At 46.2% G+C, this 126,280-nt stretch overlaps 3 protein-coding genes across 4 annotated transcripts; 1 reads left to right on the top strand and 2 right to left on the bottom strand.

Moving 5' to 3' along the window:
• Positions 1–6,114: 6,114 nt before the first annotated feature.
• Positions 6,115–25,646, bottom strand: MKRN2 (makorin ring finger protein 2). Its single transcript, XM_069736785.1, has 8 exons — positions 25,512–25,646; positions 18,477–18,605; positions 18,205–18,377; positions 17,509–17,819; positions 7,915–8,129; positions 7,568–7,678; positions 6,648–6,792; positions 6,115–6,364 (listed from the first exon to the last, which is right to left on the bottom strand). The coding sequence occupies exons 1-8, from the start codon at positions 25,535–25,537 to the stop codon at positions 6,218–6,220; spliced, it is 1,257 nt and encodes a 418-aa protein (XP_069592886.1). The 5' UTR covers positions 25,538–25,646; the 3' UTR covers positions 6,115–6,217.
• Positions 25,647–31,084: 5,438 nt separating this feature from the next.
• Positions 31,085–36,177, top strand: MKRN2OS (MKRN2 opposite strand). The gene is made up of 4 exons (XM_069736784.1): positions 31,085–31,393; positions 34,800–34,849; positions 35,243–35,405; positions 35,484–36,177. Exons 1-4 carry the CDS (start codon positions 31,143–31,145, stop codon positions 35,701–35,703), a joined length of 684 nt encoding a protein of 227 aa, XP_069592885.1. The 5' UTR covers positions 31,085–31,142; the 3' UTR covers positions 35,704–36,177.
• A 54-nt stretch (positions 36,178–36,231) lies between these two features.
• TSEN2 (tRNA splicing endonuclease subunit 2) lies at positions 36,232–71,407 on the bottom strand. Of its 2 annotated transcripts, none has more exons than XM_069736783.1 (12): positions 71,353–71,407; positions 68,441–68,639; positions 63,794–63,875; positions 63,336–63,372; positions 61,551–62,007; positions 60,307–60,384; positions 60,170–60,220; positions 58,200–58,338; positions 51,801–51,837; positions 51,145–51,256; positions 49,740–49,829; positions 36,232–36,336 (listed from the first exon to the last, which is right to left on the bottom strand). In XM_069736783.1, exons 2-12 carry the CDS (start codon positions 68,624–68,626, stop codon positions 36,277–36,279), a joined length of 1,329 nt encoding a protein of 442 aa, XP_069592884.1. In that variant the 5' UTR covers positions 68,627–68,639; positions 71,353–71,407; the 3' UTR covers positions 36,232–36,276. The 2 variants fall into 2 exon arrangements, with proteins under 2 accessions (XP_069592884.1, XP_069592883.1); XM_069736782.1 differs by having other exon boundaries at positions 68,441–68,636; positions 71,353–71,399.
• Between the last annotated feature and the right edge of the window lie 54,873 nt (positions 71,408–126,280).

The following is a 126,280-nucleotide window of genomic DNA, read 5'->3' as shown; positions in this document are numbered from 1 at the left end:
ATATGGCTGATAGACACTCAGGGATTCTGGACAGCAGAGAGGTGACATCTGGGCCAGAGAGGTAGATCTGAGTGTCATCAGCATAGAGGTGGTACTGGAATCCATGGGACTTTGAGTCGTACCAGGCCGAGTGTATAGATTAAGAGTAGGGGTCCTAGAACAGAGCCTTGGGGGACTCCAAGAGAGAGGATGGGATGAAGTGGTAGTGTGGGAGTATGAGACGCTGAATGTGCGGTTGGAAAGGTACGAGGCGATCCAGGATAGGGCGAGGTCTTTGATGCCAAAGGATGAGAGGATCTGTAGTAGGAGGCAGTGGTCAACTGTATCAAAAGCAGAGGACAGGTCTAGAAGGAGTACAGAGTATTGTCCGTTAGCTTTGGCGGTAAGTAGGTCGTTAGTGATTTTGGTCAGGACTGTCTCAGTTGAGTGATGGGGGCGGAAACCAGATGGTAGATTGTCAAAGAGCAAGTTAGATGAGAGGTGGGAGGAGAGTTCAGCATGGACGTGCTGCTCCAGGAGTTTGGAAGCGAATGGGAGCAGTGATATTGGGCGATAGCTGGACATAGCAGTTGGATCGAGGGTTGGCTTTTTAAGGATAGGCGTGATTGTGGCATGTTTGAAAGCAGAAGGGAAGGTGCCAGAAGATAGTGATAGGTTGAAGAGGTGGGTTAGAGATGGGATAAGTGTGGTGGTGAGGTTGGGGAGGAGGTGGGATGGGATGGGGTCGAGCGCACAGGTGGTGAGGTGGGATTTGGAGAGGAGACAATTAAGCCCCCCTTCAGTGATGTTGGATAGGGAGGTTATGGGGTTTGGCATTGGTCTGGTATACAAAGGGGTTGTGGTGGTTGAACAATGAAGACTTGCCTTGTTTGGTCGATCTTATTTTTAAAGTGTGTGGCAAAGTCCTCAGCAGAGATGAGGGAGGTTGGAGGGGGCAGTGGGGGGCGGAGGAGGGAGTTAACGGTTTTAAATAACTTTGGGGTTGTAGGATAGCGAAGTTACAAGGGTTGTGAAGTAGGCCTGGTTAGCAGAGGTGAGAGCAGATTTAAAAGGGAGTGTTGCCTGTTTGAATGCTGTGAAGTCGTCTTGCGAATGTTTTTTTTCCAATGCCGCTCAGCAACCCTGGGCAGTTACTAGAGCTTTTTAGTGATGTTATTGTGCCAGGGTTGTCTATTGATACATTGCACTCTGCCATGAACGAGAGGGGTGACCGTGTCAATAGCTGATGCAAGAGTGGCATTGTAGAAAGCAGTGGCACGGTCTGTGTCGTGGTATGAGGATATGGATGCCAGTGGTAGGATAGAGTCTAGGTGTGCAAGGTTTCTGCGTGGGTGCGCATGTTGCTGGACATGGGTGACCGGTGAGGAGGACAGGGATGAGAAAGTGAGCAGATGGTGGTTGGATAGAGGAAGAGGGGAGGTGGTGAAGTTAGAGAGCAGAGACGGGTGAAGACCAGGTCTAGAGTATGTCAGTCTGTGTGGGTGGCTGCGGAGGACCACTGAGTAAATCCAAAGGATGAGGTAAGGGACAGAAGTTTGGAGGCTGTTGACTGAAGGGTATCAGTGGGGATGTTGAAGTCACCCATGATGATGGTGGGAATGTCAATAGAAGGTGAAGAAGCCAGGTGGAGAATTGGTCAATAAAGGCAGTGGCCGGGCCCGGAGGTCTGTATATGATGGCCACTTGGAGGTTGGAGGGAGTGTAGATGTGGACAGAGTGGACTTCAAAAGAGGGGAGGATAAGGAAGGGTAGAGGTGGGATTGGGTTAAAGGTGCAGTTTGAAGAAAGGAGAAGACCCACTCCTCCACCATGTCTGTTGCCGGGGCGAGGGGTGTGGGTGAAGTGGAGGCTGCCGTAACACAGCGCAGCAGGGGAGGCGGTGTTAGCCATGTTTCTGTGAGGCCAAGGAAGGCAAGCTTGTGAGAAAGGTCATGAATCATATGAAGCTTATTGCAGATTGAGCGGGCATTCCAGAGTGCTCCGGAGAGAGGGAGCAGGGGGGTGGGTGTGAGGGGCACAGGTTTTATGTTGGAAGGATAGCGGTAGTTCATATTAGATAGGGAGCTGTAGGAGGGGGTAGTAATGGGAGGTATGAGCTGTGGGGTTCCAGGGTTGGGAGATATGTCGCCAGCAGTGAGGAGAAGCAAAGAAAGAGAACAGATGGGAGGAGAGTGGCCGGCTTGTTTTATTAGGACAGATTTGAGGTTGAGGAGCAGGTCAGCTGCGGAGGACAGGTGGGGAGGTAGGAGTGCAGTGGAGACGATTATTTGGTTAGAGGGTGCTGGGGTTTGTGGATAGTGAAGGAGAGTGAGGATTAGTGGCGCAAACACTGTAAGGGCATAGGTAAATATGGTGAAGGAGTAAGATGGGGTAATAGAGAAGCTAGGTCTAAGTAATTAGAATTGCTTATTCAGCAGACATACCCAAAAGAGACAGATACATAGAGTGGGGTCCTGACTAGGGTTGAGCGAAACGGGTCGGTAATATTCAGAAGTCGCCGACTTTTGGCAAGGTCGGGTTTCATGAAACCCGACCCGACCCCAGTGTGGGGTCGGCCATGAAGTCGGCGATCTTCTGAATCTGGAATTGGAATTCCGATACCGATTCCCGATATGTTTAAGATATCGGGAATTGGTATCGGAATTCAGATTTAAGTGTAAAATAAAGAATTAAAATAAAAAATATCGCAATACTTACCCTCTGACGCGCCCTGGTACTAACCGGGAACCTTCCTCCTTCGAATCAGCGCTTCCAAGACCTTGCGGTGACGTCGCGGCTTGTGATTGGTCGCGCGACCAATCAGAAGTCGTGACGTCACCGAAGGTCCTTCAAGCGCTGATTCTTAGGAAGGAAGGCTGTCGGAAAGAAGCAGGGCGCGTCCGAGGGTGAGTATATACCTAATAGGAATATACTCACCCTTGGACGCGCCCTGCTTCTTTCTGACAGCCTTCCTTCCTAAGAATCAGCGCTTGAAGGACCTTCGGTGACATCACGGCTTCTGATTGGTCGCGCGACCAATCACAAGCCGCGACGTCACTGCAAGGTCCTGGAAGCGCTGATTCGAAGGAGGAAGGTTCCCGGTTAGTACCAGGGCGCGTCAGAGGGTAAGTATAGCGATATTTTTTTTTATTTTAATTCTTTATTTTACACTAAAATATGGATCGCAGGGCCTGAAGGAGTTTCCTCTCCTTCAGACCCTGGGAACCATGTAAACCCAATGCACTGCATTGGGTTTCGGCCGACCCCGACTTTTTTATAGGATCGGCCGATTTCACTCGACCCAACTTTTGAAAAAGTCGGGTTTTGTGAAACCCGACCCGATCCTATAAAAGTAAAGGCCGCTCAACCCTAGTCCTGACTCCTGCCGTAACTAACTGCAGTTGAAATAACTGCGGCGTCTCTATGCTTAGCTGCGTGATGCTTTGCTGCAGGGATGCGCATGCCTGACCCCACATGCGTGCCCCCCTTAAGATGCTACTAAATTTATAGGACTGAGTAAAGGATCAGGTGAGAGGGATTGTGGGACTTGATTGGGCATAAATTAGCAATTGGCCAACACCCCAGGAGAGGTTACATGATCAAAGGCACTGAGCCTCTGGCTACATACATATGCTCTAACACCTCTTTACTCAAGATATATCTCCTGTGACCCCAGCATGGATGTGCAGCAGTATTTAATACAACAAATGAATTTAGCAGGCACGTTAAAGGAAATGTTGCAGGATGATAGGCAGCAGTTGACAGGAAGCAGAGATTGTACCATTAAAGGAAATGTGATGAGACTCGTCTAATGGAATTGTCCAGTGTATTTTGGAAGTTGAAAATGTACCCAGGCCGATGTGATGTGCCCTATGCAGATGTTATCTGGTCTTTGTCAGATTAGCGCTGAGGCCACCAGTGGGCTCCCGATGTGCTCCGCTATGGCTCCAGTACCCGCTATACCCCGGACATCACACAGGAGCTGTGGTCTCATGTATTGTTCAATACTCTGATAAATAACATATCAATATAAAGCGTGCATTGTTGTGGGTATATTACCTCCTCATGTGTAACCATGCCTCCTGCTGCAGTATCCTCAGTGGTATAGAAGATAAATACCTTACAAAATGTTTGTTTTTTTTCAAGAAAATATTGTTTCTTTATGTCCTGATTGTTTCTAGTCTGATCCATAGCGCACACAACAGCTGTTCTCTGCCCCATTACCCACAGTGGTGGGCACACAGTGATATGACGGTGAAGGGGCCGATAATACGTGGTGGTAAGAGGAGAAATGTAAGTAGTGGGGAGGAGCAGGATACAGACCATGGCTCAGCGAGGCTGTGCGCGGGTCTGTTCTTCACTGGGAGACTCTGCTGCTTCCTGGGTGCACAGGACGAGCTGCTGCTGCAGGACGAGGCCAAAATCGCAGAGGAAGAAGTAGAGGCTGAAAATGTTATGATTATGTTGATGGGCATTCCTCTGAGATTTTTTTTTTTCTCCAATGTATCGATAATCCCACCAAGTTAATTACCTGTATTATATGCTCTTTACCTAGTGACTAGTGAGCATGCGCGAATAAGGTGTTATCTGCATGCTCGGGTGCTGACCGAGTGTCTTCAATGTGCTTGAATACCATGTTCTAGTCCCCGCGGTTGCATGTCTCATGGCTGTTAGACAGCCGCTACACATGCAGCTGTGGGGACTCAAACATAATATTTGAGCACACCAGTGAGCTCCCTCATCACTTCTACTAACCAAACAACATTAAACCCTGAGGAATCTGTAGTACCAGCGATATGCATGCTTCTGGGTGATCCTACCATTATTTCCATGGTGCGCTCAGTTATAACCACAGATGACGCATTCCACGTCTTATGTTTTCCCTTATTTTAGGCATTACGTAGGTTACTTGTGAATCTCTTGTTTTATACTATTTTATCTGTCTTATTTGGGGGACTTCTATATACCACTCCTTGACCTGTGGGGGTGACCCGGTCATTAGCATCTACAGGGTTTTATGATGACCACTGGATAGACCGCTATACATCTATACAGGGTGTGTGTGTTATGTATTGGGGATCTCCTTCCCTGAGTGCACAGACCTATTAGACATGTTCCTGGTAGATTTGTATGGATCAGTATATGTATGGCTCTACTGTACAGGCCACCACTAGCCTCGGTAACATCTGTTACATATTCTGCTCTACACCAGTTTATGATGTTCCAGTGCATTTTTCATTACGATTTGTGTTTCTCGGATACTGTGCAATTTACCAATTGATCACCTGTAATGTACAGACTTGGCTTAGCCCATGATACGCGGTACTCCGTGTGGTTTTATGTCACTTAGTCCTTTTCTAATAAAATTCTTTATTCAGGTGTGCACATTACCAGTATGTTTCTATTCTCGTTTGGCATCTAATTGTGATACATTACCAGAGCTACCTACTGTCTCCATGCCCACCATCCTGTAGAATGTAAGCCCGCAAAGGCAGGGTCCTCGTCCATCAGTCTCATTAGTTTACTGTAAGTGATATCTGTAATTTGTATGTAACCCCTTCTCATGTACAGCACCATGGAATCAATGGTGCTATATAAATAATGGTGCACCCATCGTTATATAATGAATGTGCCTCTTTACTTATAGTATGCAAACATGTTATTGTGATTAATGGTGGTCTCCTATTCTGATTAATGAGCGCTGGCATCTCCATGTTGTCACAGCAATTGGTTCATAAGTCAAATTCTAAAACAGATTTAATATAACTACAATAATCCCAACCAAGCGTCTGGCAGCAGAATTGGACACATACAGTCTGACATCAGATAAGTCAGAATACATCTTTTCCCCTGGACCAATAGCCCGGAAGCTTTTAAAGCTTTTGCACATGGACGCCTTTCGGTCCATACATCAGTATTTGTAAGCACAAACTAGAGGAGTAAGTTGAACACAGAGGACAACTTTTTAAAACTTTTTTCAATTTCAGATGAGAGCAACACAGGCAGATTTGTGTGCAATAAAACCTGTATCCAAGCTAAACAATTGCCATAATATTCATTCTATTTACTAGGTAAAAAAAAAAAAAAAAGGACCTGAGCGGAGGAGAGGGCCCTCCCAGAATTAGGACAAGATCATGGAGCGGTTCACTTTTATTTTCTTGTGAAAAGGACACTTGGTTCTGCCATCATCACTACTCCCACACAGTCTCTGTGCTCTACTTTCTAATAAATATAGGTTTTAGCTAGAAGAAGCTGCGTCTGGCTGGTCGGCCCCCGACAGATGCATGAACAAGTCTCCCAGTTCAGCCACTTCATCATCCGTACTGGGGACGCTTCGATTTTCTCGATCTTCAATAAAGTCCCAGAGCCTGACCGCATTAAAGAACTGTAACGAAATAGAACAATCAATTATATGGTCGTATACGACGTTTATCAGCCATGTAGTCATGCGCCATCTATTGTGAAGCAGTGACCGGTAAGGTCCCCCATACACAGACCAAAGTTGGCCGACCATCAGACTAACATGTACGGAGACTGAATCACGACTCATTGCTGAATAATCATTCTGCTGCCAGCCATCTCATGTGGGGGTGACGGGACTTTAGTGTCATCAGTGTCGGAGTTTTAGTGATACAGTAAATTAAGAGATTTTGCATAAATATACACACCCTCACTGTGCCCTCTGATCCAAGCTGTTTTCTTGGCTTCTCGGGGTCGGCTCTGGTTCCATCTGGGTATGCATGCAGGTACAGGCACTTACCCCCAAAGGGGCAGGTGCTGCGTCCCTGATCAAAATACCTGCAGGCCTTTTTACTAAAACAGAAAAATAGGAATATTTTACAATAATACACACATTTTCCCCACATACTCTTCTGATCAGTACAGCCCAGCAGTGGCCATACAGCCAATATGATGGCTCTTTATAAAGCACGCTGACATTGCACGAGTTGTCAGATGGGTGAAGGGTTTATTTTCCCCTTCACACATTGTTCCTCACATTGAAATGCCAGTTAGGTCATTATATTTCATTTTTATTATTTTAATTGGATCTTCCCTGTAACTGGAGCTGGCAAATTAGCCCAAATTACAAGGGAACTTCAGCCTCCTGGCTGCACAGCACGGGTGACTGGGCATCTCCTGCTTTCTCCCTACATCACCGCTGAATCCAGAGGAGGAAGCAATGGCACCGCTTCCTACACTGTATACACAGCACTTGTTCAACGCTATGTATACAGAAATCAGGAAGGCAGAGATGATAATAAACCCTCTCTGCCTTCTCTATGTAGAGTCGGCTGTGCCTGACAGCCGGCTCCCACCATCCCTCCCGCAGCTGCATCATCTCAAGCAGTTTCGTTTTAATACATGACTATAGAGTAGAACGTGGCATCCTGGACCTGCACGAGTCCTCTTCTATTTAACACTTCCCAGGTGGCGCGGCACGCAACCCAGGCTGCGGCAGCATCTCTCCAGGCAGCAGCACCTGCACCCACCCAAGATGCAGTATCTCTCCAGACCGTGGCACCCAACCCAGGCAGTGGCATCATCTCTCCAGGCCCTCTCTCAGATTAGGTGGCAGACAGACACTTACCCCATGCCTTGCTTAAAAGCCTCAATAAGTTCATCCTTCTTGCTCTGATCTTCTACCCAGTACACGCTAGGAATCACAAACTCGGATATAACACGACATTCTGGGCACGACCTGATGAGGAAACAAGAACATTACAGAGGAATAGACACAGGGTTTATGTTAAAAGTGATGAAATCAGACGGGTATTATACTACTTTGATTGCATAAAGGTAATTAAGATTTCGAGATTCTCAGCCTTCACATTATAAAACGTTCTAACATCCAGTGATAGAGCGGCGGTGCAGCTGATCTAATATCTGTGTGCTGTCGGATCACCTTTTTTGGGAGCGCGTCGTGGTCACACTTACTTTATAACCGGATTCTCAAACTGTTTGGCACATCGCCACTGTCTGATGCAGGAGAGGCAATATGTATGGCAGCAGTTCGACAGGATTCCAAACCTCCGCTCCGAGGGGGAAGGCTTCTCATACACCACCTCCATGCAGATACTGCACACTTTGTCTTGGCTGGCCTGGAAAGCAAAAGCCTTTTCCATCTCGTGTTCAAATGCCGCCATGCACAACTGGGGAAGGAAGCAAATACGGGCGATTATCCGCAGTGCTGTGCTAGAAATAATGCATTAACGGGATCTCAGGAAAGTGCTCAACACTAATGTAATAGAGATAGAAAATGTAAAAAAAGAATATGTGAGCGGGCACCACTGAAATAACATCTATGATAGATGCCAGGTGCTACATATGTGCTAATAAATACTTGTACAAAAGAAAAAGAGAAAAGAAGCGCAATAAATGTGCACACTCAGCTGTAATTTAGAAAATGTGAACAATGCTTTATTGAGGCCGAAAAACACAGTGCCTATACATATAAAAACATTTAAAACAGCATGTAAAAACATACCCAAACATATCACTACCGTACCCTCTGAATAAAGGAATACGGTCAAAAAGCAGACCCCATAGGGAGAAATAATCCCTCAAGAGTAGATGGTGAGTATATAGAAAAGATGTTTTAATAAATGGTGCACTGTTGTGAATTCTGTGGCTGAGTTCACTCCTGTGGTCACAAGTGGTATTGCAGTCTCTGGGCTTCCTCCCTCAGGTGTTTTGGTGAGCTCGTTGGCTGCCTTGCTATTTAGCTCCACCTGAGTCTGTCTTCCTTGCTCCTTGTCAATGTTCCAGTGTTGGATCTGAGCTACTGCATCTTTCCTTGGGCCTGCTGCTCTGCTAGATAAGTGCTTCTAGTTTGTTTTCTGTTTTTTCTGTCCAGCTTGCTATTGTCTTTTGCTGGAAGCTCTGAGAAGCAAAGGGGTGCACCGCCGTGCTGTTAGTTCGGCACGGTGGGTCTTTTTGCCCCTTTGCGTGGTTTTCGTTTTAGGGTTTTTTGTAGACTGCATAGTTCTCTTTGCTATCCTCGCTCTGTCTAGAATATCGGGCCTCACTTTGCTGAATCTATTTCATTCCTACGTTTGTCTTTTCATCTTGCTAACAGTCATTATATGTGGGGGGCTGCCTATTCCTTTGGGGTATTTCTCTGAGGTAAGTCAGGCTTGTATTTCTATCTTCAGGCTAGTCAGCTCCTCAGGCAGTGCCGAGTTGCATAGGTAGTTGTTAGGCGCAATCCACTGCTGCTTATAGTTGTGTGAGGATAGATCAGGTACTGCAGTCTACAGAGATTCCACGTCTCAGAGCTCGTCCTATTGTTTTTGGTTATTGCCAGATCTCTGTATGTGCGCTGATTACTGCACGCTGTGTTGCCTGATTGCCAGCCATAACAGTACAAGGAGCCACACCAATGATTCCCAATAGAGGGAAAAAAGAAATCCTGACATCATTTTTTTTTCTTAGCTCTGTCTTCAGTCTTTTTTTTCCCCTAGACATTAGAGTGCTTCAGGACACAGCTGTGGACATGGATATTCAGGCTCTGTGCTCCTCAATGGATAATCTCGTTGTAAATGTACAAAAGATTCAAGATACTATTGATCAGAAATCGATGCTAGAACCAAGAATTCCGATTCCTGATTTGTTTTTTGGTGACAGAACTAAGTTCCTGAGCTTCAGAAATAATTGTAAGCTATTTTTGGCCTTGAAACCTCATTCTTCTGGTAATCCTATTCAACAGGTTTTGATTATTATTTCTTTTTTGCGCGGCGACCCACAGGACTGGGCGTTTTCTCTTGCACCAGGAGATTCTGCATTGAGTAATGTTGATGCATTTTTCCTGGCGCTCGGATTGCTTTACGATGAGCCTAATTCAGTGGATCAGGCTGAGAAAAATCTGCTGGCTTTATGCCAGGGTCAGAATGATGTAGAAGTATATTGTCAGAAATTTAGGAAATGGTCAGTACTCACTCTGTGGAATGAATCTGCACTAGCGGCTTTGTTCAGAAAGGGTCTCTCTGAAGCTCTTAAGGATGTAATGGTGGGATTTCCTATGCCTGCTGGTTTGAATGAGTCTATGTCCTTGGCCATTCAGATCGGTCGTCGCTTGCGCGAGCGTAAATCTGTGCACCATCTGGCGGTACTGCCTGAGAGTAAACCTGAGCCTATGCAGTGCGACAGGACTATGACTAAAGTAGAACGGCAAGAACACAGACGTCTGAACAGACTGTGTTTCTATTGTGGTGATTCTACTCATGCTATTTCTAATTGTCCTAAACGCACTAGGCGGTTCGATAGCTCTGCCGTTATTGGTACTGTACAGTCCAAATTCCTTTTGTCCATTACCTTAATGTGCTCTTTGTCATTGTATTCTGTCATGGCGTTTGTGGATTCAGGCGCTGCCCTGAATCTGATGGATTTGGATTATGCTAAACGTTGTGGATTTTTCTTGGAGCCTTTGCGGTGTCCTATTCCGTTGAGAGGAATTGATGCTACACCTTTGGCCAAGAATAAGCCTCAGTACTGGGCCCAGCTGACCATGTGCATGGCTCCTGCACATCAGGAAGTTATTCGCTTTCTGGTACTGCATAATTTGCATGATGTGGTCGTGTTGGGGTTGCCATGGCTACAAACCCATAATCCAGTATTGGATTGGAACTCTATGTCGGTAACCAGCTGGGGTTGTCAGGGAGTACATGGTGATGTTCCATTTTTGTCTATTTCGTCATCCATTCCTTCTGACATCCCAGAGTTCTTGTCGGACTTTCAGGATGTATTTGAAGAGTCCAAGTCTGATGCCCTACCTCCGCATAGGAATTGTGATTGTGCTATCGATTTGATTCCTGGTAGTAAATTCCCTAAGGGTCGTTTATTTAATTTGTCCGTACCTGAACACACCGCTATGCGCAGTTATGTGAAGGAGTCCCTGGAGAAGGGACATATTCGCCCATCGTCGTCACCATTGGGAGCAGGGTTCTTTTTTGTAGCCAAGAAGGATGGTTCGCTAAGACCGTGTATTGATTACCGCCTTCTTAATAAGATCACTGTTAAGTTTCAGTATCCCTTGCCATTGATTTCTGACTTGTTTGCTCGGATTAAGGGGGCTAGTTGGTTTACTAAGATTGATCTTCGTGGTGCGTATAATCTGGTGAGAATCAGGCAGGGAGATGAATGGAAAACGGCATTTAATACGCCCGAGGGTCATTTTGAGTATCTGGTGATGCCGTTCGGACTTGCCAATGCTCCATCTGTTTTTCAGTCTTTTATGCATGACATTTTCCGTGAGTATCTGGATAAATTCTTGATTGTTTACTTGGATGACATTTTGATCTTCTCAGATGATTGGGAGTCTCATGTGAAGCAAGTCAGAATGGTTTTCCAGGTACTGCGTGCTAATTCCTTGTTCGTGAAGGGATCAAAGTGTCTCTTCGGTGTGCAGAAAGTTTCATTTTTGGGGTTCATCTTTTCCCCTTCTACTATCGAGATGGATCCGGTTAAGGTTCAGGCCATCCAGGATTGGACTCAGCCGACATCTCTAAAAAGTCTGCAGAAATTCCTGGGCTTTGCTAATTTTTATCGTCGCTTCATCTGTAATTTTTCTAGCATTGCCAGACCATTGACCGATTTGACCAAGAAGGGTGCTGATTTGGTTAATTGGTCTTCTGCTGCCGTGGAAGCTTTTCAGGAGTTGAAGCGTCGTTTTTGCTGTGCCCCTGTGTTGTGTCAACCTGATGTTTCTCTTCCGTTCCAGGTCGAGGTTGATGCTTCTGAGATTGGTGCAGGGGCGGTTTTGTCACAGAGAGGTTCTGGTTGCTCAGTGTTCAAACCATGTGCTTTCTTTTCCAGGAAATTTTCTGCTGCTGAGCGTAATTATGATGTGGGCAACCGAGAGTTGCTGGCCATGAAGTGGGCATTCGAGGAGTGGCGTCATTGGCTTGAGGGTGCTAAGCATCGCGTGGTGGTATTGACTGATCATAAGAACTTGACTTATCTCGAGTCTGCCAAGCGCTTGAATCCTAGACAGGCCCGTTGGTCGTTATTTTTTGCTCGTTTTGATTTTGTGATTTCATACCTTCCGGGCTCTAAAAATGTGAAGGCGGATGCTCTGTCTAGGAGTTTTGTGCCCGACTCTCCGGGGTTATCTGAGCCGGCGAGTATCCTCAAGGAAGGAGTCATTGTGTCTGCCATCTCCCCTGATTTGCGGAGAGTGTTGCAGAAATTTCAGGCTAATAAACCTGATCGTTGTCCGGCCGAGAAACTGTTCGTCCCTGATAGGTGGACTAGTAAAGTTATCTCTGAACTTCATTGTTCGGTGCTGGCCGGTCATCCAGGAATCTTTGGTACCAGGGAGTTGGTTGCTAGATCCTTCTGGTGGCCATCTCTGTCACGGGATGTGCGTGCTTTTGTGCAGTCCTGTGGAATTTGTGCTAGGGCTAAGCCCTGCTGTTCACGTGCCAGTGGGTTGCTTTTGCCCTTGCCGGTCCCGAAGAGGCCTTGGACACATATTTCGATGGATTTCATTTCTGACCTTCCCGTTTCTCAAAAAATGTCGGTCATTTGGGTGGTCTGTGATCGCTTTTCTAAAATGGTCCATCTGGTGCCCTTGGTTAAATTGCCTTCCTCCTCTGATTTGGTGCCTTTGTTCTTCCAGCATGTGGTTCGTTTACATGGCATTCCTGAGAATATTGTTTCTGACAGAGGTTCCCAGTTTGTCTCGAGGTTCTGGCGAGCCTTTTGTGGTAGGATGGGCATTGACCTATCTTTCTCCTCGGCCTTCCATCCTCAGACTAATGGCCAGACCGAACGAACCAATCAGACCTTGGAAACATATCTGAGATGTTTTGTTTCCGCTGACCAGGATGATTGGGTGTCATTTTTGCCGTTGGCTGAGTTCGCCCTTAATAATCGGGCCAGCTCGGCTACCTTGGTCTCTCCATTTTTCTGCAATTCTGGGTTCCATCCTCGTTTCTCTTCAGGACAGGTTGAGTCTTCGGACTGTCCTGGTGTGGATTCTGTGGTGGACAGGTTGCAGCAGATCTGGACTCAGGTAGTGGACAATTTGACCTTGTCCCAGGAGAAGGCTCAGCTTTTCGCTAATCGCAGACGCCGTGTGGGACCCCGACTTCGTGTTGGGGATTTGGTTTGGTTATCTTCTCGTCATATTCCTATGAAGGTTTCCTCTCCTAAATTTAAACCTCGTTTTATTGGTCCGTATAGGATTTCTGAGATTCTCAATCCGGTGTCTTTTCGTCTGACCCTCCCAGACTCCTTTTCCATACATAATGTATTCCATAGGTCGTTGTTGAGGAGATACGTGGCACCTATGGTTCCATCTGTGGAGCCTCCTGCCCCTGTTTTGATGGAGGGGGAATTGGAGTATATTGTGGAGAAGATTTTGGATTCTCGTGTCTCTAGACGGAAACTCCAGTATCTGGTCAAATGGAAGGGTTATGCTCAGGAAGATAATTCCTGGGTTTTTGCCTCTGATGTCCATGCCCCAGATCTTGTTCGTGCCTTTCATGTGGCTCATCCTGGTCGGCCTGGGGGTTCTGGTGAGGGTTCGGTGACCCCTCCTCAAGGGGGGGGGTACTGTTGTGAATTCTGTGGCTGAGTTCACTTCTGTGGTCACAAGTGGTATTGCAGTCTCTGGGCTTCTTCCCTCAGGTGTTTTGGTGAGCTCGTTGGCTGCCTTGCTATTTAGCTCCACCTGAGTCTGTCTTCCTTGCTCCTTGTCAATGTTCCAGTGTTGGATCTGAGCTACTGCATCTTTCCTTGGGCCTGCTGCTCTGCTAGATAAGTGCTTCTAGTTTGTTTTCTGTTTTTTTTTCTGTCCAGCTTGCTATTGTCTTTTGCTGGAAGCTCTGAGAAGCAGAGGGGTGCACCGCCGTGCTGTTAGTTCGGCACGGTGGGTCTTTTTGCCCCTTTGCGTGGTTTTCGTTTTAGGGTTTTTTGTAGACTGCATAGTTCTCTTTGCTATCCTCGCTCTGTCTAGAATATCGGGCCTCACTTTGCTGAATCTATTTCATTCCTACGTTTGTCTTTTCATCTTGCTAACAGTCATTATATGTGGGGGGCTGCCTATTCCTTTGGGGTATTTCTCTGAGGTAAGTCAGGCTTGTATTTCTATCTTCAGGCTAGTCAGCTCCTCAGGCAGTGCCGAGTTGCATAGGTAGTTGTTAGGCGCAATCCACTGCTGCTTATAGTTGTGTGAGGATAGATCAGGTACTGCAGTCTACAGAGATTCCACGTCTCAGAGCTCGTCCTATTGTTTTTGGTTATTGCCAGATCTCTGTATGTGCGCTGATTACTGCACGCTGTGTTGCCTGACTGCCAGCCATAACAGTGCACACAAAATGCTGCAGGCCTTGATTTTCATGCCCTGAGTGTGCACATCTATTGCGCTTCTTTTCTCTTTTGTACAAGAGATAGAAAATGTAACTTTTTTGTATAGCTTAACATACTATTTTTTTTTATATATACCGTATATACTCGAGTATAAGCCGAGATTTTCAGCCCAAATTTTTGGGCTGAAAGTGCCCCTCTCGGCTTATACTCGAGTCACGGTCGGCGGGTGAGGGGGTGAGGGCGCTGAGGCATACTTACCTAGTCCCAGCGATCCTGGCGCTGTCCCTGCCGTCCCACGGTCTTCGGTGCTGCAGTTCTTCCTCTATCAGCGGTCACGTGTGACCGCTCATTAGAGAAATGAATAAGCGGCTCCACCTCCCATAGGGGTGGAGCCGCGTATTCATTTCTCTAATCAGCGGTGCGGGGACCGCTGATAGAGGAAGAAGCTGCGGCACCGAAGACCAGCTGTCCGGGAGAAGGAGCCGGACGCTGGGAGCAGGTAAGTATTACATATTCACCTGTCCCCGTTCCAGCCGCCGCTCCATCTTCCCGGCGTCTCTGCGCTCTGACTGTTCAGGTCAGAGGGCGCAATGACGCATATAGTGTGCGCGCCGCCCTCTGCCTGATCAGTCAGGGCGGAGACGCCGGGACGAGACGCCGGAACGAGACGCCGGGAGCTGCAATCAAGAGAGGTGAGTATGTTTTTTTTTTTTTTTACTGCAGCAGCTGCGACAATGGCAGAGCTATCTATGGGGCAATATGAACGGGGCAGAGCTATCTATGGGGCAATATGAACGGTGCAGAGCACTGTATGGGGCAGAGCTATAGGGCAATAATGAACGTTGCAGAGCACTATATGGGGCAGAGCTATAGGGCAATAATGAACGGTGCAGAGCACTATATGGGGCACAGCTATAGGGCAATAATGAACGTTGCAGAGCACTATATGGGGCACAGCTATAGGGCAATAATGAACGTTGCAGAGCACTATATGGGGCACAGCTATAGGGCAATAATGAACGGCGCAGAGCACTATATGGGGCACAGCTATTGGGCAATAATGAACGGCGCAGAGCACTATATGGGGCACAGCTATAGGGCAATAATGAACGGTGCAGAGCATTATATGGCACAGCTATAGGGCAATAATGAACGGCGCAGAGCACTATATGGGGCACAGCTATAGGGCAATAATGAACGGCACAGAGCACTATATGGGGCACAGCTATAGGGCAATAATGAACGGTGCAGAGCTATGGGCAATAATGAACGGTGCAGAGCACTATATGGGGCAGAGCTATAGGGCAATAATGAACGGTGCAGAGCACTATATGGGGCAGAGCTATAGGGCAATAATGAACGGTGCAGAGCACTATATGGGGCATAGCTATAGGGCAATAATGAACGGTGCAGAGCACTATATGGGGCAGAGCTATATGGCAATAATGAACGGTGCAGAGCACTATATGGGGCACAGCTATAGGGCAATAATGAATGGCGCAGAGCACTATATGGGGCACAGCTATAGGGCAATAATGAACGGTGCAGAGCACTATATGGGGCAGAGCTATAGGGCAATAATGAACGTTGCAGAGCACTATATGGGGCACAGCTATAGGGCAATAATGAACGGTGCAGAGCACTATATGGGGCACAGCTATAGGGCAATAATGAACGGTGCAGAGCACTATATGGGGCACAGCTATAGGGCAATAATGAACGTTGCAGAGCACTATATGGGGCACAGCTATAGGGCAATAATGAACGGTGCAGAGCACTATATGGGGCAGAGCTATAGGGCAATAATGAACGTTGCAGAGCACTATATGGGGCACAGCTATAGGGCAATAATGAACGGTGCAGAGCACTATATGGGGCACAGCTATAGGGCAATAATGAACGGTGCAGAGCACTATATGGGGCACAGCTATAGGGCAATAATGAACGGCGCAGAGCACTATATGGGGCACAGCTATAGGGCAATAATGAACGGTGCAGAGCACTGTATGGCACAGCTATGGGGAAATAATGATCTATTTTTATTATTGAAATTCACCGGTAGCTGCTGCATTTCCACCCTAGGCTTATACTCGAGTCAATAAGTTTTCCCAGTTTTTTGTGGCAAAATTAGGGGGGGGTCGGCTTATACTCGAGTATATACGGTTAAAAAGAGCACAGTGCCGTCAGGGGTAATACGTTAGTAATACATCCGAAACGCGCGTCGGGCGCACGCAGGTCCTGGACCCAGCCTCACCACTCAGGTAGTGCCACATGACTTTCTGCTACAATTATTTGCCCGCATGGTCATTTACTCATGAGAGTCGGCTATATTTGGGCACCTTCTTATGCAGTAAGCAGACACATAATATCTACCCTGCTGTGTGAGCACTTATTATTTGCACCTGGACACTTTTCTCAACACGCTGCTATAATTCCCATATGTGGTGCACATTTCTCGCAGTGAGCTGATGTAGTAATCCTCATGTAAGGTTCTCTCGCTGTTGGTGCATTATTTGATTTAATTTTTTTTTTTTTTTTTTATTATTTATATTTTTGTACCAGGGTATGTTTTAATATAGAGCATTATTGTACGGTTATTTTCATAAAGGCACAGAGTGCTATTACAACTCTCCCATTTAGATAATATACCTCGCTGTGTCTACATCACTGTCGTCACTTTACTCTATATCCCCCGATAGGGATATGCACTGCTTTCACTGTTTATAAAAAAAAGTTTTTTTATGCACACATTTTTTGCTGGAATTAATTTGAATTTCTTTATAACTTTCACTTTTTTAGTGTTTTTCACATACATTTTTACAGGTCATATGTGACCTTTTATTAATCATTTTTTATACATATATATATATATATATTTTTTATATTTGACACAGTGAGTAGTAGTATTATATATCTTTCTTGGAGGAGTTATTTATATGCTCATATATACATATTTTTGAGGAGGTTTTGGGTACCATATAATATTGTTCCTGCGTTTTGTGTGTTTTTTATATAAACAAAATATATTCATTTTATTATATGTATAAATTGCCACTTCATTTAATAAAGGCATATTATTGATCCTAACGCTGTATGACTTTCTGGTGTTTTCCTATCTGGTGGTGGTTAGGTGTTCTGATTCGAGTATATACGGTATATATAAAATGTGTAATCAGCACATCTAGGTTATTGACACTGAGGACAAGGACTTTCCCGCACCTTTTCGTGGGATTTTCTCTGTTCTTGGTCATAGGGATGAAGAACTTGTAGGTTGCAAATCTCACACATGTCTCCATGAATGTAGACACAGGTTTCTCCAAAGTGACATGTCCCAGCGGCTGCATAGGGACAAAGCTGGTGGGGGGTGTCAAGATAGGGGGCTGCCATTTCTACTTCTTCTAATCCAGTACAGATGGCTTCCAGGTAAGAATGTGGCTTTAAGACCTGATCGGCGCCTTGTGCATCGCTGCAAGACTGCGGATTGGAAATTGGATCGACTCTGCTCTTCTCTTCCGTCTGTCCGCATAGATCTGATTACGAAAGATATAACATTAGACACTTTATTTCTCCCATCAGCTGAAGGAAAAGAGATACTGTTAGGCCGGCTTCACAAATCCGAGCACAGGCTGCAATGTAACAGCAGTAACTGGAGCTGAGCTCCAGTCGCTGCTGCTTAACCATCTAGATGCTGCTGTCAATCACTGACAGCACAATTCACATGATTCTAAATGTTTTGGGCATCTGTTCCCTGTGATGCAATTGTCTACTTAAGGCCAACGAGGACACCATCATAGTGCTCCTGAAAAGCCCCACCTAAGGAGCGCAGGTTCACATCCCCTAGGGGGGATAAAAAGTTATGTATAAAGAAAAATGGCTGGGAAGGGAAGCATGGAAAGAATAAACTACTGTACATACCACGATCTCGGAGAACGATAGACTTCTTCTCTCGCTTGTGCGGGGTGGTCTTGGTGACAACTGGAGGGGCTTCCACTGTCAATGACGATGCAGGAGGGGCCTCGACCGAAGCTGCTGGGACATCTTGAGGGTAATAAACCATAGGAGAGCTGGTAGGCTTAACGTGATCATATCTGGAAAACAAACATATATAGGATGCTGAGCTGTGACCCGAGAGTTTGCGCCTAAATTTGTGACGGGTCATGGTAATCAGCAACGTGTAAGCTCCGTACCGGCAGCGGGACCCATAGGCGCACTGGCCTTTTTGGTAGAATCGGCAGATAGAAGAAGGTTTACTGTTCGCCAAGTCATGAGAGAACAAACAGCGGTTTCCTTCTCGACACACCCCGTGTATGAAGTATCTGAGGACACAGAATGAAGATGTTACAGGAGCAATGGAAGAAACAAAAGGGTCAAATCTGAAGTCCTACATTATGTGTCGAAAAGAAACTCGGCTAAAGATGATCAAACATTACCGCCCATCACGGCACAACTATTTTTTACCTGGATCGTATTTTCTAGGCAGCACCCAAGAAATTTACTAGCAGCGTGCTCTGCGCCCAAGATGTGGCTACAATACTCTCCAGCACAATATCAAAGGGAACTCAGGCAGCATGCATCTGCAGTCAGATTCCCTCTAAGAAGCATCAACAATGGTCGTGCATGTCCAACAAGGGCAGATGATTGGGTTCAGGGATGGTTCTACAGATGCAAGCATGGCCCTGGTGTAAATCTTGAGACTCGTCTATGGTTCGGACATGAGACACAGCTTTGGGTTGGGCACAGATCTTGAGGTTCAGGTAAGGACACAGGAGCCGAGTATGATGGTCTTAGGACCTTATTAATAAAGGTGCAATCAACCCCTTAACCCCCAATTTTTACAATTCTGACCACTGTCCCTTTATGAGGTTATAACTCTGGAACGCTTCAACGGATCCCAGTGATTCTGACACTGTTTTCTTGTGACATATTGTACTTCACGACAGTGGTAAAATTTCTTTGATATTATCTGCATTTATTTGTGAAAAAAGGGAAATTTGGCGAAAATTTTGAAAACTTTGCAATTTTCCAAATTTGAATTTTTATGCCCTTAAATCACAGCGATATGTCACACAAAATACGTAATAAGTAACATTTCCCACATGTCTACTTTACATCAGCACAATTTTGGAATCAATTTTTTTTTTTTTTATTAGGGAGTTATAAGGGTTAAAAGTTGACCAGCAATTTCTCATATTTACACCATTTTTTTTTTAGGGACCACATCTCATTTGAAGTCATTTTGAGGGGTCTATATGATACAAAATACCCAAGGGTGACACCATTCTAAAAACTGCAACCCTCATGGTGCTCAAAACCACATTCAAGAAGTTTATTAACCCTTCAGGTGCTTCACAGGAATTTTTGGAATGTTAAAAAAAAAAAAATGAACATTTAACTTTTTTTTCACTAAAAATCTATTTTAGCTTCAATTTCTTTTATTTTCCCAAGGGTAACAGGAGAAATTGGACGCCAAAAGTTGTTGTACAATTTGTCCTGAGTACGCTGATATCCCATATGTGGGGGTAAACCACTGTTTGGGAGTATGGCAGAGCTCGGAAGGGAAGGAGCGCCATTTGACTTTTCAATGCAAAATTAACTGAATTGAGATGGGACGCCATGTTTCGTTTGGAGAGCCCCTGATGTGCCTAAACATTGAAACCCCCCACAAATGACACCATTTTGGAAAGTAGAACCCCTAAGGAACTTATCTAGATGTGTGGTGCGCACTTTGACCCACCAAGTGCGTCACAGAAGTTGATAATGTACAGCTGTAAAAATAAAAAAAATCATATTTTTTCACAAAAATGATCTTTTCGCCCCCAATTTTTTATTTTTTTCCCAAGGGTAACAGAAGAAATTGGACCCCAAAAGTTGTTGTGCAATTTGTCCTGAGTACGCTGATACCCCATATGTGGGGATGGGGGGGGGGGGGGTAAACCACTGTTTGGGCGGATGGGAGGGCTCGGAAGGGAAGGAGCGCCATTTGGAATGCAGACTTAGATGGAATGGTCTGCAGGCGTCACATTGCGTTTGCAGAGCCCCTAATGTACCTAAACAGTAGAAATTCCCCACAAGTGACACCATTTTGGAAACTAGACCCCCCAAGGAACTTATCTAGATGTGTTGTGAGAACTTTGAACCCCCAAGTGTTTCGCTAAACTTTATAATGCAGAGCCGTGAAAATAAAAATCATTTTTTCCCACAAAAATGATTTTTTAGGCCCCCAAATTTTTATTTTCCCAAGGGTAACCAGAGAAATTGGACCCCAAAAGTTGTTGTCCAATTTGTCCCGAGTACGCTAATACTCCATATGTTGGGGTAAACACCTGTTTGGGCGCACCGGAGAGCTCGGAAGGGAAGGAGTGCCGTTTTACTTTTTCAACGCAGAATTGGCTGGAATTGAGATCGCCATGTCGGCTTTGGAGAGCCCCTGATGTGCCTAAACAGTGGAAACCCCCCCGATTATAACTGAAACCCTAATCCAAACACACCCCTAATCCCAACCACACCCCTAACTCCAACACACCCCTAACCCTAATCCCAACCACATCCCTAGCCCCAACACACCCATAACCCTAATTCCAACCGTAAATGTAATCCAAACCCTAACTGTAGCACTAACTTTAGCCCCAACCCTAAGGCTGCCATGTTCACACTAGCAGTATTTGGTCAGTATTTTACCTCAGTATTTGTAAGCCAAAACCAGGAGTGGTTGATAAATGCAGAAGTGGTGCATATGTTTCTATTATACTTTTCCTCTATTTGTTCCACTCCTGGTTTTGGCTTATAAATACTGATGTAAAATACTGACCGAATACTGCTAGTGTGACGGCAGCCTGACTGTTACCCCAACCCTAATTGTAGCCCCAACCCTAACCGGAAAATGGAAATAAATACATTTTTTAAATTTTAGTATTTTTCCCTAAGGGGGTGATGATGGGGGGGGGGGGGGGGGAGGGTTTGATTTACTTTTATAGCAGATTTTTATGATTGGCAGCCGTCACACACTAAAAGACGCTTTTTATTGCAAAAAATGTTTTTTGCGTTACCACATTTTGAGAGCTATAATTTTTCCATATTTGAGTCCACAGAGTCATGTGAGGTCTTGTTTTTTGCGGGACGAGTTGACGTTTTTATTGGTAACATTTTCGGGCACGTGACATTTTTTGATCGCTTTTTTTCCCTATTTTTGTGATGCAGAATGAACAAAAACCAGCTATCCATGAATTTCTTTTGGGGGAGGCGTTTATACCGTTCCGCGTTTGGTAAAATTGATAAAGCAGTTTTATTCTTCAGGTCAGTACGATTACAGCGACACCTCATTTATATCATTTTTTATGTTTTGGTGCTTTTATACGATGAAATCTATTTTATATAAAAAATAATTATTTTTGCATCGCTTTATTCTGAGGACTATAACTTTTTTATTTTTTTGCTGATGATGCTGTGTGGCGGCTCGTTTTTTTATGGGACAAGATGACGTTTTCAGCGGTACCATGTTTTTTTATATCCCTCTATTGGATTGCGTGCTATTACACTTTTTGTTCGGCGGTATATTAAAGCTTTGTTTTTTGCCTCTTTTTTTTTTTTACCGTGATCACTGAAAGGGTTAACTAGTGGGACAGTTTTATAGGGCGGGTCGTTACGGACGGCGGCAATACTAAATGTGTGTACTTTAAGGGTATGTGCACACGTCAGGATTTCTTGCAGAAATTTTCCTGACAAAAACCGGACATTTCTGCCAGAAATCCGCATGCGTTTTTACCGCGATTTTGACGCGTTTTTGGTGCGTTTTTCCCAAATGCATAGAATTGCGGGAAAAACGCAGAAAATCCGCAAAAATATTGAACATGCTCATTTGTTTTTACCGCGATGCGTTTTTTTTCGCGGAAAAAAACGCATCCATATGCACAAAACATGCAGAATGCATTCTAAATGATAGAATGCATAATGTATGCGTTTTAAATGAGTTTTTATAGCGTTTTTAGCGCGAAAAAACCTGTAGTGTGCACATACCCTTATTGTTTATTTTTTTATTTGGACAAAGAAATGTATTTATTGGAACAATATTTTTTTTTGTTTAGGATTTTTAAAAAAATTTTTTTACAAGTGTAAATATTTTTTTTTTACTTGTTTACATTGCCCCGGGGGGCGTGGGGGACATGACTATATAGTGACAGATCGCTGATCTGACACTGCAGTGAACTGTGTTAGATCAGCGATCTGACAGGCACTGCAGGGAGGCTTCCCGGCGCCTGCTCTGAGCAGGCGCTTGCAAGCCACTTCCCTGCAGGACCCAGAAGGCCCCCGTGGCCATTTTGGATCCAGGGACTGCAGGGAGGAGGAGGTAGGAGACCCTTGGAGCGATGCAATCGCATCGCGTTGCTCCAAGGGTCTCAGGGAAGCACGCAGAGAGCTCCCTCCCTGCGCGATGCTTCCCTATGCAGCCGGAACACTGCGATCATGCTTGATCGCAGTGTTCCGGGCCTGGCACATAGTGCCGGATGTCAGCTGACACCCGGACCTGATCCCCAGGTGAGCTCGGCTGATCGGTGATGACGTACTATCCCGTCGGTGGTCATACGGGCCCATACCACCTCGACGGGATAGTACGTCATATGTCAGAAAGGGGTTAAACCATACTTACCAAACGCCTAATCCACTTTCTCCTGCAACAAAAATAAACCGCAATATTCCTCACCTTTCTGCTGAGAAGATAATCCATAATGTCCCACGATGATCCTGATCACTTTGAGAGCAGTCACTGATACACTGGAGGTAATCGCTCCCGCAGTGTATCGCTGGCGGACGGCTACAGCGGTCACATCTCCCGATACACGCGAGATAGCCGTGGGACTACGGCGGAAAGGTGAGTATATAGTGGTTTATTATTTTACATTTTTCTAGGAGACGAGGGCATCTTGGATATGGTATTAGGTGAGTATAATTGGTTTTTATTTGAATATGTAATTATTTTATTTTTTTTAACTGTGAGCACAGGTGTCGGCTGTTCAGACTACGTCTCCCATCAGCGGCACTGTCATCAGTGACAGCGAACGTAGCCCAATGGGAGCAGTAGTCTCATCAGCCCACTCATGCTGACCTGCGGTAAGCTTTTCACCTCAGGTCATCACAGCTGCGGGGTCACGCTGACATCTGACAGCTTGAACCTGCGGGATCCTGACCAACGGCGTTACCAGCGGAAGTGTTACCGTGGGTCACAGTCACACTGACATCATCAACCCGCAGTGCTCTGACAGACGTCTTACCGGCACCAGCGTTACCGCCGCTAAGAACCACAGCGCCGGTGTTTCTTTCTCACGCTGTCACACAGAAGACAGCCATAACACAGGCCGTCTAAATAAACCTGAACTAAGAATGTGGATAAATGAGGGGTAGAGGGGCGGTAGGGCCGGGCACGGTTCTTGCCCAGTTTATTTGAGGCCGAGGCACCGAGAGGCGAATCTGTGAAGTCAGGGTTCTTTCCAAGATGCTGGTGGGTGGGCTTATGCAATTCTATTCCCTTCTCACACAGTGGCCCCTGGTCGTGTGAAAACGGGGCCTCAGTGGATGGGAAACCATTGATGAGGACACAGCTCTACACCAGCACTCAGGCTCCTTAAAGGGAGAACAAGATGAAAACAAGTTATTATCACCTTTCCGCAGGATCGGTGATAACTTACTGATCGATAAGGGTCCAACTGCTGGGACCTGCACCGATCGGCAGGAGGGGCACGTTACCCTCGTGTGAATGGAGCAGCAGAGCACATGCTCATCCGCCACTCCATCCATCCATCCATTCGCCAACAGACCCACACAATCAACAATCACTGGAGAATCCCTTTAATTATCAGGATCAGATGGGGTCCCAGTGCTCCACGCCCCCCACGATCAACAAGTGATAATTGGAGAACCCCTTATTCTCAGGATGGCAGGGTCCCAGTGGTCGCCCCGCTCATCCTATGGGAGGCCCCAGTGGTCGCCCCGCTCATCCTATGGGGGGGTCCCAGTAGTCGCCCCACTGATCCTATGGGTGGTCCCAGTGGTCGCCCCACTGATCCTATGGGAGGGTCCCAGTGGTTGACTCGCTGATCCTATGGGTGGTCCCAGTAGTCGCCCCGCTGATCCTATGGGAGGGGCCCAGTAGTCGCCCCACTGATCCTATGGGAGGGTCCCAGTAGTCGCCCCGCTCATCCTATGGGAGGGGCCCAGTAGTCGCCCCGCTCATCCTATGGGTGGTCCCAGTGGTCGCCCCGCTGATCCTATGGGTGGTCCCAGTAGTCGCCCCGCTGATCCTATGGGAGGGGCCCAGTGGTTGCCCCGCTGATCCTATGGGAGGGTCCCAGTGGTCGCCCCGCTGATCCTATGGGAGGGTCCCAGTGGTCGCCTCACTGATCCTATGGGAGGGGCCCAGTGGTCGCCCCGCTGATCCTATGGGAGGGTCCCAGTGGTTGCCTTGCTGATCCTATGGGAGGGTCCCAGTGGTCGCCCCGCTGATCCTATGGGTGGTCCCAGTGGTCGCCCCGCTGATCCTATGGGTGGTCCCAGTGGTCGCCCCGCTGATCCTATGGGTGGTCCCAGTGGTCGCCCCGCTGATCCTATGGGTGGTCCCAGTGGTCGCCCCGCTGATCCTATGGGTGGTCCCAGTGGTCGCCCCGCTGATCCTATGGGTGGTCCCAGTGGTCGCCCCGCTGATCCTATGGGTGGTCCCAGTGGTCGCCCCGCTGATCCTATGGGTGGTCCCAGTGGTCGCCCCGCTGATCCTATGGGTGGTCCCAGTGGTCGCCCCGCTGATCCTATGGGTGGTCCCAGTGGTCGCCCCGCTCATCCTATGGGTGGTCCCAGTGGTCGCCCCGCTCATCCTATGGGTGGTCCCAGTGGTCGCCCCGCTCATCCTATGGGTGGTCCCAGTGGTCGCCCCGCTCATCCTATGGGTGGTCCCAGTGGTCGCCCCGCTCATCCTATGGGTGGTCCCAGTGGTCGCCCCGCAGTAACACCGGACAGTATATAGTCAGGCCCCTGACCTCCTGGTGATGGAGGAATATCTCCCCGCACCCCACACTGTCCTCCCCCGTAGAGAATCCTCCCCTCCATGCAGAGCCCCTCCACATGTACTACCCACCCCCTGACACTCCGCACGGTCCCGCCCACTAGCAGCACGGTCCCGGGCCCCTCTCACCCCGATCTGTACACAGGGCAGACCCCACAGGACCGGGCGCCCTCACCTGCACGTCACGTGTTTTGTGCTCATGGCTCCGTCCAGACAACGGCCACACGCGTGTTATTGTCGCGCAGAGGTCTCCTGCAGACTCCTCCCCTTCTTCTCCTTGTCCCCGCCCCCCAGCTGCCGCCGGTATGACGTCAATAAGCGGTGCAGCTCAATAACTCTTCCGGCGATCAACATGTCCGCAGCGCTTTAGTTCCGGAGCATTCCGTCACTTATTTTTTCCCTAAATATGAATGCGTCCCTCCCCCCCTCCTAGGATTAACCCGTCACATCCTGACGCTGTGTAGAGTCACGCGTGGCGTATTTTTCCACTTATTTCGCTGCAACACATTCAGTTTGTGATTTTTTTTATACATATTAATGCAAATCTTACTCTTTGCCCTACAACCGCAGCGTAAAATTCCCCGTATGTGAATTCTCGCCTTAGCGCGTGTTCACACTCAGCTTTTTGTAATGGTTTTTAGAGTTTGTGCCAAAATCCACATGAAAAAACACTTAAATCATCGGTTTTCTAGTCTTTCATTCAATCCGCAGGAAATTTAAAATCAGAAGAAAAAAACTCCAGCGCTGAAATAATTAAAAAAAAACCTTGTGGAATGCTGCAAGGAACGTGCCGTGAAAAATAACTTTATAACAAAAAAATTTAAAAATTTTCATAAAAAAACAACAAAATATCATTTGTTTTTAATGGATTAAAATATGAAAAATAATGTAAAAAGTTTTGATATGTTCCACTTTTAAACACTAGGGGGAGCAGCTGCTGAAATGTGCACTGAAAACCCAGTGCACATAGTGACCTAATGGACCAACAAATAAGGGCCACAGCATTAACCAAAAACCTACAGAAACACAGGAGTATACAGGCAAAGGTAAACGCCAAATCTTTATCAATCAAAAGGTCAAGACATATTAAAAGAATCTAAAAGTAAAGTGTCCGACATCGGCAAAGCCACACAAAACGGCTCCAGATACAGAAAATAATAGACATTAAATGACCAAGTAAATGGACAGTCATGTGAAAGGTCATGTATATTATCTCCCGATTATAGTCATAATATTTAGAGACCAGTATAATATAAAGTGGACATAACCCTGTGCTGGACTAAACAAGAGCCGTGCAGAAAAGATTAAACCAATGGAATAAGGAGGCAAATAAACCAGTGCGGCAGCCACTGAGGCACCCCGACGCGCGTTTCGCATTCAACTTCCTCCGAGGGGTGACGGTTCATTTATTTGGCTCTCAGTATTGCTCCTTCTTTAGAACTAGTGACTATACTCCTGTGACTAATGCACAACCTTTGTTGACACTCTTTTTTCAGAAAAGATCTCTGTTATATTTCAACTGTTTTTTTTTTTTGCATCTGGTAATTTCCTTGTAGGAGTTCATCATTTCACTTTCTATCCATTCTATCTTGATGTATACCTTTTGAGATCAATTATTTGATTGCTGTATATTTTTTGCATGTGAAATTCTTTTTGGGTGTATACTTACAATGTCTATTATTGGCTGTATCTGGAGGGGTTATGGCTGGCTTTGCCGATGTCTGACACTCTGCTTTTAGACTCTTTAACTATGTCTTAAAATTTTGTTCAATAAAGATTTGCCTTTTTATCTTTAGCTGTATCCTCCTGTGTTTCTATAGCTTTTGGGGGTTTAAAGTTCTTTTTGCTAGTGTACAACTAGCTCAGATTACGACTGCAGTAAATGTGGGCGGGGTCTGATCACATGTGTGATGTCACCGCTCCCCGCCCATACTGGGTGAAGTTTAGGAAAGTGTCACCGAGGACGGCCGGCAGAGCGGATTCTGTTAGTTGGTGCAGCTCGCTTTATCATGCGCTGGTGTTAGATACATGACGAATATCACGTGCTGCAATTAGATACACGGAGTGTAACACACGCTGGCATTAGATACAGGGCTCAGTGTCGTATATCACACAGGATGGGATTAGATATGCAGTGTCTAATGTATGTAATGCATCACACCGCTCCGTCCACTTCTATGGGAGCAGTTGCTATTGTGAGTGAGGTGTATATCCTCCAGGACACTAATGCGAGTGAGGTGTATATCCTCCAGGACACTATTGTGAGTGAGGTGTATATCCTCCAGGACACTATTGTGAGTGAGGTGTATATCCTCCAGGACACTATAGCGAGTGAGGTGTATATCCTCCAGGACACTATTGTGAGTGAGGTGTATGTCCTCCAGGACACTATTGTGAGTGAGGTGTATATCCTCCAGGAAACTATTGTGAGTGAGGTGTATGTCCTCCAGGACACTATTGTGAGTGAGGTGTATGTCCTCCAGGACACTATTGTGAGTGAGGTGTATATCCTCCAGGACACTATTGTGAGTGAGGTGTATGTCCTCCAGGACACTATTGTGAGTGAGGTGTATGTCCTCCAGGACACTATTGTGAGTGAGGTGTATGTCCTCCAGGACACTATTGTATACTATACAATAGTGTCCCCCCACTATAAGGGGACAATACAAATATCTCGCTGAGGATCTGTTTATACCAAGGAAGGTGACGGGCACAAGGGGGCATTCTTTGCGTCTGGAGGAGAGAAGGTTTTTCCACCAACATAGAAGAGGATTCTTTACTGTTAGGGCAGTGAGAATCTGGAATTGCTTGCCTGAGGAGGTGGTGATGGCGAACTCAGTCGAGGGGTTCAAGAGAGGCCTGGATGTCTTCCTGGAGCAGAACAATATTGTATCATACAATTATTAGGTTCTGTAGAAGGACGTAGATCTGGGTATTTATTATGATGGAATATAGGCTGAACTGGATGGACAAATGTCTTTTTTCGGCCTTACTAACTATGTTACTATGTTATTGTGAGTGAGGTGTATATCCTCCAGGACACTATTGTGAGTGAGGTGTATGTCCTCCAGGACACTAGTGTGAGTGAGGTGTATGTCCTCCAGGACACTATTGTGAGTGAGGTGTATATCCTCCAGGACACTATTGTGAGTGAGGTGTATGTCCTCCAGGACACTATTGTGAGTGAGGTGTATGTCCTCCAGGACACTATTGTGAGTGAGGTGTATATCCTCCAGGACACTATTGTGAGTGAGGTGTATGTCCTCCAGGACACTATTGTGAGTGAGGTGTATATCCTCCAGGACACTATTGTGAGTGAGGTGTATATCCTCCAGGACACTATTGTGAGTGAGGTGTATATCCTCCAGGACACTATTGTGAGTGAGGTGTATATCCTCCAGGACACTATAGCGAGTGAGGTGTATATCCTCCAGGACACTATTGTGAGGTGTATATCCTCCAGGACACTATTGTGAGGTGTATATCCTCCAGGACACTATTGTGAGTGAGGTGTATATCCTCCAGGATACTATCGTGAGTGAGGTGTATATCCTCCAGGACACTATCGTGAGTGAGGTGTATGTCCTCCAGGACACTATTGTGAGTGAGGTGTATATCCTCCAGGACACTATTGTGAGTGAGGTGTATGTCCTCCAGGACACTATTGTGAGTGAGGTGTATGTCCTCCAGGACACTATTGTGAGTGAGGTGTATGTCCTCCAGGACACTATTGTGAGTGAGGTGTATATCCTCCAGGAAACTATTGTGAGTGAGGTGTATGTCCTCCAGGACACTATTGTGAGTGAGGTGTATGTCCTCCAGGACACTATTGTGAGTGAGGTGTATATCCTCCAGGACACTATTGTGAGTGAGGTGTATGTCCTCCAGGACACTATTGTGAGTGAGGTGTATGTCCTCCAGGACACTATTGTGAGTGAGGTGTATGTCCTCCAGGACACTATTGTATACTATACAATAGTGTCCCCCCACTATAAGGGGACAATACAAATATCTCGCTGAGGATCTGTTTATACCAAGGAAGGTGACGGGCACAAGGGGGCATTCTTTGCGTCTGGAGGAGAGAAGGTTTTTCCACCAACATAGAAGAGGATTCTTTACTGTTAGGGCAGTGAGAATCTGGAATTGCTTGCCTGAGGAGGTGGTGATGGCGAACTCAGTCGAGGGGTTCAAGAGAGGCCTGGATGTCTTCCTGGAGCAGAACAATATTGTATCATACAATTATTAGGTTCTGTAGAAGGACGTAGATCTGGGTATTTATTATGATGGAATATAGGCTGAACTGGATGGACAAATGTCTTTTTTCGGCCTTACTAACTATGTTACTATGTTATTGTGAGTGAGGTGTATATCCTCCAGGACACTATTGTGAGTGAGGTGTATGTCCTCCAGGACACTAGTGTGAGTGAGGTGTATGTCCTCCAGGACACTATTGTGAGTGAGGTGTATATCCTCCAGGACACTATTGTGAGTGAGGTGTATGTCCTCCAGGACACTATTGTGAGTGAGGTGTATGTCCTCCAGGACACTATTGTGAGTGAGGTGTATATCCTCCAGGACACTATTGTGAGTGAGGTGTATGTCCTCCAGGACACTATTGTGAGTGAGGTGTATGTCCTCCAGGACACTATTGTGAGCGAGGTGTATGTCCTCCAGGACACTATTGTGAGCGAGGTGTATATCCTCCATGACACTATTGTGAGCGAGGTGTATATCCTCCAGGACACTATTGTGAGTCAGGTGTTTGTCCTCCAGGACACTATTGTGAGTCAGGTGTTTGTCCTCCAGGACACTATTGTGAGTGAGGTGTATATCCTCCAGGACACTATTGTGAGTGAGGTGTATATCCTCCAGGACACTATTGTGAGTGAGGTGTATGTCTTCCAGGACACTATTGTGAGTGAGGTGTATGTCCTCCAGGACACTATTGTGAGTGAGGTGTATATCCTCCAGGACACTATTGTGAGTGAGGTGTATGTCCTCCAGGACACTATTGTGAGTGAGGTGTATGTCCTCCAGGACACTATTGTGAGTGAGGTGTATGTCCTCCAGGACACTATTGTGAGTGAGGTGTATATCCTCCAGGACACTATTGTGAGTGAGGTGTATGTCCTCCAGGACACTATTGTGAGTGAGGTGTATGTCCTCCAGGACACTATTGTGAGCGAGGTGTATGTCCTCCAGGACACTATTGTGAGCGAGGTGTATATCCTCCATGACACTATTGTGAGCGAGGTGTATATCCTCCAGGACACTATTGTGAGTCAGGTGTTTGTCCTCCAGGACACTATTGTGAGTCAGGTGTTTGTCCTCCAGGACACTATTGTGAGTGAGGTGTATATCCTCCAGGACACTATTGTGAGTGAGGTGTATATCCTCCAGGACACTATTGTGAGTGAGGTATATGTCCTCCAGGACACTATTGTGAGTGAGGTGTATGTCCTCCAGGACACTATTGTGAGTGAGGTGTATGTCCTCCAGGACACTATTGTGAGTCAGGTGTTTGTCCTCCAGGACACTATTGTGAGTCAGGTGTTTGTCCTCCAGGACACTATTGTGAGTGAGGTGTATATCCTCCAGGACACTATTGTGAGTGAGGTGTATGTCCTCCAGGACACTATTGTGAGTGAGGTGTATCTCCTCCAGGACACTATTGTGAGTGAGGTGTATGTCCTCCAGGACACTATTGTGAGTGAGGTGTATCTCCTCCAGGACACAGAGAGCAGCAGCTGGGGACAGCTCAGGTGTTGTGCCGCTTCCTGTGTCATGTGACAGTCGGACAGCTCCTATGGCGACGTTCAGGGATCAGGAAGAAGCTGGAGCCCCGCAGCCCCTGGCACCATGCCTGGTGAAGTTCACACACTGTGACCGAGACATCTACAGCCGCTCCGTCCCTGAGCAGTGCCCTATCTGCGGGCGCCGGCCGGTGCGCTCCTGGGCCCTGGAGCAGGCTCCCGTCAGCATTCCTAACCCTTTTGTTAATGCACACAGCGAGAAATGCTCTTTTGTACTGAAACCAACAAAAGGCCACTTTCTAGGGTAAGTTAATGATCAATGAGACCTAAGCTCTAGATTTTCTGGAAAATCGAAAGCTCCACTGATTCCTGGCAATGCAACAACCTTAAAAAATGGCAGCTTTGGCATGACACATACAGAAGATATCAGTGCGATGATGGTCTAATATTAGCGCAACTTTCCATAGATTTGTATGGGAAGAAAGAACGCCATGAGGAACAACTAATTACTAGTGATGAGCGAACGTGCTGGGATAAGGTGTTATCTGAGCATGCTCGGGTGCTAGCCGGGTGTCTTCGGCGTGCTCGAAAAATATACGCGAGTCTTCACAGCTGCATGTCTTGTTCGACAGCCACAACACATGCAGGGATTGTCTAAGTCACATTCGTTCATCATTACTAGTTACCTAAACTGAATCTGCCAGCACCAAATGACTGTTCAAACCAAGCATCTTTAGCCAAACCATCCAGAGTACCATCCAATCTGGCTTTCTAAGAGAAGGGTGGAGATAGAAAGCAAATAAGTGGGAAGGTGCGCTGAACTTCTACAGCATTATTCCAAGGTTGCACCAAGCTCCTGTGCTTGGTTTGAACAGTCATTTTGCAAACATTCCCTCCCCCCAAGCCTGTTTTCACCTTCATGACTAAGCCAAATTTTACAATTCTGACCAGTGTCACTTTATGCGGTAATAACGCTTCAACGGATCCCACCGATTCTGAGATTATTTTTCGAGACTTATTGTACTTCAGAATAGTGGTAACATTTGTTCGATATGACTTGCGTTTATTTGTGAAAATATAAAAAATTGGGCAAAAATGTCGCAATTTTCAAACTTCAATTTTTTATGCCCTTAAACCAGAGTTATATCTCACAAAATAACATTTCCCACATGTCTACTTTACATCAACACAATTTTTGAAGCTTCATTTTTTGTTTGTTAGGACATTATAAGGGTTAAAAGTTGACCAGCGCTTTCTAATTTTTCCATTTTATTTGGACCACATCACATTTGAAGTGACTTTGAGGGGCCTACATGACAGAAAATACTCAAAAGTGTCCTCATTCTAAAAACTGCACCTCTCAAGTTGCTCAAAACCACATTCGAGAAGTTTATTAACCCTTCAGCTGCTTCACAGGAATTAAGACACTATGTAAGAAAAAAATTTACATTTTACTTTTTTTTTCACAAATATGTTACTTTAGCCCCATTGTTTTTTTCGCAAGGGTAACAGGAGAAAATGGACCCCAAAATTTGTTGTGCATTTTCTCCTAAATATGCAGATACCCAATATGTGGGGAAAAACTACTGTTTGGGAGCACGGCAGGGCTCAGAAGGGTAGGAGCGCCATTTGACTTTTTGAAAGCAAAATTGACTGGAATGAATCGATAGCAGACGCTATGTTGCATTTGGAGAGCCCCTGATTTGCCTAAACAGTGGAAACTCCCAGGAAATGATCCCATTTTCTAAACTAGACCCCTGAAGGGATGTATCTAGATGTGTGGTGAGTACCTTGGGCCTCCAAGTGCTTCACAGAATTTTATAACGTTGAGCCATGAAAATTAAAAACACATTTTTTTCCATAAAAATGTTGTATTAGCACCAGTTTTTTTTATTTTCACAAGGGTAACAGGAGAAAATGGACCCCAAAATTTGTTATGCAATTTCTCCTAAGTAGGCCGATATGCCATAAGTGGTGGGAAACTACTGTTTGAACACACTGCCGAGCTCCAAAAGGAAGGAGTGACGTTTTGGAGCGCAGACTTTGATGGAATCTTTTGCGCGCGCCATAACGAATTTGCAGAGCCCTAGAGGTGCCAAAACAGTCGAAACCCTATATTGAAATCGATCTACCGTCTCCTGGTATGTGAATTTTACAATATGGTGGCATATATGAACTGTGTAGAGTGCATCAGGTTGGCATATGTACGTTGTGTAGAGTACGACAACAGAAATAACTTTAGTAGATCATGGATGAGATGGAGACTTTGAAACAGTCAAGATTTGTCCGGGCAGGTGTCACCTTGATAAGTGGTGTCCTTTCGTATCCCCCTTTTGTAGCACTTTGCACCTTTTTTGCGACCTTCCTCTCTTTGCAGTTTGAAGGATCTCACCTGGGAAAGTATTGAGATGGGAGAAGGTATTACTCCCCACGTGTTACGCCACACACGATGGCTTCATCAGGGGCCCTGATACACTGTTCACTTAAAAATCCATGGTGGGAGTTTAAGATTCACGAGACCTGAAGTCTCACAAAAAAGAAGCTCATCATACATAGAAGCCACCCCTGCGATCAGATGATCACACAGTGTCTCTGTTGTGCGTTATTTGCATCCCCACTGATTTGTATCACCGTTTCTGATCCGCAAAAACGGATATGAATATGATCTGCTCTAATTGTCATGGATCCCACACTTGGATCTGTGATTCTCACTGTGCCGTCCGAGAAAACAAAATCAGATATGTGAATGCAGCCTTAGGTGTTGCAATGATTTACCGAGGATCAGGAAAATCATCACTTTTATGCAATGCAGAATATCTTAAAGGGGCTGTCCATTACAGGAAGACCCCAGCTTAATTGAGGGCCCCAATTAACATAATAGTGGATATGTACCTCTCGAAGGGGACAACAGATGCCCCCAAATGCCACTTTCCGGGAACAGCGGTGCAGGAGGTGAGTACACACTGTTTTTATGTTAATTGATTACTGTGAGTTGTCCGCTACCAGGACAATCCATTGAAGTAGTTTCCCCTCTTGTAAAATAAAAAAAATAGCAGATACTCATCTCCTGCACTGGCACCTTTCCACTGATGTTGACGCCACGGCTCCCGTAAGCGCTGCAGTCAATCAGTGGTGGCTTTTGGACTTCGCTCTCACTTTTGCTTGATCGCCATTCGTCCAAGAGAAGAGCGCTGCAGCCTCTGATTAGCTGCAGGGCTCACGTGGCATAAAATTGCCAAGCGAGCCCCGGGAGACCGGTCACCAACATCACTGGAACACCACCACTGCGGGAGATGAGAATGTTACTTTATCTTAAGAGGTGGACGGGAAATGTCCAGATAGTGAGTCCGTCAGCACAACATGACTGATCAAACCCAGCAGTTGCTCGTACCACCCTTGGCATGACCAAACAGTACAGTGCACCTTCCCACCTACTTATTCCACTCTCCTCCGGCTCCTGTAAATCCAGAGCTGTCAATCATGAAAGCGAGATGGAAATCCAGCAGATGGCAGGGTGAATGTAACTGTTTGGCCTGTGCTTGGTTTGAACAGTCATTTAGTGCTGACAGCTCCTTTTAAAATCCCATTTCTCTGATAAGTTTTTTGCTGTCCCTGCAATCATTTACTTACTAGCGTTGCCCAAATCTTCTGTACTATCATTTCACTTACTTACTTAAATGATGGCTGCTGCTTCTCCTTGTTTCTTCTAGGGAGTATGACGGTTGCTCAGATCTCCATGTTGGCATCACCAGTTCTAAAGGTAAAGGTTATGTTGCATATTGCATGGGTAGCATTCAATCCCTATTCACATATACCGCAGTATCGAGGAATCATTCTGAAGGAAGGTTGTGACTTATCCCATTGTATAGGCCTACATCCATACATGCTGCCTGTGGACTGTTAAAAAAAAAAAAATATATATATATATGTCATTTTTTTACCATCTCATCTCAGTGTAGGAATGAGCAGCAGACTATTCTATACCGAATAAAAAAAAAAAAAAAAGGTTATGCTGATGCAAACACACCTACCCAGCATGCACCCGATGCACGGAGCCCATGCATACCTTCTGGGCATGTTTCACATTTCTGATGCTTTCCTCTTTTATATGAATTGCTTTAGTACAAGCACAAAATTTCTTTCTTTTCCCAAGGAATTGTGCACCATTACAATGAATCTGGCACCCACAAAGACGCGAGCGGCTGGGAACAGTGCGTGAGCGTACCACTAGTGCCGCCCGACCAACATGCCCTCATTTACCAGTGGGATTCGTACCTAGAAGACTTTTCCTATCATGAGACATGGCTTCCTTATAGGTCAGTCTTCAGTCTTCCACCATAAATGTTTTATTCTTTCCATGTTTCCATTTTATAAGTTCCCACTACCTCTTCCAGATATGATGAAACAGAGCACAACTGCTACACGTACGCCTTAAAGTTCATCAACGGCCTGCTCCATCTACAGGAGAAGAAAACCTTTACCAAAGAGGAATTTACAGAGAAGTTTGTATTACCGAGGAGCCGCCGAGCATCCAAGTACATCACTCTGTGTCACGAGGTGTCCCGGAATTATTACTACATGGTAGACCACCCTAGATACGACGGAGGGGCATGAAGACTAGCAGGGGCTGTGGTCTACTTTTGGATAAAAAAAAAAAAAAAGGAAATACACTAATAAGCTTTATTCCAATTCTGGGCAGTAAGAAGCCGCTGGAGAGACGGGACATGGACTGTGTGCAGAGTACACTGACTAATTAATAGAGATGAGCAAACGTGCGCGTATAAGGTGTTATCTGAGCATGCTCGGGTACTAACTGGGTGTCTTCAGCGTGTTCGGATAATATGTTTGAGTCCCCGTGGCTGTTCGACAGCCGCAACACATGCAGGGATTATCTGTTTGTTAGGCAATCCCTGCATGTGTTGAGGGTGTCAAACAGCTGCGGGGAATCGGACATAGTATTCGAGCACACCGAAGATGCTCTATTAGCACACAAGCATGCTCAGATAACACCCTATCCCAGAACGTTCGCTCATCACTACTGATTAGCTATAATTTATTATAGAATGAGCTAAATGAATTCTCATTTTATCATTTGGAATAAATATGGCTAAACCAGTCATTATCCATTAAAGCACCAGGCAGCTCTGATAACATTTTATTGTAAAAAGAAAAACCCCACAAATCACGTTATAGTTCATCATGTTCCATTCTCTCTCGGGAGGAGATCCAGCGATTTACGATGACCTCCTGTAAACAGAAATAAAATGGTTATATAGACTCAATATAGGCCAGCTGCTGTATTACACCCATCTGACACCGGCCTTAGGCTAGCGTCACATCTGTGCTCGCACTTTCACGTTTTTTTGTTCTGTGATAGTGACACAAAAATTAACGAGCGGATCCATCATAGAAATGGACAGCGGCATTAAGTGGTTAAACAGCGGCGATGCTGTTAGAGGTGTATGTTGGCTGTATAATACAGCTAGCGTCTATTCTTTGTGGAGCGGGCACAGCTCCTGACGAAGCCACTTAGGGTGGCGAAACGCGTCGGGCATCTTTCCAGCCCTCCACATGTGACTCTATCTTTGGCGAGATCACCCTGCCCTTGATCATTGTGGTGAGGTATCCTTGACTCTGGGCATTTTTATTTTTTTCGGGTGAAATTTTTTGTCCGTGTATTTTATATTTGGACATTACTTGCCTCTCTTTAACTCCTGCTTGGTACTACCTGTCTGATTATTCTAGCCTTTGTATTAGTATCCATGTGATCTGGTGTGACATTTTTTCAGTGCGCATATATTTTCGTTTTAGGATTGATTTTGATCCCCTTTACACTGCATTGCTTCACACAAAGGGATGTTTACCACATTTTCAATGTGTCTGCTGTGTATATTATGTATATTACGGTTGGTTTGATCCACAGCATTGTGTGTTTATTTGAGGCACTTCATTTAGTTCAGTGATAATCTTCTATGTGCTGGCCATATCCATTCATTTTTTATATAAGTTCACTATTTTGTATATTGAGAATGAGGGTTTAGTCACACATTTGGGGGACTGTAGCCCCATTACGGGCCATTCAGTTTTGCACTTATGTCATTTCATGACTTTTAATTGTTTTTATCTTGGTGTTACTTCTTTTTGTACCTAATAAAATATTTGAGTATATCTCTGTGGTGATCCCTGTTTCATGGTCTGTAGCTTTTTTTTCTCTCCATTTGGACAATACAAAGGTGACATCAACCCAACGAATATCAACCCCACTTGCCACCGCTACAGGGCAAGCGGGAAGAGCCGGGCAAAGCCCCAGAATTGGCGCATCTGATAGATGCGCCTTTTCTGGCGGTTCCGGGCTGCTACTTTTAGGCTCGGATGGGAGGGATAGAGAGGATAGGCAATATCCATGGCCCCTTACAAGCCTGAGAATACCATTCCTCAGCTGTCTGCTCTAGCAAGGCTGGTTGTTAAAAATGGGGGGGGGGGGGGGGGGGGGACCCCACACCATTTTTTAACATTATTTAAATCATTTAAAAAATACGGTGTGGGGACCCCTCTATTCTTGATAACTTTGCTGAAGCTGACAGCTGAAGGTTGCAGCTTCCATCTGTGAGCTTTGCCTGGCTGGTTATAAAAAATAAGGGGGAACCCAACCAGTGTAAATAAAAAAAAATTATTTATTTACAGTGCAGGAGCTGGCTGATGAATACTCTCATCAGCCGCTCCTGCTCTTGCAGGTGTCGGCTGATTGGAGCGGTAGTCGCATCAGCCGACACCAATCACTGGAGGTAATCTTTATACCTCCGGTCACAGCTGAGCGCTCACCCTGTCTTTTGAACCGCGGCTCTCTGACCGGTGGTGATGATTTCACCGCTGATCAGAAGTGGTATTTGCCGCATAGCAAACACTTGGTGTTCGGGCCCCCTATTCAAGTGAATGGGGTCCGGGTTCAGGTACTGTTCCTGAACCAGAACTTTTTTTTAACTGTTCAGCCGGACCCGAACATCCAGGTCTCCGCCCAGCTCTATCCATGACCAAACTTGCAGTGAATCTCATCTCATGGAATGAGGGTGATGGTACAAAACTTCTGCTCAGGAAAAAACAGCGACAAATGGCAAGCAATCAAGTTCCACCATCTACGGAAGATGAAAGTAGGGTTCTGATAACTTTCAGTATTTTGACAAGTCTCTCCGTGTTCTTCTAATATGTCACCACCTTGGTCAGATCTACCATTCACTTCCGGTAGTCACATATATCCTTGTAAGGACAAAAATGTACGCTTGATTTTGAGTGGTGCTTGAACTGCACACACTGACACTGCAAGACTTGAAAGCGCACAGTGTCAGTGCGGCTTGATGCACACAGACTCACATAGTGAGGGTGATGAGCGAGCACCAACACTGGCACACCGTGTTCTCGGCTCCTGCAGTGTCAGTGTGTGCAGGGCTGGGGATTGTAATTGAGGCAGGGAATAAGTAAAATCTGCACTGCAGGTATCATTTTTATAGGTGTTAATTTCCCTATATGTATATGAAATTATGTCTTATATTCTAGGTTCTTCAAAGTAGCCACCTTTTGCTTTGATGACTGCTTTGCACACTCTTGGCATTCTCTTGAAGAGCTTCAAGAGGTAGTCACCGGGAATGGTTTTCACTTCACAGGTGTGCCCTGTCAGGTTTTATAAATAGGATTTCTTGTCTTATAAATGGGGTTGGGACTATCAGTTGTGTTGTGCAGCAGTCTGGTGGATACACAGCTGATAGACCTACTGAATAGACTGTTAGAACTTGTATTATGGCAAGAAAAAATAGGGATTTTTGTGTTACTCACCGTAAAATCCTTTTCTCCGAGACGCTCATTGGGGGACACAGGACAGTGGGTGTATGCTTCTGCCGCCAGGAGGCTGACACTAAGTAGACATAAAAAAAGTTAGCTCCTCCTCCGTCGTATACACCCTGACACTGGCTACCAGAGAATCCAGTTTGGTGCAAAAGCAGTAGGAGAAGTAAAAATAATATTATCAGCATAAATACAGAAAACTTAAGTCTAGAAAAAACCTCACTCTGATAATATCAGATACAAAAACACAGTAGCCACCAGGGAGGGAGCTGTGTCCCCCAATGAGCGTCTCGGAGAAAAGGATTTTACGGTGAGTAACACAAAAATCCCTATTTCTCCTTCGCCTCGTTGGGGGACACAGGACTGTGGGATGTCCTAAAGCAGTCCCTGGGTGGGGAATTAACTCACCAATAATAATTATCCAGACCACTGTTGTCTATAAGAGCGTTACCGCCACTTGAAGAATCCTTCTACTCAGACTTGCATCTGCAGAGATCTGGGAGAGGACGTTATAATGTTTGACAAAGGTATGCAAACTAGACCAGGTTGCAGCTTTGCAAACCTGTTCTGTTGAGGCCTGATGCCGAATCGCCCAGGAAGCCCCCACTGCTCTAGTGGAGTGAGCTTTGATTCCAGCCGGAACCATCATGCCCTTGGTGCGATAGGCCTCCAGAATGGCCGCACGTATCCACCTGGCCAGGGTACATTTTGAGGCTGCGCATCCCTTCCTGCGACCTTCTGGTAGGACAAACAGAGCATCCATCTGACGGAAAGGAGCCGTACGGGAAATGTATCTCCTCAGCGCTCTCACCAGGTCCAACGTATGAAGAGCTTTTTTTTTTTTTTTTTTTTTTTTACACGGTACGTAGGCGCCAGGCAAAAAGAAGGAAGAACTATATCCTCATAAAAATGGAACGAGGAAACAACCTTCGGCAAAAAGGAAGGTACTGGTCCGAGTACTACCTTGTCCTGAAGAAAACGTAGAAAGGGAGTACGACAGGACAGGGCTGACAGTTCTGATACCCGCCTTATGGAAGTTAAGGCCACTAAAAATACGACTTTCCAAGAAAGGAAAGTCAAGGAAATATCCTCAAGAGGCTCTAAGGGAGCCTCCTGCAAGGCCCTTAAGACTAAATTAAGGTCCCAAGCTTCCAAAGGAGACTTATAAGTAGGGACCTTATGAACGACTCCCTGAAAAAAAGGTCCTGACCTGACAGGTAGTAGCAATCCTACGCTAAAATAAAAAAAAAAAAAAAAAAAACAAAGAAAGACCGATAAGGCTGAAATTTGCCTTTTAAGAGTACTTGGAGCCAGCCCTGAATCCAGTCCTGCTTGGAGAAAGGCTAGAATATTAGGGATGGAAAAACGCACAGGAGGCCCTCTACACCAAGAAAGACTTTCCAAGTGTAAAGAAATTCTGGCCGAAACGGTTTTACATGCATTAATCATGGTATCTGATACCTCTTGGGAGAACCCTGCCTGAGTTAAAAACCCAAGATTCAACGGCCAGGCCATCAAACGTAGGACCCCTGAGTTCTGGTGGTAAAAACGGCCCTTGAGATAGAAGATCTGGACAATTGGGGAGCCGCCACGGAACTCCGGCGAAAAGCTGTACTAGGTCCGCATACCAGGTTCGCCATGGCCAACCCGGAGCGATCAGAATAGCCGGCGCTCCTTCTGACTTGATCTTCTTGATTACCCTCGAGAGCAGCACCAGAGGAGGGACAGATAAGAGAGATGAAACTGGTTCCAAGTCAGTACTGGCGCATCCACGGCGATCGCCTGTGTATCTCGGTACCGGGAGACAAGTCTGGGTACCTTGGCATTCCACATGGACGCCATTAGATCCACATCCAGAGTCCCCCATAGATGGCATATTTGCTGAAATACTTCGGGATGGAGAGACCATTCCCTTGACGCCAGACCCGGACGGCTGAGGAAATCTGCCGCCCAGTTCTCTTCGCTAGGGATGTGGACTGCGGGAATCACCGAGTGATTCCTCTCAGCCCAGAACAGAATTTCTTTTACCTCCTGCATGGCTGCCTTGCTGCGGGTGCCCCCCTGAAGATTTATGTAGGCCACGGCTGTGGCGTAGTCCGATTGAATTCGGACCGGGCGACCCGCCAAAAGATAGCAAAAAAAAAATGCCAAGCTAGTCGAACCGCCCGAATCTCTAAGAGATAGATAGGGAGATCTGATTCCTGAGGAGACCAACGCCCCTGAGCTGTGTGGTGAAAAAAACACTGCTCCCCAACGGAGGAGACTGGCGTCAGTTGGGACTTACCAGCCAATAGGTTGGGGGAAAGAGCTCCCCCCCCCCCCCCCCCCAGAAGGGACGAGCTGTTTAATCACCATGAGAGAGACTGCCTAATCTGGGGAGACAACAGAAAACTGTGGTTGAGAGAGAGTTGATTCTTGTTCCATACTGCTAAGATTGCATGCTGGAGAGGTCGAAGGTGAAGCTGTGCAAATGGTACTGCTTCTACAGCTGCAACCATCCTTCCTAACACCCTCATACAGGATCGGATCGTATGAGGGTACGGTTGCTGGAGATTCCTCACCTCCCACTGAAGGGCTAGGAATTTGTCCTGGAAAAGGATCGACAGGACTTGAGAGGAGTCGAAAATCACGCCTAGAAATGAAATCCTCCGAGATGGATCTAGGGATGACTTCCTTAAATTTACTAGCCAACCCAGACAAGAAAGGGAGTCTAGAACAAGCTGGCCCTTTTACTTGCAAGCCTGAAAGGACGGTCCTTTGATCAGAGGATCGTTTATATAAGGCAAGACTACTATCCTTCGAGAGTGCAGAATGGACACCACAGATAACATGACCTTCGTGAACACCCTGGGAGCGAAGGCCAGCCCGAAGGGAAAAGCCGTGAACTAGAAGTGTAGGTTGTTTAGGGCGAACCGGAGAAATCTTTGATGAGAAGAAAAAAATGGGAATATGTAGGCAGACATCCTGAATGTCTATTGAGGCCAAGAACTCTCCCTTTTCCATTGAGGCAATAACTGACCAGAGAGATTTCATCCGAAAGTGACGAACGCGGACAAACCTGTTTAAGCGTTTCAGATCCAGAATGGGTCTTACTATTCCGTCCTTTTTGGGTACTACGAAAAGATTGGAATAAAATCCTTGAAACCTTTCTTCTCTTGGAACAGGAGAAATAACCCCGCAGAGACGAAGGGACCCTATGGAATTGTACTGGTCTTGTCAGTGGGACCCGGACCTGGAAAGAACCGGGGAGAAGGCTGACAGACTAGCTCTATCTTGTAACCTGAAGATACGAGCTCTCCCACCCACTGGTCGTGGATAACTTAAAGCCAGACCTGGAGAAACAAAAGTAGACTTCCACCTAATCTGTTGGAGGCACTCCGAGGAGGTCTCCAAACACTTTTGAGTCCTAGATTCTCTGGATATAGTTGACTGGGAAAGCATCTTTCCCCCTTGATGGGCCGTATAGGAGACTCGATTGTCTCGATCCTGATTGGGTCGACCCTGCTCCGCAGAGCCCGATGCTGGAGCCCATCTAGTATTACGAAAGGATCTGAAGCGGGCCTGGAATTGGCAACGCAAAGGCTATCTAATCCTCTGCTGAGGAGAAAGCTAGCTCTTCCCTCCTGTGGAGTTGGAGATAAGCTGATCCAGCTTTTTTTCTTTTTTTTTTTTTCGAATAAGCCACCCCCCTGGTAGGGTAGGGTTGAAAGAGACTTTTTTAGAAGTAGAATCGGCCCATGTACTTAACCAGAGCGCCCTTCTAATGGCAATTGCATTAGCCGCAGCAGAAGAAGGTACAGTCTGCAGCATCAAAGGATGCATTGATCAGATAGCTACCCGCAAGAGCATCTGAGAAAAATATTTCTGACAGCTCTGCTGGCAAATCCCTTTCTTGAAGAGCCTTTGTTAAAGACTCTGACCAAGACAATATAGCCTTAGTAACCCAAGTTGCTGCAAAAGAGGGAAAAAATGCTGAACTTGAAGCCTCAAAAAATGGAACTAGTTAAGCTCTCTATAAGACGATCCGTAGGATCCTTAATGGACAAGCCTTTAGGGAGAGATAGCAAAGTGCTAGCGGCTAAACGAGACACCGGGGGATCTACTGAGGGATGTTCTGCGCATTTACTACATAACTCAGTAGCAAAGGAATACCTAGCCTGCAAGGTTTTTTTGTTTTTTTTTGCTCCGATAAAAAGCTTGTCCGGGAGCTCCCGATTCCGAATCAGGTCCTCAAACTCGGGGAGAGAGGAGAAAACCCTATGGGACCTTTTGGCCCGCTTAAATGAGACCTTGTGATCAGAGGGTAAGGCGAGTTCGTCTTCTAACCCCAGGGACTGAATTGACAGTCTCAATCAGGCTATCGACAGACTCCTGAAACCCCGGAGCCTCAAAGTCAAGGGAAACTTCTGACTCATAGACTGTCTCAACTTCTCCACCTCTACGGAGGAAGGCAAGCGAGATACGGACCTCCAGGGTGCCGAAGCCCCAGATGGCCTGAGCGACGCTGTACGAACTCGCTTTCCACGCGTCTCTAGTTTGAGCGCGGCCCAGCAGGCCGAAGGCTTTTGAGACAGATGGGCTGCAGGCACTGACCGCCGGGGTCTGAACGGACTTGATTGCTTCAGTTAGGGTGACGGGCCGGAGCTGGAGAGATTGCTGGGGAACTCGCGGGGGGGGGGGGGGGGGGTCGTGGGATGGGGGGTTGGCTCCTGAGCGCGTTCGGAGTCGCAGACCTCACAGAGACGATTGCTCTGGGCATACGGGAGGGCAGCACGGCAAGCTACACAAACGGTATATAGGACCGTGTGAGACTTGACCTATCTAGACAGTGATTCTGTAAAAGCTATACCCAGGGCTTTAGACAGGGAAAAACAACAGTGCTTCAGCTGTCAGGCTGGAGGGGGAAGCACTTACCCCAGTCCTGTGTTGCAGTGTGGAACCGAACACAAAATGTGCCGCCTTGATCCCCAGCTGTCTTCAGGGGGCGGAAACGCCATGATTGCAGCGTTGGTGCGGCCTGTAGTAGGCCGAAGCCGGGACCTCGATTTTCCCCAGCATGGAGAGGAGAGGGCGGACCGGAAGTAAACGCGCCGGAGGGGGTGGAGCCTCACAGCGCAGTTTGTTCTGGGTGGAAGCCGGGCCAGAATGACCCGGAAGAGCACCCGGGACGCCAGGCCGGAGCCTGGAGCCCCTGAAAGGCCGCGGCGCCGGCCGCATTGTACTGCTGCGGCGCCGACTAGCGCCGGACAAGCCGCAGCGCTGAAGGGAGACTGCAGAGCCGCTCTTTACCTGGCGCCGATCGGCGCAGGGACGCCCGGAGCTGCCTAAGAGGTAAAAATCACTTGCATCAGGAGCCCCTTTCCTATCCGTCCCCTATTTTTGCAAGCTGAACCCTCTGAGAAAAGAGGGCTAGCGGGGGAGGGCAGAGAATATGACTCTGTGTTAACCCTAGCTCCATTTTCCACCTTTGGGAAAAGGAGAGGGACCGTCCACCACCCCTCTAACACCACAGCAGAACCTAGGTGTAGAAATCAGGGGGATCACACGGACATCAGAGAGCACCTGTACAGCCTATGGTCTTAAATACGTTAGGGTGGTCAGGGCCAAGTCCGGAGTGCAATCCCACGTCGCGGGAAAGGATACGTGGAGATACTCGCACGTGCTTGCCCGTTGCTGGTTTGGGGAGATCAGACCCTCAAAAGGATCCGTCGCCCCTCTCAATCCATATGAAGTTGAAAGAAATAAGAGTCCGAGGATCCGGGACCCAGAGGTGTGCCTCCTTCAGACACTAAGCAAGAACTGGATTCTCTGGTAGCCAGTGTCAGGGTGTATACGACGGAGGAGGAGCTAACTTTTTTTATGTCTACTTAGTGTCAGCCTCCTGGCGGCAGAAGCATACACCCACAGTCCTGTGTCCCCCAATGAGGCGAAGGAGAAAGCAGCTAAGTAAAGAAAAATGAGTGGCCATCATTACTTTAAGAAATGAAAGTCAGTCAGTCTGAAAAATTGGGAAAACTTTGAAAGTATCCCTAAGTGCAGTGGCAAAAACCATCAAGCGCTACAAAGAAACTGGCTCACATGAGGACCGCCCCAGGAAAGGAAGACCAAGAGTCATCTCTGCTTCTGAGGATAAGTTTATCCGAGTCACCAGCCTCAGAAATCGCAGGTTAACAGCAGCTCAGATTAGAGACCAGGTCAATGCCACACAGAGTTCTAGCAGCAGACACATCTCTACAACAACTGTTAGGAGGAGACTTTGTGCAGCAGGCCTTCATGGTAAAATAGCTGCTAGGAAACCACTGCCAAGGACAGGCAACAAGCAGAAGAGACTTGTTTGGGCTAAAGAACACAAAGAATGGACATTAGACCAGCGGAAATCTGTGCTTTGGTCTGATAAGTCCAAATTTGAGATCTTTGGTTCCAACCACCATGTCTTTGTGCGACGCAGACAAGGTGAACGGATGGACTCTACATGCCTGGTTCCCACCGTGAAGCATGGAGGAGGAGGTGTAATGGTGTGGGGGTGCTTTGCTGGTGACACTGTTGGGGATTTATTCATATTTGAAGGCATACTGAACCAGCATGGCTACAACATATTGCAGCGGCATGCTATTCTATCCGGTTTGCGTTTAGTTGGACTATCATTTATTTTTCAACAGGACGATGACCCCAAACACACCTCCAGGCTGTGTAAGGGCTATTTGACCAAGAAGGAGAGTGATGTGGTGCTACGCCAGATGACCTGGCCTCCACAGTCACCAGACCTGAACCCAATCGAGATGGTTTGGGGTGAGCTGGACCGCAGAGTGAAGGCAAAAGGGCCAACAAGTGGTAAGCATCTCTGGGAACTCCTTCCCAGAGACTACCTCTTGAAGCTCATCAAGAGAATGCCAAGAGTGTGCAAAGCAGTCATCAAAGCAAAAGGTGGCCACTTTGAAGAACCTAGAATATAAGACATAATTTCAGTTGTTTCACATTTTTTTGTTAAGTATATAATTATACATGTGTTAATTCATAGTTTTGATGCCTTCGGTGTGAATGTACAATTTTCATATTCATGAAAATACAGAAAAATCTTTAAATGAGAAGATGTGTCCAAACTTTTTGTCTGTACTGTAAGTGGTTACATTTGAGTTTTGAGGGTGACAGACTCCCTTTAAAATATTTGGAGGTCTGACAGTAGCTGAAGTAACGTAGTAACTTGTGATGAGTGAACGTGCTGGGATAAGGTGTTATCTGAGCATGCTGAGTGTCTTCGGCATGCTCGAATAATAAGTCCGAGTCCCCGCAGCTGTTTGACAGCCAGGGGCGGATTATCAGAGGGTCAATATGGGCGGTAGCCCAGGGCCCAGTGGGGGCCCTGGGCTACCGCACAGATTGACCCTCTGATAATCATCTGTGAATGCCGGCGGCCGCCGCCGGCATTTATGTGCCCCCGCAGTACCCGGTGGGCAGAGAGAGGGGGCCCGCATCGGGCCCCTTCTCATCTGCTCACCGGGCCCCTTCCGGCGCTGCGGCGGTTTCCTATTGACGTGCGGGCGCGCGCCCGCACGTCAATAGTTAACAACAGCCACCAGCCAATTGGAGGCTGGCGGCTGATGTCGGCCGCAGGCGCACACGTCGCCGGCGTCTGACGTCATTGTCAGTCGCCGGCGAGTGTGCTCTGTTGGAGGGAGCTCACCGCCTGGAGTGCGGACAGGTGAGTAGACTTTGTTTTTATTTTTATTTTTTTTGTTTTTTTTTTTATAACGGTGGACACACTAAGGGCAATGCTGGAGGACACTGGGGCAGATGGCTGGAGGACACTGGGGCAGATGGCTGGAGGACACTGGGGCAGATGGCTGGAGGACACTGGGGCAGATGGCTGGAGGACACCGGGGCAGATGGCTGGAGGACACCGGGGCAGATGGCTGGAGGACACCGGGGCAGATGGGGGCCCTGGGCTACCGCACAGATTGACCCTCTGATAATCATCTGTGAATGCCGGCGGCCGCCGCCGGCATTTATGTGCCCCCGCCGTACCCGGTGGGCAGAGAGAGGGGGCCCGCATCGGGCCCCTTCTCATCTGCTCACCGGGCCCCTTCCGGCGCTGCGGCGGTTTCCTATTGACGTGCGGGCGCGCGCCCGCACGTCAATAGTTAACAACAGCCACCAGCCAATTGGAGGCTGGCGGCTGATGTCGGCCGCAGGCGCACACGTCGCCGGCGTCTGACGTCATTGTCAGTCGCCGGCGAGTGTGCTCTGTTGGAGGGAGCTCACCGCCTGGAGCGCGGACAGGTGAGTAGACTTTGTTTTTATTTTTATTTTTTTTGTTTTTTTTTATAACGGTGGACACACTAAGGGCAATGCTGGAGGACACTGGGGCAGATGGCTGGAGGACACTGGGGCAGATGGCTGGAGGACACTGGGGCAGATTGCTGGAGGACACTGGGGCAGATTGCTGGAGGACACTGGGGCAGATGGCTGGAGGACACTGGGGCAGATGGCTGGAGGACACTGGGGCAGATGGCTGGAGGACACTGGGGCAGATTGCTGGAGGACACTGGGGCAATGCTGGAGGACACTGGGGCAGATGGCTAGAGGACACTGGGGCAGATGGCTGGAGGACACTGGGGCAGATGGCTGGAGGACACTGGGGCAGATGGCTGGAGGACACTGGGGCAGATGGCTGGAGGACACTGGGGCAGATGGCTGGAGGACACTGGGGCAGATGGCTGGAGGACACTGGGGCAGATGGCTGGAGGACACTGGGGCAGATGGCTGGAGGACACTGGGGCAGATGGCTGGAGGACACAGGGGCAGATGGCTGGAGGACACCGGGGCAGATGGCTGGAAGACACCGGGGCAGATGGCTGGAGGACACCGGGGCAGATGGCTGGAGGACACCGGGGCAGATGGCTGGAGGACACCGGGGCAGATGGCTGGAGGACACTGAGGCAGATTGCTGGAGACATTGGGGCAATGCTGGAGGACACTGGGGCAGATTGCTGGAGGACACTGGGGCAGATTGCTGGAGGACACTGAGGCAGATTGCTGGAGGACACTGGGGCAGTTTGCTGGAGGACACTGGGGCAGTTTGCTGGAGGACACTGGGGCAGATTGCTGGAGACACTGGGGCAATGCTGGACATACTGGGGCAGATTGCTGGACACACTGGTGGTAATATTCTGGACACACTGTCTGGGGGCAATGCTGGACGCACTGGGGCAGATTGCTGGACACACTGTCTGGGGGCAATATGCTGGACACACTGGGGCAATATGCTGGACATACTGGGGCAGATTGCTGGACACACTGGGGCAGATTGCTGGACACACTGTCTGGGGGCAATGCTGGACACACTGGGGGCAATATGCTGGAGACACTGGGGCAGATTGCTGGACACTGGGGCAATATGCTGGACATACTGGGGCAGATTGCTGGACACACTGGGGGCAGGACTGGAGGCATGGGCAGAATGTAGACACGGGGCATGATTGGAGACACGGGGCAGAATGAAAGACATGGGGCAGGATTGGATCATGGGGCAGGATGGATACGATGGAGACAGATGGGGCAGGATGTGGAGATCATATGGGGTAGAATGGATACTCATGACTGCAGGATGCGAGAACATATGGCTGGAGCCAGGAATGAGACACACGGTGGCCAGGATGTGGAATATTATTACCATAGGGGCTAATTAAGGGATATTATTACTGCAGTGATGTATTTATTTTATTTTTTGAGTATACTGTTTTAAATGGGGGTCGGTCCTGTTACTGTGCAGAGTGACACTATGTCGCCTTTTTTTCTTCATGTGGTGTAATGTAGAAGTTGTGAAAAATTAAGTAATGTGTTCTGCAAGCGGAGCTCGAGATAACTGTGTTATTTCCTGCAGAAACGAGTCCTGGCTGGAAGAAATGATGGCGGTCTGTGCTGGATGAAAGATGAAGGACTTCACCTTGAGACGTCACTGGTGAGTCAGTGTTACCTATAAACTGACACTATACACTGTATACTATATACAGAGGTCCTGTGTACAATGTCACCAGTGATCACTGTATTACCTATACATTATATACAGAGCTCCTGTGTATAATACCACCAGTGATCTCTGTATTACCTCTACACAGACACCGCATACTAAGTACAGATCTCCTGCGAATACTGGCACTTATGGTGATAGTATTGTGTTGTTTTTTACTGATCAGTATTGTAGTATTCAGTCACTATGTGGTGGTAATATGTGGTCTGGAAATGGTGTTGTGGTATTTGTCCCTTGTATGTGCTATTTGGTCACCAAGTGGTAATATGTCACCTTGTATGTGATATTATTCGATCACTGTGGTTGTAATTTGTGGTCTGGTCATGGTGTGGTGGTATTTGTTCCTTGTATGTGATATGATTGGTCAAAATATACCTAAATTGTATTGCAGATTCTAACAAATATTTAATAGGTTACAGTAGAGTAGGGCCCGGCCATTTTTCTGGAATTATCTGGTTCGGGTATAACATGACCCCCGTCACATGACCCCCGTCACATGACCGGGGGGGGGGGGGGGGGGAGGGTGGAGGGCACAGTGTCTGAACAGCCTGGGGCCCTGGCTACCCGTAATCCACCTCTGTTGACAGCTGTGAAACATGGAAGGATTGCCTTACAAACAGACAATCCCTGCATGTGTTGAGGCAGCCGTGGGGACTCGGACATATATTATTCGAGCACGCCGAAGACACTCGGTTAGCACCCGAGCATGCTCAGATAACACCTTATCCCAGCACGTTCACTCATCACTATTAGTAACCCATGATTGTAAACCGGCTCATTAACTTGCCTGAACTTTGAACTTTTGTATACACTCGGGGGAGCTCAGATCCTCTTCTGTGACGCCAGGAGGTTTCATTAAATAACAGATCAGCAGCTCCTGTAAAGACAGAACGAGGTCGATATTGCACTCACAATGTAAATGACACAACCACTGTTACAACGGCAAACAAGCAAAATGTTCAGGCCCGGGGCTTCAGGGTCACATCATGGATCGGTGGATATATTTGTTATGTTTTTTTTCTGTGCCGAGTGATTTTATTAAAACAGCTTTACTGAAAGTAGAGATTGTTTTTCATTCCTATACGTAGGAATATAAGGCAGCCAGGAGCTTACAGCATACAGGTCATTGTATAAACCACGGGCACTGACATAGCGGACTGCACCAACCTGCCATCATAGATGCTTTAGAGGAGCGCATCCTCGACTGCGGGGCCTGACACATCAGGTGCTGACACAGCCCAGTTAGACGAGCCCAGGAGCAGCAAAGTATGTTGGGTCTGGACTAATTTTAGGGGTTAATGTCTGAATTAAAAGTAATCTGTCAGCAGGTTTTTGCTCTGTAATCCGAGAGCAGCATGATGTAGGGGCAGAGACCATGATTCCAGCGTTGTGTCACTTACTGAATTGTGTTTTGCTGTTTCAATACAATCAGTGTTTTATCAGCAGGAGATTATCACAACAAGACTAGGTGTTTCGAGTCTACTAGTCGAACCCTTCCCCATCACTACTGATTGGCTGCTTTTTATGTATGCTTTGCATAGGCAGAAAGCTGCCAATCAATGATGTGGGCTGGTTATACAGAGCTCAGCAGCAATAACCACTTATCACAACTGTGGCGCCCAGTAAACTAAGTGATACATTGCTGGAATCAGGGTCTATGCATTGACATGATGTTGCTCTCAGATGGTGAAGCAAAAACCTGCTGACAGGTTCCATTTAATCTTTTGGGGTAGGTCTGGGATCTTAATTCATTTTAGCATCTTAAATGAAATATATTTTAGATTCTGATATGTAATTAATTTTAGGGGTTTATTTTCAGTGACGTGGGGTCCGAATTAACTTCTGTGGTCTGAATAATTTTGCGGGTTTGCTTTGGGGCCCAAGTCTAAGGTTATAATTTTCAGCGACTGGTAAGGGTCTGTTCTGGGGTCTGAATTAATTTAGGGGTCTGCTATATTTTTCCTAATAACAAGTAATATCTCATGGGGTAAATAATTCTACAAAATGTGCAAACTGTTAACCAGGCGACCACTTGGTGTTCGGCTCGTGCCTTCACCTGACCGTGGTCAGCCACCTCTGGCCTTTACCAGAGGTGGCTGCACGCAACCAGAACTGTAGGTTTTCACTCTACGGCTAATCAGAGGGATTGTATTATGTTATTACATATGTCATCGCAGCAGGTTAGTCCTTACCTTAGACACATTCATGGTCGTCCTGTTCAGGCCAGATAAGGACCTCCAAGTCAGGGGCCGCAGAGGACGACCCTCATAGTTCTCATCCACAAGCTCTACAATCACTGAGTAACTGTAAGGAGGCGAGAACAAGGATTATTCTCAACATCAATCAAAGCTTTTGGCTTTTGCAATTTTTTGGAGGAGGTGGAGTGACCGAGAATACAGCAATATTGGTACTTCAATTTTTTTTTTTCCTTTACCAAGTTGAATAATTTTATGGTCCGAGAGTTACCAAATATTTATCTATTTTTTAAATATGGAAAATGGGATAATTCATATATATATATATATATTTTTTTTTTTTTTAATTTAATACTTTGTACTTTTAAACTCTCACTGTATTTGCTAGGGCACTTGAACCCTCGATCATTTGATCGCATGTATTATATACTGTAATTTTAGTATTTCAGTAGATGGGCTTCACACACTGTGCCCCACACGGTAAACCACTGGCACCCTGCGATCGCTTTGCAGACAGCCAATGGGCGCTCAAAAGGAAAAAATGAAATGGATGAAATTTAGATGCACAAAACCAAAACATCTAAGCCAATTAATGTCACTTAATTAAAGGTGCATATGTTAATTAGATTACACATTCCATAATATGTACCAACCTGGCATGGTAGAACGGAGGCCCCTTACGATACAGCACTGAAAAACAAAACAAAATATGGACATTTAACAGCAGAAAAAAATAAATATATTAATTAAAAAAAAAAGGAAAAATAGGGATTTTTGTGTGTACTCACCGTAAAATCCTTTTCTCCGAGCCACTCATTGGGGGACACAGGACCATGGGTTATGCTGCTGTCACTAGGAGGCTGACACTAAGCTGAGACAAAAAAAGGTTAGCTCCTCCCCTGCAGTATACACCCTCGTACTGGCTTCCAGACACCCAGTTTAGTGCAAAAGCAGTAGGATATTAACAATATAACAAGTAACATTAGAATATAACATGTCAAACAAACAGTCAAGATCAAAAAACAAGGTCACGAGCCGAAAGGCTACCAGGGTGGGTGCTGTGTCCCCCAATGAGTGGCTCGGAGAAAAGGATTTTACGGTGAGTACACACAAAAATCCCTATTTCTCCTTCGCCTCATTGGGGGACACAGGACCATGGGACGTCCCAAAGCAGTCCCTGGGAGGGAAACAATACAACCAAATAACTCCGTGTACCATCTGACTACAAATGCGCAACGGCCGCCTGCAGGATACGCCTGCCAAGGGCCGCGTCCGCAGAGGAGTGAATGTGAACATTGTAATGCTTTGTGAAAGTATGCAGGCTGGACCACGTTGCGGCCTTGCAAACCTGCTCCGCTGTAGCCTGGTGCCGGATGGCCCAGGAAGCACCCATCGACCGAGTGGAGTGAGCTCTAATCCCCGCCGGGATAGGACTGCCCCTGACCCGATAGGATTCCTGGATAGCAGATCGGATCCATCTGGCTATCGTGGATTTAGACGCAGCCAAACCCTTTCTGTGACCCTCCGGGAGCACGAAAAGGGCGTCCGATTTTCTGAAGTGAGCCGTTCTGGAAATGTACCTCCTGAGGGCCCTTACCACGTCAAGAGTATGGAGAGCCTTCTCGACCCTATGTTTGGGCTGCGGGCAAAAGGAGGGAAGAATGATGTCCTCATTAAGGTGGAAAGATGAGACCACCTTCGGAAGAAACGCCGGAGAAGGACGTAGGACTACCTTGTCCTGATGAAAAGCAAGGAAAGGAGCCCGGCAGGATAAAGCGGCGAGCTCTGAAACCCTTCTGATGGACGTCACCGCTACCAGGAAGGCAACCTTCCAAGAGAGGACAGAGAGCGGAACGTCTTGAAGGGGTTCGAACGGCGGTTCCTGGAGAACCCCCAGGACCAAATTGAGATCCCAGGTCTCTAAAGGCATCCTGTAGGGAGGAACAACATGGGAGACTCCCTGAATGAAAGTCTTGACCTGAAGGTTGGTGGCGATCCTACGCTGGAAAAGCACGGATAACGCTGAGATCTGACCTTTGAGGGAACTCAGAGCCAAACCGGAGTCCAGACCCGACTGAAGGAAATTCAAGATGCAAGGGATAGAGAAAACGAGCGGAGGGTGACCCCGGAGCCTGCACCATGAGAAGAAGGTTTTCCAGACGCGGTGGTAGATGGAGGCGGAAGACGCCTTTCGAGCACTTAACATGGTGGGGATGACCTGCTGAGAGAAACCGGCGCGAGTTAGAATCCAGGTTTCAACAGCCACGCCGTTAAACGTAGGGCCCCTGAGCTCTGATGGTAGATCGGTCCTTGGCGAAGCAGGTCTGGGCGGTCTGGCAACCGCAAGGGAACGTCGGCTACGAGCTGAACGAGCTCCGCGTACCAAGCGCGACGAGGCCAGTCTGGGGCGACCAGGATGACTGGAACTCCCTCCGTCTTGATCTTTCGGATCACCCTCGGCAGCAAGGGAAGGGGAGGAAACACGTATGGGAGCTGAAATTGATGCCACGGAGAGATCAGCGCGTCCACTCCTATGGCCTGGGGATCCCGAGATCGAGCAATGAAGTTGTGGACTTTGGCGTTCAATCTGGACGCCATCAGATCCACGTCCGGGGTCCCCCAGCGAAGACAGATCTGGAGAAAAACCTCTGGGTGGAGTTCCCACTCCCCCGAGGCAAGGCCCTGGCGGCTCAGGAAGTCCGCCGCCCAGTTCTCGACTCCCGGAATGTGCACCGCAGAGATGATGGAATGGTTGGTTTCGGCCCAACGAAGGATGAGGGAGACTTCCTGCATCGCTGCCCTGCTGCGGGTACCCCCCTGGTGGTTGATGTAGGCCACCGCCGTGACATTGTCCGATTGGACTCGTACTGGGTGACCCGCGAGCAGGGCGTGAAAGCGACTCAGAGCAAGTCTGATAGCGCGGATCTCCAGGATGTTGATGGGAAGTTTGGATTCCCGAACTGTCCATCGGCCCTGGGCAGAGTGGTGGAGGAACACCGCCCCCCAGCCAAGAAGACTGGCGTCGGTAGTTACCACTAACCAGCGGATCGGGAGGAAGGACTTCCCCTGGAGAAGAGATGGGCCCAGGGTCCACCATACGAGAGATTGTCTGACCCGCGGGGACAGGGGGCAAGGGTGGTCGAGAGATGAGATACTCCTGTCCCAGTTGTCCAGCAAAGCCTGTTGCAAGGGACGGAGATGGAGTTGAGCAAAAGCAACTGCTTCGATTGTGGCAACCATCTTTCCCAGGATCTTCATGGCGAACCGAATGGTTCGCGGGCGGGGATGACAGAGCGTTCGGGCTCCCTTCTGAAGCGCTTGGGCCTTGGACCGAGGAAGCAAGACCAGTCCCCTCGAAGTGTCCAGGATCATTCCCAGAAAGGAGATCCGACGGGCCGGAACGGGAGCGGATTTGTCCCAGTTGATCAACCAACCTAGGCGCGAAAGAGAATCCAGGGTAATTTGGACGCTTGACTCGCAGGCTTGAAAAGACGGGCCCTTTATGAGGAGATCGTCTAAGTAAGGAAACACGACGACTCCTCGAGAATGAAGGATGGCCATGACAGCCGCCATGACCTTGGTAAATACCCTGGGCGCCGTGGCGAGACCGAAGGGTAAAGCCGTGAACTGGAAGTGGTCCTCCCGAATGGCAAAGCGGAGGAACCTCTGATGAGACGGGAAAATCGGAATGTGAAGATAGGCATCCTTGATGTCTATCGAGGCTAGAAATTCCCCTCTCTCCATCGAAGAGATGACCGATCTGAGCGATTCCATCCTGAAGTGCCGGACTCTTACGCACTTGTTCAGGAGCTTCAGATCCAAAATGGGCCGCACTTTTCCGTCCTTCTTTGGCACGACGAAGAGGTTTGAGTAGAAACCTTTGAACCTCTCGTGTTCCGGGACCGGGACAATGACCCCGCTCTGGCGGAGGCTGTGAATGGCGCAAAGAAGGGCGCGAGACTGAGCTGCCGAGCTGGGAAGACGAGAGGGGAAGAACCGAGTTGGAGGAGGAGAGGAGAACTCTATCTTGTAACCTGACGATACCAGATCCCTGACCCATTCGTCGTGCACGACGGAGAGCCAGGCTTGCTGAAAAAGGAGCAGACGGCCGCCTACTCTGATGGTATCGACTGGCGCCGTTCCCGAGTCATTGAGACGAGAATCTGGGAGGTCTGGACCCTCGGGATCTGGGTTGTCTAGGTTTCCCGCGCCAGGAAGGAATAGGCCTGAAGGAGGGACGAGCATCTCTGTCGGTGCGAGCGGATCGGTCCGATCTGGGAAGACCGGTAGGATTGGACCAGGCTGAGCTGGTACGAAAGGGCCGAAAGCGAAAGTAAGGCTGGCGCTGGAAGGCTGCCTTGGGCCTCTGTTGGGGAAGGAACTTGCTCTTTCCCCCTGTGGCGTCGGAAATAAGCTGGTCAAGCTTTTCGCCGAAAAGCCGCCCGCTTTGAAAAGGGAGGGAGATCAGAGATTTCTTAGAGGAGGAATCTGCACGCCAATCTCTGAGCCAAAGAGCCCTTCTAATAGCGATGGCGTTGGAAGCCGCGGATGCTGCGCAGTTCGCCGCGTCGAGGGATGCGAACATCACATAATCACTAGCCATGGCTAACTGCTTAGCCAGGTCCGCCATCTCGGACGGGAGGTCCTGTTCGTTAATGGATTTCGCTAGAGCATCCGCCCAGGAAACCATAGCCTTGGACACCCAAGCCGCTGCGAAGGAGGGGGACAGGGAAGAGCCAGAGGCTTCATACACCGAACGAGCTAGCGAGTCTATCTGGCGTTCGGTGGGGCTCTTAATTGACGCGCCTTCCGGGACTGAAAGAAGCGTTTTGGAAGCTAGGCGTGAGACCGGCGGATCTACTAAAGGAGGATCCGTCCAGTCTTTCACGAGATCCGCTGAGAAGGGATACTTTGATAGCAGATCCTTTTTACCCGTGAACCGCTTATCTGGATGCTCCCTGTGACGCCTGACTATATCCAGAAAGGTTGGATGTGAGGCAAAGGATTTGTGGGAACGTTTGGATCTGGTAAACGAGACCGCGTGTTCCGGAGCGGAATTAGCGTCATCCTCCACCTTAAGAGCGTGATTGACTGCTACAATGAGGGAGTCGACCGTAGCTCTGAACTCCGGAGCCTCCGGGTCCAATGATACCTCAGACTCATGTTCAGAGTCGGGAGCGCTGTGAGCCCCCAAAGAGGGTGAGCGAGAGGGGGAGCTGTCAGATTCTGAGCGGCGGGGAGAGCGTTCAGGAGAGGTAGTGCGGATCCGTTTTCTGGAAGACCGAGCCTCTTTATGGAGAGAGCGGCCCCTGCTGACCGACGATTCCCCTGCTATGGAGGGATCTCTTAACGCCTGTAACGGGTTACCTCGTTCCCCAGGAGGATTTTGAATGGATTTGATGGCGTTGGCTAAAAAATCCACGGATTGAGAGAGAGAAGCGACCCACGGGGGGGGACTAGGTACGCCAGAGTCGGTGGCGGTGGAGGGCTCCTGGGCACATGGGGCATCGCAGGCAGAACAGAGGGGGGAACTTTGAGGCCTAGGAAGAGGGACCTGACAGGTGGTACACGCAGAAAAAAAGGTTGTATGCACCTTAGAGGATTTTTTAGATCTAGTCTGCGACATGACTCTAATGCACAAAAAGCCACAGGGGCTATAAATTGGCCTGGGAAGCAGAGGGCGGCGCTGCAGAGGAGAAGCTGACGATGTCTCCTTACCCCGGTCCTGTGTCCCGCTGTCCTGGGAAGCCGGCTGGGAAATCAGAGACAGGGAACTAGCTGCACGTGGGCGCTGTGCTTCCGAGATGCGGCAGAGCTGAGCTGCGGCGTGTCTGTGAGGACCAAGATGGCCGCCGAGATCAGGGGGGAGATCTCGGCGGCTGCGAGAAGCGCCAGGGACCGGGGGCGGCGCCGCCGATGACGCGCAGCAGTGGGCGGAGCCTATCGGCGGCGACCAGCGGCCAGGCCGAAGCCGGGGACTAAATTTGCGGCCCCGGCCCGGCGCGCGGCCGCAAAGGGCCGACGACTCGGCCCACCATACTGCGCTGCAGCCCGCCAATGTGCCAGGTTGAGGAGGAGCCCTCCGGACCGCTGAGACCCCCCCATCCCCCACGGAACACTTACCCCTGTGGAGGTGAGAGGAATCTAGCGCTTGGGAGAATAGCTGGGACGGTGCAGGGGTTGGGAAGCCTCAATCCACCAGCCCCTAGAGAGAGGGGTGGAGAGGAACCGTCCACCACCTGAGTCACACAGAAACATTGGTGATGCAGTGTGGTCTGCACGGACGCCACGGGGAATAGGGCCACTGTACAGCCGAGGGTAGAACCTGGTGGACAGGGCATATGTCCGGCAATAAAAAAGGGCCTGGCTGCAGAGGAGGGTACTGGAGGAAAACACCAGTGCTCGTCTGTATAAAAAAGGGGAGATCGGGGCCCATTTAGGGGAGAAACCGTCGCCCAAAAAATGTCAGCTCAGGCAGTGGCTCCCACGTCGCAGGAGAGGATACGGAGAGGAGAACTCCCGTGCTCGCCTGTTGTTGGTTCGGGGGAGATCGGACCCTGAAAGGACCCGTCGCCCCCTTCGTCCGGAAAAGATAAAAAAGAAAAAATTCGTGAAATTAAAAATCAGTGTGCCTCCTACGGACACTAAGCTTAAACTGGGTGTCTGGAAGCCAGTACGAGGGTGTATACTGCAGGGGAGGAGCTAACCTTTTTTTGTCTCAGCTTAGTGTCAGCCTCCTAGTGACAGCAGCATAACCCATGGTCCTGTGTCCCCCAATGAGGCGAAGGAGAAAGAAGTATGAAATCAATTTTCTGGAATGCTGAGCAAACTGTGGGATAGAAGACTTCGTGATCTCAGCTGTCAAAATTAACAACTAACCTGAGCACCATGTTAGAAACTGCCGCGATTCAGTCATACGTTTTTCTATAGCGCCATGTATATGTAGCCGAGATATAATGTTTACAATGCTGGACCTTATTGCACTGCTGGACTATGAGCCATCACATGGGAAAAATACAGGTCACCTATGGAAAGGTGTGCGATTGACTTACACAGGTCAGTCCCATACTTCAGGCCCACTTTGGGCACCCAGCCCTTACATCGGAAGTGGTGATACGCCATATAACGCGTCTGGAAGTTTTCCTGTGCTGAACTAAACACTTCCCACAGTTTTACTATAGTTAAAGGTTCCTAGAAAAAAAATACAAAAAAACAAACGATATTAATTCTAAATGGTGTAATAGGGTTAAATATTGGCATTCTACATTATACAGGTATATGCTGGACAGTAAATCAAGGTAAACCAAAGAGACTTTCTTTCAGACAACACATGCATTTAACGGGTTATTTCCATCCTCACATATGGGTATTGTCAGATAGTACTTATAAAGACAAGCAATTTTGCAATTTACTGCTTGTTAAAATTTTCAGCCATTCTTGAGATATGAACACTTTTGCTTGCAGCTCATCGTCTTGGAGACCGACCACCGCTGCTAGACAGCAGAACCTAAGCAGTGCTTACAAGATTGCTAGCCATCGGCCTCATCCATCTTCGGTGCTGTGCTTACAAGCTAGACAGCAGCGGTGGTCTGTAACCTAGGCAACGAGCTGTAAACAAAACAAAAGTGTTAATATCTCAAGAATGGCAACAGATTTTAATAAGCAGTAAATTGCAAAAGTGCTTGGTTTTACACGATTTATCAGACAACACCCATCTAGAAAGATGGAAATAACCCTCTAATAGAGTAAAAGACACTACAAACTATAGCAAATTACATTATTCTGAATTTAGCTACCTTTAAATGTATTCCTATATGAGAAGCACGTTCCTCCTTCATCTTGATGACTTCCTCACTATCTCCACTATTCCTGTACTTTCTCCCGTGATAACAGGTAATGGAGTGGACGAGGCACAGCAGAACCTCAAATATCCTTACTTAAAAGGACTCCAAATGAGCAATTCTGTGGTGGGGGTTACTGGGTAATCTAGCTAGAATTAATGAGAGTGAATGGAGAAAGCATCGTTTCAGCAAAACTTTTCGGCTGAATATAGGACATTTCTCACAAAGGTCTGTAAGTCTTTTATGAATTCGAGAGCTTTGTAGAAATGTTAAAAGATCCTCTCCCTTTTCTCAGTGTTACAGATAGCAAGAATGGAGAGTATGTACGCAGTAGATAAGTGGGGAAAGCATGTATAGTCTCATGGAGGGCAGAGAGAGTGAGAGGCCATTGACTAGAAAATATTTGCACCATAAATAATGCCAGCCTCTAGTCAAATAATCACAAATATGGTGCATGTAAAAATGTGCAACTTTTTGTTTGTGTTACATCAGAAAGTGGGGAAAGCATGTATAGTCTCATGGAGGGCAGAGAAAAAAAAGCTACAAAAAGAGAGAATAGCACATGGTGAAGAAATAAATTAGGTACTGGAGCTCTGCTGATAAATAAAAACAAGTGAAGATGAAGAAAGCAGCACACAGAGCTCACACTGAGCAGGTACTACAGGGAGGGACACGCACGAGAAAAATCAGAAACTTGGATCAGGCTGCAAACGGCATATTAGGGGAGGCTGAAAATGAATAAAGGAATGACAATTGCTGGCTGCAATTTTATTACCTAAAAGGTAAACATTAACATATGTTAAAAAAGAAACATTTTTTTAGGTAAAAGGTCCATAGCTTTTAAAGAAATCTTCTGGATAAATTGACAGACTGGGAGGAATTGATGACAAAGATGAGTGTTTCTTCACTGGGGTAAAAAGTGCATAATTTAGTGAGAGGCCATTGACTAGAAAATATTTTCACCATAAAAAATACCAGTTTCCAGGAAAATAATCACAAATATGGTGCATGTAAAAATGTGCAACTTTTTGTTTGTGTTACACCAGAAAACTGTTTTAAAGGGAATGATAAAGACCCAACAGTAGGTGAAACACATTGGAGGGGAACATGATGATAAATCCCCCCTTGGATTTGTATCTGGAGTGTTGTGTTACGTCTAAGACCACCTCAATACATCTTACCTTTTTAGACGTGATGGACAGGCACCCCAAGGCATATACTAGGAAGAAGGCCTAAAAGACAATGTGTTATGAAACGACTAAGTAATATAAATGTTCTATGATTCTACACGAAGCATTGGAGGGAATATCACTCTTACTTCTTCATGGCTTAACTGTAAATACTCCAAAATTCTGAATGGATTCCGGTGGCAAACCAACTGCAACTTCTTCACTTCCTAAATAATGGGAGCAAATCAATGTATATAGTTAGAGATCAAATTATAAATTTGTATGCTATACTTTATTACCTTATTATTCCTCCTTCTTTCCCAAAGACGATGCTGCCATCTTGTTTCAAAGATCCCTACATTGCCTCCATGCAAACTGCGTATAGGACTTTCCCATTCAATCTCCTGCATTAGGGAAGATAGCATACAAAGTCCCATAGCAGATTGTTTGCATACAGTGTACGGATCTTGCTAAGCAGCAATTAAAAGCAGCTTCTAAAGGAGCATGAACTGGGCATTGAAACTGCACTTTCAACATGGTGTTTGGGAGAGAAGGAATCTAAAGGAGGTATTGATCAATTATAAAATAAAAGTGTAGTTACTCTTTAAGGGTTGTGTACACAAGTGAATTTTCAGTCCAAGTTCGATTCGGCAAAACATCAGATCGCATCTGGTCCAATGTTATGCTACAGGGAACAAGTCTGATTTTATTCCTCGGATATTCGGAGCACACTTTGCCAAGCAAGTCAATGAGTGCGTGGAGAACATCGGACTGCACTTGGATGACATTGGAGTGCAGTCCGATTTCCACTCCTCGGCTGGCCTCGTTTTAAGTCATCTGCTCTTTATAGTTGAAACAACTAGAAAAAGTTATCAGCAGAGCAAAAAAATAAAACCAGCAAAGGCACTGCAAGAAAAAGACCGCAGGCTTTTTCATATAGTCTTCACCTAGGAAAACCTCGGTGGCTTCGCCATTGGAATAAAGGCGTCGTGTGCAAATACCCCTTATTTCCCAAACACAGGACGGAGAGACAGGAAGGGTCCTGCTGCCTCACATTTACACCGAGAAGCTGGAGCTGCATCCCCTTATTCTAACAAATACACAAGACAGGTTTTCATTGAGGACTGACTTTTGCATATAGAAAGGTGATGAGTAGTGATGAGCGAGCATGCTCAGAGGTGTTATCTGAGCATGCTCATGTCTTTATTGAGTATTTTCAGTGTGCTCAAAAAAAAAATGCTCAAGTCGCCGCGACTGTTCGACAAGGATTGTTGAAGATTCAACACAATTTTTACAACCTGGTTGGTGGTAATGTGGTCATGTGTATTTTCATGGGTAACACAGGAAAAGCTCAGCAGTGTAAAGTGCCAGGTCCACTGTGCACAAAACTTACACCTCTGTCCTCCTCCATGTCTTCAGCCTCCGCTACAGTTTCCTCTTCTACCATGACGTACTCGTGCCCACGATCTTCCATTACACTTTCAGGCTCAGTGTGAACAGTCTGTTTTTCAGGCTTACATCCACAGTGGATGATAAGGTCATCGTGCCTATGGCAGTGCGTCTTCTCGAGAGCTTCTTTGCCCTGCTGAGTGGCTTTGTGATTGGCGCCGGGGTCGGAGCCATACTGAGACAAGGGATCATAATGAGGATCTCCTTCTCGAACTACACAGTCCTTATTAGGAGACTTGGGTTGTAGCTCCTCTATGTCACCCTCCAAATTTACAGTCTCATCTTTTTCGCCTGGCAGATTAATCGGAGTGGTGTAATCGCCAATTATTTTGTCAATTGACTTTGAGTCCATGTTCCGTCCTCTTAACAGTTCTTTGGCCCATTCTACGTGATGCTGATACCTAAAAACAGAGAATCATTTTCCAAATTAATTATTAATAAAATGATGTAAAAAAAAGAATAAAATCAATGGATAAAAAAAGTCACATAAACAAGTAATCTAAACCCCTGGCCGATGTGTATGATTTCTGATTATCGGCTATTATTACCGGTAAGTTTGTAATGCTTTGATCTAAACACACAGTAGTACTATTACCACCCGTTTATCTGACATTTTAGAAATATATGGCAGATCTAAATGGTATCTGTCAGCACAAAATGACTGATCAAACCTAGCACAGGTGTTCTGGGCAGTTCAGTACAACTTCCAATCTACTTGTTATCCCTCAATCTCCATCCTACTTTTCTTTAATTAAAAGCTCAGACTTTATATAGTCAAAGAAAAGCAGACATGGATGTAAAACAAACAAAACCGAAGATAAAACCATAAAAACTGCAGTAAATAAACAGTAATAGTGCATGAAAATTATATAGGGTGCTTAGTAAACGTGATTTTGATTAAAACTAAAATGTAAACCATCTCGCCGCGTCAAGGTGACCCTAATCAGGATGGTCCTAACCTCTAGCATTAAAAGCTTACCATGCCGAGAAGGACAGAGACACCAACTAATGGACACCCAGCCATGGGGAGCTATATAAACGTAATGTCCAACTCAAAGAAAAGGGAGCCCACCCCCTTATAGCACAGAGAGCAAAAACGTGAAACAAAAACCTAAATAAATTAAATGGAATGTAAGTTGGTATGAATGCAGCATGTACTCGCATGTTCACAGCGGCCACTAAATAGACAAAAAAGCCTTGATGTGATGGGATGGCTTTTACGTTTTTTGATTAAAAAAAAAAATCACATTTAACATTTGGTAACGATTTAATAACAGAGGTTAGGACCATCCAGAATAGGGTCGTCTTGACGTGGTGGGATGGCTTTTCTCAAAATCACGTTAACTAAGTACCCTGTTATTTTCCTGCACGATTACTATGTATTTATTTATTGCAGGGTATTTGCTTTGTTTTTAACTTCGGTTTTGTCTGCTTAGTGGCCAGTGTGAACACGCTCCTACATGTTGCATTTATACCAACTTACATTCCAGTTCATAGATGGAAAACAAGTAGGTGGCAAGATGGATTAAACAGATTGGCCACGCCAAGAGTGCACGGAGCGCCTTTGCTGGGCGTGAACAGTCATTTTGTGGGGACAGACTCCTAAGCTAGAGGACTGAATGGATTTGTGGTCCTATTAGATCTATGGCCTACGGTAATTAAGGGGGTTATGTAAAAGTCTTGTATCTTATTGATAAAAGCGATAAACTTATGGCCAGAATTTACTTACTTGATGGATGAAATAACTGGAAATTTAATTCTGGAATCTGAAAAAGAGGAACACGGGTTAGTGTTGGAATATTTTCCCGTATTTATCAGTGCTGATTGTGGATTTATTGGACAAAAAATCCTTAAGGCCTCCATGCACTACACGTGCAATCTTGACCATAACGAATGATTGTCGGCTGCCTTGGTGAAATGAACGAGTATTAATCTTTGACCAATAGCCGACCGATGAACGTTCGCCATTGTTAAAAAGACCAAATCGGGCATGTTGGATTTTTTTTCGGCCAAACACACTCTGGATGTATTATTGTGTAAAATAATCCGACAAGATCAATGGAGTATAAGCCCAACCGTTCGTCAGCCCATATTTGTCCCATGTGTATGGGACCTATCGGCACCGAATCTCTGCACCCATGGTCTTTGCTGATGGATATATCAAGCTGCTGGTGATATTCGCTTTACCTTTCCAGCGCCTTCTCAGCTCCTCCTGTGCAATGTTGTAATCTGGTCTACTCCGTGACAAAATCCCTTTCCCAAAATATCCCTGGAGACAAAAAGACAAAAATAACAATTCCTAATCCATTCTTAGGTCTGGTTCCTATTTTCTGATCATCTCGTTTTTTGGGAGTCTAAAATGCAAGTTTATTATATTTTACCTACAATGGTCGTGCCAAATTCTTCATTTCAGCCCAAAGGGAAAGGCTTAGTTAATAGTGATGAGCGAACGTGCTAGGATAAAGTGTTATCTGAGCATGCTCGGGTGCTAACCGAGTGTCTGCGGTGTGCTCGAAGAATATGTTCCAAGTCCCCGAGGCTGTATGTCTCGCGGTTGCTCGACAGTCACAACACATGGAGGGATTATCGAACAAACCCCTTCAATGGTCTTCTGGTCATATAAGGGTGTGTGCAAATGGGAGATAATGTGTCCCTCAGAGACCAAAAGGTGTATGGTTTTGTTACAGGACCTTTCGGCATAAAAGTACTTTCACACATCAGTTTGAAAAAAAGGACAGGTTTGCAGGATCAAGTTTTCATTCGTTTTTGGTCATTGCGTCATTTTTACCACCAGTGTGTTATCAGTTTTTCTTATATGCAAACAAACATACAAAAAAAAAAAACTCAAAAAATTGATGGAGGTTTCTGAAGCTTCTCTTAGCTTTAGGCAGTGAAATACAGGCAGCAGACAGATGGTATTAAGGGTATTTTTTTTCCACAGACCAATAGATTTGGAAAAATTTGATTCTCAAGTCACATAAAAAAACAGACTTTTTTATTTGCAGGTTATCGGTCCAAGAAAAAAAGAAATCCACAACATGTGAACATGCCCTTAGACTATAAAGTGTACATGTTATACCCGTGAAAAGCATGGTTAGTGCAAACACATGAAACATGGACATGTACAGTAAATGGAGACTTAGATTGCAAGTAAACTGTGCCAAAAGTCAAAGGGAAAGTGGCAAGTGACTGGTTTTGTAGTAACTGAAAGATTTTGTGCTTTTGGTTTTTGCCTACAGAATAATAAAGGTAAGGCTAGGGTCATAGGACTGTAATAGCTCTCATCCGAGAGAATCGGGACGGTTATACTAATCACACTCTGATCAGAGCTTGATCTGAGTGTGACCAAAGCGTGACCAGAGAGTGGCCAGAGCGTGATCAGAGGGTGATCAGAGAGTGATCAGAGAGTGGCCAGAGCGTGATCAGAGGGTGATCAGAGAGTGATCAGAGGGTGACCAGAGCTTGATCAGAGGGTGATCAGAGAGAGATCAGAGCATGACCAGAGTATGACCAGAGCGTGATCAGAGGGTGATCAGAGAGTGATCAGAGCGTGGCCAGAGAGTGATCAGAGGGTGATCAGAGGGTGATCAGAGAGAGATCAGAGCATGACCAGAGCATGACCAGAGCGTGATCAGAGGGTGATCAGAGGGTGATCAGAGGGTGATCAGAGGGTGATCAGAGGGTGATCAGAGAGTGATCAGAGCGTGGCCAGAGAGTGATCAGAGGATGACCAGAGGGTGATCAGAGAGAGATCAGAGCATGACCAGAGCATGACCAGAGCGTGATCAGAGGGTGATCAGAGGGTGATCAGAGAGTGATCAGAGCGTGGCCAGAGAGTGATCAGAGCGTGATCAGAGGATGATCAGAGAGAGATCAGAGCATGACCAGAGCATGACCAGAGCGTGATCAGAGGGTGATCAGAGGGTGACCAGAGGGTGATCAGAGGGTGATCAGAGGGTGATCAGAGGGTGACCAGAGGGTGACCAGGGGGTGATCAGAGGGTGACCAGAGAGTGATCAGAGGGTGATCAGAGGGTGATCAGAGGGTGACCAGAGCGTGGCCAGAGGGTGATCAGAGCGTGACCAGAGCGTGATCAGAGGGTGATCAGAGAGAGATCAGAGCATGACCAGAGCATGACCAGAGCGTGATCAGAGGGTGATCAGAGAGTGATCAGAGCGTGGCCAGAGAGTGATCAGAGGGTGATCAGAGGGTGATCAGAGAGAGATCAGAGCATGACCAGAGCATGACCAGAGCGTGATCAGAGGGTGATCAGAGGGTGATCAGAGAGTGATCAGAGCGTGGCCAGAGAGTGATCAGAGCGTGATCAGAGGGTGATCAGAGAGAGATCAGAGCATGACCAGAGCATGACCAGAGCGTGATCAGAGGGTGATCAGAGGGTGATCAGAGGGTGACCAGAGGGTGATCAGAGGGTGATCAGAGGGTGATCAGAGGGTGACCAGAGGGTGATCAGAGGGTGATCAGAGGGTGACCAGAGAGTGATCAGAGGGTGATCAGAGGGTGACCAGAGCGTGGCCAGAGCGTGGCCAGAGCGTGGCCAGAGGGTGATCAGAGCGTGACCAGAGCGTGATCAGAGGGTGATCAGAGAGAGATCAGAGCATGACCAGAGCATGACCAGAGCGTGATCAGAGGGTGATCAGAGGGTGATCAGAGAGTGATCAGAGCGTGGCCAGAGAGTGATCAGAGGGTGACCAGAGAGTGATCAGAGCGTGGCCAGAGCGTGATCAGAGGGTGATCAGAGAGTGATCAGAGCGTGGCCAGAGGGTGATCAGAGGGTGATCAGAGGGTGATCAGAGGGTGATCAGAGGGTGATCAGAGGGTGATCAGAGCGTGATCAGAGAGTGATCAGAGGGTGACCAGAGAGTGATCAGAGGGTGATCAGAGGGTATCAGAGCGTGATCAGTGCGTGATCAGAGGGTGACCAGAGGGTGATCAGAGGGTGATCAGAGGGTGACCAGAGAGTGATCAGACGGTGATCAGAGGGTGACCAGAGCGTGGCCAGAGGGTGATCAGAGCGTGACCAGAGGGTGATCAGAGGGTGATCAGAGAGTGATCAGAGAGTGGCCAGAGCGTGATCAGAGGGTGATCAGAGAGTGATCAGAGGGTGACCAGAGCTTGATCAGAGGGTGATCAGAGAGAGACCAGAGCATGACCAGAGCGTGATCAGAGGGTGATCAGAGAGTGATCAGAGCGTGGCCAGAGAGTGATCAGAGGGTGATCAGAGGGTGATCAGAGAGAGATCAGAGCTTGACCAGAGCGTGATCAGAGGGTGATCAGAGGGTGATCAGAGAGTGATCAGAGCGTGGCCAGAGAGTGATCAGAGGGTGACCAGAGAGTGATCAGAGCGTGATCAGAGGGTGATCAGAGAGTGATCAGAGCGTGGCCAGAGGGTGATCAGAGAGTGATCAGAGGGTGATCAGAGGGTGATCAGAGGGTGATCAGAGGGTGATCAGAGGGTATCAGAGGGTATCAGAGCGTGATCAGTGCGTGATCAGAGGGTGACCAGAGGGTGATCAGAGGGTGATCAGAGGGTGATCAGAGGGTGACCAGAGAGTGATCAGAGGGTGATCAGAGGGTGACCAGAGGGTGACCAGAGGGTGACCAGAGCGTGGCCAGAGGGTGATCAGAGCGTGACCAGAGGGTGATCAGAGGGTGACCAGAGCATGATCAGAGCGTGATCAGAGCGTGGCCAGAGGGTGATCAGAGGGTGACCAGAGAGTGATCAGAGCATGATCATAGGGTGACCAGAGAGTGATCAGAGGGTGATCAGAGCGTGATCAGTGGGTGATCAGAGGGTGATCAGAGCGTGACCAGAGGGTGACCAGAGGGTGACCAGAGGGTGACCAGAGCGTGACCAGAGGGTGATCAGAGGGTGACCAGAGGGTGATCAGAGCGTGACCAGAGGGTGATCAGAGGGTGACCAGAGCATGACCAGAGCGTGATCAGAGCGTGGCCAGAGGGTGATCAGAGCATGATCAGAAAGTGATCAGAGGGTGATCAGAGCGTGATCAGAGCGTGGCCAGAGCGTGGCCAGAGCGTGGCCAGAGGGTGATCAGAGCGTGATCAGAAAGTGATCATAGGGTGACCAGAGAGTGCTCAGAGGGTGATCAGAGCGTGATCAGAACGTGATCAGAGCGTGATCAGAGCGTGATCAGAGGGTGATCAGAGGGTGATCAGAGGGTGACCAGAGCGTGATCAGAGTGTGATCAGAGCATGATCAGAAAAACTCAGATTTTCTCAGATCAGAAGATATGAAAAAAATATGTCTCCATCTTCTCCATTTTGTGAGTACATGAAAATCGTTTCTCAAGCACTCATTTTCTTACATAGCCAAGTGTGATCCAAACATCGGATGTAAATCGTGCATGCTGCGATCTAGAGCCAAACCTCACGCAGGTCGCTGTCACATGCAATCTGCATTGTCGTCTATGGCAAAACCGCTCAGGTGCAACTTTTCGACCAATGACGGAAGACGGAACCCCTTTGGAAACATTTGTATTTGTCACAATGTGGCACCATAAAAAAAGAATGTAATGCAAAACTGAATAACATATGGAGGTGTAGCGATTAGACAGTTCGCACCACAGAGTCAGCTGTCAATCAAAGTGCCAGGGTGGGCCTACAGCAGTCACTCACTCTATAGTGGGCGAAGCTCCTCCAATCACCGCCCCTATGACAGAAAGTCGGCGGCTTCCGGGAAAGGTTACATTCATTTTCTCCTAGTAGCTGCACTTTTAGTAAGGGGCCTATAGTCTGTTAGCCCAGGAGTCATGACATGGCTACCTTAGCAGTTTCCCAGGGGGTGAATGCTCTTACCTTTCCATACAGCAGCTCTATATCCTCCATGCTCCTCACAATCACATTATTGTTAATAATCTCTCCCTTACAGATCCGGAAATCCTTCATGTAATAATCATGGGCTAGCGGGATGGGAAAGGGGGATTCATAGGACTCGTACACCTTCCTCTTCCTCCGAGGAGCGTGGAATGTGGCCTGAGACATGGCCAAGCCTCTGCTGATATATGAGAATAAACATTGAATTATACAATAAAGAATACAGAAAGAGACAAGCCGCCATATATCCCATCGTTAGATCTGCCCCCAGCGAGGCTGATGTGAATTCCCCCCCATAACACTGAGGCCAGAGCCACACATCTGACATTCGCGGCACATGGACGGAGGGCGATGTCTGGACCAGCTGAGGGTATCCCAAACCCAATACCCTCAGCGAGGCTCCCTACCAAACCCAATGCCCTCAGCGAGGCTCCGGACCCAAACCCAATGCCCTCAGCGGGGCTCCCGATCAAACCCAATGCCCTCAGCGAGGCTCCCGATCAAACCCAATGCCCTCAGCGGGGCTCCCAATCAAACCCAATGCCCTCAGCGGGGCTCCCGACCAAACCCAATACCCTCAGCGGGACTCCAGACCAGACCCAATGTCCTCATCGAGGCTCCGGACCCAGACCCAATACCCTCAGCTGGACTCCCGACCAAACCCAATACCCTCAGCGGGGCTCCAGACCCAAACCCAATGCCCTCAGCGAGGCTCCCTACCAAACCCAATGCCCTCAGCGAGGCTCGGGACCCAAACCCAATGCCCTCAGCGGGGCTCCCGATCAAATTCAATGCCCTCATCGAGGCTCCGGACCCAAACCCAATGCCCTCAGCGGGGCTCCCGACCAAACCCAATACCCTCAGCGGGACTCCAGACCAGACCCAATGCCCTCAGCAGGGCTCCCGACAAAAACCAATGTCCTCATCGAGGCTCCGGACCCAGACCCAATACCCTCAGCTGGACTCCCGACCAAACCCAATACCCTCAGCAGGGCTCCAGACCCAAACCCAATGCCCTCAGCGAGGCTCCCTACCAAACCCAATGCCCTCAGCGGGGCTCCCGATCAAACTCAATGCCCTCATCAAGGCTCCGGACCCAAACCCAATGCCCTCAGCGGGGCTCCTGACCAAACCCAATACCCTCAGCGGGGCTCCCGACCAAACCCAATACCCTCAGCGAGGCTCCCTACCAAAGCCAATGCCCTCAGCGAGGCTCGGGACCCAAACCCAATGCCCTCAGCGGGGCTCCCGATCAAACTCAATGCCCTCATCGAGGCTCCGGACCCAAACCCAATGCCCTCAGCGGGGCTCCCGATCAAACCCAATGCCCTCAGCGAGGCTCCCGATCAAACCCAATGCCCTCAGCGGAGCTCCCGACCAAACCCAATGCCCTCAGTGGGGCTCCCGAGCAAAACCCAATGCCCTCAGCAGGGCTCCCGAGCAAAACCCAATGCCCTCAGCAGGGCTCCCGAGCAAACCCAATGCCCTCAGCAGGGCTCCTGAGCAAACCCAATGCCCTCAGTAGGGCTCCCGACCCAAACCCAATGCCCTCAGCAGGGCTCCCGACCAAAGCCAATGCCCTCAGGGGGCTCCCGACACAAACCCAATGCCCTCAGCAGGGCTCCCGACCCAAACCCAATGCCCTCAGCGGGGCTCCTGACACAAACCCAATGCCCTTAGCGGGGCTCCCGACACAAACACAATGCCCTCAGCGGGGCTCCCTACCAGTCTCCAGCTCATCACAAGAGAACCCCGAACACATGAAAAGCTGGAGACCAAGCCTCGCTGCCGGCTACTGGACTGCATTGAAACATATTAAGATGCACTTCTTGGGGACTATTTTTTTTAAACTTAAGTGCATGTAACAGAGGTTACAATTTTTTGCAATTAGTTTTCTTTTTTTTTGCATTATTTGCCCCTGTGTTACACAGTCTATTGTTAGCTTCAGATGAGTTACCAACAATCTATCAGCGAGCTCCTTCCTGACTGTCCAATGGGGGAGTTTCCACCTGTTTCTTTCTGAGCTCCTCTCAGCTTATTTATGACCACATCCAAGTTGAATGTGCGGGAAACAGAGGCAGCAAACCCAAAATGATTTTCAGCCCCACATCATTTCAAATAAATAAATGTCCCCACAGGTGGACAACCCCTTTAAGTGTCCTATGTGAGGATGTGAGTGTTCAGGAGGCCATCGTTCAGCGTCTGGTGGGCTTGTATACGCTATAGCTTCTCATCCACATGTAGGGGCTGAAATCTGCGGATTGGGGTCACACAGTGCGGTGATGGGACCCTGAGAACCATATAAAATTGCTTTGTCAAGGGAAAACATCACTGCTATTCCCTAATGTGCCCGCACTGCAATAATATTTTCCCACAGTGCTATTTTAATACCAATTATAATATTTTTTCTTACAAAATATATTACATTCAAAATTGCAAAAGTGTTCACACCCTCCAGGGCTCTGCTTCCAGTAACATCATGGCTACTATGCAGAATACGTGGCATCCTATTATACTGGACACTGGAGACCCCCAGTGACCCCACACTTAGGGGCAGGCCGCGGTATAATGAGGGGGGAGGGCAGTGGAGAGACCCCTTCTGATGTGATTGTGCCGATGACACAGAATTGCCCAGACAACCAATCAGGATCCACGTTGTATTTTTCAAGTCCAGTTTACAAAATAAAAGATCGAATCTGATTGGTTGTTAATATTCTCTGACTATAAATACACAGAAATGCGTCTCCATTACATTCACACTGAGGAGCTGTTTATGACGACGTCAGTCAGTCAGTGCAGAGAGTCTGACCGGTGCTGACAGTCATTTCTGTAAGTGACCCGCAGACGACACCCGCAAAAATAATGATAAAAAAAAACATTCCGGTGTCACTCACCCATGTATACACTCAGGAAGCCGAGCACCACGTGCAGCCACCCAGACCACGCCTACAGGAGTCATGTGACCTTACCGTAATGTCTGCAGGAGATGCAGCCTCTGTCGTAGTACCTGGATTATAGGCGCCTTCTCGATGCATTCCTCCTCCGGCTGCAGTCACACTAGCAGTATTTGGTCAGTATTTTACATCAGTATTTGTAGCCAAAACCAGGAGTGGGTGATAAATACAGAAGTGGTGACGTGTTGCTATTATTCTTTCCCTCTGATTGTTCCTCTCCTGGTTTTGGCTTCCAAATACTTAGGTAAAATACTGACGAACACTATAGTGTGACTTTTGATCAGTTTTTGATGCTGCAGATTTTCTGCACCCATGAAGTAATTTAAAAAAAAAAAAAAAAACGCAGCGTAAAAAAAAAATCCTCAGCAAAAACTCATCGTGTGAACCTTACTGGGGGGCCCACAAGGCATTTTGATGAACTTTTATTGCATTTTTTTTTCTGGAGACCAAAAAAAATTCACCAATTTTGGTAATTTTTTTCCCGCCATTTAATAAGCGGGTTGAATTACTTTTATATTTTTTGACGTGAGAAAAAAGGAGGGTTTTTTTTAACGTGATTCAACGTTTTTTTCTTTATTAGTATTTTTTTTATATTTTTCTTTTACACGTAATATTGTAGTTCCCGTAGAGGCCTGACGTTCGCTCGCTGGTTACATAGAGTGTATAAGACAAGTCTCCCATGAAGCCCGGCCTGGGGCTGAACGCTGCAGGACCCCCAAAATAGCGTAAAAGTGGCCTTCAGGAAGCCCTCCATTACCATGGCAACACTTGACAACATGCCTTAAAGGCTTCCAAGGTTTTCCTAGGCCGAAACACATCTGGAAAAAGTATTGTTCCTGAAGCGTATTCATTGGCGGTTTTGCCGTAGTTTTAGCGGCGGCACCGCCACCGACGTCTTTCAACATGAGAACTGGACACCGGCTGCCGGTTCTCCCGCTGTGACGAGCGGTGACGTCGGTAAGGTTAGCGCAGGTCACGGCCGCTGAACTGAGGTAACCTTACTGATGTCACCGGTTCTCTGAGGAGCCGGGTCCTCGCGCTGTGCTGTGTGAGAACTGGCAGCAGTTCCTGTGTCTGGAGCTTCGTTCTCTGAGGGGGGCTCCATACACTAGAGGAAGAAGATGGGGATTGTTGTAGGACCTCCATTCGGATTCCGGCAGACCCTGTGCGTTATTTTTTTATGGTAATAAATGGAGGAAAGAGGGATATTGTCGGAAAGTGCTTTTTACAATAAAATTACTTTTCTGTGTGTGTGAGTTTATTTCTTTTGACTACAGAGTTAGTAATGGGACTGTCTGATAGACGCCTCTTCATTATTAACCCTGAGCAGGGGCGGATTATAATAGGGTCAATCTGGGCGGTAGCCCAGGGCCCAGTGATGTCGGGGGGGGGGGGGGGGCCCTGGGCTACCGCTCAGATTGCCCGCCGCCATCAGGCGTATGACTGGCGTATGAGCCCGGTGGGCAGAGGGGGCTCGCATCGGGCCCCGTCTAATCTGCTCACCGGGCCCCTACCGGCGCTGCGGCAGTTTCACCTATTGAAGTGCGGGCACGCGCCCGCCCGTCAATAGTTAACAACAGCCGCAGGCGCAGCGCACACGTCGCCGGCGTCTGACGTCATTGTCAGTCACCGGCAAGTCAGCGCTGCTGGAGGAAGCTCGCCGCTGGAGCGCCGGTCAGGTGAGGAGAACTCGTTTTTTTTTTGCATACGGCAATCCGGGGGGCCCGGGGCAATATGCTGGACACACTGGGGCAGATTGCTGGACACACTGGGGCAGACTTCTGGACACACTGGGGCAGATTGCTGGACACACTAGGGGCAATGCTGGAGACAGTGGGGCAGATTGCTGGACACACTGGGGGCAATGCTGGAGACAGTGGGGCAGATTGCTGGGCACACTGGGGCAGATTGCTGTGCACACTGGGGCAGATTGCTGGACACACTGGGGCAGATTGCTGGACACACTGGGGCAATGCTGGAGACAGTGGGGCAGATTGCTAGACACACTGGGGCAGATTGCTGGGCACACTGGGGCAATATTGGAGACACTGGGGCAGATTTCTGGACACACTGGGGGCAATACTGGAGACACTGGGGCAGATTGCTGGACACACTGGCGGCAATATGCTGGAGTCAGACACTGGGGCAGATTGCTGGACACACTGGGGCAATATTGGAGACACTGGGGCAGATTGCTGGACATACTGGGGGCAATGCTGGAGACACTGGGGCAGATTGCTGGACACACTGGGGGCAATATGCTGGAGTCAGACACTGGGACAGATTGCTAGGCACACTGGGGCAATATGCTGGACATACTGGGGCAGATTGCTGGACACACTGGGGGTAATATGCTGGACACACTGGGGCAGATTGCTGGACACACTGGAGGCAATATGCTGGACACACTGGGGGCAATAAGCTGGAGACACTGGGGCAATATGCTGGAGACACTGGGGGCAACATGCTGGACATTTTGGGGGCAAAATGCTGGACACACTGGGGGTAATATGCTGGGCACACTGGGGCAGATTGCTGGACACACTGGGGGCAATATGCTGGACACACTGGGGCAGAATGCTGGACACACTGGGGGCAGAATGCTGGACACATTGGGGGCAGGATGCTGGGCACATTGGGGGCAGGATGCTGGACACATTGGGGGCAGGATGCTGGGCACATTGGGGGCAGGATGCTGGACACATTGGGGGCAGGATGCTGGACACATTGGGGGCAGGATGCTGGGCACATTGGGGGCAGGATGCTGGACACATTGGGGGCAGGATGCTGGGCACATTGGGGGCAGGATGCTGGACACATTGGGGGCAGGATGCTGGACACATTGGGGGCAGGATGCTGGACACATTAGGGGCAGGATGCTGGACACACTGGGGGCAGAGGTGCTGGACACTGGGGGCAGAGATGCTGGACACTGGGGGCAGAGATGCTGGACACACTGGGGGCAGGACTGGAGACATGGGCATAATGTAGATACAGGGCATGATTGGAGACACGGGGCAGAATGAAAGACATGGGGCAGGATTGGAGACAGATCGTGCAGGATCATGGGGCAGGATGGATATGATGGAGACTGATGGGGCAGGATGGGGAGATCATTTGAGGCAGAATGGATACTCATGAGGGCAGGATGGGAGAACATATGGCTGGAGCCAGAAATGAGATACATGGGGCCAGGATGGGGGATATTATTATTATCATAGGGGCTAATTAAGGGATATTATTACTGCAGTGATGCATTTATTTTATTTTTTGAGGACACTGTTTTAAATGGGGGGGCGGTCCTGTTACTGTGTAGAGTGACACTATGTCGCCTCTTTTTCTTCATGTGGTGTAATGTAGAAGTTGGGAAAAATTAAGTAATGTGTTCTACAAGCGGAGCTCGAGATAACTGTGTTATTTCCTGCAGAAACGAGTCCTGGCTGGATGAAGTGATGGCGGTCTGTGCTGGATAAAAGATGAAGGACACCGGTGCTCAGGAAGGATATAATGGAACTAGAGAGAGTACAAAGGAGGGCAATAAAATTAATAAAGGGGATGGGAGAACTGCAATGCCCAGATAGATTAGCGAAATTAGGATTATTTAGTCTAGAAAAAAGACGACTGAGGGGCGATCTAATAACCATGTATAAGTATATAAGGGGACAATACAAATATCTCGCTGAGGATCTGTTTATACCAAGGAAGGTAACGGGCACAAGGGGGCATTCTTTGCGTCTGGAGAAGAGAAGGTTTTTCCACCAACATAGAAGAGGATTATTTACTGTTAGGGCAGTGAGAATCTGGAATTCCTTGCCTGAGGAGGTGGTGATGGCGAACTCAGTCGAGGGGTTCAAGAGAGGCCTGGATGTCTTCCTGGAGCAGAACAATATTGTATCTGTAGAAGGACGTAGATCTGGGGATTTATTATGATGGAATATAGGCTGAACTGGATGGACAAATGTCTTTTTTCAGCCTTACTAACTATGTTACTATGTTACTATGTTACTTCATCTAGAGACGTCACTGGTGAGTCTGTGTTACCTATACACTGACACTATACACTGTATACTATATACTGAACTGAAGGGTAAATTGACTAGATCAATGGATGTTTGACAGGTTATAGTTTCACACAGCAACTATTTTTCTGGAATAATCTGGTTCAGGTATATGATGACCCCGTCACGACCCCGTCACATGACCGGGGGGCCCACAGTGTCTGAACAGCCCGGGGCCCTGGCTACCCTTAATCCACCCCTGACCCTGAGCTTTATGTCACCAGACATTACACAGCTGACATCAACACCAAAACCATTACCCTGATTGCTAACGCACCAGGACAATTGGAAAGAGCTGAGGCGAAATGCCAGAATTGACACATCTAATGGATATGTCATTTCTGGGGTGTCTGAGGGCCGATCTTATTAGCCTGGGAAGGGGCCAATATCCATGAACCTTCCCAGCCTATTAACCCCTCTCCAACGTTGGTACACCCACGTCGAACTTCCTCCCTTTGGTATGGGCTCCAGCGCTGAGCCCACATGTTTCCTGCCACAAGTCAGCTGTTTTGAACAGCTGACGTGCCCGGAATAGGCACGGGTGGAATTGCGATCCTCCCGCAGCTATTAACCCATTAAATGCCTTTCCAGTAATCGCGCCGGAAATCCGATGGTCGGCGCCCATAGCAAGTGAGGTATTCTGCTATATGCAGGTGATCTGAGCATCACTTCTATGTAGCAGAGCTGATCGGGTTATGGCAGCTTCTAGTCTCCCATGGAGGCTATTGAAGCATGCCAAAAGTAAAAAAAAAAATGTTTTTGAAAATATTTAAAAAATTAAAAAATATGAAAGTTCAAATCACCCCCTTCAAAATAAAATAATTAAAAAAAATCAAACATACACATATTTGGTATCGCCGCGTTCAGAGTCGCCCGATCTATCAATAAAAAAAGGATTAACCTGATCGCTAAACAGTGTAGCGAGAAAAAAGTCAAAACGCCAAATTACGTTGTTTTTTTTAATCTCCGCAGCATTGCACTAAAATACAATAACGGACGATCAAAAGATCATATCTGCACTAAAATGGTATCATTAAAAACGTCAGCTCGGCACAGAAAAAAGAAGCCCTCACCCGACCTGAGATCACGAAAAATGGAGACGCTACGGGTATCAGAAAAACTAATCTAGACATGTTTGGTGTCTATGAACTCGTGATGACCTGGAGAATCATAATGGCAGGTCGGTTTTAGCAAAAAAAAAAAAAGAAAAACAAGTGTGGGATTAAACTTTATTTGCAATTTCACCACACTTTGATTTTTTTCCCTTTTTCCAGGACACGATATGTTAAAACCAATGGTGTCGCTCAAAAGTACAACTCGTTCTGCAAAAAACAAGCCCTAATATGGACATATTGACGGAAAAATAAAAAAGTTATGGCTCTGGGAAGAGGGGGAGTGAAAAAAAAAAGAAAACGCCAATCCAAAAATACCTCTGGTCATAAAGGGGTTAATATCAACCCGCAGATGTCTGCTTAACCTTTGCTGGTTATTGAAAATAGCAGGGATCCCATGTCTTTTTTTTTTGTAGGGTCCCCCTTTTTTAATAACCAATAAAGTTTAAAGGGACACTGTCACCTGAATTTGGAGGGAACAATCTTCAGCCATGGAGGCGGGGTTTTGGGTGTTTGATTCACCCTTTCCTTACCCGCTGGCTGCATGCTGGCTGCAATATTGGATTGAAGGTAATTCTCTGTCCTCCATAGTACACGCCTGTGCAAGGCAAGATTGCACCTTGTGCAGGCGTGTACTACGGAGGACAGAGAATGAACTTCAATCCAATATTGCAGCCAGCAGGTAAGGAAAGGGTGAATCAAAAACCCCAAAACCCCGCCTCCATGGCTGAAGATTGTTCCCTCCAAATTCAGGTGACAGTGTCCCTTTAAGCAGACAGCTGGGGGCCAATTTTAATAGGCTGGGAAGCTCCATAGATATTGGTCTCATCTCAGACTAATAAGGCTACGTTCACACTAGCGTTATGCTAGTTTGCGTCGGGTTTGCGTCGGGCGACGCAGCGGCGACGCATGCGTCATGCGCCCCTATATTTAACATGAGGGACGCATGCGTTTTTGTTTGTTGCGTTGTGCGACGCATGCGTCTTTTTTGCCGCAAGCGTCGGACCAAGAAAACGCAACAAGTTGCATTTTTCTTGCGTCCAAATTTCGGCAAAAAACGACGCATGCGTCGCAAAACGCAGCGTTTTTGCGTGCGTTTTGGTGCGTTTTTATTTGCGTTGTGCGTTGCGTCGCCGACGCAGCAGCGCACAACGCAAATGTGAACGTAGCCTAAGACCAGCTCACAGCTGTCTGCTTTCCCTTAGCTAGTTATTAAAATAAGGGGATCTCCACACCATTTTTTGTTTCATTTCTTTATTAGCTAAATACATGTACAATAAACTACACATGCACGGCAATAATTATGTATCTCACATCTATCTATCTATCTATCTATCTATCTATCTATCTATCTATCTATCTATCTATCTATCTATCTATGTCTATAAGATTGCTTTATTAGTTGGAAAACTAGCTTTAAATTACATAGAGAATTACAGTATGCAAAAGTTGATGTTAAAAACGCATTGTCATATGGATGCTAGCTGAGAAAAATTGCTTTTTTTCTGGATCGACATCGGACTGATTTTTGTATATGTTAGTGTGACTCCAGCCTTATTGTTATATACAGTATGTGGTATGATGTGACTTCATTCACTGGCTTTGCAAATTTCCCAGAGGAGCATGCATGGCGTATAAGTCTCCTCACTCTGACATGCCAGGCCTGGCTTGTCACTCTCCACAAGGAGAAACCTTACCCCTTGGATTTCATGCATCCATCACACATCAGTTGTCCATAGACCCCCAGGCTGCATGCTATGCCTATGCCCGGCCACTAGATGTCACGATCTGTCCATTTTTTTTTAAACGGTCACGAATTTATTCTCATATACAGTATTATAATAAAGTAATAAATAAATAAAATAATAAAATATAAATTATTATAAAATAAAGATTATTATTATTATTATTATTATAACCCATTAGAAATGACAGAGTCAAGAGTCCGTCAGAATAAGAGCTGAGATTACTGACATTTCTGTTCTACCTTTACCTGTATCATATACGCTGTAGTTACCACTTTGTCCTCAAGCCTTATTACCATTCAGGGTTGTCATCTTTATTTTTTTCTGGCCAGCTTATTAAAAAAAATTACCGTACACATTGCAAAACCAGAAATCATTATAATTATCAGCGATCTATGCCTGCATCCCATAATTCTGATATGAAAACATCAGCTGTATTCTCTGTAAATTGTAAAATGACGAGTTCCGGGAGGAATATGCCTCGGAGAACCGCCCCTCTACAACAGTGCGTATGCGTCAGGAGACGCTGATGTCACCATGTGATGGCGTACTGACGTCACCACGCTAATGTGCGGACGTCACTGCGTGTGGAAGTCTGGCCCGGGGAGGAAGAGGATGATAGACCGCTTGCACCCGAACAGGGTGGCAAGCAAAAGGAGAAGAGGTCTAGAAAGGACAATTCCAGGAGGCATAGTATAACACACAAAAGAGACACGGAAGGGTGTCATTGGGTTGCTGGCTGCAGGTGTGTGGCTGAACGGCCGGCCCCCGCTTCTGGATGTTCAACAGGACCTGACGACTACAATGGCAATGCAACAGGAACTGAGGGACCACTGGTGGCGGGTGAACCATCAGACAGGTCGGATGAAAAGGATGGTCTGGTACCATTGGATGAAGAGGGAGAAACGGACGCACAGGGGACACATACAATGGCTGTTCCGAGTCGACCTCATAGTCAGCCTGGTAATAAACATGGTGACTGTGGCTTGTGCACGGCAGGTAGCGGATGCCAGTGCTGATGATAGTGAGGTGTCACAATTTCTGCGGGTGATGAGAGAATGGATTGGTGCGGCGAGGTCCTTCCTGGCAGTTGTGTGGCAGAGGAGTGTTCCCCAGGTGGAGAGAGGTAGGGTCGGTGAGGACAACAGTAGTAGTAGAGCATGCTCCAGTAACAGAGGCAGTGGTTCCACCAGAGTTGGATACCCCTGTGGTATCATCTAACACGAGGGTAGACTTGGTATATAAGGATGGTAGAGCACGAGGCGAGGTCTACGTGTGTTTTGATGGGCCTTTGGAGGCACACAGTGTCAGACTGAAGAACATTGGGGCCACCAGAGGATTTTATTCCGTGGGCCCACCTTTCTCCCCCATTCAAAGTCACAATAGCAGCTGCAAGGTTTGCACTATGAACTCTCATTAAGGAGAAGCCAGGGCCCACCGGAGGATTCTCCGGTTCTCTGGTGGGCCAGTCCAACCCTGGAGGCACACCTGAAACAAAAGGTGAGAGAGAAAATATGGAAGGACGAGTATGTGGAGATATTTTCGTTGTTGCCAATGGAGAAGTTTAATTTGGACCGTGTTAAACCGGATGAGAGCAAGAAAGAGGTAGAAGAGTGGCTGAGGTACCGCTTGATTTCTCGGACGTTTGCTGATTGACTTCAGGCATTTGCCATATTGGCTAGTGTGATAGAGGAGAAGGCGCCTGAGAACTGATTGGCACTTGGACGGAATAAGCTTGGTTACACTATGCTGAGCAGATTAGACAGCAGAAGGTGGTACGCCCACATTTGCGGTAGGATCACAAGGAGATCAGCCTATGGATGCGGCTGATGACAGCCCCCCCAAGCAACCTCGCAGTCCTTTTCTGGGTCCCCCAAGTTTCCGCCAATTTGGGGGAATCTGCGGCAGCACCTGGAAAGGAGTTTGTTGGCGATTTAATGAGAAAGAGTGCAATGTTGGCTAGTTATGAAGATTTAAACATGAATGTTCAGGTTGTGGAGGGAACCATAGCTCCGCAAAATGCTTTAAGAAAGTGAAAGGACGTTTGGGGAGGTTGCGAGTTAAAGGGAGGACGCCAATGAGAATAGATCAGATGCAGCATCATCTAAATACTGTAGCTACCCAGACAGAGAGCCAGACAGTATTTTAAGTGATGGTTTTAGGTATGTTTTAGATTTCCTTCCGAGGTAAACAGAGTTTCTATGGAAGTACGTAATTGAAAGTCGGCAAAGTTACGGACCTCCCTTTACCGACTATGAGGATTTTTCTTTGGAGTTAGTCCCCAAGAAGGAACCTAACAAATTCCGGATGATACATAATTTATCGTAACCGGAGGGGTCATCAGTAAACAATGGGATAAGTCCAGAGTTGGTTCGTGTATCTTATGTGTCTTATAATAGAGCTGTGGAATGAGTCCAACGGCTGAGAAGAGGGGCCTTGTTCACTAAAGGTACCGTCACACATAACGATTTCATTAACGATATCGTTGCTTTTTGTGATGTAGCAATGATATCGTTAACAAAATTGTTATGCGTGACAGCGACCAACGATCAGGCCGCTGCTGGGTGATCGTTGGTCGCTGCGAATGATCAGGACCTTTATTTGGTCGCTGATCACCCGCTGTCATCGCTGGATTGGCGTGTGTGACGCCGATCCAGCGATGTGTTCACTGGTAACCAGGGTAAATATCGGGTTACTAAGCGCAGGGCCGCGCTTAGTAACCCGATGTTTACCCTGGTTACCATTGTAAATGTTAAAAAAAAAACACTACATGCTTACATTCCGGTGTCTGTCACGTCCCCCGGCGTCAGCTTCCCTGCACTGTGTCAGCGCCGGCCGGCCGTAAAGCAGAGCACAGCGGTGATATCACCGCTCTGCTTTACGGCCGGCGCTGACACAGTGCAGGGAAGCTGACGCCGGGGGACGTGACAGACACCGGAATGTAAGTATGTAGTGTTTTTTTTTTTTACATTTACAATGGTAACCAGGGTAAACATCGGGTTACTAAGCGCGGCCCTGCGCTTAGTAACCCGATGTTTACCCTGGTTACCCGGGGACTTCGGCATCGTTGGTCGCTGGAGAGCTGTCTGTGTGACAGCTCCCCAGCAACCACACAACGACTTACCAACGATCACGGTCAGGTCGTATCGCTGGTCGTGATCGTTGGTAAATCGTTTAGTGTAATGGTACCTTAAAAAAGACACTGAACCTGCTTTTCGTTTACTACCGGTTCACCCAGACAGTTATTATTTACTAGGTTGTATGTGGGATGGGAATTATTATAGAGATTCTTGTTTGCCCATGGTTCGATCTCTTGCTTGTATTTTGAGAAGTTTAGTTCCTTCTTGGAATGGCTGGTTAAGGAAGAATCAGGAGTTGATTCAATTTTATATTATTTTGACGATTTCTTATGTATTGGCCCGGTGGGGTCTCCAGCGTATGCGGTGCTTTTGAACACAATGGAACAGGTGGCTGATAATTTTGATATACCATTGGCTTCATAAAAAATGGAAGGTCTAAGAACTACATTAAGTTTCTTGAGAATTAAAATAGATGCTATGTTAATGGAATGTAGATGATAGACATTGCAAGGAAAATAGATCCCTTTTATGGGGAGCGCTCTTATGTACTATGGGGAGCATTGAGGGCAGATGTCAAGTCCGGTCCTCAGCTGGGTCTCCTAAAAGAAGAGGCCACAGTCCAATGGATTGGGGTTTCTTGTACGTTGTGAGTGCAGCGCCCCAGGGTCCTGGTCGTTGCAGTAATGTCGCTCTGCCACTAAGGGAAGTAATGTTATGTCTGATGGCACTAAAGGAGTTCACCTGACCAGGTATCACAGTCACACATTACACTTAACACTCCGGCCACCAGGGGGAGCAAAAGGCACTATGTATTAGGCCACTCCTCACACTGGTAAAACTGGGGGTTGGATAGGAAGTTAGAACAGAACGCAGCCTGGGAGAGTTCCAGGGAGGACCTGTCAGGGGTGGGATCCTGGCAAGTACCTAGCAGAAAGGACAGAACATTACGGAGCTGCGCCTGCACTACCTTGCGGCGGCATCCTAAGGAAGGACACGAGGCGAAGGATATTGTGGAGAAGTGAGAAACAAAATTGCAGCACAAGGAGATATCCAGTAGGAGTCGTGCCCCGAGATCGGCAACATCCTACTGAGGCGCGTAGCCGGTGGCCGGAACGCCGAGGAAGTGACAGACTTCAAGCATTACTTCAAACAGCGGCAGGGCAGTTGATTTTAGGTTGGCTGTCTACCTTACATCACCTAAGAAGACATAGGGGGCAAAGTTGGAGAGGGGCATCTCTAGGGTCCCAGAATAGCTCCGAGCCTTCCCGTCAAATGGGTGCGTCCTATCCACACAATAACTTGGGGGACGGAGAGAAAGAGAAAGAACAGATACGACAGTTGCGGGGGCTATCCCGAATGCTCAGCAGGGAAGAACTACAACACACAGGCACTAGTTGGTAGGCACTGATTTCCACCTGCAAAGGGAACTCTGGATATGCCTTCGGATTGGCCGGACTCAGCCAGCCCAGTTAGCAGTGCTCTGGATTGCGGATCCCGAAGCCTTCAGTAAAGGGTAAAGAGACTGCAACCCTGTGTCCTCGTTATTAAATGCGCCTCACATCATCGACACCTACAGTACTGGGAAGTCCTGGGGATATACTTCACCTGTGAGAAGGTTTACCATCTAGCTGCCATTCCATCACCCCAGCGGAACCCCTAGCAGCGTCGGTCATCCTGACCGAATACCACAGGTGGTGTCACGAACCCTTGACAAACTACATCACCCTTTCATTGGATGCCCCTTAGCAGGGTCACGGACTGGGTCCAGCCACCGTGACAACCCCAGCATCGAGACAGAGCGGACCGGTACTGAGTATCCCGCGGCCCTGTGTCTGGGGGCGCTCCATGAACAAGACTCATGCCAGATTTTATTTCGATTCAATCTTGGACATGCCTCGGATATTTTAATTATGCACGTGGGGGAAAACGACATGGGTGTGAGGACATCAGGAGACTTGGTTGTCTTGGTTGTCTGCGTCTCATGTCCTCACACCTGGTTATGGTGATTGTTTGGTGCGACATTGTGGCCAGGCTTGCAAGTGGTGCCGCACATTACAGTGATGAATATGTGGCTCCACACGGTCCGTGAAACCACGCTGACATGTGCAGAGACACATTGATTTCAATGTGTCTACGTGAGTCAGTGTCTCCGGTACATGAGGAAACTGTCACCTCACGTACTGGAGCCACTGACGCGTGAAACCGGCCTAAGACATGTTTCTTTATTCCTTTGTTCGTGTTCCTTTGTGATTTTGCTGCCTTCAGTCTGAATTTACAATGTTAAAGTTCCAATAAGAACAAAGAAAACTATTGCCTGAACGGGTGTGTCCAAACTTTTGATCTGTAGTGTATAAAACAACATATTCGGCATTCCATGTCTACAAAAGTCTCATCTTTCAAAACATAAAAAACTATTTATCCAGTACAGTAAATGCAATTAAAAAAAAAACAAAAATGGAAATTCTGGCTAAAATTGCTGTTTTACAACTAAAAAACTTTAAACTTTAAAAACTATGATAAAGAGCAAACAAAATATTGTACGAGAACAGTCCCAATAAAAACTACAATTTGCCAGCGAAAAACAAGTCTTTACACAAACTCCCTGAAATGAATAATAATAAAAAAACAAATTGGCAACACAACCAATTTTTTTTTACAAAGTTCTGATTTTGCTAAAATAGAAATAAAACTATACAAGCTTGGTATCACTATAATAATACTAACCCAGAAAATAATATTAAACTCACAAATTTACCCCAAAATTTAGCTGTTGAACAGCACTTTGAAAGTAAAAAAAAATCTAGCAGAAATGAAAATCCTTACTTAAGTGAATACGTGAGGATCAGACGGAGTTTTCAATTTTGCAATTTTTCTTGCTGCAATTAAAAAAAAATAAATGATTAATTTGCCAAAATACATATCACCCTCATTCTAAGAAAACATCCTCTTTGCAAAACATATCCAGTTTCTTGTATTTGCGATGTTTCCGTGTTTTTTTTATGGTAGCAGGAAAAGTTTGATGCGTCCCTTGGGGATTGTTTAACTCTATATTATGTTTGCAGGTTAAGAAGCCACGTACCACAACAATTTTTAATTGTAAAATCTCATATTTTGAGAACATTCCTTGGCATGGCAAAACATCTATTCTTTAATGATGTTTGTATAAAGGTCTGAATTCTAACACTGTCTCTACCGTATTTTTTGGATTATGCAATCTAAAATAACATACACTACAATCTTACATTTAACTAAAAGTACCGTATATACTGAGACGGGTAAAGAAATATTTAATGTTTTTGTGTATTTTTCAAACTACAAACTTTCTGCTCTTTTTTATGATAGCACCATTGTCCATTTTTTTCCACTTTGGAGTAGTTTTTTAACCGTAATTTTATCAGAATGACTGACCCCCTGGAATTTAATTTTTTTTGTTTTGTTTTTTTCCCCACTCGCCTCTTAAGGAACGTATGAGAGCTTTAATGACACCATTCACTGTCCTGAAAAATAGTAAAAAATGGGGTGAAATTGGCAAAAAAAAAATGTAATTCCACAATTGTTTTTTGGGGTTTCGTTTTCATGGTTTTCAACGTGTCGGGAAAAAAAATTCACCTGCCATCATGATTCTCCGCGTCAGTACAATTACGGCAATGAAATTGAAAACAAATCTTTGTTCTACTGGTCAGTATGGTTATCATGACAGCAAATTTAAAAACACTTTTTTTTTACTTCTTAAACATTTTTAAAAAACTTGAAAAAAAATTGGCTTCAGTCATATGTTTTTTAATTTGGTAGAGCAGTATAAAGGATTGTTTTTTTTTAGCAGGGTGAGCTGCAGTTTTCATTAATATCATTTTGGGATTGAAAAAACTTTCTGATCTTTAAAAAAAAAAATAGCAATTTCGATCCTTTTTTCCATTTGAGCGTTCTCTGTATGGGATAAATATTTTTTTATGTTATATTAGTTCAGACAATTACACACTCAGTGATGCCTAATATGTTTTTTTTTTTTAATTTTAGATTTGGCTATTTATGTTTTGAGGAAACGGAGTGATTTAAACTTTTTACATTTTTAATGGTCTCTTTAAGGAAGTTGAACCTAAGCTCACTTTCTTCGCTTGTACATGTAATTGCCAATATAATAATAATCTTTATTTTTATATACCACTGTCTTATTCCTCAGTGCTTTACATACATTACATTTACATTGACTTACAAATACTCGGAGGTCACCTGAGCGTGCTCTGGAAATCTCGAGTAACGAGTATATTCGCTCATCACTAGTCACTTTCTGGGCTGCTTGCTGTAGATTTTATAAAATCATTATTTTATCAGCAGGAGATTATTACTAGAAGACTAGCAAACCTGCTGCCAGGTAGTCCAACCCTGCCCCCATCACTGATTGGTAGCTTTCTGCCTTTGCAGAATGTACACAGAAAGCTGTCAATCAGTGGTGTGGGTGGGGTTATACAGAGCTCAGCAGTCATATAACTGATAGATCTGCAGCAGAGAAAACAGTTTTTAATCAAAACTACAGCACCCAGGAAAGTAAGTGACACATTGGTGCAATCAGAGTCTCTGTCCCTATATTATCCGGCTCTCAGACGGAGCAGCAAAACCTGGTGACAGATTCCACTTTAAGCCAGGAATGGGACTGGTTTAGCAAGTGAAACATTGAGCTAGACAGCCCCCTTTACACACTGCTGCTGCTGGAAATGCTGTCCTGTGTCAAAGACAAAATTGGAAGCTGATCTGCTGTTATGGAGTGGTTATAAGAGGATTGCAGATTTAGGTCTAAAATAAAATATTATTTAGTGATATAATTTACTATATATAACTGATGAATTAACATTTTTTTCCTTTAGGTTTCCTGCATCAAATCTGAAGGGAACAATAATGGGGCTCCAAACTAGGCCCCGACAATGTGAACTGAGCCAAACAAAGTGACATTTTCCCATCAACTTTGTAGGAAATAATAAGGTCATCTTTTTCCCTATAATACTTTTTCAACAGTCAGGTTTGGCAATCAAGACTAAGACCACCTATTAGCATTTGTTTGCCTATGGACACATCAGTGTATACGGCAAAAGACAGTCCTGTGCATATGCATTGTATGAATGTAGCCGAGGAGGCTATACCATGTGAGGCTGAAAAAAAAACCTGGCAGGACTTTATGGCTCTGATTCATCATTTACGACTTACTGTAGTCATTTTTCTTTTTTGTGAATTATGGTATTTGTTGACATTTTTGGCACAAAATCAAAAATGCTCTTTATTTTTGTCTTTAACCATTTTTTGTGACTTTTAGCTTCAAAAGGAGCAAAACCTTTAAAAAGTTGCATGTTAGTCTTAAAATGCGCCGAATTAAAAACTCTGCCAGAAAATTTATTCCTGGCAGGGACTGGAACGAAATGCTCTTTAGGGCTCATACTCACTTGCGTGAAATGCGGCAGAGTCTCGCATGGTAACACCCGGCTCTGCCGCCGGCACTTGGGAGTGGAGCGTGCACCTCCATGTATTGCTATGGGGCCGCACGCTCCGCTCTGGAGTGCAGGTGGCAGAGCCGGGTTTTAACATGCGAGACTCGGCCGTATTTCACGCAAGTGAGTATGAGCCCTTAAAGAAATATTCAACATAAAATACTAGGAAGAAAGTATAGCAAATTGTTGTGAATTCTGTGGCTGAATTCACTCCTGTGGTCACAAGTGGTACTGCAGCTTCTGAGCTTCCTCCCTCAGGTGTTCTGGTGAGCTCGTTGGCTGCTTCGTTATTTAGCTCCACCTGATTCTGTTTTCCTTGCTCCTTGTCAATGTTCCAGTGTTGGATCTGAGCTTCTGGATCTTTCCTGTGGCCTGCTGCTCTGCTTAGATAAGTGCTTCTTTGCTTTTTGTTGCAATATTTTCTGTCCAGCTTGTCTTTTCGTTTTGCTGGAAGCTCTGAGACGCAAAGGGTGTACCGCCGTGCCGTTAGTTCGGCACGGTGGGTCTTTTTGCCCCCTTTGCGTGGTTTTTGCTTTAGGGTTTTTTGTAGACTGCAAAGTTCTCTTTGCTATCCTCGCTCTATCTAGAATATAGGGCCTCACTTTGCTGAATCTATTTCATCCCTACGTTTTGTCTTTTCATCTTACTCACCGTCATTATATGTGGGGGGCTGCCTTTCCCTTTGGGGTATTTCTCTGAGGCAAGCCAGGCTTGATTTTCTATCTTCAGGCTAGTCAGTTTCTCAGGCTGTGCCGAGTTGCATAGGTAGTGTCAGGCGCAATCCACAGCCACCTTTAGTTGTGTTTAGGATAGGTTCAGGTATTGCGGTCTACAGAGATTCCACGTCTCAGAGCTCGTTCTATTGTTTTTGGGTTATTGTCAGATCACTGTATGTGCTCTGATCGCTGGTACACTGTGTCACTGGATTGCACTCATAACAGTACAAGGAGCCAACCTAATGATTCTCAATAGAGGGAAAAAAGAAGTTCTGACATCATTTTTTTTTCTCAGCTCTGTGTTCAGTCTTTTTTTTCCCCTAGACATTTGGGTGCTTCAGGACACAGCTGTGGACATGGATATTCAGGGTCTGTGCTCTTCAATGGATAATCTCGTTATAAATGTACAAAAGATTCAAGATACTATTGATCAGAAATCTATGCTAGAACCAAGAATTCCTATTCCTGATTTGTTTTTTGGTGATAGAACTAAGTTTCTGAGCTTCAAAAATAATTGTAAGCTATTTCTGGCCTTGAAACCTCATTCTTCTGGTAATCCAGTTCAACAGGTTTTGATTATTATTTCTTTTTTGCGCGGCGACCCTCAGGACTGGGCATTTTCTCTTGCGCCAGGAGACCCTGCATTGAGTAGTGTCGATGCGTTTTTCCTGGCGCTCGGATTACTGTACGATGAGCCTAATTCAGTGGATCAGGCTGAGAAAAATTTGCTGGCTTTATGCCATGGTCAGGATGATATAGAAGTATATTGTCAGAAATTTAGGAGGTGGTCAGTACTCACTCAGTGGAATGAATCTGCGCTGGCAGCTTTGTTCAGAAAGGGTCTCTCTGAGGCTCTTAAGGATGTCATGGTGGGTTTTCCTATGCCTGCTGGTTTGAATGAGTCTATGTCTTTGGCCATTCAGATCGGTCGACGCTTGCGCGAGCGTAAATTTGTGCACCATTTGGCGGTATTGACTGAGATTAAACCTGAGCCTATGCAGTGCGATAGGACTATGACCAGAGTTGAACGGCAAGAACACAGACGTCTGAATGGGCTGTGTTTCTACTGTGGTGATTCCACTCATGCTATTTCTGATTGTCCTAAGCGCACTAAGCGGTTCGCTAGGTCTGCCGTCAGTGGTACTATACAGTCCAAATTCCTTCTGTCCATTACCTTGATATGCTCTTTGTCATCGTATTCTGTCATGGCGTTTGTGGATTCAGGCGCTGCCCTGAATCTGATGGATTTGGATTATGTTAAACGTTGTGGGTTTTTTTTGGAGCCTTTGCGGTGTCCTATTCCGCTGAGAGGAATTGATGCTACACCTTTGGCCAAGAATAAACCTCAGTACTGGGCCCAGCTGACCATGTGCATGGCTCCTGCACATCAGGAAGTTATTCGCTTTCTGGTGCTACATAATCTACATGATGTGGTCGTGTTGGGGTTACCATGGCTGCAAACCCATAATCCAGTATTGGATTGGAACTCTATGTCGGTATCCAGCTGGGGTTGTCAGGGGGTACATGGTGATGTTCCATTTTTGTCAATTTCGTCATCCACTCCTTCTGAGGTTCCAGAGTACTTGTCTGATTATCAGGATGTATTTGATGAGCCCAAGTCCGATGCCCTACCTCCGCATAGGGATTGTGATTGTGCTATCAATTTGATTCCTGGTAGTAAATTCCCTAAAGGTCGATTATTTAATTTATCCGTGCCTGAACACGCCGCTATGCGCAGTTATGTGAAGGAATCCCTGGAGAAGGGACATATTCGTCCATCGTCGTCACCACTGGGAGCAGGGTTCTTTTTTGTAGCCAAGAAGGATGGTTCGCTGAGACCGTGTATTGATTACCGCCTTCTTAATAAGATCACTGTTAAATTTCAGTATCCCTTGCCATTGTTATCTGACTTGTTTGCTCGGATTAAGGGGGCTAGTTGGTTCACTAAGATAGATCTTCGTGGTGCATATAATCTGGTGAGAATCAGGCAAGGAGATGAATGGAAAACTGCATTTAATACGCCCGAGGGTCATTTTGAGTATCTAGTGATGCCGTTTGGACTTGCCAATGCTCCATCTGTGTTTCAGTCTTTTATGCATGACATCTTCCGTGAGTATCTGGATAAATTCCTGATTGTTTACTTGGATGACATTTTGATCTTCTCAGATGATTGGGAGTCTCATGTGAAGCAGGTCAGAATGGTTTTTCAGGTCCTGCGTGATAATTCTTTGTTTGTGAAGGGATCAAAGTGCCTCTTTGGTGTGCAGAAAGTTTCATTTTTGGGGTTCATCTTTTCCCCTTCTACTATCGAGATGGATCCGGTTAAGGTCCAAGCCATCCAGGATTGGACTCAGCCGACATCTCTGAAAAGTCTGCAAAAGTTCCTGGGCTTTGCTAATTTTTATCGTCGCTTCATCTGTAATTTTTCTAGCATTGCCAAACCATTGACCGATTTGACCAAGAAGGGTGCTGATTTGGTTAATTGGTCTTCTGCTGCTGTGGAGGCTTTTCGGGAGTTGAAGCGTCGTTTTTGTTCTGCCCCTGTGTTGTGTCAGCCAGATGTTTCTCTTCCGTTCCAGGTTGAGGTTGATGCTTCTGAGATTGGAGCAGGGGCGGTTTTGTCACAGAGAGGTTCTGGTTGCCCAGTGATGAAACCATGTGCTTTCTTTTCCAGGAAGTTTTCGCCCGCTGAGCGTAATTATGATGTGGGCAACCGAGAGTTGCTGGCTATGAAGTGGGTATTCGAGGAGTGGCGTCATTGGCTTGAAGGAGCTAAGCATCGCGTGGTGGTATTGACTGATCATAAGAACTTGACTTATCTCGAGTCTGCCAAGCGCTTGAATCCTAGACAGGCCCGTTGGTCGTTATTTTTTGCCCGCTTCGACTTTGTGATTTTGTACCTTCCGGGCTCTAAAAATGTGAAGGCGGATGCTCTGTCTAGGAGTTTTGTGCCCGACTCCCCGGGGTTATCTGAGCCGGCGGGTATTCTCAAGGAAGGTGTCATTGTGTCTGCTATCTCCCCTGATTTGCGGAGGGTGCTGCAAAAATTTCAGGCGAATAAACCTGATCGTTGTCCAGCGGAGAAACTGTTCGTCCCTGATAGATGGACTAATAAAGTTATCTCTGAACTTCATTGTTCGGTGTTGGCTGGTCATCCTGGAATCTTTGGTACCAGAGAGTTAGTGGCTAGATCCTTCTGGTGGCCATCTCTGTCACGGGATGTACGTACTTTTGTGCAGTCCTGTGGGATTTGTGCTAGGGCTAAGCCCTGCTGTTCTCGTGCCAGTGGGTTGCTTTTGCCCTTGCCGGTCCCAAAGAGGCCTTGGACACATATTTCGATGGATTTCATTTCTGACCTTCCCATTTCTCAAAAGATGTCAGTCATTTGGGTGGTCTGTGATCGCTTTTCTAAAATGGTCCATCTGGTTCCCTTGGTTAAATTGCCTTCCTCCTCTGATTTGGTGCCTTTGTTCTTCCAGCATGTGGTTCGTTTGCATGGCATTCCTGAGAATATTGTTTCTGACAGAGGTTCCCAGTTTGTTTCAAGGTTTTGGCGAGCCTTTTGTGGTAGGATGAGCATTGACCTATCTTTTTCCTCGGCTTTCCATCCTCAGACTAATGGCCAGACCGAACGAACCAATCAGACCTTGGAAACATATCTGAGATGTTTTGTTTCTGCAGACCAGGATGATTGGGTGTCCTTTTTGCCGTTGGCTGAGTTCGCCCTTAATAATCGGGCCAGCTCGGCTACCTTGGTTTCTCCATTTTTCTGCAATTCTGGGTTCCATCCTCGTTTCTCTTCAGGACAGGTTGAGTCTTCGGACTGTCCTGGTGTGGATTCTGTGGTGGACAGGTTGCAGCAGATCTGGACTCAGGTAGTGGACAATTTGACCTTGTCCCAGGAGAAGGCTCAGCTTTTCGCTAATCGCAGACGCCCTGTGGGTCCCCGACTTCGTGTTGGGGATCTGGTTTGGTTATCTTCTCGTCATATTCCTATGAAGGTTTCCTCTCCTAAATTTAAACCTCGTTTTATTGGTCCGTATAGGATTTCTGAGGTTCTCAATCCTGTGTCTTTTCGTCTGACCCTCCCAGACTCCTTTTCCATACATAATGTATTCCATAGGTCGTTGTTGCGGAGATACGTGGCACCTATCTGTTGAGCCTCCTGCCCCGGTTTTGGTGGAGGGGGAATTGGAGTATATTGTGGAGAAGATTTTGGATTCTCGTGTTTCTAGACGGAAACTCCAGTATCTGGTTAAATGGAAGGGTTATGCTCAGGAAGATAATTCCTGGGTTTTTGCCTCTGATGTCCATGCTCCCGATCTTGTTTGTGCCTTTCATGTGGCTCATCCTGGTCGGCCTGGGGGCTCTGGTGAGGATTCGGTGACCCCTCCTCAAGGGGGGGGTACTGTTGTGAATTCTGTGGCTGAATTCACTCCTGTGGTCACAAGTGGTACTGCAGCTTCTGAGCTTCCTCCCTCAGGTGTTCTGGTGAGCTCGTTGGCTGCTTCGTTATTTAGCTCCACCTGATTCTGTTTTCCTTGCTCCTTGTCAATGTTCCAGTGTTGGATCTGAGCTTCTGGATCTTTCCTGTGGCCTGCTGCTCTGCTTAGATAAGTGCTTCTTTGCTTTTTGTTGCAATATTTTCTGTCCAGCTTGTCTTTTCGTTTTGCTGGAAGCTCTGAGACGCAAAGGGTGTACCGCCGTGCCGTTAGTTCGGCACGGTGGGTCTTTTTGCCCCCTTTGCGTGGTTTTTGCTTTAGGGTTTTTTGTAGACTGCAAAGTTCTCTTTGCTATCCTCGCTCTATCTAGAATATCGGGCCTCACTTTGCTGAATCTATTTCATCCCTACGTTTTGTCTTTTCATCTTACTCACCGTCATTATATGTGGGGGGCTGCCTTTCCCTTTGGGGTATTTCTCTGAGGCAAGCCAGGCTTGATTTTCTATCTTCAGGCTAGTCAGTTTCTCAGGCTGTGCCGAGTTGCATAGGTAGTGTAAGGCGCAATCCACAGCCACCTTTAGTTGTGTTTAGGATAGGTTCAGGTATTGCGGTCTACAGAGATTCCACGTCTCAGAGCTCGTTCTATTGTTTTTGGGTTATTGTCAGATCACTGTATGTGCTCTGATCGCTGATACACTGTGTCACTGGATTGCACTCATAACAGCAAATAGGGTCTTATCCAACAAACATTATAAGTATTTTTATCAGATTGTTCTAACCTGATCTGTATTATTAAGCGTTTTAAGTTAATGTTCAGCTGTTGCTGATTCTTGGGTTGTCAAAACCAATGAATATCAGGAGCGACGCGTTTCAAAGTGACAGGCATTTGTTCATCAGGAAACAACCACATACCTATGTGTGTGGTATAGGTATGTGGTTGTTTCCTGAAGAAGAGAAACACCTTGAATACAAACCACAAGTTAATACATTTCTTTGAACTGATGTCTTCAATAATAGGCAATGTGGAAGGTATCCACAAATTCTCCAGATCCTGTTAAAAAATGCAATATTTGGTGCAAGTCACATTTCATGAATCTGTCTAAAACATCTGGATAAGCAAAGTTGGCACTAAAAAATAAAAATAGACCGAAAAAAGATAGACAACTTAAAAAGTGGCGCAACGAGTATAGAGAATAAGAAGCAAATACTAAAGCCACTAAAAAAAGCAAATTACTCCAGAAAAAAAAAGAAACAACAATAATGAATAGGGACCATAGTTTCCTAGTTTAATGGGGCATTTATTTTAACATCACGCTCCAGCTGTTAGGTTCAACACAAGAAAGCCATTTGGCAGAAGCTTTCTCCTCTCTACCTTTTGAAAACACATGAATGCTCAGCTTAGTGGATCGTTAAGGCTACGTTTCCACGTGAGTTTTTGGTGAGTTTTTGATGTTTCAGAATTTCTGCACGGTTTCTGTACCTAGTATTTAAATTAGGGCTCTTGCAAATTTTTATTGCATTTTGGGTATTTTTTAACATGTGTTTTATCTATTTTTTTACACTGCAGTTTTTGTCCCTTTGTTGCCGTGTCATCCTGTAAATAAAGCTGCTTTTTTTATACTTACTGGTATTTGGCTTTGACAAAACTTTACCGATATACCTAGGTGCTGATGACATGCCTTTTTAAGATTTTTTTTTATGCCATGTGTGTTTTTTACCCTCGAATTTTATGCATCTAATGCAAGTCTATCTGTAAAATCCACACAGAAAACTCAGCGTACCAGCAAGAAACCTTGACGCTTGCTCATCATCCCCAGGTCCAGCACCGACTCTCCACCACTACTCAGTATTTGTTTGTGGTGGTGATGTCACATTGGCAGCACTGCTACCAATGAGTGAGCTCAGTGGCTCTGAACGTCTTGTGCTGTCTTGTCAGACAGAGGCACTACAGCGCTGGTGGTTTGGAGAGAAAGTTAGCCAAATAGTGTCAGAGAGCAGACTGGAGCAGTCTGAGGCAGGAAGAACGCAGGAGGGGCCATGCAGCCACGAGAAAGAGCTGCAGCTCCTGGACAGAGATAATACCGAAAGCAGAACAGATTGCAGCGAGCGCGTAGGAGAGCGAAGAACAGGAGAGTGATATCAGGAGAGACCAGCTGTGAAGGCGCAGATAACCGGTAGCTGGAACACCGAGGTTGTAACGGACTCTACAACTTACAGCAGAGACTGGCAGGACAGCTAAACTGCAAGTTACCTATCCACCTCAATACCCAGGAGGCACAGTGACACATAGAGCCCGGGTCATGATAGAGACCCTGTAAAAAGGCACGAGTTACCTGTCATATGGGTTTGTGTCCTATCCTATATGGGGAACAGAGAGAAGAACTGTGAGGACCTTATCAGAAGCCATAGGCAGTAAGGGACTACAACACCACCGCGTTAGAGGAAGGCTTTTAACTCCACCTGGATAAGGGGACTCCCAACTTGCCTCCAAGCTGGCCAGACCCTGCCTGTCCTGTAATCTGGTACCCTGGACTGTGGCTGCCTGAAATCTTCAGTAAACCAGGTAAAGAGACTGCAAACCTGTGTCCTCGTTCTTTACTGCACTATTCACCTTCTTCCATCTACACACCGGGAGCCCTGGGGATATACTTCACCTGTGGGAAGTTATACGATCTGGCTGCCATAACATCACCCCAGAGGACCCCTTAAAGCAGCGTCGGTCCCCACTGACCGAATACCACAGGTGGCGTCATGAACATAAACTTTATTCAATTTCCCTTTCACATGGGCGCCCAGGGCCATGGACCGGGTCACCACCGTGACATCCCTCTGTGAACTCTGGACCCGGTACCGGGTACCCCATGGCTCTGGCGGGCAACTCACAGGCGATGTGACATCACTACCACAGGCAGTAACAGAGAACAATAGCAGAGACAGAGACTCAGCGTTGGACCTTGGGAGGGTGAGTAAAGCAATTTTTATTTTTAGAGGTTTTCTGAAACTGTAAAGTTATGTGCCCACGTTGCAGAAATGCTGCGGAAATGTCCACAGCATTTCCGCAACTCCCTGCCGCAGGTAAAACGCATGCTGAATTCACATGCGTTTTCCCACAAAGCACAAGCATTTTGCAAGAGTTTTGTAGCTTGCAGAATTCTTGTTTTTCCCAAGCGATTTGAAGCATCGCTTGGAAAAGTGATTGACAGGTTGGTCACACTTGTCGAGCATAGTGCTTGACAAGTGTGACCAACTTTTTACTATTGATGCTGCCTATGAAGCATCAATAAGTAAAGATAGAATGTTAAAAAATAATAAAAAAATTAAAAATATGGTTCTTGTCACCTTCAGACGGCCCCGATCTCCTCAGCGGCGCTCCCGGCAGCTTCCGTTCCCAGGGATGCTTTGCGCGAAGGACCTTTGTGACATCATGGTCGCGTGACCATAATGCCATCACAGGTGATTCGCGCAATGCATCCCTGGGAACAGAAGCCGCCGCGTGCACCACTGAGAGGCGGGAGGACTCCGGGGGCAATCAGAAGGTAAGTATATCCCTATTTTTTATTTTCATTTTTTTACAGAAATATGGATCCGAGGGCCTGAAAGAGAGTCTCCTCTCCCCCATACCCGGGTACCATCCGCACATGAAGCGCTCACTTTACGCATGGTGGGCATAGCCACATGAGTAAAGTGAGTGTGTCAATGCAATTCTATGGCTGCAGAATCGCCGCGATTCCGCAGAAATAATGAACATGCTGCGGATTTTACCGCTATGCAATTCCGCAGCAGGAAAATCCGCAGCATGGGCACAGCAACTGCGGAATCTCATAGGATTGCATGGGAATGCAGTTTTTAAGCGTTTTTTCATGCATTTCCGCTACAGCAAAAAACACGGCAAGAACGCATAAAAAAACGCAACGTGGGCACACAGCCTAAAACTTCTTTAAACATCCTACATGAGCATTGCATAGCATGCAGCAATCTTCTCTTCAACCTAAGATTTTTCCTTGCAGTCTTGTTAATACAATACATTATCCCATGAATCATCCAGCATGTTCCCGAATTAAATTACACTGTCAATATCTTCTTGTACAACCTTGCAGAATGACTTGCTCACACGAAACATAGTAAAACAAACAAAAAAAAATAAATAAAAAAAAAATAAAATCTCATAAAGCGTAATTGGAGACCGGACAGTGACGAAGACCATTGTGTCTTCCATGAGAACACATAATAAATTTATCTAGTAAGAGGCTGGTTCTCCTACAACTACAGTGTTTCAGCAATAATGGGACTAGTATTTACAAAATATTCCTATGGCCGGGGCGTACTATTGTCAAAAGAAATGAAATGGTTACATATTAATAGATTTTATATGCGTGACACGCAACAGTAAACATTATAGGGCCATTTTAGGGCTATTTCCTCTTGGCAACGGCATATCAGGCAATGAAGCGAATTGCAATATAACCTGACCACACAGCTGGAAGATTCCTGCTGATAACCGGACAGTAGTTTATTAGGCCCATTTAGTTGGGCTGACCGCAGCTGTTAAATGACCACCGATCGGCTACATGTAAGATTTTCCGCAATTGTTTCGACTGGCCCCGCATCCTTGTGCACAAAGTCAGGGGTGTAATTACCACGGTCGCAGCGGTCGCCGCTGCGACCGGGCCCGGCGGGTCATAGGCCCGAAAGGTCCAAGGCACCCAACACCATGTTGCAGTGCAGGAGATTTCTCCCTCAAGGCAACAGTCAGAGGTGTATCTAGGGGGAGGGGGCAGCCAGGGTATGTGAGAGATAGGAGCTCCAGTCAGCAGGGTGAGACATCTTCTCCTGCTCTGAGCCCCGGGACAGAAGGTGAGAGCAGGGGGGAAGGGGGGAGGTGTGGGACAGGACAGAACTGCTGTAGTCAGGAGAAGCTGAGGAGCTGCACGTTTATATCAGTCTCCCCTGTACCAGAGAGGAGAGTGTGAGATGTGTTTATGAGCTGGTATCATGTGTGTGTGATCTGTAGTGTGTGTGTGTGCAGGGGTGGATTATAATATGGTCAATATGGGCGGTAGCCCAGTGCCCGGTGTTGTGGGGGGTCCCTGGGCTACCGCTCAGATTGCCCGCCGCCATAAGGGCATTACTGCCCTGACTGGCGTATAGGCCCGGTGGGCAGAGAGGGCCCACATCGGGCCCCGTCTCATCTGCTCAGGAGCTGCGGCAGTTAAACGCTATTGATGTGCGGGCGCGCGCCCGCACGTCAATAGTTAACAGCCGCCAGCCAATCGGAGGCTGGCAGCTGACGTCAGCCGCAGCGCGCACATCGCCGGCATCTGATGTCATTGTCAGTCGCGCTTCAGCTGCGAGGAGAGAGCTTCGCCGAAGGAGCGCGGACAGGTGAGGAGAACTTTGCTTCTTTTTTTTTTATTGCGAATGGCAATCCGGGGGGCCCGGGCCAGTATGCTGGACACTGGGGCAGAGATGCTGGACACACTGGGGGCAATATGCTGGACACACTGGAGGCAATATGCTGGAAATACTGGGGCAGATTGCTGGACACACTGGGGGCAATATGCTGGACACACTGGGGACAGGATGCTGGACACACTGGGGGCAATATGCTGGAGACACTGGGGGCAATATGCTGGACAAACTGGGGGCAATATGCTGGACACACTGGGGGAAAAATGCTGGAGACACTGGGGCAGGATGCTGGACAAACTGGGGGCATTATGCTGGACACACTGGGGGCAATATGCTGGACACACTGTGGCAGATTGCTGGACATACTGGGGGCAATATGCTGGAGACACTGTGGGCAATATGCTGGAGACACTGGGGGCAGATTGCTGGACACACTGGGGGCAGATTGCTGGACACACTGGGGGCAATATGCTGGACACACTGGGGACAATATGCTGGACACACTGGGGGCAATATGCTGGACACATTGTGGGCAATATGCTGGACACACTGGGAGCAGGACTGGAGGCTTGGCAGAATGTAGACATGGGGCAGGATTGGAGACAGATCGTGCAGGAACATGGGGCAAGATGGATACGATGGAGACTGATGGGGCAGGATGGGGATATCATATGGGGCAGAATGGATACTCATGAGGGCAGGATGGGAGAACATATGGCTGGAGCCAGGAATGAGATACACGGGGCCAGGATGGGGGATATTATTATTACCATAGGGGCTAATTAAGGGATATTATTACTGCAGTGATGTATTTATTTTATTTTTTGAGGACACTGTATTAAATGGGGGGGCGGTCCTGTTACTGTGTAGAGTGACACTATGTCGCCTGTCATGATTCCAATGGCAGGGAATCACAAAAGGACAAGCACCAACGAGCTCTAGGGTGATGGAACCTGAGCTGACCGCGACCCTAAACCATAACACACAAATAACAATAGCCGGGGAACGTGCCTACGTTGATCCTAGACGTCTTGCACCAGCCGAAGATCTAACTTCCCCTATTAGAAGAAACACAGACCTCTCTTGCCTCCAGAGAAATCCCCCACAGAAATAGCAGCCCCCCACATATAATGACGGTGAAATGAGAGGAAGGCACATACACAGTATGAAAACAGATTCAGCAAAATGAGGCCCGCTAAAACTAGATAGCAGAGGATACAAAAGTAAACTGCGCGGTCAGCAAAAAACCCTTCAAAAAACCATCCTGTAATTACTTGAACTCATGTTCCAACTCATGGAACATGAGGAGCAATTACAGCCCGCTAGAGCAACCAGCAGCAAGAAAACACGTAAATGCAAGCTGGACAAGACAAAAATAAAGCAAACGTGGAACAAGAAAATCAAAAACTTAGCTTGTCCTGAAGATAACTGAGGCCAGAAGCTGAGGTAACAAAACACTCTGATAACCTTGATAGCCGGCCAGGAAATGACAAGAAAGCCCGGTTAAATAGGAAACTCCCAAATCCTAATAGAACAGGTGGACACCAGAGACAGCAGAACACAAATCACCCAGTACCATCAGTAACCACCAGAGGGAGCCCAAAAACAGAACTCACAACAGTACCCCCCCCTTGAGGAGGGGTCACCAAACCCTCACGAGAACCACCAGGGCGACCAGGATGAGCCCTATGAAAAGCGCGGACCAAATCATCAGCATGAACATCAGAGGCAACCACCCAAGAATTATCCTCCTGACCATAACCCTTCCACTTGACCAAATATTGGAGTTTCCGTCTGGAAACACGAGAATCCAAGATCTTCTCCACAACATACTCCAATTCTCCCTCCACCAGCACCGGAGCAGGAGGCTCAAGCGAAGGAACAACAGGTACCTCATACCTCTGCAACAACGACCGATGGAACACATTATGAATAGCAAACGATGCCGGGAGATCCAAACGAAACGACACAGGGTTAAGAATTTCCAAGATCCTATAAGGACCGATGAACCGAGGCTTGAACTTAGGAGAAGAGACCTTCATAGGAACAAAACGAGAAGACAACCACACCAAGTCCCCAACACGAAGTCGAGGACCCACGCGGCGACGGCGATTAGCAAACTGCTGAGCCTTCTGGGACAACTTCAAATTGTCCACCACATGACTCCAAATCTGATGCAACCTATCCACCACCATGTCCACTCCAGGACAATCAGAAGGCTCCACCTGACCAGAGGAAAAACGAGGATGAAACCCCAAATTACAAAAGAAAGGAGAAACCAAGGTAGCAGAACTAGCCCGATTATTAAGGGCAAACCCGGCCAACGGCAAAAAGGTAACCCAGTCATCCTGATCAGCAGAAACAAAACACCTCAAATAAGTTTCCAAGGTCTGATTAGTTCGCTCCGTCTGGCCATTCGTCTGAGGGTGGAATGCAGACGAAAAGGACAAATCAATGCCCATCTTAGCACAGAACGTCCGCCAAAATCTAGACACAAACTGGGATCCCCTGTCAGAAACGATGTTCTCCGGAATCCCATGCAAACGAACCACGTTCTGAAAAAACAGAGGGACCAACTCAGAGGAGGAAGGCAACTTAGGCAAGGGTACAAGATGAACCATCTTAGAAAAGCGGTCACACACAACCCAGATGACGGACATTTTTTGAGAGACAGGGAGATCCGAAATAAAGTCCATGGAAATGTGCGTCCAAGGCCTCTTCGGGATGGGCAAAGGTGACAACAATTCACTGGCTCGAGAACAGCAAGGCTTAGCCCGAGAACAAACCTCACAAGACTGCACAAAAGAACGCACATCCCTCGACAAGGAAGGCCACCAAAAAGACCTGGCCACCAAGTCTCTAGTACCAAATATTCCAGGATGACCTGCCAACGCAGAAGAATGGACCTCGGAGATGACTCTACTGGTCCAACTATCAGGAACAAACAGTCTCTCAGGCGGACAACGATCAGGTTTACCCGCCTGAAACTCCTGCAAAGCACGTCGCAAGTCTGGGAAGACAGCCGACAAAATCACCCCATCCCTAAGGATACCAGTGGGCTCAGAATTTCCAGGGGAGTCAGGCACAAAACTCCTAGAAAGAGCATCCGCCTTCACATTCTTTGAACCTGGCAGGTATGAAACCACAAAATTGAAACGAGAGAAAAACAGTGACCAACGAGCCTGTCTAGGATTCAGACGCCTGGCAGACTCAAGGTAAATCAGATTTTTGTGATCAGTCAAGACCACCACACGATGTCTAGCACCCTCCAGCCAATGACGCCACTCCTCAAATGCCCACTTCATGGCCAAAAGTTCCCGATTACCCACATCATAATTCCGCTCAGCGGGCGAAAATTTTCTAGAAAAGAACGCACATGGCTTCATCACCGAGCAATCGGAGCTTCTCTGTGACAAAACCGCCCCCGCTCCAATCTCGGAAGCATCAACCTCAACTTGGAAAGGAAGCGAAACATCAGGCTGACGCAACACAGGAGCAGAAGAAAACCGGCGTTTAAGTTCCTGAAAGGCCTCCACAGCCGCAGGAGACCAATCAGCAACATCAGCACCCTTCTTAGTCAAATCCGTCAAAGGCTTAACAACACTAGAAAAATTAGTTATAAAACGACGATAGATATTAGCAAAGCCCAAAAACTTCTGTAGACTCTTAAGAGATGTAGGCTGCGTCCAGTCACAAATAGCCTGAACCTTGACGGGATCCATCTCAATAGTAGAAGGGGAAAAAATATACCCCAAGAAAGAAATCTTCTGGACTCCAAAGAGACACTTTGAGCCCTTTACAAACAAGGAATTAGCCCGCAGGACCTGAAACACCTTCCTGACCTGCTGAACATGAGACTCCCAGTCATCAGAAAAAAACAAAATATCATCCAAATACACAATCATAAATTTATCAAGATATTCACGGAAAATATCGTGCATAAAGGACTGGAAGACTGAAGGAGCATTAGAAAGTCCAAAAGGCATTACCAAATACTCAAAATGGCCCTCAGGCGTATTAAATGCGGTTTTCCACTCATCACCTTGCTTTATTCGTATAAGATTATACGCACCCCGAAGATCAATCTTAGTGAACCATTTAACCCCCTTAATGCGAGCAAACAAATCAGTCAACAAAGGCAAAGGATACTGATATTTTACGGTAATCTTATTCAAAAGACGATAATCTATACAAGGCCTCAAGGACCCATCTTTTTTGGCCACGAAAAAAAAACCTGCTCCCAAAGGGGATGAAGATGGACGGATATGTCCCTTTTCCAAGGACTCCTTAACATAATCCCGCATAGCAGTATGCTCTGGCACTGACAGATTGAACAAACGACCTTTAGGAAATTTACTACCAGGAATTAAATCTATAGCACAATCGCAATCCCTGTGAGGAGGAAGCGAACTGAGCTTAGGCTCCTCAAAAACATCCTGATAATCAGACAAAAATACAGGAACCTCAGAAGGCGTAGATGAAGCGATAGAAATCGGAGGTGCATCATCAGGAACCCCTTGACAACCCCAGATTAACACAGACATTGTTTTCCAGTCAAGGACTGGATTTTGAGTTTGTAACCATGGCAGACCAAGTACTAGAACATCATGTAAATTATACAATACCAGGAAGCGAATCACCTCCTGATGAACGGGAGTCATACGCATGGTCACTTGTGTCCAGTACTGAGGTTTATTCATAGCTAAAGGTGTAGAGTCAATTCCCTTCAAAGGAATAGGGACTTCCAGAGGCTCAAGACTAAACCCACATAGCTTGGCAAATGACCAATCCATAAGACTCAGGGCAGCGCCTGAATCTACATAGGCATCGACGGAAATGGATGATAATGAACAAATCAGAGTCACAGACAGAATGAACTTAGACTGTAACGTACTAATGGCAACAGACTTATCAACCTTTTTTGTGCGTTTAGAGCATGCTGATATAACATGAGCTGAATCACCACAATAAAAGCACAACCCATTTTTCCGCCTATAGTTTTGCCGTTCACTTCTAGACTGAACTCTATCACATTGCATTGTCTCAAGTGCCTGTTCAGAAGACACCGCCAAATGGTGCACAGGTTTGCGCTCCCGTAAACGCCGATCAATCTGAATAGCCATAGTCATAGACTCATTCAGACCTGTAGGCGCAGGGAACCCCACCATAACATCTTTAATGGCCTCAGAAAGGCCATCTCTAAACTTTGCAGCCAGGGCGCACTCATTCCACTGAGTAAGCACTGACCATTTCCGAAATTTTTGACAATATATTTCTGCTTCATCTTGCCCCTGAGAGAGAGCTAATAAAGCTTTTTCAGCCTGAATCTCTTGGTTAGGTTCCTCATAGAGCAAACCCAATGCCAGAAAAAACGCATCCACATTAAGCAACGCAGGATCCCCTGGTGCCAATGCAAATGCCCAATTTTGAGGGTCACCCCGCAGGAAAGATATAATAATCTTAACCTGCTGAGCAGGGTCTCCAGAAGAGCGAGCTTTCAAAGAAAGGAACAACTTGCAATTATTCCTAAAATTATTCCTAAAATTCAGAAAACTAGATCTATCTCCAGCAAAGAACTCTGGAATAGGAATTCTAGGTTCAGACATAGGAGCATGTACAACAAAATCTTGTATATTTTGAACCTTAGCAGCAAGATTATTCAGGCTGGAAGCTAAACTCTGGACGTCCATGACAAACAGCTAAGGTCAGAGCCATTCAAGGATTAAGAGGAGGAAAAAAAAAATCAGCCAGGCTGCAATTAAGGCTAGGCAGCAACCTCAGAGGAGAAAAAAAAAAAAAAAACTTCCTCAGACTACTTTTCCTCCTACTTCAGCCCAAACTTTCGGGCCGGCTATACTGTCATGATTCCAATGGCAGGGAATCACAAAAGGACAAGCACCAACGAGCTCTAGGGTGATGGAACCTGAGCTGACCGCGACCCTAAACCTGAACACACAAATAACAATAGCCGGGGAACGTGCCTACGTTGATCCTAGACGTCTCGCACCAGCCGAAGATCTAACTTCCCCTATTAGAAGAAACACAGACCTCTCTTGCCTCCAGAGAAATCCCCCACAGAAATAGCAACCCCCCACATATAATGACGGTGAAATGAGAGGAAGGCACATACACAGTATGAAAACAGATTCAGCAAAATGAGGCCCGCTAAAACTAGATAGCAGAGGATACAAAAGTAAACTGCGCGGTCAGCAAAAAACCCTTCAAAAAACCATCCTGTAATTACTTGAACTCATGTTCCAACTCATGGAACATGAGGAGCAATTACAGCCCGCTAGAGCAACCAGCAGCAAGAAAACACGTAAATGCAAGCTGGACAAGACAAAAATAAAGCAAACGTGGAACAAGAAAATCAAAAACTTAGCTTGTCCTGAAGATTACTGAGGCCAGAAGCTGAGGTAACAAAACACTCTGATAACCTTGATAGCCGGCCAGGAAATGACAAGAAAGCCCGGTTAAATAGGAAACTCCCAAATCCTAATAGAACAGGTGGACACCAGAGACAGCAGAACACAAATCACCTAGTACCATCAGTAACCACCAGAGGGAGCCCAAAAACAGAACTCACAACAGTCGCCTCTTTTTCTTCGTGTGGTGTAATGTAAAAGTTGGGAAAAATTAAGTAATATGTTCTACAAGTGGAGCTCGAGATAACTGTGTTATTTCCTGCAGAGACAAGTCCTGGCTAAATGAAGTGATGGTGGTCTGTGCTGGATGAAAAATGAAGGACTTCACCTAGAGACGTCACTGGTGAGTCACTGTTACCTATACACTGACACTATACACTGTATACTATATACTGAACTGAAGGGTAAATTGACTAGATCAATGGATGTTTGACAGGTTATAGTTTCACACAGCAACTATTTTTCTGGAATAATCTGGTTCAGGTATATGATGACCCCATCACATGACCCCGTCACATGACTGGGGAGCCCATAGTTTCTGAACAGCCCAGGGCCCTGGCTACCCTTAATCCACCCCTGGTTCTGAGACTATCACAAGCTTTCCAAGCAGCCTCCTACAATTAACTATATACTTACATAGTGTTTTACTTAGGAACTGTGTGCACTAAAAATGCCCCCATCTGGTGGCCAGAAGGTGCACTACACTTTCCCTAATACAAGTGTGAATACAGTGTATTTACAAGACATGGTAATACACTAGGAGTGTAGCAGTACCATGATAAGTAGGCGGTAGTACATACAACCATGTAGCAATACCATTGTATAATAACATATATACATCATAAAAAAACAGACAGTATCAGGACCTGTTAAGGAGAAAAAGTAAAAGGGAACATGATCCTTCATCCCCTTACATAATCATTAGTGATGACGAGCGAATATACTTGTTACTCGCGATTTCCCGAGCACACTCGGGTGTCCTCCGAGTACTAAATTTCCGAGCACTAAAATATACTCGGAGGACACCCGAGTGTGCTCGGGAAATCTCGACTAGCGAGTATATTCACTCATCTACTATATAATTGGCTAAGGGTCACTTCCGTCTGTCTGTCCTTCTGTCATGGTTATTCATTCGCTGATTGGTCTCGTCAGTTGCCTGTCATGGCTGCCGCGACCAATCAGCGACGGACACAGTCCGGAAGAAAATGGCCGCTCCTTACTCCCCGCAGTCAGTGCCTGTCGCCCGCATACTCCCCTTCGATCACCGCTAACACAGGGTTAATGCCGGCAGTAACGGACCGCGTTATGCCGCAGGTAACGCACTCCGTTACCGCCGCTATTAACCCTGTGTGTCCCCAACTCTTTACTATTGATGCTGCGTAAGCAGCATCAATAGTGAAACGATCTAATGTTAAAAATAATAATAATAAAAAAAAAACCTTATTCTCACCTTCCGCCGTCGCTGTTATGTCTGCTAATGAAAGGTGTAATGAAGGCAATCCAGAGACACAGTGTGCCTAGCGATCAGAGCGCACACAGTGATCTGACAAATACCCAAAAAACAAAGAACGAGCTCTGAGACGTGGAAACTCTGTAGACTGCACACCTGATCCTATCCTAAACACAACTAAAAGTGGCTGTGGATTGCGCCTAACCACTACCTATGCAACTCGGCACAGCCTAAGAAACTAGCTAGCCTGAAGATAGAAAAATAGGCCTGACTTGCCCCCAGAGAAATACCCCAAAGGAAAAGGCAGCCCCCCACATATAATGACTGTGAGTAAGATGAAAAGACAAAACGTAGGGATGAAATAGATTCAGCAAAGTGGGGCCCGATAATCTTAGACAGAGCGAGGACAGTAAAGCGAACTTTGCAGTCTACAAAAAACCCTAAAGCAAAAACCACGCAAAGGGGGCAAAAAAGACCCACCGTGCCGGACTAACGGCACGGCGGTACACCCTTTGCGTCTCAGAGCTTCCAGCAAAACAAAAGACAAGCTGGACAGAAAAAAGGCAACAAAATGGCAAAAAAGCACTTAGCTATACAGAGCAGCAGGTCACAGGAACAATCAGGAGAAGCTCGGATCCAACACTGGAACATTGACTAGGAGCAAGGATAGCAGCATCAGGTGGAGTTAAGTAACGAAGCAGCTAATGAGCTCACCAGAACACCTGAGGAAGAAAGCTCAGAAGCTGCAGTACCACTTGTGACCACAGGAGTGAATTCAGCCACAGAATTCAAAACAGTACCCCCCCCTTGAGGAGGGGTCACCGAACCCTCACCAGAGCCCCCAGGCCTACCAGGATGAGCCGCATGAAAGGCACGAACAAGATCGGGAGCATGAACATCAGAGGCAAAAACCCAGGAATTATCTTCCTGAGCATAACCCTTCCATTTAACCAGATACTGGAGTTTCCGTCTAGAAACACGAGAATCCAAAATCTTCTCCACAATATACTCCAATTCCCCCTCCACCAAAACCGGGGCAGGAGGCTCAACAGATGGAACCATAGGTGCCACGTATCTCCGCAACAACGACCTATGGAATACATTATGTATGGAAAAGGAGTCTGGGAGGGTCAGACGAAAAGACACAGGATTGAGAACCTCAGAAATCCTATACGGACAAATAAAACGAGGTTTAAATTTAGGAGAGGAAACCTTCATAGGAATATGACGAGAAGATAACCAAACCAGATCCCCAACACGAAGTCGGGGACCCACACGGCATCTGCGATTAGCGAAAAGTTGAGCCTTCTCCTGGGACAAGGTCAAATTGTCCACTACCTGAGTCCAGATCTGCTGCAACCTGTCCACCACAGAATCCACACCAGGACAGTCCGAAGACTCAACCTGTCCTGAAGAGAAACGAGGATGGAACCCAGAATTGCAGAAAAATGGAGAAACCAAGGTAGCCGAGCTGGCCCGATTATTAAGGGCGAACTCAGCCAACGGCAAAAAGGACACCCAATCATCCTGGTCTGCAGAAACAAAACATCTCAGATATGTTTCCAAGGTCTGATTGGTTCGTTCGGTCTGGCCATTAGTCTGAGGATGGAAAGCCGAGGAAAAGGATAGGTCAATGCCCATCCTACCACAAAAGGCTCTCCAGAACCTTGAAACAAACTGGGAACCTCTGTCAGAAACAATATTCTCAGGAATGCCATGCAACCGAACCACATGCTGAAAGAACAAAGGTACCAAATCAGAGGAGGAAGGCAATTTAGCCAAGGGCACCAGATGGACCATTTTAGAAAAGCGATCACAGACCACCCAAATGACTGACATCTTTTGAGAAACGGGAAGGTCAGAAATGAAATCCATCGAAATATGTGTCCAAGGCCTCTTTGGGACCGGCAAGGGCAAAAGCAACCCACTGGCACGAGAACAGGAGGGCTTAGCCCTAGCACAAATCCCACAGGACTGCACAAAAGTACGTACATCCTGTGACAGAGATGGCCACCAGAAGGATCTAGCCACTAACTCTCTGGTACCAAAGATTCCAGGATGACCAGCCAACACCGAACAATGAAGTTCAGAGATAAGTTTATTAGTCCACCTATCAGGGACGAACAGTTTCTCCGCTGGACAACGATCAGGTTTATTCGCCTGAAATTTTTGCAGCACCCGCCGCAAATCAGGGGAGATGGCAGACACAATGACTCCTTCCTTGAGGATACCCGCTGGCTCAGATAAACCCGGAGAGTCGGTCACAAAACTCCTAGACAGAGCATCCGCCTTCACATTTTTAGAGCCCGGAAGGTACGAAATCACAAAGTCGAAGCGGGCAAAAAATAACGACCAACGGGCCTGTCTAGGATTCAAGCGCTTGGCAGACTCGAGATAAGTCAAGTTCTTATGATCAGTCAATACCACCACGCGATGCTTAGCTCCTTCAAGCCAATGACGCCACTCCTCGAATGCCCACTTCATGGCCAGCAACTCTCGGTTGCCCACATCATAATTACGCTCAGCGGGCGAAAACTTCCTGGAAAAGAAAGCACATGGTTTCATCACTGAGCAATCAGAACCTCTCTGTGACAAAACCGCCCCTGCTCCAATCTCAGAAGCATCAACCTCGACCTGGAACGGAAGAGAAACATCTGGCTGACACAACACAGGGGCAGAACAAAAACGACGCTTCAACTCCTGAAAAGCTTCCACAGCAGCAGAAGACCAATTAACCAAATCAGCACCCTTCTTGGTCAAATCGGTCAATGGTTTGGCAATGCTAGAAAAATTACAGATGAAGCGACGATAAAAATTAGCAAAGCCCAGGAACTTTTGCAGACTTTTCAGAGATGTCGGCTGAATCCAATCCTGGATGGCTTGGACCTTAACTGGATCCATCTCGATAGTAGAAGGGGAAAAGATGAATCCCAAAAATGAAACTTTCTGCACACCGAAGAGACACTTTGATCCCTTCACAAACAAAGAGTTAGCACGCAGGACCTGAAAAACCATTCTGACCTGCTTCACATGAGACTCCCAATCATCTGAGAAGATCAAAATGTCATCCAAGTAAACAATCAGGAATTTATCCAGGTACTCACGGAAGATGTCATGCATAAAGGATTGAAACACTGATGGAGCATTGGCAAGTCCGAACGGCATCACTAGATACTCAAAATGACCCTCGGGCGTATTAAATGCAGTTTTCCATTCATCTCCTTGCCTGATTCTCACCAGATTATACGCACCACGAAGATCTATCTTAGTGAACCAACTAGCCCCCTTAATCCGAGCAAACAAGTCAGATAACAATGGCAAGGGATACTGAAATTTAACAGTGATCTTATTAAGAAGGCGGTAATCAATACACGGTCTCAGCGAACCATCCTTCTTAGCTACAAAGAAGAACCCTGCTCCCAGTGGTGATGACGATGGGCGAATATGTCCCTTCTCTAGGGATTCCTTCACATAACTGCGCATAGCGGCGTGTTCGGGCACGGATAAATTAAATAATCGACCTTTAGGGAATTTACTACCAGGAATCAAATTGATAGCACAATCACAATCCCTATGCGGAGGTAGGGCATCGGACTTGGGCTCATCAAATACATCCTGATAATCAGACAAGAACTCTGGGACCTCAGAAGGGGTGGATGACGAAATCGACAAAAATGGAACATCACCATGTACCCCCTGACAACCCCAGCTGGATACCGACATGGAATTCCAATCCAATACTGGATTATGGGTTTGTAGCCATGGCAACCCCAACACGACCACATCATGCAGATTATGCAACACCAGAAAGCGAATAACTTCCTGATGTGCAGGAGCCATGCACATGGTCAGCTGGGCCCAGTACTGAGGTTTATTCTTGGCCAAAGGTGTAGCATCAATTCCTCTCAATGGAATAGGACACCGCAAAGGCTCCAAGAAAAACCCACAACATTTAGCATAATCCAAATCCATCAGATTCAGGGCAGCGCCTGAATCCACAAACGCCATGACAGAAAACGACGACAAAGAGCATATCAAGGTAATGGACAGAAGGAATTTGGACTGTACAGTACCAATGACGGCAGACCTAGCGGACCGCTTAGTGCGCTTAGGACAATCAGAAATAGCATGAGTGGAATCACCACAGTAGAAACATAGCCCATTCAGACGTCTGTATTCCTGCCGTTCCACTCTGGTCATAGTCCTATCGCACTGCATAGGCTCAGGTTTAACCTCAGGCAATACCGCCAAATGGTGCACAGATTTACGCTCGCGCAAGCGTCTACCGATCTGAATGGCTAAAGACAAAGAGTCATTCAAACCAGCAGGCATAGGAAATCCCACCATGACATCCTTAAGAGCCTCAGAGAGACCCTTTCTGAACAAAGCTGCCAGCGCAGATTCATTCCACTGAGTGAGTACTGACCATTTCCTAAATTTCTGACAATATACTTCTATATCATCCTGACCCTGGCACAAAGCCAGCAAATTTTTCTCAGCCTGATCCACTGAATTAGGCTCATCGTACAGTAATCCGAGTGCCAGGAAAAACGCATCGACACTACTCAATGCAGGGTCTCCTGGCGCAAGAGAAAATGCCCAGTCTTGAGGGTCGCCGCGCAAAAAAGAAATAATAATCAAAACCTGTTGAATAGGATTATCCGAAGAATGAGGTTTCAAGGCCAGAAATAGCTTACAATTATTTTTGAAACTTAGAAACTTAGTTCTATCTCCAAAAAAACAAATCAGGAATAGGAATTCTTGGTTCTAACATAGATTTCTGATCAATAGTATCTTGAATCTTTTGTACATTTATAACGAGATTATCCATTGAAGAGCACAGACCCTGAAAATCCATGTCCACACCTGTGTCCAGAAACACCCAAATGTCTAGGGGAAAAAAAAAAGTGAACACAGAGCAGAGAAGAAAAAAAAATGATGTCAGAACTTTTTCTTTCCCTCTATTGAGAATCATTAGTTGGCTCCTAGTACTGTTATGTCTGCTAATGAAAGGTGTAATGAAGGCAATCCAGAGACACAGTGTGCCTAGCGATCAGAGCGCACACAGTGATCTGACAAATACCCAAAAAACAAAGAACGAGCTCTGTAACGTGGAAACTCTGTAGACTGCACACCTGATCCTATCCTAAACACAACTAAAAGTGGCTGTGGATTGCGCCTAACCACTACCTATGCAACTCGGCACAGCCTAAGAAACTAGCTAGCCTGAAGATAGAAAAATAGGCCTGACTTGCCCCCAGAGAAATACCCCAAAGGAAAAGGCAGCCCCCCACATATAATGACTGTGAGTAAGATAAAAAGACAAAACGTAGGGATGAAATAGATTCAGCAAAGTGGGGCCCGATAATCTTAGACAGAGCGAGGACAGTAAAGCGAACTTTGCAGTCTACAAAAAACCCTAAAGCAAAAACCACGCAAAGGGGGCAAAAAAGACCCACCGTGCCGGACTAACGGCACGGCGGTACACCCTTTGCGTCTCAGAGCTTCCAGCAAAACAAAAGACAAGCTGGACAGAAAAAAGGCAACAAAATGGCAAAAAAGCACTTAGCTATACAGAGCAGCAGGTCACAGGAACAATCAGGAGAAGCTCAGATCCAACACTGGAACATTGACTAGGAGCAAGGATAGCAGCATCAGGTGGAGTTAAGTAACGAAGCAGCTAATGAGCTCACCAGAACACCTGAGGAAGAAAGCTCAGAAGCTGCAGTACCACTTGTGACCACAGGAGTGAATTCAGCCACAGAATTCACAACACGTCGCGTCCTCTCCTCGGCACTGCAAGCGGCAGGTTCCGCTTCCAAAGATGCTATGGGAGAAGGACCTTCCATGACATCACGGTCATGTGACCGCGATGTCATGGAAGGTCCTGCGCTCATACCAACCCTGGGACTGGACACCGCTCACAAGCGCCGGAACTACAACGGGCTCTTCGGATGGTGAGTATGTTTCTTTTTTATTTTTTAACCTGTTACATACGTGACTTGGCAATATACTACCTGGCTGGGCAATATACTATGTGTCTGTGCTGTATACTACGTGACTGGGCAATATACTATGTGGCCGGGCAATATACTGCGTGGCTCTGTGCTGTATATTACGTTACTGGGCAATATACTACGTGGCTGGGCAATATACTACGTGGCTGGGCAATATAGTACGTGACTGGGCAATATAGTACATGACTGGGCAATATAGTACGTGACTGGGCAATATAGTACGTGACTGGGCAATATACTACGTGGCTGGGCAATATACTACGTGGCTGGGCAATATACTACGTGGCTCTGTGCTGTATATTATGTGGCTGTGCAATATACTACGTGACTGAGCAATATACTACGTGTCTGGGCAATATAGTACGTGGCTGGGCAATATACTACGTGGTTGGGCAATATACTACGTGGCTGGGCAATATACTACGTGGCTGGGCAATATACTACGTGGCTGGGCAATATACTACGTGGTTGGGCAATATACTACGTGGTTGGGCAATATACTACGTGGTTGGGCAATATACTACGTGGCTGGGCAATATACTACGAGGACATGCACATTCTAGAATACCCGATGCGTTAGAATCGGGCCACCATCTAGTCACTAATAATCACCTATGTCTAAAAAGTGGATTGTCTTTACAAAACAGATCCTTTGAGAAATTTAGGCAAATTTATTCGTGGTAGGGCTTGTGCACACAAATGATTTTCTCAGCTGTGTTATATCGGTGGCTTTCACGGATACCACTCGTACCTATGATATGTTACGGGGTTGTGCACATGTCCAAATTTTTCCTTGGACTGAGTGATCCGCGTAAAAAATTGGAGACATGTCCGATTTTGATCTGAGTGTAGGAATACAATACTATGGGTCTGTGAACAATATGGAGACAGTGGACAAATGTTCTTTTTTTTTCAGACCAATTCAGTGAAAAACGGATGCCTCTTCAATCAAACTCTGATCAGAATAATCAGACTATTTTTCTCGGGTGTGGGGAAGATGGTCGTGTGACTCTACCCTTAAAGCGTAATAATACGACACCGTTACTTCCACTGTTTTTTGGGTTTTGTGCCTTTAAGTTAATATGTAACACAATAATGAGAATTTTCAATGCTTAGTTCCAATAAAGGAGTTACAGGAAAGGAAAGCCAACTCCCGAAGACCTGCCCTTGACCAGGAGAAAAAAATATCACAATATTAATGGTTATTCACAGATACTTAAATAGCTATTAATGATTATTCTGGTATAAAGGGCTGAGTGTATGCTATCTTCCCAGCAAACACATGGCCTCAGAAGTTAACTCATAAATCTTTACTAAAGCTTTAATGAACAAATTAATTGGAATGTTTTACTGTTGGCATTCTGGACTATTTCATATGTTGCAAGAAAATAATCAGTGTACTGTGTCCCTGTTTATTTCTCTATTTTACTGGTCTCTATGGGGATAATACGCTGGAGACATGTATAGAATATAGAAATGTCAGACATGCAGCATTTTTACCTATGTGCAAAATTTTAGAGCAGTTGAAAATGGAAATTTCTTACTTTGCAAAAAGGCTGTAAAGCATTTTTAATTTTTGGAAGCTTTTTACATTTTTTTCCAGCTTTGTAAAAAATTGCCATGACTTTGATGCAGATTTTGCAGCAGTTTATTTTACATCTATAAAGAAGACTATAAGAAAAAACGTAAAAAAAAAAAGCTCTATACTTGAAGCATGATGTGTTTTAAACGCAAAAAAAAAACAATATGAAAAAAGTACCAAATACTGTATACACACAGTTTTGCCAAAGTGTTTCTGCCACAACAAAATCCAGAAAAAATGCCACCAAAAAACAGAGCATTTCCAAAAGCACCCCACTATGTATGCCACTTAATGAATTTAGCACATCTTAATCCAGTGTGCACTTTATTGAAGGGGTTATGCAGGACTATTTTCTATTTTTTTACTATGGGCCTAAAAACTAACCACCTTCCTTCTCTACCCGGCGCTGGCACAGAGCATCCATTAACCTCTCCTGCCGGCTATTCAGCTGCTCCACAGCTCTCACTCTTGCGGGCTTCTCTGTCAACAGGGAGCGACTGCCAGTGTCTTGCTAATTGACAGCCGGCTCCCCACAGTTAGGCAGCAGGGAGCCAGCAGTCAATCAGCATGATGTTGGCATTCACATCCCGTCAACAGAGCAAAGGGGAAGAGAAGACACTGCTTTGGCGACATAACATCAGCACAAGTCACTGAATCGCCAGCAGGAGCGGTCAGTGAGAGTCAGTGCAGAGATCGGCACCAGGCACGGCAACTACCTGACTCTTAGTTCTTAGGAATCCATTGCTCCATTTGGCTGAAGACTTAGGGCACATTTACACATACCGACTCCAGCTGTCAAAGGACAGCTGTTCAGTGGTAGTTTATATCAGCATGACCACTCTTCTATGCTCACAGAAAAATCAATAATACAATACTTCTGTGTGTACAGACCCTTATGTTCTCGGCAGTACGTCTCCTGTTTACAAAGGACAATGTGCTGCCGAGAACAATGATGCTTAAGCAAGCTTAAATCATTCCACCTGACTAATGAATGTTTTGCTTGTTCGGTGGGTGATTGCTGGACTATTTAGACAGGTCAATAATTCAGAATGAACATATTTAGGAAAGATCTTTCCCAAATTATAGGCCCATCTAAATGCGCCTTTAGTGTCATAATGTTGTAAAGTGACAGAGGGAGGTAGTCATGACATAGATGCTGTTCGGTTATGTCCTGGCACTTTACAGGAAAACCATGTCCCATGGAGCTGTCAGGTGTGGGGTGTATCACACTCACTTGTAGGCCACAGGCCTCCGTTGTCTCCAGGCCTCCATCTTCAGGAGCCGCCACTCACAACTCAGGGGACACCAAGCTCATTTCAACTAACAGAAGTTTACTTGAAAGCTCCAGATCCCCAGATTGTAACATGTGGGATAGGGCACCACACGTCTTGATCCTTACTTCCTCAGCACAAAACATCTTCAGCCCAACCATTCATTCTTCCTGGACTATCCCTATGCCCACTGGCTCTGTCAAACCCAGGGATTTCCAGTCCAGGTCCGCAATGAACGCGGGATCCGCTACCTTCCCTTCACACGGTTCTGTGTCCATCTGCCCCTGTGCGCCAGAGGACAGACACTATGTGCCATTTACCCCTATGCCACACCTTGAGCTCCTGACGTTGCCGGATTGTCTTCACAGAATTCTAGTATGGTCTCCCACTGCCTTGAATGATAGGTACATGCTGGCCCTAGCAGCCCACTGCACTTACACCTGATCTTGTGACTGTACTTCCCTATCTCTCTCTCTACCAATAATTGCCCATTTTTACTAGCAACAGCCCCTTCCCATAGTGGGCTAGCCCCAAACATTAACCTTCTCTTACCTTATCTTATGTCCTATCCTTATACTGTACACTCTGAACATGTCCCATACCGTTGCCACGTACTATGCATTTATACTTCATATTACTATATTAACAGTACTTATAATACTCCTTATCACATGACACTACATATGTATAAAACTCATGACATTATCTCTATTACACGATTGTTGTCTTCAGGGGCAGGAACAGGACAATACAGTCCACATCTTTACAGTGTAACTGGTACATGACATCACATATTATTATAGTATTAGGCTTAGGATATCATGGCGTCATTCACACTAGAACCATGAAAATGTTAGATGACAAACTAAGGACCATATAACTAGTCAATATCTCACCATTTTTGGTGATGCGGTTACGGCTATAGACCTGGACTTTTCACCAGCACAATATAGTTGCTATTTAGTATGATTTTCTAATTGTTGTGCCAACGTAGTTGTCTTTTCTTAAAAGTGCTGACCAATGGTGCCGAAGATACCAGTTATATGGTCAGATCTTGGAACTGTGTAAAGGATGTCCAAACCAGATGTTTTTTCTGTTGACCGTCCTTGGGTCAAGCCAATGGATCCATTATTATGTAGCAGACAAGATACAGCCACAGTAATGGATTTATTGACCTTCTTGGGCACCACTTAATGTCCTACAGAGCATCCACGTAGGATATACATGCTTTTAATGTTGCTTCAAACACTTCCCAGACATGCAAATTATTGACCTCATTAGATAGTAAACTTCCGGTATGGTGTTGGCCGCTCTATCCTGGAGTCACAACCTCCTTCTGGAGAATAAACAGACAATTTGACTTTCTTTTCACTCGGTTCTTTATTTTTAGGATTTAAGCAACTGTATTTCAGCCGATTGCCAAGAGACGATTCACATATCATGTACAAAGCTTTGTCCTTGTCCCGCAGAAGAGGAACCGTCTCGTTTTGCAGACATCTGCTGATAACTGCGCTGCTCATTAGCTAATTACTATAAACATGAATCTGACTTTGGTTCACACAGCTGCTGTAGAGACCAGATATCGAAATCTGAAAAACTGAAAAATATGTTATAAAATCTGAAACAGAAGGTAAATTATTAAAAACTGTTTTATATTTTCCCAGATAACCAATTTATAAACAGTTTCCTTAAAGACAAGTATATGATTAGGAAACAGACATGTGTACAGTAGTGCTGTAAAATGTGCTGTTCAACAATATACATTTTTATCACAAGCATATTCAAAAAGATGCCAGTGTTTTTTTTATCATTTTTTATGCAATCTTCCACATTAAACCATCTTAAAATATTTCAGTTTTACACGGATCACTTTTGCCGTAACAACAAATAGATTTTTTTTTTGTTTTCTGCATCTCACTTGTAAGCTTTGCTGTATAGACTGGGATGGAGGACTATAAGGTGCCCATAATACTGTATGGGGGACTATGTGGTGCCCATAATACTGTATGGAGGACTATGGGGTGCCCATAATACTGTATGGAGGACTATATGGTGCCCATAATATTGTATGGAGGACTATGTGGTGCCCATAATACTGTATGAAGGACTATATGGTGCCCATAATACTGTATGGAGGACTATGTGGTGTCTATAATACTGTATGGAGGAATATATGGTGCCCATAATACAGTATGGAGGACTATGTGGTGCCCATAATACTGCATGGAAAACTATGTGGTTCCCATAATACTGCATGGCAGACTATGTGGTGCCTATAATACTGTATGGAGAACTATGTGGTGCCTATAATACAGTATGGAAGACTAAGTGGTGCCCATAATACTGTATAGAGGACTATGTGGTGCCCATAATACTGTATGGAGAACCATGTGGTGCTCATAATACTGTATGGAGAACTATGTGGTGCCCATAATACTGTATGGAGAACTATGTGGTGCCCATAATACTGTATGGAGAAATATGTGGTGCTCATAATACTGTATAGAGGACTATGTGGTGCCCATAATACTGTATGGAGAACTATGTGGTGCTCATAATACTGTATGGAGAAATATGTGGTGCCCATAATTCTGTATGGAGGACTATGTGGTGCCCATAATACTGATAATACTGTATGTGGTGTCTATGATACTATGCGCTGAGAGGATTCGACGGTTTCTGAGCTATTGTAGAATTCACAATATCTATCACTCATGTAATGCAATAAGTAAGTGAAATCTTTGACATTGTACTATAGCTATATTTCCTATCTTTGCCTCATGAATCATGGCATGTGCTAAAGGGGCCCACGGAGACTTTTTTCTCCCGGGTCCCGTAAAAACCTGAATCCGACCCTGAGGGTCAGAATTGCAATGCCTATATTATATACGATTAGAATATTTTCAAGATTCTGGTAAGTTCTCAGGTTTATACCTCTCGCTGCACAGGCATGCCCATAGGGTTCCAGGTCTCAGGATACAACCGTTAGGGTTAAAGTGAACCTGCCGAGGGAAAAAACGTTATTAACCTGTAGATATTTGGTTAATCTGTGAATTGGTACAGTTCTGAGCCTGACACCGGCACTTAGAGCCCTGCTGCCGGGAGGAAATTATCTTTATTCCTCCCAGCAGCGTTTGGGTTTCCGTCACCTAATGCTGAGCTGCTGTCAGTCAGTGCCGCTGCTGTCTATACATAGAGCAGTGTCTGAACCCGCAGCGGCCCCACTCCTGTGACTGAATGCCAGATGCTGCCGGGAGGAATAAAGTTAATTTTCCCCTGGCAGCGGGACTCTAAATGTGGGCGTCGGACAGTTTCAGAACATTATTAACCTGCATATTAACCCAATATCTGCAGGATAATAGCATACCCTCACCTACTGTATCCTCACCCATCCCTTGAAGATTGTGAGCCCTCGCGGGCAGGGTCCTCACTCCTCCTGTACCAGTTGTGACTTGTATTGTTCAAGATTATTGTACTTGTTTTATTATGTATACCCCTCCTCACATGTAAAGCGCCATGGAATAAATGGCGCTATAATAATAAATAATAATAATAAAATTGTTTCTACGTGACAGGTTCCCCTTTAAGGACTCAGGAACAAACAATGATCCATGAAACAGGTTTCAGGGTGCTGGTCCAAATCTCAGGGTTCAACATTATACACAAGGTACAGAAGTAGTCCAGAAACTAGCACTCAACTCCTCCATACTAAGTGCACATGATGACAAATCCTAAGGTGAGTCCACCAGTTGTAAGTACCGTATTTTTTGCTTTATAAGACGCTCTGGATTATAAGACGCACCCCAAATTTTGAGAAGAAAAATATGATTTTTTTTTTTTTTTATAAAATGGTGGTGCTTCTTATAATCCATGCGTCTTATTGCTTATCGGGGGTGGTGGCTGCGGTGAAGTGGGGACCTAAGGTCGCTGCTGGAGGAGGCAGGAGTGGAGTGATGCTGCAGGCCGCAGGCTGGTGTCTCCGGTTCCTGGCGGCGCTGCGGGGGTGTCCAGCGGGGCTGCGGGTGCCCGACACTGCTGCCCGATGCTCTGCTAGTGTCTCCATGTCCGTGTCTCGCATGTGAAAACCAAGCTCTGGCACTGGGATGTATTGTGACATCACAGTATGATCACAGTGTGATGTATTGTGACATTGTGAAATATTGTGACTTTGTAAAGCAATTTACGCAAGGAAATTTACCCCAGAATTCTGGCAAAATTGCTTTGATGAATCAGAGCCCATGATGCTCCCATGAAAATATTTGGTGACTTTTGACGTTGCAGTTTTTCTGCACCTATTAGCTAAATTAGGTTACTTGAGTTTTTTTCTTTGAGTTTTTGAGTGCCTTTTTTATATGCATTTTTGTTGTCTTTTTTTCTGCTGCGGTTTTTGTCTCTTTTTGCTACGTCATACTTTTAAATAAAAGTACGGTACTTTGTTTTTGATACTTCCTGGTATTCGCCCTTGCTAAAACTTTATGTGCTATTGTGCGAACTACATTTAGTGCAGAACAAACACAGATTAATTTTTTACCTGCAGATTTTTCTCACCCCATTCAAGTTTCTGGAAAAAAAAATCAACAAATAAAACGCATATTTACCGCCTGTGAAATTGACGTGTTTCAGATTTCAAAATAGCAATTTCTGCAGTGTTAAGAAACAGCCAAGAGGCCATGAGATTTCTGCAAGACCCATCCACTCTGCTGGAACTGTAAGATGTTGCATTTTTTGCATGAAAATAAACAGCGTCAAAAACTCATCAAAAACTCATGGTGGGAACTTATCCTAAAAAGAGAAAAGACCTACAAAAATCATTCCGATCATTCCTAATTGCTACTTATTTGTGGTTGATGAAGAGTTAAACTTTCTTGTCGCACCTTTACCTAAAGCTTAAACCTTTAGACTTTACCCTTCGCTCCTCTTGCTGCTCTTGAACATGGATGAACAGCTCTTCTACCCGGCCATAGCTCTGATCTATTTTGCCGTTTTGTCCTGGGAGAGTCGAGGGAACAGGTTGGAGCTGGGAACGGCTGCCTCTCTCAATGTATTCTGCCTCTTTGTGGTGGCACAGCCAATCTGCCTGATTTTGGGGGGATATCAAGGACTGATAATATATGCATCAATGGCAGCGACTTCCTATGCTTCCCTGCCTAGAGGAAAAGAGCCAAGACCTGATAAAACCAAGAAAAACAAAGATCAGTCGAAGACAAGCAAACGTAAAGTGATCAAGAAAGAGTAAGCGGGTGGATGTGTTTAGAAGTGCGTTTGAATCCACAAATTTGCATTTCATTAACTGTTGGTGACTTCTTACTATAAGGGGTAATGTTTTTCCTTGTTGAGAGTGACATGAGTAAGGAGTCTTATAAGTCATGCACTACTCTAATCAACCTTCCCCTTTTATCCTTCACCCAAACCGGTCAGTATAATAACACCAGCAGAACAAAATCATTTTTAGATTTTTGTTATATTTTTTTCCATATTTTGCTTTCTCCTCTCCCAAAAACTATGTTGCACTGCTGTTTCAATTCCCAGTTCATGATCCTTTAAAAGCTGCTTTTAACTGCTGCTCAGCAAAGAGTCATGCATTACATGTGTAGGGTAATTTCTCTGTCTAATTTCGGGGTTAGGTGGTATGGGGCAGATAAACGCAAACAGGGAAGGTTAAAACATAGTTTAGGGAACTTGGCTGAGCAGCAGTTGAAACCAGCTTCTAAAGGACCATGAATTCACCATTGGAACAACACTGCAGACGAATGTTTGTGAAAGAAGGAAACAAAATAAAATAATGACGTATATAACCAAAAATTCATAAGGTTGAAATGTATAGAGGATAATTCAGTAAATAAAAGATTGGCTTTCTTTAAAAGATTGCACAATAAGACATTTGTACATGGGGTGGTAGACTGACATCTGAATGACGCTGCAATTTCACAGGCATCATCCGTCATTGTTGCTCATGTACTTGGTACATACGTCGTTCCCTCTTCCAAGGTCCAAGGCATCATTGATGTACTAACCATACATTTCCCACATGTTTGGTACAACTGGAAGAGGAGCAAGTGCAAGGCTTCACAGAGGGTACCGATGACTTATCAGCAATAATAACATGCGAATCTAGAACGTAGGGGTGGTGCTACATAGGGAAATGAGGCAAATCAATGCACCATTAGAGTTTTGGCATGTCCTCAATGAAAGTTCTGCATACTTTAGGTATCCTGAAACTCATGAATTGCCTACACATCAATGTCATTAGTTTCCTAACATCATCTGTTGAGATAGAGTTGAGAGACTCTTATACTTTAGATAATTATGAGGTCACGCCAAAATAGGTGCCCAGCCTTCCCTAAAGTGTATGGAGGCACTTACATCAGAGACGCATAGACTGTATGTGGCTTCATATGATCAACCACAGTCGGATCCTTCAGACGGAACCTGAAAACTCATCTCTTCAGGAAAGAATACAGTCTGCACTGACACCGCTGCCACCTCATCACTATTGAAGCTACCGCCTCACCAACACCTGAGCTCCTGCAACCCTCAACCTATTGTCTCCTTCCCCACCATCCTGTAGAATGTAAGCCCGCAAGGACAGGGTCCTCTCCCCTCTGTATCAGTCCGTCATTGTTAGTTTACTATAAGTGATATCTGTAACTTGTATGTAACCCCTTCTCATGTACATCACCATGGAATCAATGGTGCTATATAAATAAATAATAATAATAATAATCTTCATGTACTTAGCTTTGTCATGTGCATGAAGTCTAAGATACAATACAATACAGATGTACGGTGGGGAAAATAAGTATTTGATACTCTGCCAATTTTGCAAGTTTTCCCATCTACAAAGAATGGAGAAGTCTGTAATTTTTGATGTAGGTACACTTTAACTGTGAGAGACAGAATTAAAAAAACAACCTTAAAATCACATTATATGATTTTTGCATAAGTAATTTGAATGAAATAATTATTTGATACAATAGAAAAACAGAACTTAATATTTGGTACAGAAATCTTTGTTTGCAGTTACAGAGGTCAGATGTTTCCTGGTGTTCTTGACCAAGTTTGCCCACACTGCAGGAGGGATTTTGGCCCACTCCTCCATACAGATCTTCTCCAGATCTTTCAGTTTTCGGGGCTGTCACCGGGCAAAATTGAGTTTCAGCTCCCTCCAAAGATTTTCTATTAGGTTCAGATTTGTAGACTGGCTACGCCACTCCAGGACCTTGAAATGCTTCTTACAGAGCCACTCCTTTGTTGCCCTGGCTGTGTGTTTGGGGTCATTGTCATGCTGGAAGACTCAGTCACGACCCATCTTAAGTGCTCTTACTCAGGGAAGGATTTTGTATTCCAAGATTTTGCGATACATGACCCCATCCATCGTCCATTCAATACGGTCCAATCTGGTTCCCTTTACAGAAAAGCACCCCCAAAGTATGAAGTTTCCCACACCATGCTTCACGATTGGGCCAGTGTTCTAAGGGTTGTACTCATTCTTCTTCCTCCCAACACGACGAGTGGAGTTGATACCAAAAAGTTCTATTCTGGTCTATTCTGACCACATGACCTTCACCCATGCCTCCTCTTGGTTCATCCAGATGGTCATTGGCAAACGTCAAACAGGCCTGGAGATGTTCTGGCGTGAGCATGGGTGTAATGATCTAGACCAGGTTTTGGGTCCTGTTTTCCTGGTCTGGTCATGTCAGGGGTTAACCTTTCTCAGCCTCAGTTGGGTTCAGGTTGGCTATTTATCACTGATGCTTCCTGCAGGATATGTCAGTTAGGCCGGGTTCACACTGCGTTAGCAGCAGCCCATTCAGCACATACGCTAACGGGCTGCTGTTAGCACAAGTACTGACGTTTCCATCGCGCTAGCGCAGATAGAGCATCTGCTAGCTCTATCTGCGCTAGCAGTGACGGACCCAGAAACGCTGCAGCCCGCGTCTCCGGGTCCGTCACTCAATGACGGCACATCCCTAGCGCACGCCCATTGTGGGCATGCGCTAGCGATGCATCCGACATTGCAGTCAATGGTGGCCTTAACGGATTACGTTACACCGCGTTTATGCCGCGGTGTAACGTAGTCCATCTAACGGATTGCCAGGACGCAGTGTGAACCCGGCCTTATAGTTTTTGCCTACGGCTGCTGTAGCTGACTCTGATTGCTCTGATTTGTCCTGCTGCGTTAGCTGCCTGAACCCGTGTCTCTGTTTTCCCCATTCCCATCCTGACTCAGTGTTTCCCTTTTATGTGTTGACTCCCTGGTTTTGACTTGGCTAGTATGCTGACCTGCTTCTGTCTCTTGTCTTTGGCTTATCCGCTCCTGACCATTACTGATCTTCTCGGCTTGTCTCGGACTCTGAGTTAGTTTATTCCATTTGGTACCGCACTACAGGTTGTTGCTTGACCCGGCTTGTTTGACTACTCTGCTGCCCCCTGGTGATACCCTCAATGCTGCACGGCAGGCCTGCTTTGTCTAGGTGCAGATCTCCTTCCTCTCTATTGCCATCTAGTGGAGCTTGCCCCTACCTGCATTGCAGCAGCGTGACAATGGGAACCTTGCGTGCCCTGCGTGATTTTAATACATGACGGCGAAGTGTGTTACTAACTATTATTTGAGACTGTGGTCCCAGTTCTCTTCAGGTCATTGAGCAAGTCCTCCCGTGTAGTTCTGGGCTGATTCCTGGTTTTTCTTAGAATCATCCTTACCCCATGAGGCGAGATCTTGCATGGAGCCCCAGACCAATGAAGATTGACAGTCATCTTGTGTTTCTACCATTTTCTAATAATTGTGACAACAGTTGTTGCCTTCTCACCAAGCTGCTTTCCTAGTGTCCTGTAGCCCATCCCAGCCTTGTGCAGGTCTACAATTTTGTCCCTGGTGTCCTTAAACAGCTCTTTGTTCTTGGCCATGGAGAGGTTGGAGTGTGATTGAATGTGTGGACAGGTGTCTTTTATACAGGTAACGAGTTCAAACAGTTGCAATTAATACAGGTAATGAGTACAGAGTACGAGGGTTTCTTAAAGAAAAACTAACAGGTCAGTGAGAGCCAGAATTCTTGCTGGTTGGTCAGTGATCAAATACTTATTTCATGCAATAAAATGCAAATTAATTATGTAAAAATCATACAATGTGATTTTCTAATTTTTATTTTTAGATTCTGTCTCTCACAGTTGAAGTTTACCTTGGTAAGTGGGAAAACTTGCAAAATCGACAGTGTATCAAATACTTGTTTTCCCCACGTAGGAAGCGTTATGTAGGGCATAACTAATAACTAACTATTTAAAGAGGATCTGTTATCAGCACTCAGAATGTAAACTATGGCATTATTAAATACATTTCTTAGTCCTGATGAGCAATTCTAGCATAGATTTTCACAGTAAGTACACCAGCCTCATCAAACCTATGATATCTATGTAATAATGTAAATGTGCTGTGAAATCTGGCGACAGATCCCCTTTATGTTTCTCAAGATTCTCAAACAGGGAACTTTCTATCACAAACTCCAAGATATGAGCGTGACAGAGCAAGTTCTGTTCATACCGTATGTAAGGCAAATCCTTTGAAAGCTTTTTTTTCTTCCTAGTAGTAAAATAACCGAAAATAATAAGCAAAGAGAAATATTACAGATGGATTATGAATAAGAGAGTTTATGGTTCCATGAATGGTTGATAAAATCCTAACGTGTATTTGCATTTCTAATAATTCCTTATTTCTTTAATTCCTTATAGATAAATAAAAATGACCCTGTATTATGCGTGTGAAGATTGGATTGAAGATGAAGATGTGATCTGGTTCTTTTTCAATATCAATTCATTGATTAGAAATCAGCATAATTGTTCCAACATGGACGGGACCATATAACTGTTCTAATAACTGAAAAATGCGGAAAAATAAAATATAAGGTCATTAAAAGTATCAGATTTCGTAGAAAGAGCAAACACGCGTATGGTGTATCTGGTGGAATACTGAACTTGATGTTGAGATGTAGGCATCTAGTGGATGGGCACATCTGTATTCTTGAAGGAAGCAAACAACGGAGCAGATTTACCAATCCCGTCCACTATTTTTCAAACTTAAGGCCAGATTAATCAAAGTTTTCTCACCAGAATTCTGGAGCAAAAGCTTTAAAAATTCGCAAAATTGAGGTACCTAAATTTTGCTATTTTTAGCATCATCGCATGAATTTCTCCCAGCTATACAGAAATGGACGCAGCTGTGGTAGGACATGGGTGCGGCGGTGGTTTGTTGCCACAGCCCATCTAATTCTTGGCAAACTGTGACGTTCCCTATTCCAGAAATCTTACTCTAGTAGCTGACTGGAGTAAAATTTCTGGCATAGCAAACATAGGCACGCTCCAGTCGTCAGACGCTCTAGATTCATCAATAGGCGTGCACCCTTTTGCAGGAGCGTTTGACTCCAGTTCGCTCCCGTATTGCCTGTTTTGAGGAATCAGGTTCTTAGACTACACCATCTGTCACTGCGCCTACTTTATCACACGCTGAATGATAACTTTAGTGTATCTTTAGACACTTTTGTCTAACTTTACAGCACATAATGGTTGACTTTTTAGACCATAAATTTTGCCACAATTTGGTACATGGTGTCACTTATTTTCCTCCAAACCATTCCGTTTTGTACCAAACCACACTCCTTGTTAAAAAGTTTCTGAAACCTATTAGTAAATCAAAATTAATATTTAACCATACAGAGAAAAAGAAGATTTTAGCACTCACTGATCATAAAAAATCTCAATTTTATTTAAAAATTTTTAAAGACAGTAGGAAATCACTGCAAAGTATGGACATCAGCCGTTTCACCCTAGGTAAGTGCTTCTTCTGGTGACCTAGCATTAATCGACTATTGTCCATCCTTTCCAGTGTTTTACATGCCTGCTTTTTAATTCTTTTGAAATAAAATTGTGGAATTTTTTTTTATGACCGGTGAGTGCTGCAATTTTCTTTTTCTCTGTATGATTTACACATCGCTACACTCATCAGGAGGGCGTTAAACTAGAAGAAGAGGGGACGGGAAGAAAAACATTAGACTCGAACAAAGAAGAACCAGGAAAACATACTCAGAAGGGAGGTAAGAACATTTCTAAAACAATCCACAGCAAAGAGATTGGAACAAAACAAAATCCTCTAAACTGCATGCTCGCAAACGCCAGAAGCCTGACAAACAAGATGGAAGAACTAGAAGCAGAAATATCTACAGGTAACTTTGACATAGTGGGAATAACCGAGACATGGTTAGATGAAAGCTATGACTGGGCAGTTAACTTACAGGGTTACAGTCTGTTTAGAAAGGATCGTAAAAATCGGAGAGGAGGAGGGGTTTGTCTCTATGTAAAGTCTTGTCTAAAGTCCACTTTAAGGGAGGATATTAGCGAAGGGAATGAGGATGTCGAGTCCATATGGGTCGAAATTCATGGAGGGAAAAATGGTAACAAAATTCTCATTGGGGTCTGTTACAAACCCCCAAATATAACAGAAATCATGGAAAGTCTACTTCTAAAGCAGATAGATGAAGCTGCAGCCCATAATGAGGTCCTGGTTATGGGGGACTTTAACTACCCGGATATTAACTGGGAAACAGAAACCTGTGAAACCCATAAAGGCAACAGGTTTCTGCTAATAACCAAGAAAAATTATCTTTCACAATTGGTGCAGAATCCAACCAGAGGAGCAGCACTTTTAGACCTAATACTATCTAATAGACCTGACAGAATAACAAATCTGCAGGTGGTCGGGCATCTAGGAAATAGCGACCACAATATTGTACAGTTTCACCTGTCTTTCACTAGGGGGACTTGTCAGGGAGTCACAAAAACACTGAACTTTAGGAAGGCAAAGTTTGACCAGCTTAGAGATGCCCTTAATCTGGTAGACTGGGACAATATCCTCAGAAATGAGAATACAGATAATAAATGGGAAATGTTTAAGAACATCCTAAATAGGCAGTGTAAGCGGTTTTTTATCTTGTGGGAATAAAAGGACTAGAAATAGGAAAAACCCAATGTGGCTAAACAAAGAAGTAAGACAGGCAATTAACAGTAAAAAGAAAGCATTTGCACTACTAAAGCAGG

This window comes from Ranitomeya imitator, chromosome 8, assembly GCF_032444005.1.
Source record: "Ranitomeya imitator isolate aRanImi1 chromosome 8, aRanImi1.pri, whole genome shotgun sequence".
Taxonomy (NCBI): Eukaryota; Metazoa; Chordata; class Amphibia; order Anura; family Dendrobatidae; genus Ranitomeya; species Ranitomeya imitator.
The sequence above is the reverse complement of the archived record's forward strand: the minus strand, read 5'-3'. Positions and strand labels throughout refer to the sequence as shown.

Excerpts from the sequence above, each read along its gene's own strand:
- MKRN2OS (XM_069736784.1), top strand. The coding sequence starts at position 31,143 with ATGGCGACGTTCAGGGATCAGGAAGAAGCTGGAGCCCCGCAGCCCCTG. Across the intron at positions 34,850-35,242 it reads TGGCATCACCAGTTCTAAAG|GAATTGTGCACCATTACAAT; the intron begins GTAAAGGTTATG and ends TCTTTTCCCAAG. Across the intron at positions 35,406-35,483 it reads GAGACATGGCTTCCTTATAG|ATATGATGAAACAGAGCACA; the intron begins GTCAGTCTTCAG and ends TACCTCTTCCAG.
- TSEN2 (XM_069736783.1), bottom strand. The coding sequence starts at position 68,626 with ATGTCTCAGGCCACATTCCACGCTCCTCGGAGGAAGAGGAAGGTGTAC. Across the intron at positions 62,008-63,335 it reads CCAGTTATTTCATCCATCAA|GTATCAGCATCACGTAGAAT; the intron begins GTAAGTAAATTC and ends CTCTGTTTTTAG. Across the intron at positions 51,838-58,199 it reads GAAGTATGGGACTGACCTGT|TGCTGTATCGTAAGGGGCCT; the intron begins GTAAGTCAATCG and ends TTTGTTTTTCAG.
- MKRN2 (XM_069736785.1), bottom strand. The coding sequence starts at position 25,537 with ATGAGCACAAAACACGTGACGTGCAG. Across the intron at positions 18,606-25,511 it reads ACAAAACACGTGACGTGCAG|ATACTTCATACACGGGGTGT; the intron begins GTGAGGGCGCCC and ends CTGTGTCCTCAG. Across the intron at positions 18,378-18,476 it reads GCCTATGGGTCCCGCTGCCG|ATATGATCACGTTAAGCCTA; the intron begins GTACGGAGCTTA and ends TTTGTTTTCCAG.